The sequence below is a fragment of the Molothrus ater genome, chromosome Z, assembly GCF_012460135.2.
Source record: "Molothrus ater isolate BHLD 08-10-18 breed brown headed cowbird chromosome Z, BPBGC_Mater_1.1, whole genome shotgun sequence".
Taxonomy (NCBI): domain Eukaryota; kingdom Metazoa; phylum Chordata; class Aves; order Passeriformes; family Icteridae; genus Molothrus; species Molothrus ater.
Genome location: NC_050511.2, coordinates 34,149,055 through 34,283,275, shown reverse-complemented (window position 1 = coordinate 34,283,275; position 134,221 = coordinate 34,149,055). Strand labels below are relative to the sequence as shown.

Genomic DNA, 134,221 nt, shown 5'->3' with positions numbered 1-134,221 from the left:
CAGAGAGTGGGCGCTGGGACCAGGTGGGCTGAAAGCACAGCATGTGGGAGAAAGAGGAGCATGTGGAGATGGAAGAAGTACAGGAGGAGCAAAGGGGACCTTAGGGTGATTTGCTCCAAGTTGAAAGGGTCTGAACCGGCCTTTGCTCCTTTGTTGAGTCCACCATAATTTTTCTCCTGAGTGTAAAATAAAGTAGTAGCTGATCTTTTCAGTCAAACTAGGTCCTGTGCATCTGCAGGCCTCATGCACAAAGTACAGTATGCTGTAGGGGCCCCAAATGAAACAAGCCAACTTTTCAACTGAATGGTATAGATAGACACTGTGCTAGACTATCATTAGGAATATGTTACTTTGAAACACAGTCACCTGAAATGTTAGAATTAATTATGAGTACTTAGTTACTGGAAGCTTCATTTCTGTTTTCTTCCATTTTCCCAATTATATTTCAGAAAACTATAGGGGCTTGAAGGGTTTTTAAATTAATCCATATTTTAAAAATGTGGAATGCCATTAGTTTGTTTTGGTGCTGTAAAAAACACCTACATTATAGCATGGACAAAAACTCATACAGAGTAATTGATATATTGCATAACAGCTTCTCCTATAGAAAAGCCTCCATGTAGTGCCTAACCTCGGGCACTTGGGGGTGTCTTCTGACAAAATATGCCTTTGACTTTCTGCAGCACAATTAAAATGCGCCAGCAGTAGCTCTCTACAGTAAGGATCATTGATGTCACATGGGAATTTCCTCTGATTCTATCAAGTAAGCAGTCCCTGAATCCAGCTACATCTGGCGTCTTGTTTCCACACTAGATTGCCACTGATGTGCTGAGGATGTATCTGATCAGCAGGGGAGGTCCCAGCATACTTCTCATGGGGCATGGGGTCAGGGGCCTTCTCTGCATGCTGCTTTTTCCTTCAGAAAGACCTGACAGCAGTACTTCTGGCTTTGCATGTGTCCCCTGTAAAAGTGCTTAGCACATACTAGGCCTATTTTTCTTCATGAATCATCCGGCCCTTATGCAGTTTCCCATTTTTGTATCTTCCTTTGTTGTAGGACAGGCCATACACACCCAAGGGTGGTTGGGCACCACAGCAGCTCCCCAGGGAGTTGGTCACAGCCTGTCAGAGTTCAAACGGTGTTTGCACAATGCTCTCAGGCACATGGTGTGACTCATGTGATGTCCTGTGCAGGGCTGAGAGCTGGACTGAATGATCCTTCTGTGTCCTTCCAACTTGGTGTATTCTTTGATTCTGTGATCTGGTAGCCCAGTTGTCTGACAGGTGTATGTTCCTGTGTTCCTGTCCTCAAAAGACTCTGGCTGCATACTTGTGAATTTACTGTCATTAGTTAGCTCTATGACACAAGATACTGCCCCTTCATTTTTTTTAGTGTTTCTTTTAAGACTGATATAATGAGGTACTTGTTCAAGAGCAACACAACCCAAGGAAAAATATAATTAGACCTAAGTGGAATATTCTTCCAGCCACAAACTAACTGAAAACAAATAATCTCAACTCTAACTTCATCTATGCTATTAATTTAAACAACCTAAAAAACCATTTCTTCTGTTTCCCTGAAAAGGTGAATTCCTTTTAATTTCCACATTACTTAAAATTAATGTTCCTTCTATGTCACATGTACCAGGTGCATTTTCTTTAAGAGATTGTTGGTCTGTAGGTACCTGCTGAAATACTGGGTAATTTTCTCAGTTTACATTTTGCTCTGCTTTTTTATGGGATGTTATTGCTGTCCTTTATTTTTGTCTTGGGCCTTAAATGTCATATCCACACCAAAGCTTTCATACTCTTAAAAAATAGACTCATATTTATAATCAAGTAAAGTTTTAATTCCATAATTTCTTCCTTCACAGAAAATTGTTTTGAATCTGTGCTCTTCCCAATGCCTTAAAATACTTGAAAGTCAGAGTAATATCTTGATTTAACTAGCAATCTATTAAAAAAGCCTATGTTTTCAAACTTGCAGAAGATCTAAATTGCCACTGTCAGTAGCAAAAGGTCTTGGGCAGGGGCAGGAGAAAGGGAAAGAAAAAAAAGAAGGAAAAAAAAAGAAAGAAGGGTTTGTCAATACTAGGTTGCAAGATAAAACCATAAATACACAGAAATTCTTTGCTGTTTACACCTCATACCTCCAGGACCTCCCAGCATGGCTCAGCCTGTCTGGTAACAACTCCCACTGCATTTCCAGGGATCTCACTGCTGAGCTCAATGCAACAGTAGTTGGTGAGGGGTTTTGTCATGTATGTCATGAAATAGAGACTTGAAGGATATAAGAAGATAGCTATGTCATATATATATATATATGACATTGACATATATATATGACATATATATATATATGACATTGTCCTTCTTTACATTTCCTTTTTCTTTATATGAGTATATCATAAATTCTCCTGTGGTTAAAAAAGGGTCAAGGACATGATCTGATGGCCAAACCTTTCCATGCAAAGGAGGACCATTTATAATTTAAGGTGTAGGAGAAAATACTGGTACACATATTTAAATCCATCTTCCAAAGTAAGTATGTCCTTTGCATGAGTAGCATAATTCTTCATGACACAAGATTGAGATATAGACTTCCTTGAGCAAATGAACTTGTCTTTGAAAAAAAAAAAAAGAAAAAAAATCTCAGGCTATTTTAGGAGATCAGAAAAATAATGAAAAAACAGCTGTGAAAGGCAGTCCAGGATAGTCACAAGATCTCAAAGTAACTTGTATAAAATCAACCTGAAATTCTGATGCATTCAGCTAATTTGGCTTATATTGCAAAAGCTTTCCTGAGCCTCTCTTGGCTTGGAGGCTGGCCAGGTCACCAAGGCCACCATGTACCCACACTGAGAGGATGTTGTCTGTGCAGACCCAAGGGACAAGGAATACAGCACTATGCTTCTTGTGCTGTGGTTTTCTGAAAGCAAGATTTACCAGATGGGAAACAGGAGGACGTACCAGCTTGCTCATGTGGTAAAAAGCAGACAGTTATAAAATGGGGCAACCTGGTAAAAGCCAAGTCAGACATTAGAAAGCTGTGGAGATGCCAGAGTATCTGTCCTGCACAGAAGTTAAATTATTGCCCAAAATTACTGGAGATGTTTATCTACCACCCTTTAAAAAGACTTAAGATTTTAAAGACAAAATTTTTCATAAAATTTTATAGGGTAATTGATGTATTGCATATATGCAATATTCCTTGCTGAAGCAGGAAGGGGCCTGAGACCTTTCTTTATTAAACCTGTGTAAGAGAGAGGGTGAGTTAATGTGGCACATGCCCAGAGCTGCAGTGAGACAGAATTGCTCCTTCATGGGATGTTTCCTGCAGTGAGGGGCTCTTGTTGTAACCAAGACAAAGCAGATGCAGGATCTAGTCCCATCTGAAAATCCAAGCTCTCAGGAGCCATAAAGAAGAGCTATGCCATAATAAAAAAAAAAGAGAGAACCCCCAGCCATCTGGTAATTTGTATCCTGACTGTATCGTCCCAATAGAAAAGCATCTACAAATTATTTGAGGGGTGGATTACTCACCAGTGGAAAGAAAAGAAGAAAAATCTTGAATTCCAGAGCAGAGGAAGTTCTCAAGAGTACTCAATGAATATTCCTGCCAAGCATTTTCCCCCCAGGCAGACAAATGTGACACACTGAAAAATGTTTATACACTTGCAGCATTCCCCAGTACATCAAATCTCAAATGTTAGGAAAAAAAATCAAGAAAGAAGAGTATCCACATTCAGTTGAATTTGGTATGAACAGATCAACCTTTTCTGCCTTACATGTCTGCCAATACTGAGGTGAGGAAGGGAGGAAGGGAGGAAGGGAGGAAGGGAGGAAGGGAGGAAGGGAGGAAGGGAGGCAGGGAGGGAGGGAGGGAGGGAGGGAGGGAGGGAGGGAGGGAGGGAGGGAGGGAGGGAGGGAGGGAGGGAGGGAGGGAGGGAGGGAGGGAGGGAGGGAGGGAGGGAGGGAGGGAGGGAGGGAGGAAGGAAGGAAGGAAGGAAGGAAGGAAGGAAGGAAGGAAGGAAGGAAGGAAGGAAGGAAGGAAGGAAGGAAGGAAGGAAGGAAGGAAGGAAGGAAGGAAGGAAGGAAGGAAGGAAGGAAGGAAGGAAGGAAGGAAGGAAGGAAGGAAGGAAGGAAGGAAGGAAGGAAGGAAGGAAGGAAGGAAGGAAGGAAGGAAGGAAGGAAGGAAGGAAGGAAGGAAGGAAGGAAGGAAGGAAGGAAGGAAGGAAGGAAGGAAGGAAGGAAGGAAGGAAGGAAGGAAGGAAGGAAGGAAGGAAGGAAGGAAGGAAGGAAGGAAGGAAGGAAGGAAGGAAGGAAGGAAGGAAGGAAGGAAGGAAGGAAGGAAGGAAGGAAGGAAGGAAGGAAGGAAGGAAGGAAGGAAGGAAGGAAGGAAGGAAGGAAGGAAGGAAGGAAGGAAGGAAGGAAGGAAGGAAGGAAGGAAGGAAGGAAGGAAGGAAGGAAACATTGAAAAAAGCTTTAAGTAAGGAAGAATCTTGTATGACAAAACAAATGTGATCATTGTGTTTTGGCGTACCTGAAAAGTACGCAGAAAATCGTAAAAACATTAGTGTTGTTTCTATACTCAGGTAGAATAAAGCTCTCTCCTGATAGAGAATTAAGACATCCTCCAGTTCATGTGGCGCTTAACAACAACTGCCACCAACTCAACTGCAAAGACACTCTGTGCTGGAAAACTGTAACCTGGGGTTTCATTCTGGGCCAGGGAGTTGCTCTTTCTCTAATGTGTGGGCAGGAAGGTGTTTCTAGTGGAAACAGCTACAGCTTTGCTCTGGCATAGAAAAATTGACTATGCTAACAGTAATATGCTCAGACGACAAACAGCTTGTTCTGTTTCTTGTTGTAGGTACTTAGGAGAGAAAGAAAGCATTGTGTACACACAGCACGATCAGTTAGTCTAGAGAAATGCTATTGTTCTCACAAGCCTGAGAGTGCTTAGAGAACTATGTTTGTTTTCTTGCACCCTTTGTACCCACAATATTTCCTGCTTTTGCAATGTAACAGAAGTATGGGGAAGTATTGGGAACCTGACACTTATTACCTCCAAACTCATGAGAATTTCTATGCTAAAAAGGTGAGATGATAAAAAGTGGAAAAACTTGAAAAGTCTGTTCTCTAAAGAAACTTTTTCCCCCCCCAGAAAATGTTACAAATAATTAGGAAATATAATGTATTGAAATGAAAGATAGTTGGCTAACTTGTCCTTCTCAGTTCTCACTCCTTCTCCATCCAGCAAACAGAAGGGCAACTTTCCATGACTCAACCAGGAACAAAAAGAAGGATCATGCACAGCACCACACTGCACAGAAGTATTTCTTTAGTTTCATTTTCTCCAGACTCTTTTATTTCCCTACTTGTCAGCAATGAGGAAAGTGGGAGCAGAGAAGTCAAGTCTTGCAGCAATAAAAGTACATCACACATCAAATAACCACTGATCATGATAAAAAGCAGCTAACAAAAGAGGTACCTATAGAAAAAGATTGGTACTTTACTATACCAGAGACCACGCTAGGTTTCTAAGAAGAAAACTAAAAAGGATGAAGATATGTTTGATGACAAGTGTGGAAGGGAGCCCTTCGCTGTCTCAGCGCGGCAGTGCCTCCCGGAGCGCCGGAGCACGGCAGAACAGCCAGAGCACCACCCGAAGGGCAGCTCCTGCTAGTACAGCACAGCCAGCAAAAATATAAAAACCTTTGTGGTTTTTATTCCCCCTCACACTATTTTCATGTCCAGCCACACAACTCAGTTGAAAACGAAAATAGATGATCTAACTAATGTTAGCTAGGCAAGTTTTAAGAGTGTGAGGTTTTCTTTGTGCTTGCTTGTAAAATTGCAAACTTCACCTTTCTATGGTATGTTCCATCTTCCAGTCTGATGACTTTTCTTCAAGTTAGAGGGATTCACTGGGCCCTTTATAATATTTTTTTTTCCCCTTAGGAGAATTAACACCTTTACCCCTTTTATAGATTTCCAATTCTGAAATCTGTCCTTGTTTTTTCTTTTGCTGCCTCTAGGTATCTTGGCAGACCTTATGTGTTGGAAACAGAGGTGTGTGCTCCAAGAGCATGAAGGGCTTGTCTCTGCCCCAGCTGATCCCTGGGGAGGACAAGGAGCAAAGCCACCTACATACCAGATCAAAACAAAGGAAATAGAAGGAACACAGATTTTCTCTATATGCAATAACTCCTATACTGTTTGAAAGTAATGAGTCAGCTAAGTTACCTGATATTACAATGTTCTCTCTCAAAATGTAGATTTTAATGTCATTGACCTATGGTGTGCTGGACATTACTCAGCTGAATTCAGAACACAGTAGAAACATCACCACAGCTGCGACTTCTAGTTAATATTGGTAATGAGCTCTTACACAAAACTACTGTCACTGTTTTCAGACATCTCTAACAGTATGTAGCAGGAATAGGACACATCCTAAGATGTTTCTTACAAATCATTGTAAGCTTTGGATAGTTCTTAATTTCAGGACAGATAGAAAATGCAAGAGGTATTGAGGTTGAAAGTGGATGATCTTGGACATTCCTCACAACCCAAACCAGTCTATGATCCTATGAAAAGAAAAAAATTGACATGCAAGTGAAAGAAAATAAGTTGTTCAGGTACTTCTGCCAGGTAATGTATTTACTTTGTCTTGTACACTTGATTTGAATGGAGAGACTGTCCAGAAAATGCCATAGATTTGGTGGATTTTATACATTTATATTGATATTGAAATCAGTCAGATAGAAACTTCCTAATGTAGTTTGGAGTATTAGAAATCTTCTTTATTCTTAATCTTCTTTAACTGAGTGCCCTAGCAGTGAGTAAACAAAGTTTTTGTCATATACACTAATTACATATTCATTAAATACCCCTGCTTACTTGATGTATATATATTACTTTACTTTACAGAGTCACGTCCCTTGTTGGAATTCATTATATGGTCCTTTGGGATCTTCTTTAGTGGTCTCCAGCATATAGTGTCCTTTCAGTGTGGCTGTTCCTTGACCCTTGCTTTTGAGTAAGTGCAATATCATTGTTTTGCACAACTTCTACTTTGTCAGCCTTGCAGAGCTGAGCTGGTATCCTTCTCACATTTTGCATGTCTTCTGTTTTGTCTGCTTCTCCAAGGCTACACTGTTCCCTTTATTTGATAAGAGAAAAATGTTGTTTTGTTCTACCACCCGTATCAAGTGAGTAAAATGCTGTTCTGTTCTACTGCCCTTATCAATATGAATAATATGATCATCCACCATTGCAGACTGGTTACTATTAAAAATATAAGAACCTTCATGTTTTGGAGGCATGAGTCAGATTGCTGAATAGTATGATTTACAACAGACTGTTCCAAAGATAACCATGTCAATGTGTCCCTTTGAGGTACTTAAAGCACTTCTTGGTCAGAGCTGAAACACTGATCTGATCCAACACAGTACTTTCTGTGGCCCTGGATTTTTATTTATGCTGTGAAGCAATTGCATTTTTGGTATTTTTAAAAAGAAATCTATCAAAATGTAAGGCTACTCTATAAAATCCCTCCTTTTAGAAGAAAAGGGTCAAAAATGGAAGAATGGTGAGAAGATGGTAGATTAGGTCAAGTGACTTTGCAGCTGGGAATGACAAGGCTTGGAGAAGAATGATGTTGGGAGCCCCATATATTATAACTACTGCTGTTTATCTTCTGTTTGTTTTGAGAAATAGAATTTCTGTGTAGGGATGGCATAGGTGTTTGGAGAGACTTGGAGGCAGTCTCATGGACCTGCTCAAGAATCCTGTTTTGGGGAAAAGAGGATGAAAGTTCAGAGATCACAAAAAACTGTGAGGAAATCACAGCATGGTGGTAAACTACATGTGTGCAGGACCTTGAGAAACTGGTGGAAACAGCAGAGCCACTGCCTGCCACCTGCCAGCTTGAACTGAGCCTGACAGTGCCTGTGCTCCTGCTTGACTGTCTCTGCTCAGGCATTGCCTTGGGATCACCCTGCTTAGCAAAGTAATGAAATAAACTCACTCTTTGCATTTCAGCTATGAGCTTGTGGTTGTTCTGGCTGCCTGCCTGTGTCAACTCATGTACGTCCTTCACTTCACATAGTATTTTGAAAACATATTTCATCTCAGTTAATACAGCATTTGCCAGCTAGAGTAATATTATTGGGGGGAAAAGGTAAAAAATGCAAGATTTGATGAGGAGGATGATAGGTTTGCTCAAAGTGACCTTGTGGCTGAGCAGATTAAGAATATCCATGACAGAAACTTCACATATTTACTGCTGATTATCTTCAGTCTGTTTTGAGAAGCAGAACTTCTGTAGAGATAATATAGAAGCTATCAGAAACTGAAGAGGCACCTCTCACAGACTGTCTTGAGTGTCCTGCTGGGAAAGAGGTCAAAAATGTCGGTGGTCACAGAAGCAGAGCATTGTGATGAGCTGCATGTATGTGAGGCCCGCTGGTATCCCGGGACAGGCAGTGGGTCCCCTGCCCCACTGGGGTTGGACCAAGCCTAACTGTGCCTGCAACCTTTTTTCCTGTGTTTCTACAGCACAGTGCTGTGTAGGGACTCTTCAGTTGGTGACCTAATGAAATAAATCTACTCGTTGCATTTCAGCTGTGGTTTGGTGATCACCTTGGTTACTTGCACGTATCAATTCACATGGAAATACAGGGGGGTTTAGATCTCACATTTATCTAAACAAGAATATGTAAGTTGTCCTTTGGATAACCTGATCTGAAGTTTTCTTGATCCGAGCCATACTTTGAGTTTATAGGGTTTATTCTAATCCAGTTTGATTTACAAACATATTATTATTATTATTTCTCAATTCCTGTATTCACATAATTGTGAGCTGAGTATTTTATTTAGATCAAAAAATGCATAAAATGTTTCTTCTGCAATAGCAAAATACATTTTCCTCCTGAGTCCAAGTAATGCAATCGTTTGGATAGCTTGTAATAAGTCAGTTTTGACAGATGTGAAACTAAGAATCAAAGTAACATTGGAGCCAGGGCAGAAAAGGCATTTTCTAGAAATATCTTCATGTAAATATATTACATGTCTTAACAGGGCATTTATTTTAAAACAAATAACCACTAGAAAAAAAAAAGTAATACAAACTGATGCTGATTACATAAACATCACAATAGACTACTTTAAAAACTTTTTCCCCTGTAAAAAAGCCTCTTGGAGGCCTGATGAGAAAAAGTGTACACTTTTATAGATTGGATCTGCATATCCATTTTGCTTTCAGAGAAGTAAAGAGCTGCTTGTTGTACTTGCTTGGCACCTACACAGTTAGGGTAGTTTATGCCTGGCAAGCTTATCAGTATTGTAAAATACAATTACATTGTCCCAGGTCAACAGTGGTTTATTTAATGAAGGATTGATGGCCACCAGTGAATTCTCTTGAGGAAGCAGACTTACCCACTGAAAAAGGCTCAGACTTACTTAGCTAATCTTTTTGGTATCAAAGTTTAAAAGCACACATTGCTTTGATTCACATATATAGTTCTTTCATTCTGTAGTCATAATGTACTCCTGCGTTAGAGAAATGACACTTTCCCCCTCTTTTTACTAGCTTTATCTGCCATTTTATTTCTATCTTTAGCTGAAGAATCATTTTAAACACAGATTTTTGGAAAGATTCCTGTAAGCCCCGTAAGCCCCATGAAGTAAGGTCCTGCAGATGCAAGATATAGACAATTAGCTGGAGATTGGCTGCCTTTGCCTGCGACAAGGAGGACCACTGGTGAGTTCTCCTGTCAGGAACTGCTTTCCCCAGCACCCCACATTGGCTTGATCTGCCTCAACAATGACAATCATCTACTAAAATGACATCTTGAAATTAAACTTACTCTAGATCATCAATCTTGCAGAATACTCCTGGTGCAGGTAGCCTGGAGTGCAAGCTGCAGGTTGTACCCTGGCTGGTGGGAAACAGCTGCAGCCCCAAACAATGAGCTTTGAAGGCACAATGAGCTTTTAGACCTCCTGCCTAACAAAGGGCACAGTCCTGGAATGCCAGCCATCACCCAAAGCCTCTGCAGGGCCCAGTGAACAGGGAGAGGACCCCAGACTAAATGAAATCATTGGACCAAGAGGCACATGAAAAGAACATGAGGGGTGTGTGAAGAGAATGTGCAATGACTGCAAGGGTCAGGGATTCCTTTATTCAAGGTCCCTCCTGGGGCACCCAGATTGTGCTCTTGTTTTGTTGCTTCTCCACAATTTATTACTTAGAGGAACCAGGCATCTCACTCTGCTATGGGAACCCAGGGTCAAGCCAGGAACAGAAGCTTGTCAGACAGCATGGATGTGAGGTGTGGAGAGAGTCAAACAGGGCACCATCGGTTCACTGGAGCCACTCACTGCAAAGGGGCTTTGGTGCCACCAGCTAAAACCTTGGATGGCATGACTCTGACTCCCAGAGTGACATCTGAATGACCACACAAGAGAATGGCTTTAACAATCAGAATATGTCTGCAATGTCAATATTTGAAAGATTATTTTGAATAAAATTTAACCAAAACCAGCTCAGCTAACAAGGAAAGAAGTTCTGCTGGATTTTATATTCACAAATAACTAGGGACTTTTTGGAAATGTGAATCTGAAAGTGTCCTGAATGAATGTCATAAGATGTCTGTGTGATTGAGTGTTTCAAGAGCAGCCTTGCCTACAGTGACCATGTGGATATGGACTTAGGCTCCTGAGGCCAGTGAGGAGGATAAAAAGGAAGATAATTACTCTAGACTTCAGGAGATCAGATTCTGGCCTCTCCAAAGATCTGCTTTTAAGGGTACTGTGGGATGATCTTCTGAAGGGAAGACAGGCCCGAGATAGCTGGTTAATGTTCAAGGGTTGCATCCTCCAAACTCAAAAGCAGTGCCTCCAGGCAGAAATCCCAGGAGGCCAGCATTGATGACCAAACTCAAACACAAAAAGGAAGCAGTTTGGCCAGTTTGCTTCTGGCCAAACTCAAACACAAAAAGGAAGCATATAGAAGATGGAAGTAAGGACAGATAAACTTGAGGAATACAGAAATACTGTCCAAACATCAAAGGAGGGAATTAGGGCAGCAAAAGCCCAAATAGACTTTAATGCAGCAAGGATGTCAAAGACAATAAGGGTGAGTACATTTAATAAGTACATATAATAAGTATATTTAGTATATGTATGCATATGTATACGTATGCATAGATGATCAAAAGGTAGGGGCCCATTGCAAAAAGGAGCCTGGTTGTGCAGGACATGGAAAAGGCTGAATTGTTGAATGATGCTCAGTCTTTACTAGAGAGGATGGCCTTTGGAGTTCCCAGATTGCAGAGACCATGGCAGAAGTCTGGATCAAGAGAGGTGTACCCTTTTTGGAAGAGAATCATACTAGGGAATACTTAACTAAACTGGACTTACAGAAGTTCCACTTGCTGTGATACCATTGTGAGGCCACTCCCAAAAATCCTTGATTGTGGCAACTAGAAGTGTCTGATGACTGAAAACTGGAAGAGCTGGGACTGTTTGGCTGGACAAAAGAAAGCTGCAGGGGAATCTTATCAATGGATACAAACATCCCAAGGAAAGGTATGAAGAAGATGGACCCAGGCTCAGTGATGCTCAGTGACAGGCAGAAAGACAATGAAAAACTGAAACACTGAAGGGTTCCTCTGAACATCAGGAAACACTTTTATATTGTAAGGTTGATTGAGCACTGGCACAGATTGCTTAGGGAGGTTATGGAGTCTCCATTTTTGGAGATATTCAAAAACCAACTGGACATGATCCAGAGCAACACTCTAGGTGGCCCTGCTCGAGCAGGAGTGCTGGACTAGATGACCTCAAGAGATTTCTTCCAGTGTCAACCAGTCTGTGATTCTCTCATTCTGAGAAATACAATGCAGAGGTTTGATCTCCTCCTGACCTACTTAAGTGATTTTGGATACCAAAATAGGATTCATTGTTCTTGTGAGACTGTGCTTCCCACCCAGCCTGGAAAGGCAGAAACAACTTTTTCCAGGCTCCATTGGTACTTCAGTTTCTCAGCTTAAACAAGAAAGTACAGTAAGTGATGTGACTGATAATAAAAAGTGAAAATTAAAAATAAAGAGAAATATTATGACAAAAATGCAGACCCAAGTAATGCTAGGCTGCAAACTTACATGGGTGTGTCCTATGTAAAGCAGCCCATAATTCCCAGTACAGAATTGCCTGGGTCATGAAGAAGCAGTGCTTCCCTGAGAAAAGTGATGAAGCAGACGGCATCATGTTTAGATTTTTCAAAGTGGTATGAGGACTCCTGCAGTTTGCACTCCACAGTGTAAAATACATTTATATACTACCAGAGGATTTGTGATTGTGAACTTTACACAGGATTAATTCTCAAATAAGAAATACTGTTGAGCTAATGAGGGTTAATGACAGTATGAAATCTCATATTAATTTTATAGCAATTATAACTTTAAGAATGGTTTTAACATTTTAAAGCAGAAAGGCTGGCTACTTTAACACATGATCCTTGTGGGTCCCTTCCAGTTCAGAATATTCTTTACCTCCTCTTTGCTGAGCTATTGTGTTTATACAATATTAGCACTTAACGCTCCTATTACTACAAATGCATTCTTCAGCACAATGCCACATCCAATATGTTAGAAATAGTGCCAAACAAGGGAGAGTTTAATTGAAAAGTAGCAAAACAGGATTACCGCCTCTTCATTTACAGATTTGCTTAGGGAAGGACAACTAATTTTCCTTACTCTTTACATACAGCTTTCATGAAGCAGAATTTATTTGGGACATATTACTGAGCATATTTCCTTATTTTTCTTATTCATTTTAGGTGTATAGAGATAAGAGATCACAGAAATCATTAAGATCAGCAAACTCCTTAGGCATATATTTTCTGGCTACATTAAGATTCTAGAGTGAAATGACGTCAATTAAATTCCATTTTTACTTGGTCTGTGTGATTAGCTGTGAGATAAGGATCCCATAGGAAATGTGGAAAAACTTTACATTCACCTCCGTGTACAAAGGTTACTTTTTGGTTAGCTGGTCAGCACTGGTGGCTGTTTCTGTAAAGCCCAGTAACTGTGTGAATGCTATTAAAACATGTTGTGTTTTGAGCAAATGGTTGAGGTCTCCAGTCCACAGAATTTTGAAATAGTTCACATTTGTGATGAACAACTGGCCTTTAAAAAAAAAAAAAAAAGCAAAATCCTCCACATACTAACCAAAAAAATAGTTCCCTTTCTCCCATATTTTCTCTGTATCCTCCCCTCCCCATATACAAACTACAATTTAAATACAGAAGCAACATCACATTGGGAAGATTTTTTTTCCCCCACGGAGCTCCTTCTTTCCATAGGTAGTAGACATAGCTACAAAAGTAATGTATTAGGAAAATTATGTATTTTAAATTGTAAAGTACAGTGATTATTCTTTGTGACATACTAGTGATATGTTGTACTTGCTTCACACTAGTGACATTTAAAGTGCAACACCTATGAAGAAAGGGTAATAGAAATACTTATCATACTTCCTAAACATGTATCCTGCTCTTCACTCGCAGTTCTCAAGCTGTGATGAAGTAGGAGGGTATGTAGGTAGCAGAGGGATTACTTCCTGAAATTGCCAGGGTGTCCAAAGAAAGAAGGGCATGGGCTGTTCCTCCTAAACTACCCATGCCACACTCCAGCTCCCATTGGGGGTGGCCAGGCAAACTCTCCAGTTTATTTTCCAGGTTCCTTGAATACTTCTGACTATCTAACCCAGCTAAAAAACAGCATTGGCTCTGAACCTCCCACACTTCCTCTTTTCTCTGAAAAATTATTTTCTCATATTGACTGATTGAATGTGTTGTTCTCATGACCCTGCAAAAGATACGCTGTGTGTCTTACTAGGACAATAAAGGTGGGATGTAACAATCTTCTCTTACTCGTGGTTAGAAGCGTCCCTGACACTCAATTAGTGATCATTACCAAAGCAGACCTACAGGAACACCACAGTTTTAGCTCTGTTTGTTCTAAAGTCAGTGAAATAGTTTGGTTTTCTGATTAATTTCAGAACTTGAGCATAATCTAGGAAAATGCTGAATAAACTAGCAAGCATGAGATCCAGAGTTACTGCTGAAGTTTAATTATATTCACATGAAAATTTACTACAAACTGACCACTTACCACCATACAGCTGCATTTTTATTTTATTCACCTTTTTCCATATTCACAGCTCTGTCAGAGATTAATGAGTTGCCCAGTTCCTACTACACCTCTTTTCATAAAAATACTGCATATGCCAATTAATAAGAAACTGAAAAAAACAAAACCAACCAACCAAACAAAAATAAGCTTATTCTCATTTCCTTTTCTTCTTTGAGATGGTCCTGAAAACCCATCTGTTCTGGGAAGTACTCCACCTGTGAGCAGATGCCTTCCTGGCTTGTGCTTTATTTACTTGTCTGCCTTCAATTCAAAGTTCTTTGCCAGCAGGCCTGTGAATCATTTATTATGCTACCTTTATTGGAAATGGCTGTATTTATAGCACTACTAGTTCTATATTGTTCTGTGTCTCAGAGAAGAAAGAAATGTGCTACGAAGCTGGTCAACAGCCCACTACAAATGTGAGTCTTGTAACACAACTTCCCAGCAGTCAAATTGCAGCAATCATGCTCATGTAATGGTGGCTGTGAACAGAAGTCATGACACCAGCAAGGGTAATGACAGTATCTTGAGTTATTTTTTTTCTTTTTCTATAACAGAAGAGTAGAGATTAATGTGGCAGTTTCTTACTGAGCATTTTCTGTTTCAATTATATGTACAGTTTATTTAGGCAGTGTAATGGTGTAACCGCACTGCTTTGCTCAACACGTGAGGTAGCTTAGTGATTAGAAAACAGGGAGAAAAATCACAAGGGACAAAGTCCTGTCATTGCTGGAGTCAAAGAAAAAACCCTATTGGTTTTAATGGGAAACCAGAAAGCCTGTGTAATGTAACCCACAAATCTGAAAGAAATTTATTAACACTAGACATTAGTATTTTGCCTTTTATACTTCAGTATTATTATCAATAATGTGACAGGGCAAAATGTCAAGCTTGTCAAAGCCTTTCAGCTTGATTGTAAAATTGGACTTCTTTTAATATGATTAGGACTTCTTACTATGACCTTTATGATAATCCAGTGGTTTGGTTATAGCTGTGATCATCCATCATCTAATGAATCTTTATACCTTAATGACTATGTTTCCTATGGCACAAAGAAAAGGAACAGCAAAACTGAAATGGCAAGAGAGTCTTAACAGAGATATTATCCAATGCTTAAATAAAACAAATTATGAAATAAAACATTTTAAATAATGAAACTATTCTGTTTCAAAGTGTGAAGCAGATTCCTGTGGGACATACCCAAAGCATATAGTCCATGTGGGTAAAGAACATACCTGTTTACAAAACAGATCAAAATTATTATATCAGTCATCTAATTAGATCTCCCAGTAGATAACAATTTCACTCTGATCACTACATTAAATTCTTAATTAGAGAGTCATGGTAGACAAATTCAATGTAATTGCAAAACACCTTGCAGCAGCAAGACACCTCTCTGGACATCAATCAAGAAACCTATAATAGTCACTTCCTGTTGTAAAAATCTGATAAGAACAGTACATGATGATTCCCAACAAGTTATTTAACCTTTGGATGATGACTGCCTGCCTCAGACAACAGGATGTATCCTTTGCAAGGAAAAATGATAGCTGCGCATCATGTTCTTGGAATGGATTACAAACATAAAGGGTTTAAAATCTTTTACAGATGGGAGATCAACTGGATTATCTCTTCATAAACCTTGACATGTTCCATCTGTTCCCATGATTTCACTCTTGGAGGCTCTTGGAGACTACATAGTTGCTGATAATATAGAAGTGCTACTGGAGAAACACACTTTGCTACAACTGTACACAACCCCTTCTGTTAACCAAGGCTTGTCTGCAGAAGGTACAAGCTTATGTCCCTTGTGCTACTTGTAGACATAAACTCTTTCTGGTTGTCTTTCGAGCCATGAGAGCCTCATGTCTTCAGAAGCAGTAACAGCTTGGACTCAGCAACACACTTCCTCTTTTGAGCTTTTCCTGAATGCTGCCCACTGGAATTGGGGTTTGGGCAATTGAGCAGCCCTTCTTGCAACCTCTAGTCCAGACTACTACCTGTGGTCCCCAGCAGGTAGGTGCTGTTTAAGCAATACTGGGTACATGTAGTCACAGGTTCACATGCTTCCCTGACAGCCTTCCTGATAGCCTTCTTGATCCCAGCAAGAAAAATCCTCTGAGCACACACAAGAGCGGCATCCTAATTTCTTCCTTGCATCATTTCTCCTGCTTTCTTTCCCCTAACTCTTTGCATAGTGCCCCAAAAGACAGAAGTGTTGAGAGGATTTTGCATAGCCTATGCATCCCAGAGGAACATCTGCTGTTTTGCTTGTGGGTCTTCTTTGCACACCTGTGAGCATGCAGAATTCACTGCGCAGCTTATTCCCTACAATTATCTGAATAAATTTCATTCCTAAACACTGAGGAATCCATGGACAAAAAACCTCCAAAGTAGCACAATAAAACCCAAATCTATAAAACAAACCCCCTCCAAAAAAAACCTCCAAACCCCCTATTCATCTCAGTAGTACAAACACTGCAAAATTAAATGTATCACTGCTTTGAAAATTTCTTCCCTTTCCTCTTATAAACATCTGCAACACAAACAGATTAAAAGATTGACACCCAATAACACAAAGCAGTTTCAGTGTGCTGAAGGGAGAGCTGCTCACAAGAGCAGTGCCATGGCAACTGGAAATCTGCCACCTCCTACAAAGCCTGGAGGTGAGACAGGGAGAGTGGAGCCGAGACAGGACTCTGTAGAAGACCAGGAGAAGCAGCAGGACCCGGGAACATCTGTGCAGGGCCATGACACCTGCAGCCACACAATGGTCTCACTGTCCATGGAACTCTGCATTAGAAAAAATTACAGGATCACTGTCTGCATATCCCAGCTGATGGGATTATTATGGGGACCATGGTAAGAGTCCTATTTTTACTTTAAATTGGAATTTAAGGAGCACATTTAAACACTCAGATATTCACACCTTACCACACAGAATTTATCTTGATGGCCTCATAAGAATTCCCTCTGCATTCAGGTAGCCAGACTACATGAGTATTATTTCAGAAATGTTGCCTCCAAACAGATGAATACTTCAAAATTATTCAAAATTATGTCACTCTACCACTCTACCATCACAGCCTTTGCTGATTAGTTGCGCCTGATGACTGGGATAATAATTTATCACTTTTCCAGAAGACACAAGGTTATGCTTACATTGAGAGTAAAAGTGGATTTTTCCTCTGCTTATTTTCCTGATGTGCTTACTTTCTGTGTTAGGAAAATGGTGCTGTCCTCTCTGCCAAAGCTTTGCTCTTCCAGTAAATCTGCTAGCCTCCTTGTGATATTCAGTTCCCTATTTACTAATACTTGAAAATTGTGGGATTAATTGGAAAATGAAAGTTGGCCAGTTCCTACTTTACCAAAACCAAAATGTTTCAGGAACATTATCTATTCTATGCCAGTTGCACCTGCTGAATATTTGGGAAATGTAACACGACACTGGCTACCTTGAGCTGAGAATGGGGAGGAAAAAAATATAAACTTTGAGTACCTCAAGGCTGCCTTTATTTTCATAATTATTTTCTGCTTTCCCAAAGCAGGTAGGTTTATCTAGGTACTCCCATACACCTATACAAAGAAGGGTTTAAAGGCTACCTAAATGAAATCGCAGAATCAACTAGATTGGAAAAGACCTTGGAGATCATCAGGTCCAACCTATGAAATATGTACTCTTTGTAGTTTTCTTACATACAGCTCAATGCCACCACAAGAAGAAATGGAGAAGAAGAAAACCACAAGTTACAGCCCAGATTTATTACTCTGGATACCAAAATATTGTGTTTTATAACATGTATCAATAAAATCATGACAATTTTAGCCTCTTTTCATCCCTTTCACATGCTTCTCTAAATTATGAACCTGAGGTTATATCTTTATCTCAATGCACAGCAGTGAAATTCCATTCCTATTAAAACCCCCTCAGTTTGAGAAGAGTTCATTTAGTCTATACGGGTAAGCAGAAGGAAAAAGAAGTTTTTGATGTTCTGTCCTCTGATGTGAGGTATAACATCCTTTTACTTTACTGGGAGTGCCATGACTTTATCAAATTGTAAAATCTGTCTTTTGCCGTTTTAAAGAACTAGTCTCAAAATCCACTGTTTTGCCTTGTGTACATGTTCTCCCCTGGAGAGTCTGTATGATACTGTAATAGGACATTGTTTTATATATCTGAAAACAGGACTTAGCGTCACACATGCCTGCCACTATGAACACCTGCCACTTAATTGTGAACAAGCCCATTGTTCATTTTGAAAAAAATAAAGACATAAAACTATGGAAAAATATTTCCCACAACCTCCAAACTGTTTAGCAAAGAGATAGGTTTTTAGACTGGACTTGGTCCAGGCTTTAAAGGGAGAGCAGCTCTTTGAGTTGGGGATTCTGGGAGATCTCCCTTGCTGTTAAAATGCAATTGGAATGAAACTCTCCCTGTATGAGGGAGGATGTAACATCAGTATCACTGCAATTCTGGCTAATTATATAATCATACAGTTCTTACATGCAGACAAGTCTTATACTGAATCAAAGTACAAGTTTACATGTACAAGCTGAGAGAGTTCAAGCCTTTAATCAGATTATTGGCAGCAATTATTCAAGCCTTTCTTGTTCCTTTTCAATTTTCTTAATTTATTTGCATCTCTAGCTACTGTGCTTGTCATATGTGAGGTCTAGGCATTCCGAAATAAATGCTTTTTTTCATTTGTCATGTTAATTTGAATTTAATAGTATCTGCAAAGTAGTAGAGATATAAAAAGTGGGCTGAAATACTTCTAGCTTCTCTGCAGATGGGGAGTTATGGGATAGTTAATTACATTATGCTATAAATAGCAACAACAATACACTGCTTCTACATTTTCTTTTTCCCTATCCTATCCTTCTTTCTCTTCCTGTCTCCCAGTCTTTCTTCTATTTCCATTTTCACTTGTCTTACTGCTATGTTTTCTCTTATTTACCTAATCTCCCCTGTTAAATTCCCTTTTAGTTATATAGTTCTATCTAGTATTTATAGCCAGTAGCATAAAACTGGGTTAATTTGGCAACAGGATAAAACTGAAACAAGACAGATGGCTACTTTCACTCTATTTTAAATAACTACTTATGAAAAACTCTTCAACTTTCAAATTCTTTCTATAAGATGAAGAAAAAATAAAAAATTATGTGCATACAGTTTAAACTACGCCTAAAAGGAGTTCCTTGTCAAAGGGTTTGCCATATGTTGGGTACAGTTCAGAGGTGTACAGTTCTGGGGGCCAAATCTCACATATGATTTGCAGATAGGTGATAGGAGCGTATGACAGAGAACTGGGCTTCTTAAGGAATAAATGGGTGGTCTGAGCTCACTTCTTTAGACCATTTAAAGACATGAAAGGCTGTCTAAAAGTTAGACACTTAATGAAGAGAGGATGTAGCCCATCTTTCTTCCCCAAAGATTATTTAGACAATTTGTGCAGATGAGGACTTGGGCAAAAGTAAACTTCTTAGGAAGGAGATTTATGAAGGGATTTGACAAAGAGCCTGTTTTACTGGTTGTGACACTGCATGTGACTTCTCTGCAAAAGTGATTTGTTCATTACCATTTCCTTTAAAAAGGAGCTGGGTATTTAGCTTGAAGAGAAACTGAAGTTCTGACAGAACAGTTGCTGCACCTAGTAAATTCTTAACATGTTTTCTGCTTGCTGTGTGTTCTTTATCACTCCTGTATTGACAGAGCCAATATGGGGATGATGGTGTTTCTAACCTTTCTAACTGTATTTAGATGACATTTCTACACTCTGAGTGCTCCTATAAAGGCTGTTCCCTGAAAGTGACTACTGATGTTGAATTATTTAGAAAGAACAATTGCAAGCATTATTCTGCTCCTTCAGTTGTGTAGCCTAAGCCTTATTAGCAGTTGCAAAATTAAAAATAATTTTGCACAGACTAAAAATTATAGCACTGTTTGCATATATTCTCAGGATTTTCTCAATGTTAAATCCATAGGTGCGAACTGCTTCATGTTTGTGTATATGGTCTTTCCTTTTCCTGATTTTAAAAAAAGTCTCTCCCCAACATACACACATCCCTTTTCATGTGGAATTCTCTTGAACTCTTCCCTCTTAACACCAATGATCAGAAATGTTGGAACGACATCATGGGTTTAGCAATGGGAATTAATTTCTTTCTGTATCAGTAGCTCAAAAGCATCCCTAATAAATAACAGCTTTCGATTACTATGTGAATGAATGCTAGCTGTGCTTATTCTGATTCTTCCTATTATGATGCTGAGCGGCAAACTTCCAATCCTTTCAGTTTAAATGATCAATTCACTACTCAGAAGACTTAAATCCTTCAAGGTGATACCTCTGTGGCAGGTACACAGTACTCTGACTATTTAACATGTTATTTTTACTTGAATAAATAGATAATTCTGCTTCTGGCTGTGTAAAACCAGTTAGTTCTAGACACCAAATAACAACAATTCAGGTTCACCAGTTTTTTTTCTGAAATTGTATCAAATGGGAACTTGCTGAGGGATTAAACAATAATCTTGTAAGTTTAGTTGTCAGTCTTATTTGATGACTAATATCACTCACAGAGGAGAACCGGGATGAAAGAAAATGAATGAATAGATTATAGTAATCAGTGCTCTTATTTCTGCATTCAATACTTTCAGCTGTGACAAACTGTAATAAGGATATATGCTGGATTTTACATTTGAGACTCTGGTTTGCCTCAAAGAGATCAAAAAAGCTCTTGGGAAAGATACTTAGCTACTATTAAAAAACCAGCTAGATCAAGATTATCACTACTTACGTTTGCTGTATTTATATAATGAGTTTGGTATTTTCACAGAAATCTATTTTCTTTTGGGTTTGATCCCACCAAGATAATTGAGGATTTTGCTATCAGTTTTAACAATAGAATGACCAAATCCCCAGTGGCCCAAAAAATCCACAAGGAGAAAAATAAGCTTTTCAATCCCTCTAAATGTTTATTTTTAAAAGTTATTTCTGTCTTGCAGTAAGTGCTGTTGCACAAATGATTTCTCCAGTCATAATCCCTTAGATATTTCCTGAAAGACTTGAAACACACTGATTTTGTTGAGCTTGACTCTCAATGAATTTTACAGTATGCCTAATAGGAACTGTCACCAAACGCATTCTACCTACCAAATTGCTGACTCAAATGTGTCAGATTGCACTATGGGTATGATAAAGGGATATTTTCATTTAACATGGTGATGCAATTCAAACATACTTTGAAGAATGGGGTTTTACAAATTATTATAGCAATTTCACAATCATGGTGGAAGTAAAATCACATAATGGATAAGGTTGGAAGAGACCAAAGGGGGTGTTCATCTGATCTGACCTCCCTGCTCTAGCAGGGTCATCCCAGAGCACATGGCACACGATGGTGTCCAGACTCAATGAATATCCCCAGGGAGGGAGACTCCACAACCCTTCTGTTCAATCAGTGCTTGGTCACTGCACAATAAAGAATCTCTTCCTCATGTTCAGGTGGAGCTTCCTGTGTGTCAGTTTGTGCCCGTTGCTTTTTGTCCTGTCCCTTGGCAGTGCCGAGCAGAGCCTGGATCCATCCACTGACACTCTCCCTTCAGATACTCATAGACACTGATGAGGTCGCCTCTCAGTCATCTCTGCTCAAGGCTGAGCAGGCCCAGCTCCCTCAGCCTTTCCTCCCAGGAGAGATGTTCCTGTCCCCCCATCATCTTTGTCACCTCCTCTGGACCAGCTCCAGCAGCTCTGTGTCTCTCTTGTGCTGAGGAGCCCAGAACTGGACACAGCACTCCAGTTGTGCCTCACCAGGGCTGAGTAGAGGGGCAGGATCACCTCCCCCAGCCTGCTGGCACTGCTCTTCCCAATGCACCCCAGGACACCATTGCCCTTCCTGGCCACCAGGACACACTGCTGCTCATGGACAGCTTGCTGTCCATCAAAAACTAATAACTAATAAAGACGTCAACAAAACAATCTAATCAAGATGTTGTTTACTTCAGCAATTACATTTGATCCTAAACAATCCTAAAGAAAAAGGTTGTGCCAACATTCTTATCCTGTGTGATTTTTTTAACCTTCAGCTGAGTGTTTACAATAAGACTTTATTGACTTCCTATGCTATTGGACTATCGTTTAATTTGCTAACACCAAGAAATGACTAGACTTCATCAAATAAACTTCCTAAACATGTGGGGGGAGGGGTTTGGTGGGGTTTTTTTAGGTTTTTTTTGTTTTGTTTTTTTAGGGGGGGGAATACTAACACATTCAATATTTACTACCTGGGTTCACAGTGGAAAAAAGTTCATTATAACAAATACAGTTTATATGGTTTATTTTTGATCTTTCATTTCATAGGGATAAATATCAGCTCATTGACTGCCAAACATGAAACCATCATAGCAACAAGGGCATTGGTACCTTAAGAAACAGAAATTGAAATGATGATTTGACATAATCTGAAAATATCTCCTGAGAAACTGATGGTCTGAAATACAGTGTAGCAAATTTGTAGATGACAAAAACTAGATTCCTGTTGCCTTTGGCACTACAGAACTGAGAGAAAAATGTGTCATCCATCTCTGAAAAAAACAAACAAACCAGACCTAGTATTTAAACAGTTAGCAATTTAAGAGGAAGCAAATTCGGAATTTCAGTTTATGGAAACACTGGCCTGAAAAAAGTGAACTAAGTTACAACTTCAGAAACTCCCCTTGCCCCCCAACTCCACATTCTGCTTTTCATCACCTGGCAAATATCTTTCATTTTCATATCATTCATAACACACATTTTTCTGTTTGAATGAACACCAAATCACAGGAAAATTATGATCTATAACCCAAACAAACAAACAAACAAACAAACAAACAAACAAACAGTTGGGACATCATTTTACACACACACACACAGACACATACACACATATAAATATATATAATACTACAAATTCAGCAATCCTACGTATGGAAAGCTGTGCAATGTTGAGCTTTAGGTTATGATGTTTCACTGCAGGGTCTCCTTGTGTCTGGGAAAAACATGCATGCTGTATCATTGCTACTTGACTTCACAGCTGTCCAGGCAAGGAAGTTCTTCTTTTGCATGAATTAAGATTTTACACAGTGCCAGGCATTTAGCAGCAGAATTTTTAAGATAAATTTTGTAAATATTTTCTTACATGGAAGCTGAGAAACCCTTTTCAATAGAGAAAGTAAGAAGCATTTCTGCTTCTGGTTATTTTTACCACTTAAAGAGAGAAAGTGAAATACTGACAGGAACTGTTTCCAAGTACAAATTTCAAAGAAGGGAGTCACTGTGAAAAAGTCCTTGGATATTTCCCATTTAGTCATTGTTACTGCTCCACCCACACAACCAACATGGTTTGTGAAACTTAAGTGAAATAAAAAGACTTGCACACTCTTAACCTAACAGAGAATTGAAAATTTCATAGAAGAAAAGTGAAGCAGGTTGACCAGAGAGGTTGTAGAACCTGGAGATATGGACATATTTAAGAACTGTCTGGACACAATCCAATGCCTTGTGCTCTGGGATGCCCCTGCTTGAGCAGGGAGGTCGGACCAGATGTCACCCTGTGGCCTTTACCAATATGACCCATTTGTGACTCTGTGAAAAGGCAAAAGGTACATGAATCCATAAAGCTTATCTTTGAGAGACTACATTTCTACAAGTCCATTTTCTATTTCATAAAAGCAGTGACAGCTTAAGAGAGAAAGTTCAAGAGTCTACAGGCACATATGATGAAAAGTCCAACATTATCTCAGACTCACTAGCCATAGGTAATATATTCAAGATTTTGGTGATTTATCCAAACAAATGATACAACTATAAGATCTGTACTTGCTTATAATCTAGAATTCAGGTGTCCTTGTGCACTATAGGAATCTGACTTCACCCCAATTAAAAGGTACTTTTTTTGTACTAGTCATGTACAAAAGCTCTTTTATGAATTCAGGCTTTAGCAAAGTGGCAGCAGTTCAGGAGCAAAGTTTGGATTGATCTTGGCTATGCAGTATTATTATAGCCAATAATACTGGCTTTTTTATCATAATGACAATCATATTCCTCCTAAATTATCATAAATGTTGTGTGATGTGTTCCTGCAGTCCCATGCCTGGGGTTAGTGCTTATTTCCGTGAGAAGTCCACAGCAAGTTAGTGGGGCTGTGCAATGATCTAGGTACTGAAAGTCATCATATGTTAGTATGAAGAAGAAAATGGCCCTTTCTTTGCTAGCAAACTCAGTGACAGTTAGTCACTTTACTAGAAAAGAGTTTCTGCAGTAAAAAATCTTGCTCTGAGGTATGCATGGATACCTTAATTCTCATTTGGCTGAGACTGTACATGTACTTACAGGATATACTGATTTGAAAGGTGAAAATCAGAGCAAAAAGATTACCTACTACAGTCAAGACAGTAAAAATTGAGAACGCTCTGTTATTTTAGTTCTGTTTAGCTGAAGAAAGTATAATACATTGAACAAACCTATTGGTGAAAGAAACTGGGTTTCTGTTCTTTACAGATTTCTTCAAAATCTTTTTTCTCTTACTGTTTTGGCTGCTCTTTTCTCCCAATGGTATAATTCACACCAAATGAAGACAAGTTTTCTTTTAGTGAATGAAGAACTCAAATTAAGTTTGGAAAGCAAAAGCACTAACAAGAATGTCAGTCTAGCCTGTTTTCTTTTTTTCAATAAATGGAGCAGGTTTTTTCATAGCCAGGTGATTTCAGGTGAAGGACATCTGATTTTTAGACATGCAGACCTATTCGCCATTAATTTTTCCTGGCCACTTTTTCAAATTCATCTTCAATTTTAGGCTACAGAGTGTCATGAGTGTAAATGAAACAAAATTTGAACTTTTCTCTGCATTTCAATGTTTCTTTTCTCTAAAAGTTGTTCATAAATAGCATATGAATACCAATAAAGAGTGATTACATGGAAAAGCTCAGCAGAAATGTTCAGTCTAAAATGATACCATTATCTACAGCAAAAGCAACAGGTTAAAGAGGAAAAAAATTTTCTGACATAACCTAAACATAATCTAACATTCTAACGTAATCCCATTCCAGTGTTTTCAGGAGATATCCCAATCAGAAGTATGGTAAAACCTAGCAATTAGGTCATGTGTGCAACTCAGGAACATATAGTCAAAATTTTATCCATAGTTCTTTGATGACTTTAGCATAGAGACACATTTTCAGCATTTTAGTCCCATTACCTTTGACAGTCTTCTGTTCAAACACCAAGTTCTGAATGCACGGAGATCACCGAATAATAGAACAGTAGCAAGATGTTTTCCAGATACACAGTTTCAATGGATGGAGTAAAAAGAAGATTTAGACACTCTGAAACAAATTTTCCTGAATATGCTCGGTTTTATCCAGAGGCAGAGAAGGAATTCTGAATTCTTACAAACGTATTTCACATCCCTCTGGTTCTCTCTGTTCTGCTATGCTTATTATTTTTTTCTTTCTTTTGTGACTGGAAACAATTACCAACACCTTTTTTTTTAGCATTTTCCACAGATTTAGAAGCAGTAGCTTGCTAACTACAGAACATTTACTTGATTGCTCACAAGGCCTAATACAGCATCTCATGCAGTGTTAGCAAAGTAATTATCACGATTTACAGGTAGTGCTGAGAGACCTCGCATTTGGAGCCCTACCTGTGTAGGATCATCCTTGGCCTGGGCTGATTCAGCTGCCTGTGACTCAGCTGTATCTGGCACCAGAGTTCCCTTCAGTGTATTTGCACAGCACCAACAGTGCTGGCCCACAGAGACAGGAGATAGCCCTAGCACAGGAATACAGTGTACCAACATTTGCTCTCCAATATGATGATGTGATATAGCAATAGAAATACACTGTGACCCTGTTTCTGTGCACCTCTAAAGGAATGTGTCTGGAAGAAAAAATACATGTGGGCTTGGTCTCTACCTCTGTCCAGTGGAGGATATGTCTCATGGTTTAGAACTTCTGTTTAGCTAGGGAATAAAGAAATACTTTCTAGTCCTGGTACTAACTGATAAAGACTCACACTTTGAACATATTTCTGAAATAAGTGCCATAGAACTTGCATGTAATTGCAAAAACATTTTTATGTTTTGAAATAGTAAGAAAATTTACTGGTATCTGAGCAATCCACTTCTGAATACTCTTAGAAACTGAATTTTCTTCCTCTCTGCCATATATGTAAGCACAGCTTTACATACATGTGTACCTCAAGAGCAGGATTTTATCAGTTAAATGGTGCTAACAGCCACTGAAAGTGCACTGCATGTCATGATTAAGCTCTCTGACATAAATCTTGAGTACATATTTCTCTAAAGATTAGATACTCTTTAAATAGAAAAACATAAAACAGCACTGAGAGACTAAAACCAAATGATTCACTATCAGAGGGGGTAGAATCCCAAGCATGGGAGAAAGCATTTCTCTACATGGAAGATCTTGCACTGGCATTTGATTTGCCTTAAAGACAGTCTTGCTCTGCTAGGTAGTAAACTGGGTTTTATATTTCATTTTCAGAGAAACCTGAAGCATGCACTCAGACCACCATACTTCAATTCACTGCCTTTAAGAGAAAACACCACTTTGAGAAGGAGAAAGCCACAAAAAACAGACAAAGTCTCCAGGTTACGTGCTACAGGCCAATACCTGCTTTTCGTTGGTTGGTTGGTTGGTTGGTTTGCATCATAATACATTTAGTAGAATTTAAAGATGCAAACACATATTCTAAATTCCATTTTCCAGATGACTTCAGATATGAAGCAGAATTCTTATACTCCAAATAATGCAAATTTTGTGAATTAATGACTGTATAATTAGTGAACATGTAAAACCTTTATAAATGCAATATCATTTTAAATCTGATTTTTTTTAAAAAGGTGAGTACAAATCATCCTTTCATCTAAAATGATATTTCTATGGTCATTACACTGTTACTTTAAAGAGCATGAAACTAGAAGACTAGTCAATAAAACATTCAGACAACATTTACTCTAACATTTTAGTTATCTCTTCCCTTTCTCTGAACCAGTTTGCATCTATGTACGCTAAGCAATGAAACTAGCAGGAAATGAAGGACTGGTTTAGAATTTATCTGTTACTCTTATTCCACAGGAATTTCTAGTGATTCGATCACTGCGGGTGCATGCCCTGAGTTGGGAAACAGAACCAATGTCATCTAGCTTTTGATAGGAGAGCTCAACACTGTTCAGTTTTCCAGCAAACATGTGACAAAACATAACTAATTAACTGCCAGAACTTTGTATGCTCTCCATTTGGCAGTGCTGGAATTTTAACTTATGCAGATGATTCTCTCTTTTTTACCTTCAGAAAGTTTTTACAACCTCTTTTGTCTTACATACAATTTTCTTCATGAACCTATCTTAGATTATGTGGTATTCTTCAGGAAAACAGGAAATAATGGCAACACTCAGACTAGAAGTCCTGCCTGCAAGTGGTTAGTATGCTCTGGAACCTCACAGTTACAAGAAAAATTGAAAAAATACAGCTTACTCCAGAACTGTTCATAAAGTTCATTAAGCACAAGTGCAGGGATATGCAGGTGGCTAAAATGATGGAGTCATGAGTGAGGAATCCAGAAATACTGAATCTAGTTGTAATGTTAGTCGTACCAAAAGCTGAAGAAAGTGATTCCGGGAGGAAACAGTTTCCCATCTTTCAGAAAAGCACACCTGTTCTGTTTAGAATAATAATGTCAACAGTAAAAAGATGATAGTTTTGCTCAACAGAAGAGATCAGGATGATAGATTTGTCAACTTGTAGACAGAAGTTGTCTAAATGATTGTGGCTCATGTAAGTAGCTATATGAAGAGCTCTCTGATTTCTACAGCAAAACTGAGTGCCTAGTTCTGCTCAGTTATCTACATTTCTTGTGGAGTAAAAAAAAAGCAAATTAAAAAGAAAACTGTGGGAGGGTAGGCTGGCACAAGCAATCAGTTCTTAGCTACCAGAGATTCATTATCACCTGAAAGCAGTCATCAGAAGTCTCAGTAATCCCTATCAAATAAGGTGTGTTCTCTTAAAAGCATTAAGGACCATTTTAAAAGGCTTTGCGTCCTGCTTTGTTTTCAGTAAACAAAAAAATGCAGGCTTAGTGCTGACATTCTGATATGACATATAGTATGTAATAATATAAATCTGTAATTACTAGACGGAAAGGAGAAAATGTCCTTGGATTTTCCTTGTCCTTGGAAATGTCCAGACAAATATAAGAAACTAAGACTTTTAATCCCCTCTAAAATGTATCCTTAATGAGCATGCTCAATATTATTTTAATATATACCCTTTTATTGTATTCATAAGCTGATCAAATCAGCAGAAGTGGAAAACTATGTGGTTTTGGTTTTAAATATATCTTGCTTGTTTGTGGTGAGAGAGAAACATAGTAAAGAAAATTGCTTATTTTAATTAAGAGAAGAAATAGAAGTCTCTGTAGTTCTTTACATATATAGGGAAAAAAAATCTCACCAAATTAACATATCACTGTCTGTCTTGAAACAGCATGCTAAATTTTACCTCCTGCATAAGTCATATTCTGGAGAGAGACTTTTGAAGCAAAAGGTTTCATTACCCACTGCTACTCAGAAGACTCTAAGCAGCAGCTCTTACTGCATTTGCAGATTTCTAGAAATTGTTTCTGAATCTTATTTTTTTTTAAGTCTGAAAAAGTAGATCTTCCTAAGTGTAATTTTATAACTCTCCTTCAAACATTGGTTCATGCTTACCAGATATGTAAAACCAAAGGAAAGTAAAAATGACATTACTAATGTGGGCCTAAAATAATATCTGTGTGTATGCTGGACTCTGTACTCTGAACTTCCACAGTTAGTAGCTCAGATCAGCATGGCAAGGATGGCAAGACAAAAAAATTACTTGGATTATCTGATCTCACTCCTCTGGTGGAGGTAACTAGAACTTTAGTATCCTGCAGTGACTGAGCACTCTGTACTGCCATTCTTATGCAAAAGTTTTGACAAAGTGAAGATGTAAGAAAAATCTTAAATATTCTGCATTGGCAAAATGATCCAGCTGCAACAACTGATGGTTTCATCAAAATTCATCCAGTGGAGCTGTGCACCTCTGGCTCTCCTGGTAGCATAAACTTGTTCTGGCGTAGGCATGACATACAATTAGACTTCTCCCCACACCACCAAGAATGTAAGTTGTAAAGTAAAAAACTCATCAGCATAAAACTAATTCCTATGAATTGTCTGAAAGAGACTCAACCCGAAAAACGTGTTTATACCAGATCATCACTCTGCCACAGCATTTTTGATCTAGAACTATGAGTCTTAAAACTGACTTCAGTATATTGTTAATACATGCCTTCAATCACACATATATAAAAGTAAATAATAGTAGCTTTCCCATCTCAGATATTTTGTGAATAAATACATTGGTATGGAATGTCATAAATGTCCTCTATATAAACATCATCATCAATCCCATTGAACAGTGATTATACAAAAAAGAAAAATGTGTTTGACTACCCCTAAAGCTCCAGATTTTCTGCAGTTACCTCACTAGCTTGTATGCTATAAGCAGCATTACATGGAATTCAGTATGGAATTTTGTCTGGGGAAGGGATAATGTTCTTTACAATAGTTAGATTTGTGCTGGAAACAAGTGTTGATAACTCGGATGTTTTTGTTACCACGGAGCAGCGTTTAGACAGCATCAAGACCTTTATTGCTCCTCAAGGGACCCCACCAACAGGGTGCACAAGAAGCTAGGAGGGTACACAGTTGGGACCACTGACCCAAGGGATTCAATATACCATGGTGTCACGCTTGGCTTATAAAGACGGGGGAAGAAGGGGGAAGGACCTGGGATATTGAGTGTGATGGTGTTTGTCTTCCCAAGTCAGTGTTACACCTGACTAAGCCCTGTTTTTCTGGGATTGTTTAACACTTGTCTGCCTATGGGAAATGAGTGCATTTCTTGTCTTGCTTTGCTTGCATGCATGGCTTTTGCCTTACCTATGAAACTGTCCTTATCTCACCTCAAAGTGTTCTTACTTTTACTTTTCTGGTTCTGTCCCCCCTCCTACCCCAAGGGACAGTGAGTGAGTTGCACTTGGTTACCAGCTGGACATAAACCATGATGAGGGCAATCTACTAAAATGATAATTGTAGAAAATTAGATTGTAACAAGCAATCTAGTACCACAACTAGTGGCAACTCCAGTCCCATCTGTCTCATTTTTGTACACCTGCACATAGCTGGCAGACCCCAGGGCACTATGAGGAGACCCTGGGAGTGTGAGAAGAAAAACATGGTAAATGAGATACATTACTTGTAATTTACTGAGAGTTTACTTACATCATATAGCACCGTTAGAGAGTATATGCAGGAGTGGAAAAAAAATGTTTGGGTACTTGTTTGGTTCAGCACAAAGAAGAAAGACATTTTCTCTTGCTTTAGGATGCTTTTTTGAAAGTAGAGTAGTCAGGGGGTCTGCTCACTCTTGGAACAGGACCTGGGACTGGGACTCAGTGTTCCCCGTTCGTCATATATAACCAGTGTCACCACTATCTGCAGTTCTTAAAACTTCCTCTGCAAGAGTTCTGTAAGACAGTTTAGTCCTGCCCACCGAGGTGAAATATAATATGAAGTGTCTCGGTCCCTCTGCGAGCCTCTCAGAAGCCCTGGGCCAGTCCCGAGTCGGCAGACACCGGGGGGCAGCCCCAACACGGCCGACAGCGGGGAGACACTCTGTGTGTGTGCCCCGAGGGTACTGAGGGCACCTGGGCTGGCAGGGAGACACTGTCTGTGTGTGCCCCGAGGGTGCTGAGGGCACCTGGGCTGACAGCAGGGAGACACTGTCTGTGTGTGCCCCGAGGGTACTGAGGGCACCTGGGCTGGCAGGGAGACACTCTCTGTGTGTGCCCCGAGGGTGCTGAGGGCACCTGGGCTGGCAGGGAGACACTCTCTGTGCCCCGAGGGTGCTGAGGGCACCTGGGCTGGCAGCAGGGAGACACTCTCTGTGCCCCGAGGGTGCTGAGGGCACCTGGGCTGGCAGGGAGACACTCTCTGTGTGTGCCCCGAGGGTACTGAGGGCACCTGGGCTGGGGGCAGACACTCTCTGTGCCCCGAGGGTACTGAGGGCACCTGGGCTGGCAGGGAGACACTCTCTGTGTGTGCCCCGAGGCTACTGAGGGCACCTGGGCTGACAGCAGGGAGACACTCTCTGTGTGTGCCCCGAGGGTGCTGAGGGCACCTGGGCTGACAGCAGGGAGACACTCTCTGTGCCCCAAGGGTGCTGAGGTCACCTGGGCTGGCAGGGAGACACTCTCTGTGCCCCGAGGGTGCTGAAGGCACCTGGGCTGGGCGCCTTTGCTGCAGAAGAGACACCAGAGACATCGGTAGAAGATAAAGGGCCGACTCTTAGCAGGGGTTAATCCAAGGTTTTATTAGGAGTCCCAAAGGAGCTCCTGCACCTGCCGAGAGCCCCAGGAGATGTGCCAAGGTTACATTTAAAGGGAGGTGGAAGCCAAAAGTAGACAACATTTTACCAACCAGTGTGTGACCCTAAAGGATGGGTACTGGGGGATGGACATATAGGACAGCGTATGGGGCAAGGCTTGGGGGGCTGACTCCCAGCCTCTGGCTGATCACTCCACGACTTGGACCGAAACTTCTGGATGGAGGGATGGGATGCTGAGTGATTGACAGAGAGCCAGGGTGGGGGTTTGGGGATGATCTCATCCCGGGAGAGGGATAACACAGGTAAAGGGAGGGGAGTACAGTCTGGGATAAACCATTTGGGAAAAATATGGGAATACAAAACAAAACTACTTCAAAGTATTACAAAGTATAAAAACACACTACAACAATGAAGCAGTTTACTTTAAAAATCTGAAAGGAAATTTTGAGAAGTCTTGATAGTATTAGATTATTCTCATCTTCCATTTTTCTATTTGAAGCTAGTTAAAGCTGCAGATTCTGAATACATTAAACAAAATGCCAACCACTCTAAAGATTCAGAGCTGAGCCAGATGGCACATCTGACTGCAGTGTATATGAGCCACTGTACTCCTACTGCTGTGAAAAGCAGAAACTGAAGCATCAGTGGATGAAGCTAATTTACCAGGAATCTCTCTTGCGGCTCTGACCTAGGGCAGCCACAGGCTCTAAGTGGTGTGACTGTTGCACATAGGTTTGAGTAAACATGTGACAAAGTTGTTTTATAAATATCATGGAAGATAAAAACTGGAGTGAAGTAAGGACCTTAAACAAAATGGAAGAAAAATGGAAGCAGAACATTGAAATGCGGTGTTATTTCTTGTTTTAACACACATGGGCACACAATAGTTCCTTCTGCACTGGAATTCAATGTGCATGAGTCAGCCTGTCCGATATCAGCAATTACAGCTATAAATGCAGAGCTATTATGCACTCATGTTGTGTAGCTTGGGAGTAGTCCATTCTACCAGGAACAAAAAGGTCTTGAGCAGCTTACGGTTCTTAACCATTCTCAAGCAGCAAGCAGGCAGTCAACTGTGCAGCCTTGCTTCACACAGCAGGAATTCAGCTCCAGCACTCTGCTCCCTGAGAAGGGCCCAGGGCCCTGTAGGAGTGACATTTTCTTGCATGCAGCAGTGTTGCAGATGAAGCCCCAGTAACCTCCCATTTTCATCAGCAGGAAATCTTTGCACATTTTTTCTCACAGCTTCCTTTCCACAGTCATTCATTTACACTGATTTATAGCCTTCCTCACTGTCCTCCTCAATTCTTCCCCCCCAATTTTTTCCTGAGGCCTGAAAAACTTAATATGGAAAGTACATGTTGGGGGAATTAACAATCTGGAATTTTTGCATTCTCTGCATGGATAGGAACGACCAGGTGGATGATGCCAGTGGTCCTGATCAGGGCGCATGTCTGCTGGTGACTGGCCCAGAAAGCAGTTTTATATGAGACACAGAATTCGGAGCTCAAATGTGACAAATGAGGAGAAACAAAATGAGAGGCAAGGAAGGTGACCTGCTCCTCTGATCCTGACCTCTGGTCCAGGCTGAAAGGCTCAGCCCTGAACAGGGGTTGAGAACAGGGGCTAAGACATGCTGAGAAAGCTCGAGCTGCTCAGCCTGCAAGAGAGAAGGTTGCATGGAGATTCCATAGCAACCTTCCAGTATCTGAAGGGGGCCTTCAGGGAAGCTAAACTCTTGGTCATGAAGAGAGAGCTAAGACGAAGACTAATGGGTACAAATTGAAAGAGAGGAAATTTAGGGAGAAACTTCTTAGTGTGAGCAGTGGAGCCAGAGCCCCCTGTCACAAAGAGGCCAACAGGGGCCGTCACTCTCGGTGCAGCACCGCAGCCTCGCACGGCCTCAGAGCGGCGCGCAGCCCTCACAGCCCCTTCAAACGCGTCTCCCGCGGACCTGGGACCACAGAGCCCAGCTGCTCACCCGGGCCGTGCCGCAAAGAGCTCCCAGAGCGCCCTCATCCGCAGGGCGAGGGGAAGTGGCCGGGCCCGGGCGGGGAGGCCTGGCCGGACGCCCACCGAGCGGTCCCGCCGCCGGGCCTCGGCACGGGCGGGAGGGAGGAGCTGATGGCGGGAGGAGCCGTGCCGCGGCCCCGCCTCCCGCCGTCTTCTGCGCTGGAGGCGAGCGAGCGCGGCAGTGCCGGCCGGCAGCGCCGGGGGCGGCAGCTCGGTGCCCTCTCCGGCCTCGGGTGCTCGGCGGGGCGCCGGCGGCGAGGGGCCGCCCCGCAGGAGCGGTGCCCGTCCCGGTCTGGCCGCGGGCAGCGCGGAGCTTGCCCTGCCCTGCCCTGCCCTGCCCTGCCCTGCCCCGCCGTGTGTCCCCGGCTGCGGACGGGCGGGCGGGCGCGGCGTGCCCAGGGACTGCGGCGCGGGCTCTCCGGGTTAGTCTGATTATGTTTTTATTGCTGTCCAGTTCGGCTGCAGGGAGAAGGGCTGGGGGGAAGGCGGGCGGCGCAGGGCGGAGACCGGCGGGGCCCCCGAGCCGGGCTGGGGCAAGTGCTGAGCCGCGCCGGGGGCGGCGGGTCCCTGTCCCCGCCGGGAGCCCCGGCGGCACCCGGGCCCTGAGGGACCGGCGGAAAGCGTGTCTCGTTCCTGTGCTGTGTATATATATATGTGCGTGTGTGTGTGTCTGTCGGTCTGTCTGTCTTCGTTTTGGGAGGGGGGAGATTTGTCTGTAAACTTCCACGGACTTTTAAGTCTCTTAATTGTGGGGTTGAAGCACTTTAAGGAAAAAGAGCACCCAGCAGCATGTGGGGGAACGGTGGGAGGTGGGTTCCTGCGTGCCTAAGGCGCTGGCCATTTCGGGATTGGACTCTGCTGCAGCTAAATGGGCTTTTCCAGGTGCACGCAGCGATCCCCGTGGAGGTCCGGCTGGGCGCTGGAGGGAGAGCGGGGCTGGACGGGACTTCTGTGCACAAGAGGCTGGTTTTGCTGAATAGAGCCCGCTGGCAGGAAGGTCCTTAAATAGTAAACTTACGTGTAAGTACCATAAAGTATCTTCTGTAAAATAGCAATCTCTCCAACACCCTGCTTAGGTGATCATAGGTTTTGGGGTTATCCTCTGCTTCCCTCTTTTCTCTTTAATGCTGCCTCTTAAAAGCTAAGCTATGGTACATACTATTACTTTAGGGAAACTTGGTGTTGGTGTTGTTATCTTTCCCTGAGGAAATGTAAATAGACTTGCTTCATATTACTTCTGAAAGGATATTGCTTAAGGTGAAGAAACAGAGAGTTTGTTCCTTTTATTTTGTTAGAGAGTCGTGTATTTGTGTAGATGATTTGACACTAACATTTGGATAATGTAAGGCGAAGAGGGCTTAGGTCAATGTTAAAACCACAGAAATTCTTCTTAAAATGAACCTAAGGAGAATTGACAGTTCTGAAATTTATGAATTTGTATTGTAGCACCCACTGGACTTTTTTATGTTGCAATGTAAATTTATAGGATGTTTATCTCATAGTTTATTACTGTTGAGATGCTTATAATGAAGTTCATTAAATCGTGTCTCAAAATTCTTCCATCTTCAAAGTGGAGAATACATGTTCTGATGAATGCCTAATGTAGTTGTTACTCTGACTCTTCCAAAACCTATAATAATACTTAATTGGTCACCTCTTTCTCCACCCAAATATTTTTTCCTCTCCATAATCTATTGGGTTTTTTGCTTACAGCCATTTCAAAACTGATTCAGAAAAACCAAAATTTAACACAATTATTCAAATCTCTTTTGCTTTTAAAGATCAGTGTCTAATAAATAATTTATTGGGTGAAAATAAAACAGGACTGTAAATATGTTCCTCCTAATTATTTTTATTTTACTGCATTACATTCTTTCCTTGATTCTTCCCTTCCTGCAATTAGATAAAACAAGGAGTTGAAAATAATTCTAAGTCTGGGAATCAATCCTTAAGCCATTACAAGCAGCAGGAGGTTTCTTTCTCTAAATTCATTGGGCGATAGTTAAAGGGTGTCTTTCGTTATATGTTTGGATATTCTTGATATTGGAAGAATTGAAATGTGTGCCTAAGAATAAGCATTTGGTCACATGTTTTACTCTAATAGGGTGTGTTTGTGGAATGGTGTTGATTTCTCTCTTTCTTGTCCAGCCTGTAGGGAGCTAAAAGGTTTTTTTCTTTTACTTTTGACACCAGTAGAATGGGCTAGAAACTATAAAAACTGCTTTCTCTGTGGTCATGTAATGTGCTCCATGTGCTGTTGAAAATGTGCCTACTGATTCTTCCAGTCCTGAACATACTGTACCTAATCAGTGTGTTTATATTCTGTGTAACCAAGGCACGTTAGGTGCGTTAGCATTCTTGGCTACTTTGGAGGAGAAACTGGCAACAACCTTTCCTTGGGCAGCTGGTTACAAGGCACTGCCTCCCCCTTTCCCCCCAGCTCACATTTGGTTTTAAGGGTAGATAAGGGCTGGCACAGCTTCTATGCCCTTTTCAGCACCCTGCACAATACAGTGCTGTGCTAGCAATTGCTGAGAGCCTGCCTAAAGGTTTGTCTTACACAGTGATTGAAGAATGTGTACTTGTTGGTGTTGCAGTGTGATTGCTTTTGTTATGTGACCACCTCCTGTGAGGAGGTAACCTGCTTAGTGGATAAGGGAAAGGCTATGGATGTAGGCTACCTGGACTTTACTGAAGCCTTTGGTACTGTCTCCCACAGCATTCTCCTGGAGAAGCTGGCAACCCATGGCTTTTCCAGCTGCCCTCTCTGCTGGTTAAAACTACTGGCTTGATGTCCAGGCTCAGACAGCGGTGGTAAATGGAATTACATCCAGCTGGTGGCTGGTCACAAGAGATGTTTCCCAGAGCTCAGTCAATTTTTAAGGTTTTTATTGGTGATCTGGATGAGAGGATTGAGTATACCCTCAGTAAGTTTGCAGGCAACACCAAGTGGGGCAGGAGTTTTCATCGGCTTGAAGGTAGGAAGGTTCTGCAGAGGGATCTGGACAGGCTGGATTGGTTGGCAAGGCAGGGGTATGAGGTTCAACGTGCCACACTAGGCCCTGCACTTGGGTCACAACCGCTCCATTGAGTGCTACAGGCTGGTGCAGAGTGGCTGGAAAGGGGCCCAATGGAAAAGGGCCTGGAGATGCTGGTCGACATCAGCTGAACATGAGCCAGTGTGTGTCTGGGAGGCCAAGAAGGCTCCTGGCATCCTGGCTTGTACCAACAATAGTGTGGCCAGCAAGACCAGGGCAGGGATTGTCCTCCTCTACTCAGCAGTGGTGAGGCCACACCTCAAATCCTGTGCTCAGTTCTGGGCCCCTCACTGCAGGACAGATGTTGAGACGCTGGAAGGGCAACGGAGCTGGGGAAAGGTCTGGAGCACAAGCCCTGTGAGAAGTGGTTGAGGGAGGTGGGGTTGTTCAGTCTGGAGAAAAGGAGGATCAGGGGAGGCTGAAAGTAGGATGTAGCTAAGTAGGGGTCATTCTACTCTCCCAGGTAACAATTGGGCAAGAGGAAAAGGCCTTAAGCTGCACTAAGGAAGGTTTAGATAAGGTATTAGGAAAAATTTCTTCATGGGAAGGGTGGTCAGACGTTGGAGAGGAGTGCCCAGGGGAGTAGCTGAATCATCATGCCTGGACACATTCAAAAGATGGGTAGACATGGACCAGTGGTGGACCTGGCACAGTCAGGCTAACAGCTATGACCCTAAGTATCTTTTCCAACCTAAATGATTCTATGATTCTAGTGCTTGTAGTTATGTGATGCCATATTTGAAATTTATATATTGTAGAAGGTAAAAAGCAAACTTCAATGATCAGGCAAAATAAAATGTGCATTTAGGAGTATATTGATGAGCAGTTGGATATGTGTTTTATTGATTAAAACCCCATATTAGATAATAGCAAGCTCTACACAAGTTAACTGCAATGGAATGCTTTTTCAAGTTAAGTCTTCGCTGGCGTAGCAAGTGGGAATTGGGATCATGGTCTTCACATCTTCTTTGCTGGGCATCCTGCCATTCAGTGCTAGATACAGTTTTGACCATTCCTTCTCTATGTGTAATTTGTATTTGAATCAGTTTTGTACTGTCAGTATTTGTAATAGTGTCACCACTGATACTCTGAATTTTATTTTCCTCAAATAGATCAAGTATGTAATTTGTTGCTGCAGGTTCCTGTTGTGGTTATGTGGTCACGTGTGTTGTGTTATTCTTCACATTTTTACAGTTCCAAAAGACCTTTTCTCCTCGCAAGTGAGCAAGAAACTTGAAGTCCTCCTTCAGTGAACTGGAAATTCCATTTTTTTACGTTCCTTCTTCATTCTGCAGTAGTGACTGGAAAACCATATCAACCTGTTGCAAGGTACAATTTACAACTATTTATTCCTGTTTCCTCCTTTCAGTAAAGCTGGTCTGTTTTATTTGTCATCAGTGAAGCAGGAGGAAGTTGCAAGTGTTGCAAGTGCATTGTTTATTTTCACTGCTGTCTAGATGTGCTTGTGTTTTGTATTTTGAAAAATGAAATTTTTAAGTAAGAGTAAGCTCACAATAGTTGCTTCAGAGTGTCACAGCTATGATATGCATCATAATAAAAAAAACTAAGTTACTTGGAAAATTTTTTGTGATTTGTGATTTGTGCTGTGCATTTTCATAGTCATAGGATGCTTCTGTCTAGTAAAGCAGGTGCTGGATGATGGCCATTTTATTAACGGTGCTCATTTTTATTGCTGTTTTAGCTCAAGATTCATGTATTTTGTGATTGTGTGCCACCTGGCCCACCTCCTGCTTGGTACCCTCTGTTTTTTTATGTGATGCTTGTAACTGCAGTATTTTAAATTCTATAGATAGTGATGTACCTTTTAAAATGTCTCTTTAAGATCAGACAACAGACCCTGGAGCTGAGACACAGGAGCTGAAAGATTCATTCAGTGTTGTATAAGAAATGTGTGACTGCAGATCAAGACCCAGTGTTGGTAAGATGATTTTTATTCTCTTCTAAAGGAGACCATTTCACTGTGAATCATGAAACTCATCCTATGAAAAAAACCAAAACTATCAGGCTTCTGGAATCAGGTTCCACTTGGCACCTTTTATCTTTGTGCAAACTTAGAATTTGGCAGTATTTTGGCAAGGGAAAATATAAATTGAAAAGTCTATCTCGATGTCCTTTTGTGGAGCTTTTAGTTTATGACCACAATTATATTATGCATTATGAACACAAATACAAAGATCCTTTGATTGCACAAATACTTAAAATCAATATCCTTCCACAATAGAAATCTTGGTGCAATTTGCATTAGTTGACAGTTATTAAGCCTTGTTAACAGCTTCAGAAACTTAGTTAACTGTGCCACTTGAACTGGAGAAAACTGCTGCCATTTAAGATTACAGCTTGGTGAGCAGTGCAGTTTAATGAGATGTTGCCTTCAGCACCAAAGCTGACTAAAAATGCTACAACTGTTATGGCAGTTTGCCACTTTTTTGGCTGTAGTTGCACAACTGTTGATAAGGCTTTGTGATAATATCGGATCACTGAATGGATCTGAATTAAAAATAGCTTTGCAAGAACAAAAGAAACCACTGTGAAGGGCAGCTGTCTTTCAACTAGCTCTTTAGCTGGGGCAATTTGCAGGTTCTACCTGCATTTGTGGGGCTGTGCGGTGGGGGGTGGGGGAGTGTAAATGGCAGGCAACCGGCCTAAGAGGAGTGGAATTGATAAACTGAGACCTGATAGTTTCTCTTGCTCTTGAGAAGATGATTGAGTGTGTGAAATTGCTGTTGGTGTTCATTTGATCTAGTCAAGAGAGAGGAACTTGTTGCTTGGTTTTAACAGTTTGGTGTTGCCTTGTCCCCAGCCTGAATCTCACTTTCTGTGCCCACTGGCGGTTTTGCCTCTTGTTGCTGCTACTTTGTAGCAAAATTAGCTACTTTTACTACTCTGTAGCAAAGCCCATGGTCAGATTAGTGCATGCCAAGGGAGTCAATGGACTGGATTCTCCTTGCCCTGTGTGCAGAGATTCCCATTCTTTGCTATCTGGGAAAGTAATTTGCTTTCTTTCTCCTGGTGAGTTTGTTTTCACAAGAAGTTCTTGGCCTGAGTACCAGTGTGAATCAGCTAAATGGCAGAGGATACATCCATGCGGCTAGATGATGGCTTAACTACAGGGGAGCTACAGGCCAATCATGTGCCTAGCAAAATTAGGACGTAGATCCTCCTGGAAATGTGCTCTGGTGCATAGAAAATAAAGATATGTTTGGTGCCAGCCAACATGGCTTCTGTAAGGGCAAACTGTGCCTGAAAAATTTGATGGGTTTCTATAACAGGGTTATAGAGTTGGTAGTTAGGAGCAGCTGACACCACCTACCTGGACTTACACAAAACATTGACACTGTTCCTTGTCTCTAAACTGAAGAGACATGGGTTTGGCAGGTGGACAGCTTGTTGGATGAGGAATTGGCTGGATGATCACACTCAAAGAGTTGGGGTCAATAGCTCAATGTCCAAGTGGAGGGCAGTGGTGACTGGTGTCCTCAGGGGCTGGTATTGGGAGCAGAGATATTTAACAGCTTTGTTGGTGACAGGGACCATGGCATGGAGTGCACCCTCAGCAGCTGTGCTGAAAACACCAAACTGTGCGGTGTCAATGTGCTGGAGGGCAGGGATGGCATCCAGTGGGACTGTGACAGGCTTGAGAGTCTTATGTGGATCTCATATAGGTCCTGCATGAAGGTTGTGTCAATTCCAAGCACAGATACAGGTTGGGAGAAGAATGGATAAAGAACAGCCATGTGTAGAAGACTTGGAGTTGCTGGTTGATGAGAGGCTGGACATGGCTGGGCAATGTGCACGTGCAGCCTGGAGACCCAGCCACATCCTGGGCTGCATCCAAAGCAGCGTGGGCAGCAGGGCAGTGGAGGCGGTACTGCCCCTCTGCTCTGCTCTGGTGAGACTCCAGCTGCAGGGCTGCATCCAGCTCTTTGTCCCAGCACAGGAAGGAAATGGACCTGTTGGAGAGAGTCGTGAGGAGGGCCATGAAGATGATGTGGAACAGCTGGAACAACTCTCCTATGAAGACAGGCTGAGCAAGCTGGGGATATTCAGCCTGAAAAAGAGAAGGTTCTAGGGAGACCTTAGACCAGCCTTCCAATACCTAAAGGGGGTAAGAGTGTTGGTGAGGGACTCTTGATGAGGTCATTTAGTGATATGACAATGGGGAATGGCTTTAAACTGAAGAGGATAGGTTTAGATTAGATATTACAAATAAATTCTGTACTTTGAGGGTGATGAGACTTGGGAACAGGTTGTTCAGAGAAATAGTGGAAACTTTTTGTCCCTGGAAGTGTTCAAGGCCAGCTTGGATGGGGCATTGAGCAACCTGGTCTGGTGAAGGTGTACCTGGTCTGCCTGTGGCTAGTGGGGCTATAGCTAGATAATGTTTAAGAATGCTTTCAATCCAAACCATTCTACGATTCTGTGATTAATTGTTGGAGGGGTCTGCCCGTCACCCTCCAGGTCTCAGTGTAGCTATTCCCAACAGCAGCAGCTGGGGGAGCAGGGACATACTAGCAGCAGCAGCCTGATGGTAGTCCCAGGTCTGTACTAAGGCTGGCAGCCTGTGCTGGCCTCTGGTCTGTGTCAGCAGCTCTTGCTGACTGGCATATGTAGAAAAGTTTCCCAGTGCTAGAATGGCATTGCCATTTAGTTATGGAAAATCTTGTGAAGTCTCCTGCCATTAGCCACTGGCCCATGAGAGCCAGTAAATGTTTACTCTTGGATTCATTACAAACTGTTGTTTCTTCCCCAAATCTTTTTTTTTTTTTTCAGTTCATGAAGAGGCATAACTGAATGAGATAGCAGATCTCAAACTGTGGTTTTCTCCTTACTAATGGCAGTAACAGGGCCATGGGCTATATGTCAAATGACCTTTAGTTGGTTTTCTGAAGATTTCTGCTGATCTCTTAGTGATTTGGAGGGAAATTTGTAATCTGCTGGCTTACAAAATTTGGGAAATGTGAGCTTTTTGTTTGTCTTTTTCTTACCCAAGTGAACTCAGTTGCTGGTAAAACATTTTAAACACTTGTGTGCCAGAAAATTTGGAAGAAGCCAGTTTTTTATTTGGGTAGTGTAAAAATCCATACCAGTTCTGTCTATCTCCAATTAGAAGATAATTAAAAATATTTATTTTGGGTCAAAAGAATAGTCTCGATGGCTATGTACCTTCTCTAACCCAATATGTAAAGCTGCATTATTAAAAAGGAGTTGAGAAATTTATGGGGCTCCTATTAGACCTATACTGAAAATCTTCAACGTATGATTGAGCTAAATGGTAAGATTCTGGGATATCCTGGTTACTGCTAAGATAATTTTCTGGTGTCTGCAGATGCTCTCCCTTTTTATACCTAATTTAAGTCTTGGTCTTAATGTGTTGTAAGAGCTTTTTGACAGGAGTAATGCAGTGGCCATCGAGGTCATGGCCATGTTGAGTCTGGCAGGGAGCACTACACAGAATCAAAACTATCTCAGACAAGAACACTGAACTTCATTTTCATTAGTGCTGTCTGAGTTAAGTTTTTTTGAGCACTGTATTACTTAGTTACTTTAGTGTCAAAATTGACATTCAAAGCTCTGTCAAGGGATGAGTCAGCTGTGTTGTAATCCTTTGTCTTTGGTGTCTCTCTTCCTCTAGGGTTTTACAAATTTGAGAAGGCTTGTTACTGATTTGTCTGAACAGACAAATATTTCTGTATGCTTAATTCTGGCAAAACATTGCTAAGAAAATATATAGTCCTATTCAGCCTTTTCTCCCTAGTATGTTGACTGACCATATTGGGAGTGATTTATCTGAGGATGGAGGGGTGAAAATTGCCTTCTAGGCTGTAAGAGAGGTTGCCATGCAGTGTAGTCTTTTGGAGTATGAGTCAAGGTAAAGACAGTACTTTTACTGTCTTCATTGTGCAATGCATTATCAGCAGATCCACACCTGCGGGTGCTGATTGGGATCTCTGTATTTCTTTGTGATATGTTTAATGTGAGATTCTTCACTGAGGAGAGGGGATGGTCTGGTGTGGAGATTGCCTCTTACTCAGCTGACCCAGCTCCTGGTCACCAGGCTGCAGAGAGATTCAGTGGTGTTTCTATGGTTAAACAAGCTGCCTGCAAAGAAGAAGGGTCATGTGTCTTATCTTGCATGAAGGAGTGCACCCTATGACAAAATTGCGTTCACGGCTTCTGCCAAAACTCATGCCTTTGCTTGAGTTTGAGTGATGTGGAAGTCAGTGTGGTAACTGTATAAGGTATGAGACAGTCATACATGTCTGCATGAAGGCTGGCACACAGAGAAGCCTTTGAGGGACTGGTACTTTAGCTCTTTTCATCTCACTCAACTTTGAGGAAAAGAAACTTTCACATTCCAAGTTGTAATGGAAGCTGCTGAGAGGGAAGAGATTTCCACCAAGTTTAGTCACTTTGTTCAACATGAAAACAAAGGAAGTATTGTGAAGAGCTTTCTGGCTAGAAAACAGTAAATCTTCTCATGGGAGTCCACAGTTTCTGGTTTTGTTTTTAGTACAAACATGATGATGTAACAAAGTCATTTTGTTAAATAATGATACTTGTATGTTTAATGTTATCAGTTTTTGTTTACACTACAAACTTTTTTGCCAGCTATTCATAGATTGCTATAGTAGGACTCTTAAATACAGCAATGGAAAGAGCATTATTGTGTATTTCTCAAGGGCAATAGAAATCTGAATTGGAAACTTACTTTGCTTAGAGCCTTTGCTGGTCTTTCCACTAGAAATAGTTTTTTCCACTGGGAATGTGGATGAGAAAGGGTCATAGTCTTTCTGATCACATTTCCTGTGATTGTTAGACTTCTGCTGAAATTTGTGGTGCTGCTAGCATATAAGCAGATGTGGTGCTTCTGAGACTACTTTAATCTTCAGGCCTGTCAGCGTGATGATTCTTAGTGTATGCAGAAGGCAGAGGTGGCATTCTTAAAGATGTGTCTGTTTTCTAGGCAGAAGAACACACAAAAGGTTACTATATGGGGTGCAAATAATGGAATCTAAGATATTAAAATTACCTAAAATTGAAGCACAAATACCTGTATAATTTTAACAGATCTTCTAATATTCTGATATTACTAGACAAAACAATGCAAAATTTTAGCGTTGATAATGAGAAGGAGGAGTTTGAGACCTCTTCAATAAAACAATCCATCCAATCAGAAGATGGTCTTAATTGACCATCTGAATACAAAATTGCTTGAGTAGTTTATAACCATAAATATTTAGGTTAAGATGGCTCACATACTGCTTTTCATTTTAAATATATTTCTTATTCAAAGTCTTATGCTTAAGTTTCTGAAGACAAAAAAAGATTCCAACAGTAGGAGGAGTGACCTACTTGTTAGCCTGCAAAGCTTTTAATTAAGTCTTGGAGTATTGTAAACTGTCATCTCTGTGCAGTCCCAAGCTCTCTGTCGGGAGTTTTGTAGAACACGGGCAACTAATTTTGACCTGTCCATGGAGAAATATTTTAATTGTCTGCATCTGAAAGAGCAGATTCAGTACTGTGGTGTTCTCATGCAAAATAGCCGAGAAACATATGAATGTCTAGCAGAACTAGGTGTTTTGTATGGCTGCCCCAGGCCTATGTTTAGTGTTTGCAAGTTTGCTTCTCTTTCTGTAGGTTTCTATCCTGCCAGAGAACATACTGGGTTTTGTTGTGTGTTGGTGTCTATCTAGGCGAGACTTTTGTTGTGTTTTTCATACACTTATGTTGGAGTCTGAAGTATTACTACTAACAGGCAGACCCCATCTAGGACTGTCTGTGTTATTTGACTGCCTCTCTATAGCAGAGTAGCAAAACTGGAAGCTTTGAGCAGCAGATGAATACTTTGAGTCATCTACAGCACATACAGGCTGCAATGAGGGCAGTGTTTCCTTCATTTTTTCCTTCTTACCTCAACAGACCAGGCTGTTATTATTGTTATAACTATGTGAGCAGAGGCCTTCCTGTTGTGCTGTTATTAACAAAAGTGAACATGCAAAGCTTTGGGATAAAAGAGGAAATGTATTTGAAACTACTCGTCAGAGTTACTGGTTCCCAGCTTGAGATCATTGCATTCTGCTAACAGCTGAACTGATCAATTCACTTCCTCTTTTCAGTTGCAACCCAGTAAGTCACTAAATTATTGCTTTGCTGATTAGTATTCTGACTTTTCTTTACAGGCTTGTTTCTAAAGGGGAATCTGTGACTTGCGCTTGTCTGACTCCTAATTTTAATAGATACTCCGCTTGCTATGGAAGGCTGATAGTATTGTGAGACATATGTACAATGCAACACCAAGAAAGGAGATTGCTATCTCTGTGTTTCAGCAATGTACATTAGCAGTATTTTCCTACTATATAAATAATTAAAGGTGTAGTTTAAAATGGAAAAAAGAGCCATTATATGTTCAATCTCTGGGAGCTCCAGCATCTAGATTTAGCTGTATTTCTTTGGGATCTGAAGTCTGTCATACTGAAGCCCTAACAGAATGTGTGTTGTGTGTTACTGACTTCTGAGTTTGTAAGTATTTTCCTGTTTTTAGTTTGAACCTACCCAGCTTCTTGTTTTTTATGCTTTATGTCACAGAAGTGACAGGAGTTCTACATGATGGAGGATTGACATATCAAACTGATCATCTGAGAACAGTACCCTCTTTACCATAGTTTCTCTAGAGGAAATGTTGTATAAGGATTCTGATAGTAATTGAGTTCTGAGGAACTCTTCTTTGAACTTGCACAAGAAAGATTGCTGTAGTTTAAGTGCACTTGTGATCAAAATGTAACTTTGGTGCAGCCCCAAAGCAGTTGTGCATCATAGGAAAATCCTACCTCATATTTTTTGGTGCTTGAATTTATTTACCTGTGATGTAAAAATGACAATTTTTAAACAGATGTGTGACCATATGTGGAGGTCAATTATTAACTAGTAAGCAGCCATGAACATATGCACAATTACTAAGTGCAGCTACCCTCATCACTCGTCTTGACTCCTTATACTTTGTGCACATACACTGTGCAAACTATCTGTAATTCAAAATTGCCCTTTGCATCTTACCACTGGTGCCAAAAAGATTTTTGCTTTTTATATATTTTCCATATATTCATAGCTCTGTAGAATACTATTACAAAGTTATATAGGTCCTTAACTAACTGTAGTCTAGGTAATACTGTCCTACCCTTTCACTTAGATTTTAGAACAATAAGCTAATTTTCTTGGAGTCTTTAATCTTGCCTCTGTAGTGAACCAAGGAGATTATTATTATTTTCTCCATGTATCATAGACATAATACATGTGTGGTTAGCAGCTGGGGAAGGTGGAGGGGGCTTAAGTAGGGGCAGAAACAAAAATGTGGTTAATTAATTAACTATTCCTCTAATTGGATTATTTCTGTTAAGTATGCTAATTTTTTCAAACTTATGAAATTGTCAGGGTCCTGTATTATGTGTGCATTTCACCATATTTGCTCTATGAATGACCTTCATTTAAGGTAAATGCATTTTATCATCTTAATATTGCTTGGCTTGTAATTTTAGCCATCACCACTTGGATCACTTGGTTCCAATGGTGATATTCCACGGTTCCACTTCACTTGGTATGAAGTGATAATCTGCGTCAACAGAAGTTTGAAACCTGATGAAGACCCTTTTGTGTGATCCTACTGTTGGTGTTCTCTTTGTTAGTTTGCTGTTCAGGCTTATTCTCATCCCCTCTCTGTCCCTCTGAGAAGTGTAGGAGCTGAAGTGGTGCGATCTGAATCTAGGTGTTCCTTGGACAAACAAGGGGAACCCTGCTAGGTGTAGGTGTGTACCCTGATACAAAGGTTGCAATGGATCTTCTAGCTGGTCATGGCTTTTGCATACTTGCTTGCATTTCTGTTACGTGGGCAAGGACCCCCTCTGGCCCTCACTATCATTTACCCGATGGCAGTGTTGCCAGTGCCCTAAATCAGCCTTGTGCACAGTGGTGTGGGCCGGTGTGCCCCAGGCACAGCTGGCAGAAGGCAGGCATCATTGTAGTGTTGATGCAGGTGACTGATGGTGAGGAGCTTGGTGTCTGGAGACATGTAACGTGGTACCATAGAGAACTGATGCACATCCATAGTCTATGCCTGGTTTTGGTCCATCTTAAACTTAAAAAAGAATTGTGAAAGTCACCTATGATTGAAGGACTGTCTGATCTCTTTGCTTGTGATGTGACACTGTAAAAACCAGTGTGGCTTTGTATGTTTCATTCTTCTCACATCAGGTTGTATTTGAGTAATTAGAAGTTCTCTTTGAACAAAAAAATTACTCTGAAACAAATATATTTTTTATTAAATTATGACAGTGTGAATTGTGGGACAACCCCCCCCCCATCTGTACTAATTGGGATTGGTAGCAAATTTGCTTCACTTAATTTTTAAAAATAATAGCATATATTGCCAAATCATAATCCAGTTTAGATTGTACATTTGCCTTTTGAAAGGAAGATGCTCATGTTTGGTTTTGTTAGTTTTTTTCCCCTCACCCTGATAGAGGCTAAAAAATGGAGTAATTTATTTCAGAAATATAAGCCACAGTAATTAGGATAAGACATCTTTTAAACTTTTTCCATGCATGGCATTATTGCAGCTCTTATTGGAGCTGAATTTTACCTGTTTATAACTGCATCCCTATGCCAGGCTGATTCTGTGGTCAGAAGGATCTTGGAAGTCACAGGGATACAGCAGTGTCAAGCTGCTTATATTTTTTTTCCAGAAGTCAGGGAGATTTTCTTGTGGTTGTTTCGGGTTCAAGGAAGAGCTTAAATCTAAAATAATCATATTCACTTAATTTTCTTCTGAAATTATCTGGTCTATTCAAATGTTGTTCACACATGTATTATCAAACTTTGAATTGAATTTATGTAGTTAACAAATACGATCTGAAATTTCCTCAGCCTTGATGTTCAGTATATTTCTGACTTAATGTGGTGTAACAAGATAACAAAATACTATGGCCAGTATGAAAGCACACAGGTACATAGTTTGTTTAGTATGGTTAAACTGGAGGTTAAAATGCAAGTGGCAATTTTAGATGAAGTTAGATGTATAATATCAGACTGTGTTACGAAGTAAATTACAAGTTTTTTTCTTGGCTTTGAATTGTTGGTTTTTTGGGGGGGTTTTGGTTTTTTTTGGCTGTGAGGTTTTTTGTTCTATTTTGTTTAGGGGATTTTTGGTTTTTTATTTGGTTGGTTGGTTTGTTTGTTTGGGGGCTTTTTGGTGGGTTGTTTTTTGGGGTATTTTTTGATTGGTTGGTTTGTTGTTTTTTTTTTTTTTTCTTGTCACAGCATTACATTAATAGAAGAATGTAGTTTACCTGCAAATAAATGGTGGTATGGATGAAAAGTGTGGCTCATAAATGTTGAGTTAAAAAACAAAAGATGCTTTATGATATTTTTGTTGGCTGCTATTGAACAAATCTTTGATTCTTTCATAGATCTTCAAAGCAGAAAGAGTTTATCTTAAAACTTGAGGTGTAATTACAGGGATATACACTTCTTTGAGGGATTTAACTTGTTTGTCAAAAAGTAAACTTTTTCCTCAGTGTTCTCAACACTCTAATATTGTGCTAAAGCATCACAAATGACATGAAATCTGCTAGAAATATGTATTTTTATGAAGTACTTTGACAGAGTAAGCAACTAAGTTTAGTAAAAAATTATGCTTAGTTTTTGTATTTGCAATAATCTCTAGGGATCCTATTGACAAATGTCTGGCTGGGATTTAGTAATTGCTTGGATTTAAACTTTGTTTTAGTAGCAGCCACATTAAATGCTTGGATGTTTGCTTGCAGTGCTCTTAATATTGATTATCCTTTTATGCAGAGTGCATTTGACACAGTGGGGATTATTGCAATTAAAAGCAGCAAAAGTTTGGCTGAAAAGGTTGGAAGCAAAAAGAATTTGACTTAGATGTTTTGGCTAATTAAAATGTACAGCAGATGTGATAAAGGAAGGTGGATGTTCAGAGTCTTTCTGTGGGACCTCAGAAATTGACTCTGTGAATTTGTTACTTTCACCATCAGCTGTAAGTGATATTTAGAATGGGTTTTGCAAACTCTGAGAAATACTGTGCAATATGAATTAACAAAGTGAAAATGATAGCATGTCTTTAATATACTAAAGGCTGGGATTTGCAAGAGCACCCTGAAACTTGGAAGGATGAGGAATAAAATCTTCAGTGGTTTTCTTAAAGCTTTTATGAGGTTTGCTGGACACAGTGTCTTCATCATTAAAATTGAATGTAAATTTTCAAACACAATTTTTACACAGCACAAAATTCATCTTCACATTTTGTTGAAGAATTGAAGCTAGCTGTTACATGGAAATGAGTAGTTCAGCAAGATGCAGCTGGTTCTTGTAGCCTCAGTTCTGGTTGTGTAGATTTGTTGTATAAGGCACTGGAGCTAAAAGCATTTCATGAAGTGCAATACATAAGACCTGGGCTATATAAGTTTTTGCTTTTTATTAAAAGCTTGCACTTAGTTTGTCAGTCCTTTGCAACAACCTGTCCCTTAAAACCTGGGACATGAGGAGAAAATCAGGGCTAACACCATAAGACCCACTGAGCTGCTGCAGCTCCTTCTGGCAGAAGTGAGGATTCCAAAGGTCCAGCCTTTTTTTCTGTGAGAGACTCTGTGAGAGACTCTTAAGGACTCAAATAAGTAAGCTGTAGGAACTGTACCTTTAAGGGCAAACTGAAGAACAGAAACACAATATAGTGGGTACAGGGAAGGGTAAGATCCCATGATTGAGGCCCATTTCCACCTGTGTGTTTCCTGTGGTTTGTCTCTGTCTTGCAGGAGAGCATGTTGCCTGTCCCTGTGCAGGGTAAGCAAATGCAGGCTGTGAACCTGCTTGTGCTCTAAGGTTTCTCAGAGACTCCAGCAGCACACAGAATCAGACTTCACTGTAAAATATCTGTTTTCTACTGGGCCTTGACCATGTATTTCCTGCCATATATTCTATTAGGTAACTTTTTATTTGTACCTATGAAATATTGGAATATATTCTGTTCTGTCACAGACATTCTCTTGACACACAACACTGTGTGCATATAAGTGAGAATCAGACCTGGTATTCAGGGAATAATTGGCAAAGCCAGCAGTGATGTTGGGAAGTTACAAGGTCATTTGTGATATTTCCATCTGTTTATTTACCTTATCTTCAAGAGAATAAGGTATAATGCTCAGACAGTGAATCATCATTCTAGGTGTGTGCAATGGGTATTAAACGTAGAGCAAGAAAAAGAATACCATTTGTTCCAGTTTTAACTTTGTTGCACTGATAGCAGCTAGCAAAGGTGAGTGACAACAGTAGCAAAAGCCAACTTAAAAGAAATGTTACTCTTAGGTATCCTGGGAATTGTATGTATGAAATAATTTCAATTGTGTTGTGTTCTGCTGAATTAACACCAAAAATCCTTGTGATGTCATCTTTAAAAATCAGTCTACAATGGCAAAATGTATCCCTACATATCTGGGTTTCACTGGGAAGAGGAATTCTCATTCTTGCTCAGTCAGAATTGGATTTATTTGGCTGTGGCCCATGAAACATGGTTCTGCAGCTCCTGTACCTCCTATTGACAAGAAATTTTTTCTTTTCATCTAGCAATGCAACTTAAGAATGCCAGTAATTAACAGAAATTTTGGCTAATCAAAGTCTTACAAAAATGCAATGGAAAGTAGTTTGTATGTTTAGTTGATATGATAAAGAGACTTGAAAGTCAGGAGTCAGTCAGATCTAACACTGTTGCAGTGCCACACAATAAAATTCTAATTTATTTGAATACAGTATAAGACAAGTTAAGATAAATTTCTCTTAATGAAAATTCACAAGTTTCCAACATCAACTATGCATTGAAGAGGCTGTTACTCACTGATTCATTATTCATATTATGCCATAATTTAAAAAATACAGTATTAGATTTGCTTTGAAATGTTTAGTATTTCAAATATTGTAAGAACATATATGTAAGAATGTGCTGTTATTATGCGTTACTATTATTATTATTTTATAGTGTCCTATTGCTTTTGATACTATTCTTCAGCAAAAATGTGTCTTTTTTAATTGTAAATTATGTGGGAACAAATTCCTTCCCCATTTCACAGTTTTGATGTCATGTTCAGTTGAGAATATTTTTCATTTTACCACTGCATGTTAGCCACAAATTGTATTTTATAAGCTTTATCTCTGTGCACGTATACACATGTCCAGTATATGTATGTGTGCCATCAGTCTAGTGGAAGGTGTTTCTGACCTTCACAGGGAGTTAGAAATAGCTGAACATAAAGGCCTCTTCCAACCCAAACAATTCCATGATCATAATATAGCTAAATAAGGTGTAGTAGTAATAAAATGTAATGTAGACAAAATACGTAATATACGTGTATACAAATTGTGTCCGCGTGTATAAAAGCATTCTTTAACTTATCTATGAAGGGCTTTTCTGAACTCAAGAAAGATTTCCATTTCATGTATTTCCTTTCATTACAATATGCCTGCCTAATGGCTTAAAAATGTGCTTTTACAGAGATGAAAAGCATATGCTGTTTTCAAACGTCTACTCTGAACAGTGGTATTTTTAAATTCCTGTTTGTTTCTAGTAAAATTGAGGACATTGACCACAAGTTTGTGAGTACTTACAGAATAGCTTTTTCTGTCTTGAATGATATTATGGAGGTGGGGGGAATGGCTGTTAAGCAGGTAATTTCAAACAACAATTCACTGGAAAATGTGTGAATTAGGGTGACTTTCCTCTCACCCCAGTTTTATTTAGATCCTGTAAGAACTCTAACATATCTTGCATGATTCTCTAGTATTAATGTATAAACTTTACAGGTTGTTTGGCCTATAAGTGTCTGTGCTTCAACTACATGAACGATTCTGTCTTTTGCTACTTGTCCCGCTGCTACAAGGAAATCTAGATGTTTTTGGTAAGAAGCATAGTCCTTCCTTGAAGTTGTAACTCAAGAAAGCTTCTTGGAAGCAAGTTAAAATACCTAATGCACTTTTTGTGCAACTCAGATATTGAAATTGGAAAATACTCTTTCAGTTGCACCGTTGAAGCATTAATAGAGCTTTGCTGTGCAGGCATGAAACCAATAAGCACTCCCTTTTCAGATTTCCTTAGTTATCAAGAGAGGTGGGCAAAGCTGTACTCCAGATCTTTGCAAGCACTGACGGTTAAGCCTGACCACCAAAATATAAAAAATACTCTTGACTGTCATGCTGCTTCAAGAAGCATGCTGAGGTCCTAAAGCAATTGTAATAAGTGCAGTTAAAACTTCCCCATTAAGTGCACTTGAAATAACCCATTTTCATATGGGATTGTAAGAAACTGGGCTGCTTTTATGAGTTTTTAAAATATGTCCCCTCAGTGGTTATCGCTGGCCTCTCATAAAATGTTGTCCAGATAGTCCTGTCTGGAGCTACAGCATATTGCAGATACAGCCTCTGGGGCCTTCTCTTTTTTCAAATATATAATTTCTTAAATCCAGGACTCTGTTTTGAGTCTGTGCTAAACACAGCTTTAAAAACTACTATTTCAAGACAAAATAGTTTTTAAAAAGTTTCATGCAAAGTAGCACTAACTTTCTTTTTCAGGGAATTTCCTTAAATACCATTCAGAGACATAGTGCCTGTTGTTGGGTTGTGCACTACTGATAACTCATGCATGTCATTTGACAATAAAAAGTTTTAGCAGTGGAAAATCTTAGAGGGGAGAGAGAATATCAGGCTGAGGATGGTGGGTGAAAAGCCTTTCATTTTCTAGTCTGTTGCAGAACCACACTTTTCTCACCTGGCTTTTCTGCACTGCATAAAGATGCACCACTAACTCACTTGCCGGTACTTTATCTACCAAGGCAATTTTTCTAGAGTGGTCAACTTACCTCTCCTTTTTCTTGTGTTTATCTTTGCTTTTTTCCTTATTCTCCTGAGATTTGGATAATATACTTGTTTGAGGTGACATTTACAGAGATTTATGTAGCCTGGCTCCTGTGTGAGATATGAAATACTTTGGGCTTTCACTATTTATGCTCTAAAATGGGGATAAGAGAGGCATCTTATATTTGAGAATAAATACTGTTTTTATTTAAGTAAATGTAAATATATCATAAAGTATCTTTTACAAATAATAACGAGGGCTGAATTTTTTCATACTAAGAGACACTGGACTTGTACTACTTTATTGTGTTCTTAATAAGTAATGCAGCAAAATTAAGTGTGCATTTTTTTAACAAAGTGGTATGCTATTGTTTCCTTAGGATTAGTTTTGCTATTCCTGTTCTATGAGATTATTTCTGAAGCTACTGCAATAGAGGTGGGGGTTTTGTGACACAAGTACTTTCACTTTTTTTTTAATTAAAACAAAAAAAACCCGAAAAACAGGACCAGATTCTGCCAGCAACCAAGTTTCAAAGCAATTTCACTAAGGCAGTAGTAATGCAGGAAGTAAGGGAAACACATTTCTTCAGAAACAACTTGCTTCTCTTATTTTTGAGCCATTTCTAGTGATACTGAAAGTTGTTCCCACTGGAAATAATGGTGCATGGTGCCAAATGATATCAGGAAGCTATATTGAGAGAAGTTTGCAGTGACAAAGTTACAGTACAAGAAGGTAGTGGTGAAACTTTGTCATGTAGGAGCACACATACTGCAGCATACTGTCAAAATAGCATTGATTTAATGAGCTGCAAAGGCAGCTTTTGGACATGCATCTCAAATTTAGCACTGATAAAATGGTGTGTTCTGCAAAAAGCCTACTTGGAATGTATTTATGGAATGTCTTCATGTTCAAAAATATTAATAAATTTCTTTTGAGACAGGGTGTTGGCGGGGGAGGAAAATCATGCTGGTTTTTTCCCTTATTATTAAATATGTATAATCCTGGTAAGAATTATATAACAAGCTGCAAAAGGGGAAAAACAAATGTGTTTCAAGTTATCCTAAGAGCATTAGTATAGTTAATGGTGAAATGTGGAATCTAGCAGGACTGTAGGGCATTTGAAATCACAAAGATAGTCCAGATGTTAAAAATAATTTTTTTACAAATTACGCTGAGGTCACAAAGGAACAAACCTGATGAAGGACATATTTGTAGCTAGAAATTGTCATCATGTCCAGGATGAAGCAATGTGAGAAAAATTCAGGCCTCTGTATGGTGTCCCCTCTTCTGTGGGATAAGAAAAAAAGGCCTCAGGCTGTGCATGCTGATTGTGGTGCTTCATGTTTATACCTTGCAAAGATGGTGTGAGACTTGAGGTCTGTGTAAAAAACCAATAGGTGGACTCCTTCTCTGCTTCAATAAGGCATACATAGATTAGTTCTGCTAATGTAGGATGAATATAAGAGTGAGAGAGTGCAAAGCTGTTTCAGTCATAGAAATACTTTCATATAAAATATTTTGTTTGTATACAAATAGCAACTTCTGTCAGTGCAGAAGTAGGAGGAAAACAATTTCCCTATCCAGACTGCTATGAATACATCCAGTGCAAGATATGTAGAAAAATGATCAGAGGTCTGACAGGCTGAGAGAGTTGGAATTCTTCAGCCTGGAGAAGAGAAGGCTTCAGGAAGACCTTATTGCATCTTTCAGTACCTAAAAGGGGCCTACAAGAAAGCTGGCAATGGACTTTTGACAAGGCCATGTAGTGACAAGGGCAAGGCTAATGGCTTTAAACTGTGAGAAGATGGATTAGCTATTAGGAAGAAATTCTTTACTATGTGGTGATGGGACACTGGAACTAGTTGCCCACAGAAGGTCAGGTTGGATGGTGCTCTGAGCAACCTGGCCTAGTGAGAGGTGCTATGCCAGTGGAGTTGGAACAACATGATCTTTAAGGCCTCTTCCAGCCCAAGCCATTCTATGATCCTATAAACTGCTATACTAAAATTCACAAATGAATGCTTTTTGCTGGAATTGTGGCCATGAGATGTAAATAGTGATAGCCTGTGTTTATGTCTCAGGGCCTATAGTTAGGCTTCTATGCAACTTGGAAGAAAAACCTTTGCATACAATATTTGCTGTTTTGTTTATTCTGTGATCTCTTTCTCGTGATATAATTGATAGAGGAAAAGAAAGGGTGCATGAACAGTAGGTGCCCATTGTAAAGCCTCTCTGTTATAAAAATAAAAAAATGTATTGTAGAGGTAACTTCACTCACTCAAACCTTTTCTGCTTTATTGTGATTGGGCTTCTCATCTACATGAGGCTAATTTTAGACCCTGGTAACAGAGGTTAGAAAGAAATTGAAACTTATGCCTTTGTCCAATTTGCAAGAACGGTGTAACACAGAACTCTTGCCAAGTGGAGGTTCACATCTTGCTCCTTTGACTGTGTCCCTTAGTTCAGAGGTTCCTTTCATAACCATAAAATTATCCAAACAGAGAATATGCAAATGCAACTTTTTGCTATAGATCAGTGTACACCTAGACTTCCAGATGTGTCTGTTTTGCTTGGAAAAACACCATTTGGAGGATCATCACAAATGTGAACAGTAATTTAATCTTACTTGCCTGACTGGGTTTTAAAATATGCTTTACCTGCATTTCTACTAAAGATCAATGTATTTGAAATAACCATTCAGGAAGATGTTTCCCAATGTTGACAGCATGTATTGCAGTAAAAGCAGTGTTTAATATCTTGCTGAATTTTTCAATATGTGTTGTTGTTTCTGTTTTAGCCAAAGCTATGCATAAATTTAATACCTCAGATTGATCCATCTGAAAATATTGCTGTACTTGATATATTCCTCACAGAGATGCATTAAAATATGCCTGTGGGTTTTTTGCCTTTTATTTTTTTCCTTAATTAAAGAAAGGGAAAAAAAATTGTTTTCTTTGCTCTCTTTCTTACAATCAGCTCTTTATTGACTTTTTAAATGTATTTTTTTCCCTTCCCCTCAGTACCCTTTTGACCATTCAAATTTAATGGCACTGAAGGCCTGTTTTAGCAGACCAAAGCAGAAATCATTTCCTATGCATGTGTTTCTGATTAATGGGTATGTTCCTTCTACTTTGGTTCTCTTGCTCTTCATCCACTACACCTTCCCATTCCTCCTTTCTTCCCAGTTCAGTTGTGCACAGTGTCTTGTTGGGTATCTCCCTTCCTTTTTTGCCTTTTTTGCTCTTTATTTTTACTTTGTTTCCCATCCCAACTTGCTCCCTGTGCTCATTTGCACCCTTCCTGTCTGTTTTATGCACAAAAGTCTTCAAAGTGAAAGAAAGGATGCTTTTTAGCTAGATTTAGTTTTCTTCTTGCTCTGAGGACATAAACAAAGTGCAAAGGAAATGGACAAAGTGAGAGACAGAGAGAGACTTCAGAAGCCTTGGCTGATTTCTGAGCAAAGAAAGGTACACATCCTCACAGAGATGCATGCCATGCAGGTATGAAATGCCCCTAGAGATTCCCCTTCTGTCCCGCCAGCCTCATACGTGTCAGTTCTTGGGAGCTATGTTTGTTATGCAGAGTTCCTGTGGTACCTGTAACTCAATGGTATGGAAGGAGATGCCTCCAAACCCAAGTTTGTGACCTGCTGGGCCCACTGATGCAAGAGGTTTTTCAGAGGCTGGTGTACAAAAACAGGCACCTACTATAAATTTCTACCAACAATTTTTGGTAGAACAAGATATCATGGATTAGTTATAAAATTATTTTTTCTAATTAGTTATGTTAATTAGAAAACCACATCATTGCTATGATTTGGAGAAATTCCTGACAGAAGCATCTACCAAAAAAAATTGCTTGATCACTGCCTTACTGCTATAGGGGAGATGGATTTGCCATCCGCTGCTGTGTTAAGTCTGTATATCTTCTTTCTGTCATAGCCTGACTTCACCATCACCTAGCAACTCCTCCATTCTCTTGAAAAAAACTGCAAGCTCAGACCTGTATCTCCAAACCAGTGCTTTTTACTGAAAACCTTTTGCTTTGAAGGGAGATGTGGATAATGTAGTTTTTTCAGCTTTAATACCAGACCAGTGTTAGTCACTGCATGTTAACAGCAGCTTTTAAAATGTGATTACACCTTCAGACCAGCCTTGTGAGGCATCTTATTGTCTAGCCTTCCTCTCTCACTTTTCCATGTGCACGCACTGACTCGCACGCAGACACACAAGCACACCAGCCACAGCTGGTAAAACTCAGTAAAGGTTTTTAGCTGATCTAAACCTAAAGGTTTTCTTAAGCTAATGGCTGCCTTTTACAAGCATCTGAGTAATGCTGTGCTCTGCAAGAAAATTGTTCATGCCACCATCACCATTTTTGTGACAACCTGCTGCACCTGTTTCTGCAGTGAAGGTGACCATCTGTCTGTCCCCTGGCCATCCTTGCTGCTAAAATGATGATGAAGGATAAGCAGGCAGGCTTGTCTGGCTGGCTCTTGTCTTGCAGTATTCTTGTCCTTTATTTAGCAATCCTTGGTTGCTAATGCTGGGCTACACCTCAGTGCTCTTATAATGCTGCCATATTGCAAGCAAAACTGAAGACCGGTTTATTTCTATAAAGTAAAAGCATAGCCAGCGAGAATGAAATTTTAATGAATATCACTTTTCTCTTACATAGCTAATCATCAGGCTCCCTATTCCCAGGAACAAGACAGAAAACAGAAAGGTTCGGGGGCTACACACTGTTAACAACAACTCGTCAAAGGCAATTTTCTATAAATGCATTTAAAATATGTGCTGTTGAATATACCAATCTTTGTCATCTCAGACTAAAAACCCCCAATCCAGTAGCCAGTAAAATTGTAGGCTGAAAAAGGTATTTGATTTATTTAATCACATGTTCCAGCAGATTAATGCTGGATAAGGAATAATAAAATAGGCTATTGCATTGTACACCTTAAATTGTAAGAACACTCTGCTCCTGGGATAATGTGTGGCTGAATTCTTGGGGTTTTTCCACTTTAGTCTATGGAATCTTTATAATATTCATAGCCATGTTTCATCTTGTCAGAATCTTGTTTTTTTTTCTAGTTAATAATTCATAAAACAGTATACATTGAGCAAAGACTGTGATTAGTTGTGTGGGTTTTTTCTTTCTAAATGCTGAAAGCTGTATTTTTACCTTCTGAAAACTATGGTGTGGGCTGTTAACTGACTTACAGATAATACTGGATGCCTTTTCTAACCTACTTATAATGATGCTTGCAACCCAGTTATAATGATGCAGTGTGCGGTGGAGATATTGTTTCAAAGGGCTTTTGTGTGAAGGAAGGAGATTCTTATTTAAGCCTCTCAAGAATTCAGAGACATTTTAATTTGTGGGAAAACTCACACTCATTTTCTTGGAAGAGTTCACAGGTTCTGGTGTCAGGTTGTGTATGGGTCTTCTACAAAGCTACCACCCACTGCTTACTCTTGTTGCTGGTGGTAAACTGTCTTCTTTTTGTTTTAAGTCCTGCTCACGTGTACATGGACACTTTTAAATTGAAAGGGCAAATTTATGTGCAGATGTGTTCTTTACTTACAGTGGTAGCATAAGATTTTGAATTTTCCTATAATATTTCCAGCTAGGATATTTAAATCCAGCTAGTCCTTTGCAAAGAAGTTCAAGGGGAGGGAGACTGAGATGGTGCTTCTATATTGTTTGTTAACTTGCATTTTTTTAATACAAAAATGTTCAAGGTGATGCAACTATATGTGGAGTATAAACAATTTCAGAAGAATAATAGTGTTTCAGAACTGGCAAAAACATCTAGTAATGACTTCATCTTACTTTCTTGCTGCCAAAACTGTTCAGGGACAGGTTTTTCAATTTGGTTTGGCAAGTGAAAGACTATTGGAGACAATTTGTATGTAATTTGTCTGGAAATAACTACTTTTAAAGGTTTATTTGAAAACATTTTTATTGCCATTTAAAAAATCTGTGACTGTGTCCATGCCTTAAAACAGTTGTATGTGTTTCTTACCACGATATATCTCATGTTACTTGATGTCAGTAGAGTAGATAGTAGTGTGTTGATGTGGTTTGGATTTGTATATTCCAGTGCAGATATGCTCGTAATTCAGCTGAGTGCCAAAGCATACTGTTGGGGAAAAAAAGTAGTCACTTGCGCATTCTGATCTGTTCATTCAAGGCATGGCTTGGAGAACAACGATGCCTTTTACTGGTCTTAAAAATCTGAGAGCCAGACGCAGTTAAGGGATATTGGGTTTTTACCTCGGTATTTTAATAAGGATCCTTATTGGTGCACCACTTCACCAAGGTGGGATGCGCTGCAACGTGCACACACGACAGATCATGTGTACAATTTATAGACTATACAAATCAGCATATCTAACAAGGACAACCCAGTGGGAGGCCTGGATAAATGGCGTGATATTTCCTCATGCATGGAATTTCACCCGGGATGGGCCAAATCTGGTTTACAGGATATGTTCTAGAGAGGACATTGGTTTTCCAAGATAGTGTAGGGTTTTCTGGCCTAAAGGCCTCCTACTGTGAGGCCTTTAGGATGTTTGATCTCCTGGCCTAACAGAGTATAGGACTATGCTAAGTTATCATACTTAAGGAGTTACAAATATGCATGCTAAGAGTACTGAGGATACATGAAATTTATGTGAAAGGTACACAAAAGCAAAGGCAAAAAGATAATCTTGGCATGAACAGAATGTATGGTTCCTTATAAGGGCAGTAGTAACCTTTACATTTAAGCAGCCACATTCCAGTCAGAGAATGGAATAACTTTATGAAAATTGTCACAGTTCTTTTGGTTCCCACATTGCAGTTCCATTCTAGGGCTGCAACATATCTGTCCTGGTCTGATGACAGGAGCTCTGACAAATATCAGTATTTCCTTGCACGCTGAGCAGTTATTTACTGAATTGGTTTCAGAAATTCATGTTATTGTATTAATCATGTTTTTTGAGGGTTTTTTTTTTTGTCATATGTAGCTTCTGAAATGGTTTTTTTCTCCCTTGAAGCTTTCTCTGTGGTTTAAAAAGAAATATGTTAAGAGATCTCCTTTAAACCAAGAAGACTCCAGCTTTTGTACTTTATAGGGCATGTCATAAAATGGGATAATACTTTCCTTTTCTATAGCTTTTTGAGTGATTTGGGAAATGTATCTGAGGAACTTCTCCTCTATAGGAAACTGGGAGCTCTTAATTTAGTCAAAGGCATTCTAGTGAAATAGGATTTGTTCTCTGTCGAGGCTGGTACAAGACAGGTTTTTCAAATCCTTTTCAGGAGTAAAGTAAGCTTTCTTTTAAATGCTAACTAAAATTAAATTGTAGCTGTCCAAGGGAAGCGTCTAGTAATTGCAGTTATAGATTTCCTGAAGAAAAAAAAGTATGTGGGGGGGTTAATTGGTTACAACAGATATTCTTACTCAGTAGGCTAACTTAGGGTATTTTTCATCTTGAATTTATACACAACTTTTGCATTTGGTGCTTACGTCATTCTTCTATACCCATTCTTGAGTGACCTTATTTTTCACACAAGCTAGGCACCTGAAAAACAAGTTGCTGTATGAATATACATTTGGGAGCCTAATCTTACCCATGCATTTCCATTTTCTCTGAAGCTAATGTTGAACTTGGTTTGGGTGCTGTTGCCTGGCCCATCGAGCACTGCTGCTAATGCTTCTTTCCATCTGTCTCTCAGTCTTGTTTCCTGGTATTATCGCTAGTGGACTGGTGACTCTGAGGTTATGCAAAATTATGTGAGTGATTGAAACAGCTGAGGCAATTGGTCTCTCCTCCATCGTGGATCAAGGGTCTAACAGTATTCATCACCTTCCTCATTCCCTCCCAAGTTTCTTTTTGATCTTAGGGGTGACCATAACAAAGCTGTTGTAAGGGGTTCCGTTACGGCTGCTATTCTTTGGTAGGTGACTTTTTTTGTTAGTTCAGTTGTCTAGGTGAGTTGTCCTGGGGCAGGAGTAGCACTGGTGCGTAATAATGATGCTACCCAATGCATGCTTGGAAGGCAGGACTGCAGTAGCATCGGCCTGGACCAGCTGAAATTGTTGCAGATATCCAGTCTGAGTGATACATTGTGATTCGATGGAAACCAGGAAGAGTCATGGCAGTAACCAGATCTTTTCCTTCCTTCAAGACATTATCGACTACTTTTTAAAAAGTAGACTAATCTATCAAAAGAATCTCAGATACTACCTGTCACATCCTCCTGGGTAATCTCTTCCAGTCTTCTTCAACTGTCTGTTTGCAGCTGTATGGAATGGCCCTCAATTGGAGACAAAAAGGGGATTTTTAAAATAATTGAATTTCTATATAATCTTACTGCTGAACAGTTTAACTTAGCTAGCATCCATTAACAGCTATATGTGCAAAAGTTATACTCAGAGGACCTGGGGAAGAAAGCACAGAGAACTTGAAGATCATCATAATCCACTCATGCATTGAGTTCAGTGCTTCCGTGACATATCCTTCTGCAAACTTTGTTGTGAATAATTACATGCTAATATGAAAATAGCCTGAATAATTCCCAGTAGTGTATCATTTATGAGTTACCTGTGTAGAACTGATGCACACATTATGCCATCTGTTTTAGTGCATGCAAATTATTTAACCACAGTTTTTTTGTGTTGTCCACCCAAAACTCTCAATGTTCTTTAAAGCAAAGAATTCTTATTACCATTTCTTATTCTTGCCTCTGTTGTAAAGTTATGTTTGCATAGCAGTTTTGAGTATAGTTGACCTCCTTTTGAGATGGAAGAAAGTGGATGAGTAAAAAGATAAAGGTTTCAAACTAGAGCAATACAGCTATTGTGAAGTTCTTGTTATTACAAATGCATTTCTTATCAAAGTAACTTGTCCTGTGCTTTTGTGCTTTTTATCTTGCATGTTCAATCTATTCTTTTTATACTTAATCTTTTCCAAGTCCATTTGACCTATTTTTCTTTTCTCAAATGACTATTTCTGGAGTTTCACATTACTGAAGCTTCTGGGTTGGCCAAATTACTTTTATATGTATTCCCCGCCCAGCAAGGTGGGATTGTTTGCATCTCTGTTTTGTATCATTCCTTTAGAAATGAGCAATCTCCTTTTTGGCATACATGAGATTTCATTCCCCATGAATCTTTCCTGCTGCTTATTTGAGTGAAGCAGCTTGTCGTGCTTTCCTTTCAAGAAATCATGACCGCAGTGTTGCATGATCCCTGCCACTCTATTTTGCAGGTACCATCAAAGACAAATGTAGAAGAATTTTGCCTCTCCTTGTGCCTTTTTCCTTATCAACCATTTGTCTCAGTGTGCTGCAGTATTTTATTGGACAGGATGCATCATGTGGTGGCTTTATCTCAAAGTGCAGTGTCTGGTATGTGTTAGTAACAGTAGTCCATTGCCATACCAAAGCTGCGTAAAGGAGCAGAACTCTTATTCTGGGCTCTGCCAAGTCTTCTACCTGTGCCCTTCACTGTGATACTACCCTAACTTATATTGCATACTGTTGTATATAGCATGCAGATGTTTCCTTCTTTCAGTTGTTTCAAAGACAACCCTATCTTGACACTTTTATTAATTTGTAATTCTGGATGTCTTTAGAGAAAGCTTGCTAGTCTTCTTCTTCTAGTGCTGTTATTGTGCTGCTATTGTAAAAGTGCACATGAAATCAGAATAGTGAAAACGTAAGTAGCAATTGGGAAGTCTTCTTTGGCTATGTATAAATATGCCTTTCTGCTTTGTATGCTTTCAGACTGTTACTAAATAATGAGAAGTTAATGGGGCCATTTCACTTTGCGAAAGGAGGGCCTGTTAACAGTTTCTGCAAGATACACAATTTGACGTCAGTTATGTCAGATCAAATGTTTGTTCTTTCTGATTGCTGATCTGAGCTCACTGACTTGGAAAAGTCCCATGGTTATTAAGACATCAACACCATCTAGTACACAGTAGAAAGTTTGCTCTGCCTTTACAGATGGTGTTTGGCAAGATGTAAGAGATCCTCAGGTGCTTCTGGGGAAAGCAGAAGACACAGTAGTTGACACTAAATGTTAAGTAGGCTAATAGGGAATAGAGGAGTGAGGTAGATTTAAGGCCCTTGGAATGAAGCCTTGAATTTGGAAATTCATGGAGGAGGAACAAAGTCCAACTCTCCTCTTCTGTGCAGCTTATTTGTCACATGCAGAATTGACAAAATACAGAAGTTAGAAATTAAAATCTATGTGCTTTGTTGAATGAGCACAGTATGCCATGTTTCCAAGGACTTCTACACTTTGATTCCTTCAATGAATTTTCAGTTTTATTTTCATTGTTGTAAAATCATTTCCATCTGAAAGAATGTCAGCAGATTATTTTTGAAACGAAGGATATGATTTGTAGCTATAGTTTGTGAAGCTGCTCTGGTGACCCTGGATATTACAATGGTAGTGTGTTTCACCTTGAAGAACAGGTTAGTGCACAAGGACTACTACTTTAAATGGAAGAGGAAGAGACTCTTGTAGGTTGTCAAATCTTCTGGGTAATCAGATGTATTCTGAGTATTTGTAGACTTTGATGGAAGTGGTACTTTCTGAAGTTCCACATTTTCATTTTTTTTCCCATCTGAAAGCTAGAGGAGGAAGATAGATCATCTGACGTTTCTTGCAGTAAATCAAAACATTACAATATGAACATATGTTTTTTATAGTATGAATAGTATGATAAGTAACTTTTCAAATCCAGCCAACAAACTAAAAAAATCCTACTCCTATTATGACATTTTTAAAAGCCAGCCAAGTACTGTGCTGTATTCGTGAAACTGGGGGGAGGAAGGAGGGGAGGGCAACTGTAGAAATCAAACAGTATCAGAATCTTAGCATTGTGCTCAGATTAGTTGCTGAGAGACTAAAAGATCTGTCAGGGCACTGAAACTAATGTGTGTTATTAAAGCTAGGTAAATAAAGGTGGTGTGAACAGCTGACATGACTTAGAGTAGATGTACAGTCTAAATGGCAGTTTTGTGTTGGTTTTTCCTTGCTGCTTTCACTGTAGCATTTGTGCTGGGCTGATGGTATTACAAAGACCAGGAGAAAGAGGAGATTTTCCCCCCTTTTATTTTATTTGTGAATTTCATCACTTTGTGTATGACTTCTGATTTTAATCTTATTATTTTTGAGGCAAAATAAAAACCAAATCAGAAAGGTAGACTAATCAGGGCTTTTTTTTTTGTTTTGTTTTGGTTTTTTTTGTTTTTTTTGTGTGTGTGGTTTTTTTGGTTTGTTTTTTTTTTTTGGTTGGTTGGGTTTTTTTGTTTGTTTGGGTTTTTTTTGGTTTTTTGTTGTTTGGTTGGCTTTTCATGTTAGGCATCACAGGCTACACAGTTTCTGATCTGCTTTTTTTAGCTGTTCTCTGTACTCTGAAATTGTTCATTCTAGCATTAATTAAACAGCATTTTCCAGTTTTCACAAGTACTGTCACAAATTTTACATGGAAGATTTTACTTTCAGTCACCCTTAAAACCGCTGTAATAAGTTGTAGGCTGGGAGATCTTGACAAGGTTTCAGACCTAATTGTTTGGGGTTTTTCTTTTCTTTTTCCCTCCTTCTTTTTTAAATTCATATGCCACTTTTTTTTTTTCTGCCAGATAGAAAGAAATTTTTTTTTTAATTACTTTTTTAGTGACGTAAATTAATAGTGTTTAAGATGCAGTAAAAAGTTTGCTCTACTTTTGCAGTAATACACATAAGAGATCTCTCAGTACTTCTGTGAAGAGTGGAAGTCAATCACAGCACTTGACAGTAGAGATTTATTAGGCTGACAGGCATTACAGGGATTGAGTGGATTAAATGCTCTCAGATTGAAAATCCAAATTTTTTTAGATTTGAGGCTTTTAATGACTTCTAAATTATTGAGTCCAATGTAGCATGTAAATATTTACTTCATTATCAGGATACAGCTTAAAAATATGTATGTTATCTTTTACTCCTCAGATGTTTCAGATATGGAAGCATATAAGTTTGATCTTAGATGTCTATGTGTCCTTCTGATACAAAGTGAATCTATTCCACAAATAGTGTTTGGGATATTACAAAAAAAAAACCCACATAGAGAGCTGGATTGTGTATATATATATATATATATATATATTTATTTTTTTTCTTGTAACTGAGTGGCTACATACATTACCTCAATTTTTATTTGGAGGCTATGTAACTGCCCGAGCACTCATGTATAAAAAATGTTCTCTGACATTAAAAGACATAAGGCTTTTGGAGAGGGGGTTAACTTGTGATGACTGTTAAGAAAGCTGTCGGATCTTTGATATGTTGTTCCTTTTCCTGCTCTGTGCATTAAATTATGCTTCCTTTCGCTTCTTTATATCTGTGTATTGGCACTCTGCCTAGCATTGCTTGCAGGTTCCTAAATGCCACTCTTCATTGTCTGATAAACTCAGAAGGAAGGCAATTAAACCATGAAAATTATAGTCAGCATTGTTTTAAAGCATGGAGAAAAAATGTAATAAAATGTATTAGAAGCTAAAATGTAATAAAACCAATTGAAGTCCTACTATTCATCTGAAACTAACAAGTCGTTTGCCTCTTGAGCCTTCTGAAAATAGTGCTGATAGTACGCTGATACATTTGGATGGATTTTATACGAAAACATGATGTGTGTAGGCAATTCTTATGTATCTCAGAGGATTTTTTGTGTCCCAAACTCCTTAATTTACAAATAATCTGATAAATAATCCTATTGTTCAAATTCTGATGGAGAGGGTAGGGAAAAAATGATTGAAAGTTTTGTATGACCTAAGTTTGTCAACTAAATTTGACAATGGTCCAGAGTACCAGCAAGTTTCTTGGAATAATAAGCAAGATAAGATGAGATCTAATTTGGAAATCCAGTGCTGTGCATATTGTGCATATTGTATTAGTTGGCAGAGAATCCAGACAGGAGGGAGACTTTATAAATGCATCATCTGTAGGAGAAGTTTGTTCAGTGCCTAAGAAGGTATGAACTCAAATCTCTATCATTTCAAAGAAGGAGGGGAGTTAGCTTTAATAGTGCCTTTTAAACTTGGAGCTGCCTTCAGGTAGCTCCAAGAATACCATGAATGGTTTTTGGGTGCTTGAGCTTGGGGTAGGGGGAACACAAGAGGACAAGTATGAAAGGAGTAGCTTTTCATTAATGAATATGTATTCATGGATTTCTTCCACTATAGAGCATTTTTGGCTTAGAAGACTTGCCTCTTCTGGCAAAATTTTGTGTAACAAAGGTCTCCAGCTTCACATCAGGGCTGAAATCTGGCAGTGTATGACTGTTCCCAATGTGGTTTGGTGGAAGAATGCCGTCTTACAGATCTGCAAGTCCTTTTAGTGAGTTGAAGAACTGACTTTAAATGCTACCTCACAGCTTCCATGAGGAAAATATGTCTGAACAAATCTCACCAGTAACAGTTTTGCACTAATGGAATGACTATGATTTTCATAGTTGTCTTAGAAGCTGCTGCTTCAAAGTAGTAACAAAAGGGAGACAGGACTTACAAAGGAATTTCACCTGATGATTCTTTTTAATGGAATTCATTATAAATGCTGTTTGTAGGACTAGAAATTCTTGTCAGCATCCTTACATGTTGTACTGACAAGCTGCTGTGATCAAGAAAGAATGCAGTCTTGATGTGTAAAGTCCCACTTACTTAGGACAGATACAATTACTATTCTAATAATCTTTTTTTGGCTGGTTCTGAGTTAGTACCATTGGTATGAATTTAATGTAAGAGTCTTTGTGCTTTTCTGAAAAGTCACCTGCCATATTCTGAGGATTTAGTGTCCTCCTGGCAAAAGAGAACTATTCAAGGATTAAGAAACAGTTAAATAAATAGGTAATCTGACATGCACAGAACTATGAGAATGAAGTTTCTGGATTGAGTCCAAAATTGTGTATTCCATCCCAATGCATTCACTTGCCAGAAAAAAACCCAAAACCAATCCAAAGTGTTCCTGAAAATGTGTTTGTGTGTTTCAGACTGAAAAATCTGCACTGTACCATCTATTTTATTTGTATATTAATTTTAAACATACATAATTGTTTCTTGAATTCTTTGATTTCTAGTATTCTCCCTCTGCCCAATGGATAATTTAAGGCTTCATTTAATCTTGTTTTGTCTTGCTTTTTTTTTTCCTCCTCATAATTAAAATTAAAGATTACACCTGTGAGAAGTTATAAATCTGTTTTCTTTTGCGTGAGGTTTCTAACTCAATGCAGAGACCTGACAGCAGTCCATCCAGGGATATGTCTGTATTAAAAGCTATGAAGACTATTTCAATTTTAACTATCAGTCAGAACAAGAACGTGTAATTACAATTGAAAGAACATGTCATGAAAAGTTACATGGCTTTTATTTGGAGTGTGATTCCTCAACAGCATGTTTTATTAATGTTTTTTTAAAATTATTTGTTTAAGAAAATGATCTGACTATACTAAGAAATGCATTTTCCAAAAAAAACCCAAAAAGGTTTTCATGGTAATGGAAGAAAGCAGACCTGATTTTTGGTTGAATGAACTAATACATAGGCCTGTAGGAATCTAGCACTAGCTTTTTTCATGGGTGTTGGCTTTCACTGAAGTTGTTGGAAGTTCTAAAGTTAATTTAAATTTGAGCTGAGGGGCCTTTTGGGTGTAAGGTACAAATAACTGCTCATGTGAGCTGGGCCTCAGCAACTCAGGTTGTGTAAAAACAGCTGGTTATTTACAATCTGGAAAAATGAATACCTTATGCTGTTATTAAAAGGTAAATTTTGACTGTGTAAGGAACATGGAATTAAAAATTCGGGAAAAGAAATCAAAGCTGGGTAGGAAGCTCACGTTTCCTGTCATCTCTGTTCCAAAATGCCAGCTATGTGGTGGGCAGGGTGGTGTTGACACTGTGGGCTTCTGGCTGATCAGAGAAATTAAAAAGTTGTCCCTGTAGCTCTAGAGGAAAATGCACATGGCACTTTTCCCCCAGAGTGATGGAAATTGCAGCTTGTGTTAGTTAAGAAGCATGTGGTTCTATGATTCTAGTGTGAGAAACTAAACTGTGAAACACTATTTTTTTTCCCCTGAAGCATACATTGAATAGATGTGATTTTTTCAAAGTCTGCATTTAGGACTAGGAGGTGTTTGGAGCAGAAGGCTGGGACTGAAGGCTGTAATCTTGTGTTTCAAGAAGACAGTAGTTTTTGTGGCATGTAAGATTTGTGACCAAAATGTTGACTCTTCAAGAGTACTGGGGAAAACAAACCTTTAAATTCCTTCTGTACTTTAATGTTTCTCTTTCTTTGTTATCAGGTAGGACAGCATCTAGGAAGCTAAAGATGGGATCTTTATAGCTGTCTTTCACTCATGGTTTAAGCCCAGCCAGCCACTGAACCACACACACTGGCTCACTCACTACCCCCTGATGGAATCGGGGAGAGAATCAATAGAGTAAAAGTGAGAAAACTCAGGGGCAGAGATAAAGACTGTTTCTCTCTAAATAGGTAAATAGGTAAATCAAAAGCCGTGTGTGCAAGTAAAGCAAAACAAGGAATTCATTCACCATTTCCCATGGGGAGGAAGCTGTTCAGACATTCCCAGGAAAGCAGGGCCCCATAACATGTAACAGTGATTTGGGAAGGAAAACACAGTCACTTTGACCATCCTCCCTTCCTTCTTCCCCCAGCTCCTTCTTCCCCCATCATGCTAAGCATGATGCCATGTTGTCTGGAATATCCCTTTGGTCAGCTGGGTTCATCTGTCCCGGCTGTTTCCTTTCCCAGCTCCTTGTGAATTGCCAGCCCGTGCACTGGAAGGGCACAGCAAGGCCTTGATGCAGCAAGGCTGCAGAAAAGGCCTTGATGCTGTGTAAGCACTATGCAAGAGTAGAAAATATCCCTGAATTACCAACACTGTTTCTAGCACAAATCTAAAACATAACCCCACACTAGCTACTGTGAAGCTAATTAACTTTATTCCAGCCAAAGTCAGCACACTACAGTATTTCTGAAATGAAATGTTTTCTTCCTCTACCCGCCCCTACCCCACGTCTTAGTATATTGTGAGCTTTTCCTTTGTCAGACACATTTAGAGATTCAGTGCTTTAGTTACAGTAGTTTCCTACTATGGTAACAAAAAACTAAATAGTTGTGGCTTAGCCTGAAAGTGAGTCCAAGACTGTAAGTTGTGACCTGTCTTTGAACTGTTAAACCTCATCAGAACTGAGACAGTAGCTGTTGCTCTGCACATTATAAAGCGTGTGAGAAGGCACCATGTACTGCTTCAGTAGCTCTAGGGCAAGAGGAAAATACACAAAGTATTACTTGCTTTGCAAAAAATTGTTAGCATGGAACTAGAGATGGTTGTCAGCACAGATTTTGAAAGTTGTTTAACACAACCACAGTTAAGGTAGACTGGTGTGTTCTGTTTCTCAAAAGATTAGAACAAAAATAGTTCTATTCTAGATGCCTTTAGGAATTGAACTAACACATACAGGAAAAATTTACCTTCTTTATGGTGTATGAGTTTTTATACTTGCTAGTTACTGAACTTGGTCTCTTGTTGTCTGTTTCCTATTGTTGTCAGCTTTGCAGGGGTATATTTTCACGTAAGTGAAGTGTTCTGTCTGTGCTGGGGAAAAAACAGGCTTTTCTCCCACTTACAGTATGAGTGCTTTCTTCAGCTAACTTACTGCATGAAAGCTCCCATGTTGCATTTATGTTTGGCTTTTGCTGAATCTGTGTGCTCATAATTTAGGAAGTTTTGTGTGTAGGGGAACATCATATTGTATCAATAGTCTTGGGAGGTATGTGGAGAACAACAGCTTGGGTGAGGATTGGTGTTTTAAACCAATGATCAGTTATTTAAAAAGTCTTCTACTAGTAATTAAAATGACATTTCTTTTCCTGCAAAAGCTATTTTAGCAAGTTCTTGATGCCTTTGTGTACTGATAGAGTTGTAAGCATGGGTGAATATTAATATTAAATGTGTGAATATAGGTGAGTGAGGTGAACTACATACAATTTAAAAAGCTATAAAAACTAAGTCATTGCCTTTAAATAGGAGTTCAGTGCATAGGAGACTGCTAATGCATATCCAAATGAAGGAATTACTCATTAACACACATTACTTAGATGGAGGCTACAATGAAGAGTACAGTTAGCTGCAGGAGGAAAGTACTGGTATGCAATGTAAGAAGTGTCTTTTTCTAAGGAGGCATTGTTTTCTTCTCAGAAACTCCAAGTTTCTATTTGTTGTGGGACCCACCTTTTTCTTTTTTTTTGGCTTAGATGCTTCTCTGAAGAAAAGGAAAGGAAAATAGTGACTTTGACTCCTTTTATTAAAAGGTTCCTTGGTAGTGCTAAGTATACCCTGTAGATTAGGGGAAAATAAAATCAGTGAATGAGGCCCTAGAATACTTTCTTAAACCAATTTTTTGATATGTACAAGATGCTGTTTGAACTGCTTAAAGACAAAGTGAGATTTTCTTCTCATTTGAGGTATCATTAGGGTTTTTTTTAATTTGTAATCTGTGACTTGTCAATGTGCTGTCTTCCAAACCATCACAGCTATTTCTTATAAGTGGTTGGAGATTACACAGCTATAAGATTAATAACACATGTAACTACACAACACTCCAGAGCATGTATGTGCACTGCTCTACCTAAATGTTTTATTGTAGAGGTGCTTGTGCCACAGGGATGAAATATCTAGGGCAAAAAGGAATTACTCTGCACTGATTCCCTCCTGTGTAATACTGCCACTTTCTAAGTATATTAACCAAGTTAAGTTATAATATGTTTTAAGTATAGCAATTTCTAATTATAGTAACCAAGTTATTTGACATGATTCTTAAAACGCCTCACTTGTAGCTGAATGCTTGCTTGGGCTGAAGAATAGTAATAAAAGGAAATCTACAGCTATTCTGTGAGATGAAAGTTTGTTAAGGCATAATGATGACAGATATTTCTTATAATAGGCTGTGAAAAATATTACCACCACCAATGAATGGCTTGATCTTCACTCTCAGCTCCAGATGACCTGTTCTGTTGTTCATAAGGGTAAGTATAATTCCCTTGTTAAAGTATTGGTAAAATTTAGAATTATTTTAAACCATGTCATTTTGCCTTTTTATTTTGTTTACTTTGGCAAACGCACTCAGAGTGTCTTACCAAGGTGATCTCTATCTTAGTGGTTTATTCTTGGTCTAGAATGGCTTTACAACTGTGATAGGATACAATGTCAAATAGTTAGAGCATGATGTTAATAATGCCAAGGCTGTGGCTTTGATCCCTATATGGGCAATTCACTTAAGGATTGGACTCAGTGAACATTGGACTCAGAATATTCTGCAACTCTGTAGTAGTCTATTATTTCCTTGCTAATTTGAGGAGATACAGTATATTGATGCAGCCAAGGACCTTAGACTACTGAGACATGCCACTGAATATCTGAGTCATGAGCTTCATAGTTTTGCCCTTTCAAGAACATCTCACGCAGTAGGCTGAGGAGCAAGACCGCACTGGACACTGGTGTGGGGAAAAGATGCAGAGTCATGTAGAATCAGTCATATGCTGGACATATTGCTGGGCCAGTGCTGTCATTTTAGTCTGTGTGGAAAATACTTCCTAGGGTACAAGGAATACCCTAGGAATATCTCTGAGAAGTTTGAATTTAGCAAAAATGGATAATAAATTATAGGATTTTTCTGAACAATTACCTTTGTAAAGCAAATACTGTCTTTGTAACTTAAGCTTCTGTTATTAGATGTCGTCTGTTACTGAAAATGGAGACATTACTGCTGGAAAGGCAAATGAAGAGAAAACATATAAAAAGGTAAATAAAAGCTTCAACCTTTTTATTGTATGTTTTTCCCTTCATGTCAGTAATTCAGACCTGCTGTATGTGAATATATTTCAGAACTTATTAAAACCAAGAACAAATAAAACCTGTTCCATGGGGTTTTGAAATTACTTTATCCCTTCTGTGAAATCATAAAATATTTCTATCCACCACAGAACTGACTATTTAAAACTTGTTTAGTCCAGTTTTAAAGTATACCATATTGCTCGATTGATAGAAATTTTTGCTCTTAGCAACACACACATCTCTGGCCTTAAACACTGTTGTAAGAAATTTACAGTTTCCAAATGCTTTGAGTGTTTATGTAATGTGTCTAGACTACAAACCTGAAAAGCAAAGCATCTTTCCAGCACTTTGCCAAGCAGACCACTATTTGTTTGCTAAGTATTTTTTTAAAGAGATGTATAAGAGAGAACATATTTAATGTAGGAGCATGCATCAATAGTCCATTTAGATATTGCTGATAGTGGTATGGGGTTTGTTTTTCTGATACAGATTGTCCGTGACCAGCATTATTTAAGTCCACTAGCAATTTTGATGACTAAGCTGAGCTATAAAAGCAAATTTTTCTTTACATATTTACACAACCAAACTGTTAGCTACTGGATTTTATCATTACTTTGACAGATCATCTCAAAGAAATGGTGATTATGTTTTAAAATGAATTCTGTAATCTAGCCACTGTAATCTAGAAGTCCACATGCTTCTGTAGTACATGCAGTGATTAGGGTTTTTAATTTCTGGGTGTTGCTTACAGCAACCAGCAACTGCTGGTAAAGTCAAGGAGATCGATAAGCTATTTCTTTTACCATCCCTTTTCCTGGCAGTTACATTGCCAGTACCTTGGTGGCCTTAGCATTCCAGATATTTTTCTCAGAAATGAAAGGAAATAATATTTGTTTTTAATACAGGTTAGTTCAAATTTCCCAACTGATGACTTTAAAAGGTAGAAGTCAGAATTTGTCTTGACAATTAGTATGAGAAAGGAAGAAATGTTTGGTGCCTGAACTTCTCCAGGTTTATGTTGCTAGACTAGACTAGTAATAGCCATAGGCAAGCTTCCATTCCCCCTGGTTGTCCCACATACTCTTCTCTGTTCCTCTTCAACTATAAATTCACAGCCTTTCAGAAGAAGCTGTAGAAAGTCTTCTCACTATGGCGCAAATTCTACTGTGTATCTGCTGGAAGTACCTCTGACAAGACCTGTGATTCACAGCTGCATCGCACTCACGTATCACAGTGACTGTCACCTCCAGGTTCTGTCTCTGTACTGCCAGTTGTTGTATCTTATGCCAGTTTATTTCCTTTTCATGTAATTACACCTTCAGTTGTTCTGTGCTCAAGATCCTGTGCTGCATATGCCCCTAATAGTTTAGTATTATTACCTAATAGTATCATCATACTTTGCCTTTTTGTGGTAATTTTAATAAAATATTAATAAATTTTGATCTCAAAATTTATCCGTGCAGAGCTAACTGCTAACATATATTTGCCTGATGCCTCATTTTAACAATGTCTCTTTTTTCTTAAGTCAAATTCCTTAGAAACTCTGCACCTTCTGTTAAATATTGAAGACTCTGCTTTAGCAGGGAGGTTGGAAACAGATGACTCCCCTGGTGATCCCTTCCAACCTAAACCACTCTGTGATTCTGTGATCCTCACCTCCTTCAGATATTCTATATACATTGTTTCTGTTTTTAAATGGACATTCAGAGGTATTAGTAGTGTATGTTGGAAGTATAGCATAAGCCTGGTAGGACTTGTGCTCATCAGAGGCATTTCATATAATTTCTCATTTAACTCCAAGGTTTTAGGTAAGTTACACAGAGAAATCGTACTCTGTAGAAGGCTTGTTTGCAGCCAGAAGCTGCCTGTCTTAAATTGCCCACAGGTTTTCCATTTACAGTTCTCCAGTCATGTATTGTTACTCTTGTTTGATTGAAACATACTTACAGTCCTTCCTGTGACTTCCTGTGCTACTTTCTCCAGAAGTCTGGTCTGGGGAAGAGCTTGTTTCCTCAGCTGGTGCTTTTTCAGCTACTTGGGTTGTTTCAGGTAGTTATAACTGCTATCCATGTATTATAAACTTCTGTAGTAATGACTGTATTTCACTGCTTTAAGTTAACCTGAGTTAGGTGAAAACAAGCTATCTGCAGGAGAGCACCTCTGACTCCTTGATAAAACTTTCCAGAATAAAAAGCAGTCTGTAAGGCTATCAGGTTTTTCTCTGAAATTTTAGATTATTGCAATATTTCCTTTTTTATTTTGTTAATCTCAGCTGAAATAGAGGTAGGTAACAGCTTTATCTGAACTAATATAATAATCTGAATCTCCAGCTCTTCAATTTCCTACAGTAGTCAGCTGACTTGCCATCTACATGAATGTAAACATCTTGAAGTTCCAAGAAATTTCTTAAATTACTATAACCTTGTGAAAGAGCTTGCATGAGCATTGTTACACTATCCTTTTGGACTCTGAAATGCATAACTAGACCAAGACAGAGCATGATTTTTATTATGAATCATGCTCCTTCTTTCCACTGTTTTCTTTTAAGCTTTCAGTTTTTCTGGGGCTGCATTTTGACATAAATGCTCCTCTGGCTTTTAATTGTCTGTTGTTATGTAGTCAAAGTCTTGAGAGAAGAGGGAGCACAACTTTCTTTTTATTTGTTTTGGGGATTTTTAGATTTTTAGGTGTTTCTTTGTTTGTTTGGGGTTTTTTGGTTGCGTTTTTTTTTTCTCCCTTTTGAAAACCAGGGTGTTTTTCTCTCTTTTAAATTGTGATTTTTAAGGTGGGGCTGCTAAGCTGTTCAGCTGCATGCATTTTTTACAAACATCATAATCTGAAACTACTTATGGATTTTCTGTCTATTTGTAAATTTTGAGAAGTTGTTAAGTCTACAGTGTGAATATGAATAATAAAGTGTTTCAGTCACCCAGATCAAAGAACTTAGTTAATGAAAGAGACACTTCACAGATACATGTTCCATGCAGCTTTTAAGGTAGAGAATTAAAATAACTTTGAGATCAAAGAAATTGTAAATTGTGCAGACTGTGGCCAGTTCTTTCAGGGTGGAGGGGTTTTTGTTGGTTAGCTTTGTTTCTTTTGCTTTTGGTTTGGGGTTTTTGTTTGGGTTTTTTGTTTGTTTGGGTTTGTGGCCTTTTTTTGTTGTGAGGATTTTTCTCAGAGAAACAAGGTAAGGGATATAAGAGAGACTGGTTATTTGTTCCATTGCATGCTTGCAAAAATCAGGTCACCAGACTATAGTTTCTCTTGGATATTTGTATTCAGTCACAGACATCTAGAGTATGCAGTTGCCGCTTTTTTCATTTCCTCTCTATTTTGCAGACTTTCTTGTGAGAAGTTGCTGACACACATGCAGTTTCTGCATTGCAATGCCATCAATCACACAAGCCCTGAGTCTGTTGCCTGTCAAATCAGATTTCAGTAGCATCCTGATGCTTAATAATAGGATGGTGGCCAGAATGAGGCTCAGAGAGGTCTGTCAAAGCACATTAGAAGTGTAGAAGAAAATCACAGCAGAAAATAGATGTAAATGTGCACTTGTGAAAATCTGTTACTGGATTGCCACAATCTCTGTTTAGTCTGAAGGCTGCCACACAAGTATATAATTAGAATTTGTTTCTTGCCATTACATATCTTGCAGCTCTTCTGTTTAGTGTATTACAAGCACTTTATGTAACCTGTTCAAAACTGCATGTCGTGAGTCACTTTGCCAGGAGCAAGGGAAATTTGCCTGGATAAAGGAAACCAGCTACCTATTGTCACCAATATCTAGCTGGCTTGCAAACATGTGCAAGCAGCATTTTTTCCATCTCTTTTAGCATTGACTTATGCTCTGCATCTAATGCTTGCAGGTAGAGTACTTTTTCTTGGAGACACTGCAATTTCATCACTGAAAGTTTTGCTGTACTGGGACCTCAGTGGCAGATTTTATGCACCTATAAAGATATCAAAATGACTGCAACTTTGCCTGGAGCTATGGCTACTTCCAAGCTCAGAGGTCTCAAATTCTCTTCCTCAAAATAGAACAACCAGAGTAGTTGGGTTCATGGCTACTACTGAAGCTTAAGCATAAATGTTTTGACATGGAGGAAAAATTAATTGAAAGCCATGGAGTCACCTGAATCCAATTTTAGAAAACAAAGGGAGAGCAGATTCAGCTTGGATAAGGAAATCATTCTGATTGCAGTTGAACTGTAACAATCACACAGACACACACATGATGCGCAGGAGTCCACCTTCATGAAGTGTGACCTGCAGAAGGTGGACAAACAGTTGCTAGAGAGAAGTGTGAACTGAAGAAAGACTGGGGGAGTACTATGGCTGTAGTGACCCATAGTCACAAGTTGTGGAGAAACAGTTAAGATTAGTTATTTTAATGGGATTTTCTGGTAACACTATTTTCATGTGTTATTTGTGATTTATTATGTGTCAGCTGCAGAAAGCATGCTGAGATGGGGTAGCCACCTCCATCCGGAAGTTTCAATGGAAACAGTGTCAAGTGTTGTTTCAATGAGACTGTAAGCACAGCAGGCACTCAAAAAGACAGATCAAGTGCAAGAGCAATGGACTAGGCAATAACCACATGTACATCTTGAATCTAATTGAAATTTCCTAATATTCTAAGAGAGCTATTTTTAAATATTGCTTGAGGAAGATGTATGGTTTTTCAACAGGCATTCTCCTCAAATGGTTTGGCTTAAGAGTTTATACAATTTATGGCAGGTTCTATCTTCTCAGAAGTCTGGAAAAGATAAACTGTGTTTGCAGGGAATTGATAGCATGGGTGGATTCCTAGTACTTATGTTAACTAGTAAAACTGAAGATCAAATGCCTACTTGTAGTAGAAAATTCAGATCTGGCATAAACCATGTAGCTTCAACAATTTTGATCAAGTGAGACCTATGAATATTTTTCTTCCTTTTTTAAAGAATTTATTTATTTCTCTGAGACTTTTGCCTGAAGGCAGGTAGCTGTTTTACCGCAGTCCACTTCATTGTCCAACAGAGGAGAAGGGTGGGATAGTGAGGAAGATGAAAGCAGATTTCTCCACATACAGTAGCAGAGAGAAATGAACCAGTGACAATTACTTTGTGGGATGCGTGGTTGCAAAGCAGTGTTAACCAGTGAAGACTTCTGTTCAGAAGTCAGTTTCTCCCCATCTCTTATGAAGAGCTGTGGTAGCTATGTGTGCCGTTTCATTTGGCAGATTTAAAAACCTGTAAGAATGACAGTAGTAAAGAAGATGAAAGAAAGCAATCATCGTTTTGCCTTTCATGGTGAAAATGAGGAAGAATTTCCAAGGCAGAGTTAATTTCTCTGCATCACTTTATGGCACCTGCAATAAACCAGCTGTCTTCTGGAAAAATCACCATCTTTGCTATAGAAAGTTCATAGGTCAAACTTCAGCTGCAATAAAATGTTATAAAAGGGGAGAACACGAAAAAACAAGGACAAAGTTCACATTCATGATGTCTTAAAGGGTTTCCCTAGGATCTACTTTTGAAGAAGCCCAGAATGTTAGAGCTACATTTCATGAACATGTAGGAAATGCATATAGATTTGGCAAAGAGCAATTGAGACTTGAAAGATGAGTGGAAAAATAACTGAATGACATTAGAGAGGAACTTCTATTAAATTAGATTAAGCCTCCTGCTCAGCTCCAATCTGCTCATGGTTTGTTAAATGATTTATGCCATTAATAGTCCCATACAATTACCTAGAAATTATAAGGACACTTGTTTAAAGGAAAAAAATCCATTTACCATATCTAAAATCTTTATGTATGATGTAGTCTGTACATTTACTGACACATTAGTGTTTTGTCAGGTTTACCAGTAACTTACAACCTTCACACTCTAACAGAAATTATTATTGGCAATTTATAGTATACATTCTGAAATTACAATATCCATATTTTTGCCATCCTTGAATTTTTTTTTCAGTTACTTCAAAGGACAGACTTTTTCAATCCTCTCAGTAGCCTTGTCCCTAACTTGTACAGTTGTTAAATAGTTTCAGTTAGTTGATTTTTTTGTTGTTGTTGTTTTTGGTTGGGGTTTTTCTTTTGGTTTTTTGGCGTTTTTTGTTATCTGGTTATGAACTGCCTTTATATGCATTATGAATGTCTGAGTAACACCTTTATTTTATTTAAATAACAAATTTAGGTTTTAGAAGGCTACCAGAAAGTGATTATTTCTAGGAAAAATAATTCTAAATCCTGCTTAGTTTATTGGTGGGATCATGTGCGAACTTAAGACCTGATTTGAGAGGATTTAATTTCTCACTTATTTTGCTACTCTGAAGAAAGGATTTCAGTTTACAGTAATGTAGAGCAAATGGAAGACTGATCTGCAGAGAAAGTAATTTAAGAGAACAGTGCATTGAGTGCTAGAATATTTATCAGTGATGCAAATATTCCATATACCTGTATTCTATATTATATGCTGCTGTTATACTTTGAGTCTGCATATAATTTTTTGTATCTACAGGCCCCTTTAGCAGGCCTCCATATGACAAATACAGAAAAAGTATATGGTTACTTTTGACAAAAAGAGGCAAAGGTATGTTTCATCATAATGAGATCAGTTTTGGTTTTTTATGCAGGGATAAAAGCATCAAAGCACCTGTGCAGTAGACAGTAATATCCTAAACAGCAGAAGGAGGATAGGAGAAGTTTTACTTTGTGCCCCTTTATGTAACAAAGACAGCTGTCATAGTGTACAGCATTTGCTATAAATTCAATCACTTTCATAACCTAAAATTCATCAACATTTTTTTTCCTGCTGGTTATTGTCATCCCTTAATATTTCTTGATCTTCAGAAGGTTGATAACAGGTTAAATTATCTGGGACTCACTGTACTGTCCCTGTGAACTGTCAGCTTTACAGTTACAGTTAATAAATAATCTCAGGGCCATTTTCTGAACCTCTGCATGAGACTAATAGGAGGAAAAATTTATTTCAGTCTCTAAAAGACTGAAAAAAACCCATGGTGCAGAAGGCTGAATTTTATTGTTTGCTTTGCAGCAGGAGAGTATTCAAGAAAAATTGAAATAAATAAGGGGCTTAGGTTTGAAACTAGATTTTGCTGCCTTTTGCTGCCTTAATGCCTTTTAATGGGCATTAAAAGAGGTGCCCAAGTAAGGAAAAAATCACAAGAGACTTCTGTTTTTCCAGTTGCATTTGCAGTTTCCTATAAATACATTTTTGTAGTAATAAAATGGATGTTTCAAGAACATTTCCTCTAAGGCTTAAGAAGGAACTTCTTTATATTTTCCTTGGATCTAATGATCATAATAATATTATTAATAGTAATATAAAAAATTAAGACAAGTGCTGTTTAAAAGATGAATTCCAAGGCTTGTTCTGTTTTTTATTTTATGGACTGTGAAAACAAATACTTGTCAGTTGCTAAGTGCATACTGAGTTACCAGCCTTTGGTCATAGTGGTGATTGACAAAAAGTGGACTTTGGACCAGCACTTGCCTTCAGCATACTGTAGCAGCTCTCAATTTGTTTCAAAGCTGTTGTTAAAGCATTCTGAATGATTTCATAACATTACTTTTCTGCTAAACCAACTTCTGTGGTTGCTGCAGAAATGATAGTCAGTTACTAATGACATTCTTGAATATGAGTGGAAATTAACAAGGTAACCTGTAGGAAAGGTCCGTGTCATTGTATTAGAAGTCTTACATTCTGCCTGCTGGAGACTACAAGTCTGTGGGTCTTTTAAATTTGAAAAAAAAAATTCTACAAATATTTTTATGAGCTTGAAAGATGATCAGCTGGATGCTGAGAATTTTAAACTTTCTCTGCTTAAAGGCACAGACCCACCAGAAAACATGGCAATTGACCTGAGGCTGTGGAGAAGACTTCAAAAATTGATCGATAGCACTGGGATTATAGGTGTGTCATTGGTTAGAATTGTGTAATATTACAGGGTGGAAAACTTAGAGTTTGGGGTTTTAGAACATAGAAATTAATATGAAGCAAGATGGAGGTTTTAGGGTGGAGGCAGGTTGTTCTTCTTTACCTTCTAATTCCTTTCTTCTTCATGGGTTTGGGTGATGTTTTATAATTGGACAGTAAAGTCCACATTGTGGGCTTTGAGAGATCAATTATTGAGTTAAAAGGGAAAATAATCTAGGTGTCCTCTCTTAATTGGATAGTTTAGTCTTAAAAGACCTTGTAATGAGAGATTGTTAGCCATTTTGTGCCTTGCTAATAAAAGGCTGCCAAACTTGTGGTTGTGAAGCTGTTTCACTGATAAGAAATAATAAACACCTGAGTCCGAACATGAACTACCATCTCAACTGCCTTCAATCCTGACTCAGAGAAACTGATAATGATCCAGAGGTTTCTTTTTGAAGTCACATTGCCAGGTTACTTGTCTTGGGTGTTTTTGAAGTTTGGTGGGTTTTGTCAGGGTTTATTTGGAATGGCATGTCCTCTGTACTGTACTATCTGCTATTCTTTCAAACATAGTTGCTTGCTGTGGCAGTGAACAAGATGGGCATTCAGCAATGAAGCAGAAACTATTTGTACGTGTATTGGTTTGATCAAAGTTACATAATTACAGCTTTTGTTGGGCATTAATCATTCATGAATAGAAGCCTTTCAAGGAAAGAAAAATGTGACTCTTCTTATGACACAAAGCCAAATCTTTTTACTAGTCAAAGTAGCACTTTCAGAATGGACTGTTGTTTGTTCCCACCAAATCTCTGGTTCTAAACTGTTATGCAAGTTCTGCTTGGGGTGCAGTCTTACTTATTTAAGAGCTACACACCTCTGTCTTTTTAAAAAATAAGCAGCCACTCTAGTATATGATGTTCCAAGAACTAGAACAAGATTAGCTTTGTGTACTTCAACCACTTCTTATGTAATTTTCACTCCTGAAATGGTTCCATTCAAGCGCTGAAGTGGTTCTGATCACGAAACTTCTGGTGTTTTCTGCTAGTCTCTTGCTTGTTTAGTAGGTAGGAGATAAAACCTAAAAACAGGGACCAAACATGTTGTCTTCAAACTGGTGATCATGCAAGGGAAGATACTCCCTTCCTCATAGCATTCTTTCACTGCCCAATGGTTTTCTTTATTCACTCCTTCCATGTTTTGTTAAAAATTCATTTCTTGACTAGTTTCTGATTTTGACTCACTTCTGCTTTTTTTCAAATTCATGCAGCATGACTGTCTATTCAGCATGGGAAAGTTTCAGATATGGTCTCAATTTACAAATATATAGTATCACAATTTCATGCTGCTGTTTTGAAGCATTCTCTGTTCTGCAAGCTCAGGCCATTGAATTTAGTCATTGCACTTTATAAGAGTAGATTTTTACAGAGAGATTTTGCTTTCCCCATTTCATTTTTCTCTAGACTCCCCGCAGTCAATGGATCTCTGGCACTGAATTTTAGGCAGAAGGTAATAAATACATTTATTTGCATCTAGAATCAGCATTTAAGCCATAAGCTTGCATTGTGATTCCTCGGCATGCATGTACAATCACCTGGAATTTGTGACTGTTTTTTTCCAGAATATAATGAATGCTTCACAATCCTGAAGCAATTTGAATATCCTGTTAGATTGCAACTATTTTTAGAGGATCCCAAAGGATGGTTATAGGTTTTGTCAAGACAGGCAGGAAAGTAGAGGAGGAGGAGTTGTGCTCTGGGTTAAAAGTGAATCATGAACATATAGAGGTCAACTACAGTGACTGTGGAAGCCCTATCAAATGCCTCTGGATCAAGATCAGAAGGGACATCTCAAAGGGGGATCTTAGATTAGGCATCTTCTACTGACCTCCAAACCAAGATGAAAAGGGCAAAGAAGCACTTAATCAGGGTTGCTTAGCAACTTTTGGATAACAGATCATGGGTCTTTTCGGTGACTTCAACTATCCAGACATTCTTGGTAGAGCAATACAGCAGGTCACAACATCCATCAAGTTCCTGAATGCATACAGGACTGCTTCCTCATACAAGTGTTAGATGTGCTAACCAGGAATGAGGCATGGCTGGACTGGCTGCTCACTAACCAAGGAAACCAGCTTTGCAATATCTCACTTAGTGATGGCTTTGGCTACAGTGATCACAATATTGTGGAGTTTGGGGTCTGGCTGTGCATTCTGAAGGTTAATACTAAGGCAAAGGAAAGTGTTATGGAAAGAATCCTCTTAGGAGCCGTCACAAGTCAGATGAAGCATATGATTGGGAAATGCCAGCATGGGTTCACCAAGGCCAAATTGTGCTTGACAAACCTGATTGCCTTCCAGGGCAAAGTAACCTGCTTGGTTCATGGGGGAAAGCAGTGGACGTTGTCTGCCTGTGTTTCTCCAAGGCTTTCTCCACGGTCTCCCACAGCTTTCTGGTGAAGTTGTGCAACAAGTCTGCTGGATGACTTCCTGTCCAGCTGTTGTGTAACAGTCTGGACAAGCTGCTCATGCAGTGGGTGGGGAACTGACCCTCAGGCAGCCCCCAGGGTGGGGGTAAATGGCTCCTTTTCCAACTGGGAACTGGCACAAGTGGGGTCCCCCAGGGATTGGTGTTGGGCCCAGTGCTGTTTCATGTCTTCATATGTGGTCATCCAGAGCACTTAAAATCACTCAGGGATCAAGTGAACACTTTGAAAAGGAGAGCCATGCTGCAGGAAAACCTGGAAGGTTTAGGCTGGAGAGTGGGCAAAGAAGAACCTTTTGAAGTTTAGCAAGGACAGGTGAAAGGTCTTTCACCTGGGAAAACAAATCCAGTAGGGCAGCACGAGCTGGGAGCACAAGGCTGAGGAGCAATTCTGTGGGAAGGGACCAGGGAGTCCCAGTGAGCAAAAAGCTCAATAAGAGTGAGGAGTTGCTGCTGGAGCAAAGGAGCCCAGTGAGGTCTTGGGCTGCATCAACAGGGGCATCAGCAGCAGAGATTATCCCATTATTGTCAGTGTTTTTCAGGCCACACCTGCGATACTGTTGTCTGATTTGGTTTCTGCTGTACAAAAAAGATATGGACAGGCTGGGGAGGGTGGAGAGGAGGGCCACAGAGATGATCAGAGGGCTGAGAAGCCTGACACATTCGGAGAGGCTGAGAGAGTTGGGTTTGTTCAACCTTGAGAAATGATGGTGAGGGGAAACTTATCACCATGTTACAGTATCTGAAGGGTGGTTACAAAGAAGATAGAGGCCCTGTTTTTACATGGAAAATATGAGGGATAATGGGTGAAGTTACTCCTGGGGATATTCTACTTGAACACAAGTGGAAATATTTCACAGTGATAACAGTGAAATAAACTCCCAGTGGAGTGGAATTGGTGGATCCCATTTTTGAGATCCCAGGATTGGTGGATTCCCATTTTTGAGATTTGGCTTGACTGGGTGCTTGGCTGTCTTGTCTAGATCATGCTTTTGTCAAGAAAGGTTGAACATAATGGGATAATGGTTGAACCTTTTGAGGTCCCTTCCAACCTGCTATTCTGTAATTCCATGCTGCGTTAGAACTCCATGTCTAAATTATTTGGGTAATTTGAAAAGTTTCGCTTTGTATATAGTGATTCTTTAAAATATTTTAATTTAAAATTTAAATAAAAATCACTGAGGTCTAGGATGTGAAGATGACAGGGTGTTGTTATTATGAAAATGATCAAAGTGTTTAGCTATAATATTATCGATAAAGAACAGAAATCTTCTTTTAGCAAACTCATGCTTGAATTCTACTTTTTCCACAGACTGCATCCTCCGCTATTAAAGGTGCGATCCAGTTGGGAATAGGATACACAGTAGGAAATCTTACATCAAAACCAGACAGAGATGTTCTTATGCAAGACTTCTATGTAGTGGAAAGTGTCTTTCTACCAAGGTAAGAACAAGCACACTGGATTTTTCCTCAATAAAATTTCATAATTAAACTCTTAATTGAGTATTTTGAACCAGTTTTGTTTTCCAGTTTTAACAGAATCATGTTAGAGTAAGTATAATGTATGAAACTTGAAAACTTTCTAGTCTTCATGGTGTCATTGGAAAGGAAGGTAGAGAGAGAGTTGGAAAGATCATACTTCATCTGAAGATTTGAGACTTAGCATTTATAGAGAGGGAAAGTAATTTTGACACTTTCAATTAAAGGAGTTGTCAATTTGAAGTGATTTGTGGATCTGACATTCACATTTGATTAGTTGCTTATTAGTTTCTTGATGGTAATACTTGATATTTTGTTGAGGGATTTTTAAAATTTATGAAAATTCAAGTCCTGCCATTTAAAGTATAATATAAAAATTTATACTACAACGTGTCCTTATATTTACACTATAAAATTCTATCCAGGACTCTAGTCTGTGGCAACACTCAGCTCTTACAAGATATGCTGATTACAGGTTGTGCACCTTTACTGCTTTGCCACTTCAGCTTGTATCACTGCCAAGCTGATGGTATAGAAATAGTAACAATACAGTTATGCTGATAGGGAAATCAAGGTCATACTGATTTTTTGGTGTTCAGAAGGTGAAGTACAGTGCCATGTACCCTTTCCAGGTTAGATGTGCTAGCAAGTGAGGAAAAAAGTTTAGGAGAAATGTATTTCAAAACCAGGATGACTTTACTCTGTTGAGTGTTTTCTGGGTTTTCAGAAGTGCTAGATACAGTCATTTAAGTAAGAACATGCTATCTATGTAATCTTTCTTGGATTTGGGATTGATTTCTATCAGTTTTTCAAAGTTTTGTTTATGTGCAGTTTGAATGCTACTTCATAAGATTCATAAATTCCAAATAATTTATAATCCTTAGTATTTACTGGCGTCACTAAACAAAGTTGAATTAACAAGGTACAAAATAATTGCATACACTTTAAATTTTGGTATTTCCTTGTGTAAATTTCCTTGATTTTTGTTGAAGTGAGATATCCTTAAGGAAAAAAAAATGTTATGTAAAATGAAGCTTTTGCATTAGTTCCTAGTAGTTGAGGGTATTCGTATCCTTGTTTCGGTGTTAATGATAGGGTTCATGCACAGGTTAGTAATATTTCTCTTGCAGATTAGGAAGATATAGAGAATTTAACTATATGAATGTGTTTTCATACACTATAATCATAAACAAAATTTTGTTTAAAAAATCCAACTCAAAGGTAAGAAATTTGCTTATCATGTGACAAAGCTTTTATTAGTGAGAAAAATGTCTGCCTATGACAGTGATAGAGGCTTCTGTGGTATGTTTGCTATATAAGATCTGTTCATGAAAACTAAATGCAACCTACATGCTAAAACTGTTTTATTACATAACATGGTTTGAGATAGAAAATTTATTATCTTTCTTTTTAAACATAATTTTAAAGGAACAAGTAAAATAAAATGGTTTGTAGTCCATAGCATTGCATGTGCCTTCTTTCCTGTGAGACTCTCATGCATGTACACACAGAAATGAAATTTACTTGTTTTGTATTGTAATAAGGGAGAGTAGGGAGACATCCCTTCTGGCTTGAAAAAAAACCCAAAAGGCAGAAGGAAGAGACTGATTGCACTAATGTAAAATTGAATAGAAAAGCTTTAGTAGTGCCTTTCTGGACAGTTTCTTATTAAAAAAATATTTTGAGGAAAATTAGACAAATGAAAGTAATGGCCAAAGCAGTGTAGTTTTGGGTTTGGGTTTCCTTGAGTTTTTTTTACATCACTAAGCAGTATGCAGCATAGTGAGCCATCTTAACTGTAACAAAGAACCTCTCCATAAAGAGCACTCGTTGACAGCATTGTCTATGGAATTAAAAGTTGGCTATCTATAGCAATCTCTTCAAATGACTCGATTTCTTATGCTGATGCATAGAAATGTCCAATTTCAAATCCTTGCTATGTCTCAGTGTAACATCCACTTTTATTTGTCTAAATTATATTCCACCAGAAGTGTATTACTGTGCATGAATTATTATATGTTAGGATTGCACAAAATTAATACAGGATTGTTGCTTGCTGGTTCAGAGTATTGGAATGTTGTTTCATGATGGCATTATGTGGATTGGTCCTGAGTCATGTCAATAGGTAACTTCATTACCCATGTTTGAATCAAAAAGCAAAGGCTGTACATTCTTTACAGCTGGAACTGCACTCCCAAGGTGCACCTCAGATGCTCTTTGCTTTTTCCAAGGGGGAGTACCTACTTGTGATGGCAGCATTGTTAAAAGTAATTACTGTAATGACCTTTTTTTTGGTCCCATTTGGATTGGTCTGGATTGAAATCAATTAGTGGAAATTAGTTACACCAGCAGGTGAAATGGGTTGACCTCTACCTGGAAGTAGCCTGGAGCTAGCTGAGATTGAGTAAACTTTTTGCAGAAGTTTGCAGCAGGAGAACCTTACAGTGCAGCAAGAGTGGTGCTGAAACAGGTGCTTACCCAGCAAGGAGCAGTATTTTTCCAGTTGCTTTGGGTACAATTAATTAATCTGCAACTTCAAACAGCTGTCAGCTGAACTTCCCCTTCATTTTGGCAATATCACAGCCACCTGACCCTTTGCATGGTGTCCTACTCCACCTTCATCCCATGTTTTCTCTGCCTTACCTGTGTCTGGCAGTGAGGTGAGAAGGCTTTTTTTCAGTCAAAGGCACACCTGCTTCTTTGACAGCAACAGGGGCACTGTTGAGGTAACAGTGGTAAGATAGACTTAAGCTAGTAGAAATGCAATGCAATGCAGCCTATGCACCAGTGAGCAGAAGAGTTTTATATCTGCCCTTTTATAGTTAGGGGAAAATAGTTAACACTTGTTTATGAATTTTATAGGTTGAAGAGGATAGTTTCTGCACTCCTCTCAAGACCCTGAAATAGCCCTCAACCTGTATCTCTGCTTCAGTAGTCATACTGAAGCATTCAGGATTCATTAAGAAGGGAGAAAAATGTCAGGGAAAAAAGTGGTTAGGTCAGATCTGAACATAACTGCTCTGAATATTTTGGGAGCTACGGATGTAAATCAGAAGTAACTCCCTGGATTACAGGTTATTCCTGGTCCAGAGTTACTCTGTAACTGTGTTAAATTAGTCAGAGTTTAGCCCAGTTAATTTACGTGTTTATTTCTGGAAGTGACTTTGAGTGAAGTACAGGTGTCTGTACTTCTCCTGTGTCTGTTTACTATTGTGGATTTGAATTGCAAAGGTTCTTGCCTTCATTTGCACATCGTAGTGGTGGAGGGCTTTTCATCCCGTTCTCTTCAAGCTCCCCAGGAGTTTGTATAACTTGTTGTTTTTGGAACACAAGGTATTACTGGAAGCTGCTATAATGGGTTCATTGAGAACCACCATCCAGATAGAGTTAAAATAGTACTATGCAAATTCGCTCCTAGGATGGAGAAACAAAATGCACCCTGAATTGACCTACTTGATTCTGAAGAGACAGTGCCTGAAGTCTCCACCCTACCCACTGAACAGAGTGAAACCACAAAGGGAAACCACTCTGAGTAACCTCTGTTCTGGCTTTTCAACTCTGCTTTGTAAATCTAGCAACAGAGGTGCTTACCTGGTGTTGGTAGTGCTGCAACAGTGGCTGGAGGGTTTGGTGGGAAGGTTGTTCATCCTGCATGTGCTCTCTGTGCTCAGTCCTGTGACTAGCTGTGTCGGGCATATTTGTGCCCATCTTCCTCGGCTGGAAGCAGTTCCCGGTAGCACAGTTTGCTTCCAGTTAGTCATTTGTACAATGTGGCTTCAGCAATATTTTGTCAGCCCTTTGCCTTGGCGGTGGTGCTGCCTCCAAGTGAGATGGCCTTGGTTAGAATGGCTCGTTGCTCACCTGTAAGCCTAGCTCTGGTAGGCAGTGGTACCTCAAGCTGGTCACTGGGCCTTGGGGCCGTGGAGCTGCTTTTGAGTTGGCAGTGTAGGCAGCTTATTAAGCTCTTCCAGTAGACGCAGAAGGAGGTGCATTTTCTGTGGTGACTGAGAAGCCAAACAGAAGCTGCTACATTATATCAGCTAATTTTGGCTATGAAGCTTTAGAAATGCAGAATGTTTCAAGCCAGACAGCATGTTTCAGCCTGCATTTTTTGTGTTTTTAGATGCAGGCTGCTTCTAAGCACAGCTGTTGAGTTTGACCTTTTTTGCAGCAAGTGGTTAGTCAATCTTATGCACTTCCCTTGCTAATAAGCTTTTATTGCAGGGTCTAGACCCTGCATGTTGAGAACAGTTGCTATGGTTTCTAATTGAGCTGGGAAGTGTGTTACATGCCCGATGACCTGTATGCACTCTGCAGCTACAGTCTGTGCCCTGAACTGGTTCATTTACAAATTGCTTACTTGTGATGCTAATGAAAGATTATTCATACTTTCAGCTCTTTAATGTCAGAAGCTTACCATTGTATTGTGATAGCATTTGAATAACAGCCCAAATAAATAGTCAAAGTACTAAGAAGGTAAAAACTTTACTTGGCCAGTCTGGGTTCTACCCTACATATACAACTGAAGTGTACTGCTTTCTAGTATGTTTTTGAGGACTGATTGAGAAAACTGATACTTACTTTTGGAAATATCTTTGTATCAACCCTGTATCATAGGTTAGCTGATTAACTAAGTAGTATATTTGTAGTATAGAATGCTCTACAGGTTTAGTGTGACTAGTATTTAAATGTTCAGACTAATGATGAGTTGTTGTGTAACTTACACCATGATACATGTTTCCTGTGGGCAATTTCACAAGAAAGATAAAGTGACCTGAATATTCTGATGAAGTGCTGCTGCTCTTCCTTGGTGATTTGGTTGCAGAGATGCACAGAATTACTCAAGTTCTGACAAGGTTTTTATGGTTTGTGAGTGGAGTGATAGCACAGAGAGGAGGATGCAAAACAAATATTAGAAATGGGGATACTTTGGTGACAAAAGCAGAGTCTGATATGAATTACTGGACTCAGCTACTTCTGTTACCAACAAATGATTGGTAAACCTGATAACCTGGATAGTTGTATAACTATGTAGACTCTTAAACTACTTTTCAAGTACTCTGAGATCCTATATTTTAATAGCATTTCCAGTTGGTTATAAAGTAATAATATCTCCATCATTGTAAGTAAATGCTTCTGTATTCAGCTGTTACATAGATATGATCAACTTGACCTGTTTTTAAGTTACTGACTATTCCTAATTATATTTCAAAGCTGACTTGCAAGGATACACTTAGGACAGCATTTCGTAGCTGGAAGTTTAGGAAAATGGAAGTGAGAAAAGACGATGTTACCGCTGGGCTTTAGCTCACAAGATGAAGAACACCCAGACACACCTATTTGTACAGATAAACATGATATCTACTTCCAGCATGTGGGAAATTGTGCTTTCCTGAAATTACATACAAGATACAAGAAAGGAACATACCAAAGCACCTGCAGCATGTATTTGTTTGATACAGTTTTTAGAGCTGAAACACACAGCGATGAATTTTTTAAAAGCAGCTGTATTCAAGAGCAATGAAACTGAAATTGGATAATACTAGTTTTTAAGGTTGAGAGCATTTAAGTTTAGACATTTTATTTTGATTTTACAATCTAAAGAATAATTGCTTTCACTGCAAGAACTGATGTGTTCCTCCTCTTCAGTTTTTTTAAAATACACACAGGAAAGTTATACACAGGGTCACAACTACAGACTAATTCTTTTGATAACAGCTCCGTCAGAGCCTTTGAACAATCCTCAGTGATGAAGGCTTGTTACCAAGATATGCAGCTGGCTTTCTCTGCCCCCTCAGATAGGTGTGGTATCTCCTGAGTACATCCTACCAGGGTGAGGCCATAGTAAAGAAAAGCTGCCAAGAAATGTATCTGGGTGTCTTGTTTAGCAAATTTTTACAGCCATGGGGTTAGCCATTAAAAATGTAATTCATTTTACTTCACTTTCAGTTTGATATTGCACCACCTAGGCTTTAAATCCACTCTCAGCATTTACAAAGGGGCAGGCTTAGATGCACATACTGTCATTTCTAGGTGTGCTTGATTTTAAAAAAAAGAAAAATTACAATATAAGTATTAAACTAAACTTGCATTTTAAGCTTAGTCTCTCTCCTTTAGTCTGCCTATGAATCTTTTTCTTTTGTGGGGTATAACATCTAAAGTTATTAAAATACTTCATAAATTACAATTGCTGCCTAATCATTCCAAAGCCTGTATTTTGTTGTCATAGCTCATATAGAAAGACTTGAATTGCTCAAGATTGCCAGAATAAGAGCTAATTTTAAAGTCTTTGTTTTTCTGGTAGACCTGTGCTTAAACTAGCTGAGAGGGAAGTTACATGGTTACCCCCTTTCTTATTATGTCCAAAGCACCATTTTACAAATTTAACTTTTTGTCAATGGATCATGGACATTTTTTTGTTAAATTTCAAAGACATAATCGTTCCCTTTCATCCCTTCATTGAAATTCCCTAGACTGATTAAAAATTATTATATGTAGTGCTTTGCACATACACTTTAATCCCATGAGAGTGAAACTGTAAAATGCATCAAGAAAATGTGAAGAGAAACCACAGAATACATTCTTTCAATAGCTAATAGAGTGGAATGTGAATAATTCTAAATAGGGTAGGGATGTACTTAGATCAAGCCTTCTGTACAGTGGAGTTTGTCTTTTTACAGAAAGAGCAAGGCTGTACTCAATTCATACTTGTCATATGAGCTTCAAATTGATAAGAAATTTGAAAGGTTTCCATTACCAGGTAAGAAATTCCTGGAAGTGAGGGTGCTTTTTCTGTTGGAAGTAAAATCAGGAAAACCTTAAAACTATTTTCCAGAGTACTAACAAGAAATCTTAAATTTGTGTCAAGCTTGCTTCATGAATTACAGAAGAGCTTACTGTTGGGATCAGTAAACTATTCTGTTAGGTAGTGAAGCTGAAACTAATTAATATGATTAACAGAAACAGAGTATGGTAAAATACTCTGTAGACTTAAAACAGAAGTGTTTTTAAAGATGATTTTACAATTAATAAGGAAAGCTGTCTGTATAGTGAAATTGACTGTTATATCTGTAATATAGTATCTATTGTCTTCTAAATGCATGTAATTGCCCTCTATGTAGAAGCTGTTCCAAAATAATTGCTCTGTTTAGCAATAAATCTCCACTTGCTATGCGTTACTGTGCCCCTGCGGACCCAGCGTTGGTCATTTTACTCCTTATGCACTTATGAAATGGCTCAGAACTGTCCCATTGCCATAGCAAACCTCCTGCCTTCATCTCACCTTAGTGAAGTGACAAAACATGTTCTGGTATAGTAAGGACATGTAATCTACTTGCTATCATGCTTTCACAGGAGAAGACTTTGAGTTACAGCTGCAGGAAGCAGGTTTAGAAAACTGTTTATTACCGAAATGTAAAACTTAATAAAAAAGTTTAGATGCTTTATATTCCCTGACAATTATGTGATACTTCAGTAGAGAATACTCTGTTCTATTATTTTCTTCATCTTATGACAATTAAATGCATTTACAAGTATGACCCCAGGTTTCCAATGTAACTATATGACCACTGGGGCGTCCTCATATTGTACAAAAATTCAGTGAGTCACAACCAGCTATATAAAACTTAATGTCAGACAAATCTAGCAGTGTTCTGAGCAGTAGAAAGGCCTTATGAAAGAGGCATTAAGATAGCATTAGTCTATCTTAACTGTAAAGAAACACTATCTTTAGCTTGTATCTACTGCTTTCCATTTTTAACTCTATAATGGAACAATAAAGCATACGTGGAGTTGATTTTGATATCTTGGAGTCATACTGCAGTAAACATAGAGTGATCAGAGGAGTTCTTTAGAACTAAGCAACCTTTACTATTACCTGTAGAGTTTAGCACTCCAAGAAGCAGCAGTATATACATTTCTGGAGACTGAGAAAGCTTGTTCACCTGCTGTCACTGAAACAGTTCAGTTGTGTGGGGTTTGGCAGCACAGGGGCAGATGTGTAGGTTGAGTAGGCTTATGTCATTGAACTGTTAATAAAAAGTGGCAAGTTCATATGACAAATATTAATTGTACAGGATGAAGGCTCTTAAATTCTTTCATTATATTTAATTTTTATTCATGATCTTTTTCAGGAATGTTGCTTAACATTTATTGCTTTTCATACCTGTGTGAATTTGTAGCCTTTTTTACTTTTTTGTGTCCTTTGGATATTCTTTTTGCCAAGCATAAAGGTACATTCTGCATTACTGAATAATTTAGTTACAGTAAATGAATAAAGAAGTGCTGGAAAAGCTAATTTCAACAACTGTGTCAAGTCTTGGATTTTGTATTTCTCTATTTATCAAACCATTCAGACACTCACCAAAATGATAAGAACAGTAAAACAGAGCAGTACTTTACTGTTATCAAGGAAAGTGGAACACAACAGCACAGTCTGGGAGAAATAAATAAAGGCAAACAGAAGTCATGCAAAACACAAGCAGGATGCCAGCTCAGCTCTGGCTGGCAAAGTAGAGGTTGTGCAAAACAATGATATTGCACTTACCCAGAAGCAGAGGTCAAGGAACAGCCACATAGAAAGGACACTGGACATTGAATACAGATCCCAAAGAATCAGATGAAGACTCCTGATAAGGGGTGTGATTATGTCAAAAAAAGTCAAGTAAGTGGGGATAGCTAATGAACATATAACCAGTGTGTATCATAAAAACTCTGTTCACATGACTCTCAGGGCCCTTGATTAGAGGAAAGATCCCCAGAGTGACCAGCATGCTGTAATAAAGACCTACTTTCTAATATTCTAATAAAAATGTGTTAGAAATTTTCTATCTGGCTGATTTCAGTACCAAAACTTTGTCTTAAAGGTGTTCTCGTTTGTTTTGAAATCACAGTGTAGAACTTTATTCTTCTGCTTAAAAGGCCTCTCTCATTTTCTATCATAAATGAATCCATGGGCATTGAGTTGTTTTGTTTTGTTTTGTTTTGTTTTTAATCCAGCAGCATTTTGCTGCTGACTTTTATTTTATATCTAGTATTCATCTCAAGAGTTTTGTAACTCAGGCTAAAAATACAGTGAGGTGATGAATATAAAACAAGGAAAAGAGCTAAGGAGTACAGGTAACAAACAAGATGAGCTGGAAGCCATAAAGTAGCAGGAAAGCCATGACATAGTCACTACCAGAGGAGCATGGTGGGATGAGCAGAGTGCTGCACTGGATGGCTACAAGCTCTTCAGAAGGGACAGGAAAGGAAGGAGAGGTGTGGGGAGACTCTGTACAGTAGGAAGTGTTGTGAGTGTACAGAGCTCAAGGCTAGCAATGAGAAAGTTGAGTGCCTATGGGTGACAGTCAGGGGAAGGCTGAAAAGGCAGATATCCTGGTGGGAGTCTGTTATAGACCACCCAACCAGGATGAGGAGGTGGATAAACTATTCTATGATGTGATGCTGATGTTTCATGATTGTCAGCCCTTTTTCTTATGGGTGATTTTAACCTGCCAGATGTCTGCTGGAATTCAACACCAGAGAGCAAGCTGAGAAGTGAGCCTACCAGGGGAGCTACCCTGCTGGATCTGCTGCTTACAAACAGAGAAGGGCTGGTGGGAGATGCTGTGGTTGGAGCCATCTTGAGCACAGAAACCATGACACAACAGTTTTCAGTACTCGGTGGGGTCAGTCTCTACCCTAGACTTCTGAAATGCAGACTTTGTCCGTTCATGTCTAAACATGATCTTTATGCAAATGCATACAGGTAGTGAAAATAGTTATTTCCTTTAAGGTGAGGAAAAGGAATTTTCTGGCAGTGTCTCTCATGGACATTTCTATTAGTGGTTAATGATAATGGAGAGGTTTATCTGCATTTATGCTCTTTTTTCAGCAGGGGAACAGTCAAGTTAGGCAGCTTAGAGGTGAAACTAGCTGCTAATAATTACTCAGTAATTTGGTTTGGTTTGTTTCTGTTTTCAGTGAAGGGAGCAATCTAACCCCTGCTCATCATTACCCTGACTTCAGATTTAAGACATATGCACCTCTTGCCTTCCGCTATTTCAGAGAACTTTTTGGTATCAAGCCTGATGACTATTTGGTAAGAGCCTGCAGTTTTCCTTTGAGTTACAAACTATTATAAAGCACGCTAGTTTTATTGTGGCAGAAAGGGATTCTTAAAGGGTGCCCAAATCAGTAATAAATTTTGTGTGTGGAGGGGTATATAACTAGTGAATATTTTTGGTGGTGACAAAAATTTTAATTCTTTATTTTTGAGATGATTCGTATTAAGAAACCTGCTTTGTTAATTGACTAGAGCAACATCCATGTCATTCAGATAATTTTTCTAGAGAAGTTATGATCAGTAGTTTGTGACTTTTATCAATTCAGTTCTAATTAAGTACTTTTGTGTGATTTGTGTCATGCACATCATTACAAAGTGAAATCTGAAAATGTTCCTGTCTACCTTTGAGGCTCATGGATGACAGACTAAAAATGAAGCATTTTAGAATGCATCCTTTGTTCTCTCTATTTTATAAATTGAAGACTTATTCTTTCATAGTGTTCAGTTTACACTAGAAAAAAAGTTACAAATTTGCTGACATTGTAAAAGCAGGCTTTACTTGGTGGAGCCACTTTATGTACTGCTAGTATATAAAGCCAAGTGTTGGCTATTTTATTTCTCCTGTAGCTCCCCTTTTGGAAGGGTAGGGTGGATTTTCTTCTAGATGTTTGCCCAATGTTTGGTTTGTTTCATGGTGGGTCACCCAAGAAATCAGATAAAAATTAGCAACTTTAAATGTAATTTTTTGAATGAGCTTTAAAATGCTGAATGAGCTTTTGTTCTATTATTGATAATGGCTTCTTTAAGACCAAAAGAATTTTAAAGGGCTTGGGTGAATAAAAAAGAAAAATTGATTAAATGTTTCTGAAATATTAATATACTACTAAATAAATTGTTTCTGTTGTGTTCAAGTGTGCTATAATGGGGCTTTCTTCCTAGATGAACAATAAGCCTGGTTTTGCTTTTATTTAGGTTGAATATGGGTGTCTTTATGTGGGTGTCTTATTTTAATTCTTTAGTGCTATGTATGGGTTTTGTGTTAGTAGTCCTCATTACCATAGTTACATATAAAAAAAGATAATTATTTTGAATTATAAATGGTAGTAGCAAAGAAATAAAGTTGTTTGGGAATTTTGTAAATCATAGAGTCATAGAATGATTTTGATTGGAAGGGGCTCAAACATGATTTATTTCCAACTTCACTGCCATGGGCAGGGACATCTTCCCCTACACTAGGTTGCTCAAATCCAGCCTGGTACTGAACACTTCTGGAGATGGGGCATTCACAACTTCTCTAGACCACACATTCGGCACCTCACCATCCTTAGAGTGAAGAATTTCTTTCTTCCACTGACCACAACTCTTAGAGTATGACCAATTCCTTATCCTCTGAGTTATCCATCTATCAAATCTATGCCTCTCCAGATTAGAGACAAAGACATCATGGGTGACAGTTGTGTCATTATGTAATGTGCTGTTTATCTTATCTCTTTTTATGGTCTTGGTAAAAGCTGAAGTATGTGGGCTGTGTTGCCAGCTGCTAAAAGGACTGTGCTTCCTAGAGCAAAGTTATTATCACCTGCAACTTCTTTTCCATTTAAGGAAGCTTTTGCAGTAGCAGAAATTAAAGTTTATACAAAGACTGCATGCTGTGAATAAGATTTGTGACAGTCATTTTAACTACAAAAAGACTATTCCCTGAGGGAAGTTACTAGTAAAGACAAGTTGTTGCAGATTCTTTTTTCTCTTGGCACAGGAAAACACACAAGTATGTATGTAGTAAATGATTGTCCAGCTGTGGCTGAAGGGCATGTGAAGTAAAATAAGAAGAGTAGAAATTACAGCAAGCATATGTGAGTTTACACTGTTAATTTGAAGTGACAAAGCTCAAGATTTAAAGTTTCACCTTTTCCAAGGAGGATGAGCAGTAACACACTGTAGGAGTCAGACAGGATAACAAGTGTAAATACATTTGAACAGCTGGTAGAATTAAATTGTCACTGTAAATCTCATGGAGTATTGTCATTTTGCAGGGAAACTTCTTGATCATAAATACTCACTTGTCAGGCTCTTGGGGATTTTCTTGCCTTTTGGTTTAGATTTGCCTCTCAGAGGTGTCCAGCTAGCTAAAACTAGCTGGGCCCTTTGTATAGCAGCATTTGGTGGGTGGACTTTTTTACAGAAATGCATACCACTGGAAAATGACCAATGCTGGGTGTTGGACAATGTCTTGTGCTTATGTTATACTGTTCTATTGAGCTTTAATGTTTATCACACAGTGACAGTTACTCATTAAGATTTAAAGATTTTGTCAAGAGAAATGCAATTGCTGCAGTTCAACTGCTGAATTGGTCTAAAGGTTTGTAGTGTTACAGATTGGTATGACCATTCTGTCTGTAGAAAATTGCAACTATAGGATTAACAAGAAAGGTATTTTGTATTAATTGGAGTTGAGTATAAGCAGGGAGAAGAAATATCTATATATCATGCAAAATTCTCTTCAAAATTATAAGCCTTAGCTGGAGCTAGGATAAGAAGATGTATTAAGGCAATGGCATGAGCCCATAGAAAACATGCTTCTTTAGTTCAAGTGCTCACAAAAGAACATATTTATTAGATTTTCTAGTATCACTACTTTCAATTTTAACATAGATAGGTTTTTCTATGGTTTTGAGCTGAATGTCAACTCTCCATATAATTTGAATGAAGTTTGGAATAGTGGACACTTAGTAAACGTACATTAGTCTCTGTATCACAGTATGGTTCTATTAATAAGGCATAGTCTTTGGTGTCTTTTTCCTCCTTAATGCAATTATAATTCTTAATGTGTCCTGTGGAAGAGGAAGCCTGGCTAAATATGCAATATAATGGTCCTTCAAATTCCAGTTTTTCTTGCTTACTGGTTTTGAGTTTTTTTCTGATTCAGGTGGTTTTCAATCATAAAACTAGTAAAAGATTTTAAAAATTAGTAACTATACTAAAATTAGTAGCTATAGCTATACCAATTTTATCAGTCTGATAGTTTCAATCCCAGTTGCACAGAATAGGATTTGCCTATTTGTCTATAATGAGAAACCTCACTCCTAGTCTATTTTTCTACCATCCTGTACCTGTTTCTTTCAAAAAAATGGATGAAAACAAACAGTTCCAGTGAAAATGTCTTCTCAAAGCTTTTGACTCAGAATTTGCTATGCTGACAGCATGGAGATCAACTCCTTCCACATCAACCACTGGCTGTTGGAACCTGTTGCTTTGGAACATGAAGAGGGATATAAGCTCAGCTGCCAGCTCCCTTCTATGGTTGTGCAGCATGGCCCAGGCAGAGTGGCCTGCCAAACCTCAGCCAGCGGCAGTAGTGTTGCTACGTGATTCTCTTGTGACTACTTGAACCTGCAGTTCTTCATATTAAACTTGTGTTTGGGTAATGCACGCATTGGCAGTGAAAAGCAATTTTTGTCTCTTCCAGTACTCAATCTGCAGTGAACCTTTAATTGAATTATCCAACCCAGGTGCCAGTGGGTCTTTATTTTTTGTAACTAGTGGTGACGAATTCATCATCAAAACAGTTCAACACAAAGAGGCTGAGTTTCTTCAGAAGCTCTTGCCAGGTTATTACATGGTAAGTAATTGAAGACTTTATTTTACTTCTATTTCTCCTGCTTCATGTTACTCCTGAAGATTCAGTTTCACTTGGCTTGAAATATTCCACTGGGTTAATCTGTATTTTTTGTAATATTTTTTGCATTTTTACCTGCCTTTCTACTTCATGCCCTACATACCCAACAGAAAGAATAGGTATAAACCTAGAATATATTTAAGATAAGAATTGGTGCTCTTTTAGCATTCAAGATGAAGCTGAATGTCATAATCTAATTTGATACCAATCTTTGCTTTTAATAAGCTAATAACAAAATAAGGTTTCTAAATTTCTAATTCAGTTTTCTTTCTCCATTTTGTGTTTGTCTACCCTCTGCATTTCACTCAGAGTGGACAAAGAAACTAGACCGGTCAGTTTCCCTTTTGTTTCCAACTACTTCTGATTTCCATTTCTCATGTATTAAAGCAATGATGTAAAAGATATTTTTGTCCATGTAATTTGTTCAAAACTTAATTTTTAAATGGAGCTTTTTGAGGGCTAATTCTAAGTCCATTGTACTGGGTTTTGTGTGTCATCTAAAAGGAAAGCCATTGATTAAAAAGTGAGTAGAATTTAATTTTTTTTTTTTTTTTGTAACAAAAGCCACCCATACATATGAACAGACATTCTTCTGGGTGGTATGTATTTGTATTATTAGACCTGTGACTGACTTTCTTTTTTTGCTTTGTTTCCTGACGTAAATACTTGAAAAATTACCCTCTCACTTATACTAAAAATGCGGAATGTTGTCATTATTGCACTAAAGTAACATGGATTCACTATGTGTGTAAGAAAAAAAAGATGTGTACTGACACATCAAAAAGGACAATGGTGGCAGGTTTTGTTGTTCCTAATCATGATAATCCACTCAGCACAAGTCTTGTTATGTACTTGTTATTACAAGTACATATTAGGCCAGTTTGTATTATTTCTGGGAACTTCATTCTCACTGCTGTGCAATTGCTTCCAAAAGATAAAACTTCAATTGCTGTGATTATTTCTGTGACAATACTTTCTTCTGATAGTTGTATATTGTAACTTAGTAATCATCTAAGACCTGAAGTAGTTTTTCCCCTTCTTTCTTTTTCATGCCAAAGACTGAGAACTGTTGTATTCAGAAGAAGGATTTTTCTCTCTCACCTGTGTTATCCTCTCTTACCTAATTTATTTTACCTGTTGTGGAATTTGGATTATTTCACACTTTTCTGTTCTGATGGTCAGTTGTGGTTCTATTATGCCCTCACATGCCTTTGGAAATAATTTAGTCATTTAGCACTAACCCTGACTGTGTTCAAAGCCTTGTGGAGAGAGGGGTTCTGTTTTTCAGAATCCAAGTCAAGATGAGAATTACATTTAACCCAGACTTCTTCCAGCAGGTAAAACACAAAGGTTGTTCAGGTCAGGAAAAAAAATTAAGTCTTTGGGATGCTTTTAGGTTTGACCTAGTCTGCTCTTTTCTGTGAGAAAGAGAAACATGGCATAAATGTAGTTACTGCTCTGCTTTTGCGCTTTGTAAGTCCCTGGCAAAAAGGCAGTGCCTATGCTAGATTGCTGGAATAGAAACCCACAAAGATAATCAACTGGTTGAAGAAACTGTGCTGAATAAGAAAACATTCATAATTTTCTTCATGTTTGTTAATGTATTTTGTGTTAAAGAAAACCCTTTCTTAAGCATGGAAGTTCATTGAAAATAGACATATTTAAAAATATCTCTTTTGTTTTAGAATCTGAACCAGAATCCAAGGACTCTTCTTCCCAAATTCTATGGGCTGTACTGCGTTCAATCAGGAGGCATTAATATTAGAATTGTTGTCATGAACAATGTTTTGCCACGAGCATTGAAAATGCATTTCACATATGACTTGAAAGGCTCCACATACAAACGCAGAGCATCAAGAAAAGAGAGGGAGAAGTCCAACCCTACATTCAAAGACCTGGATTTCCTGCAAGATATGCATGAAGGCTTGTATTTTGACTCTGAAACACACAGTGCACTCATGAAAACACTACAGCGGGATTGTCAAGTGAGTATAAATTTAAACTTCTGAATTCACCTCTGCTCTAAATTTACTCTGTACAGATTACTTAACCTCCATTTGTTTTTTGTGCTGTTTAAGGAGGGATAACTATGGATGTCAGAGCACTGATGAAGCCTGTATTTTAGTTAAGCTGTTGTGATCTGAGATCATAGTCATAGATAGAATGTCATATACTTTTTGAATACCAACAGACTGGGGACCATGAGCACTTCCCTCACTGTGGAACTGGTTCCAATGTTAAACCACCATCTCACTGAAGAACTTTTTCTTCTATCCACTCTGAACTTTCCCAATGCAGCTTGAAGCTGTTCTCTTGCATCCTATCACCAGGCATCAGAGATCAGCATCACCCTTTCTGCCACCCTCAAACTTTATATCCTCCTCTGGTCCCCACAAATCATGCCCTGTAGTCCTTTCACTGTGTATGTTGCCTTTCTTTGGACACATTCTTATATTTAATATCCACCTTACACTGTGGAGCCCAAAACATGCTTGCAGTTCTTGAGGTGAGGCTGCTCCAATCCTGAGTGTAGTGGGACAATCCCCCTTCTCAAACCAGGTGGCTGTACTGTGCTCAGTGTACCCCAGGATACAGGTGGACATTCTAGCCACCAGGGCACATTGCTGACTCATTAAGTTTATAATCTAGCACAACCCTAAGTTCCAGGGCTATCCCTCTATTTCTATGTACATCTATGATTACACTGATCCATCTGTGGCAATACAGGTTAATACAGGAATGAAGTCCAGTAGATTTGATGATGATGATGATTTCCATCAATTTGGAGATTTTAACCAATTTTTTCTTGAGACATAATTAGTCCTGTGGAACTTTATTATGCATGATAAACTGTATGTAGAGTTGCTGTGAATATGTCTCTTGGTTACTTAGGAATGGGAAGGCGGGCCTAGTGGTAGCAGTCTTACTTCTTGAGCAAGGTAATTTCTTCCTCAGCTGAAAAGTCCACATAAAAGCTGTCCACAAAATATTTTCAAGGCAGAAGAGGGATACCTGAGAGAGGTACCTCTCTCTCTGAGAGGACGCTCAGAGGATGCTCTTTGAGAGGAATGAATCCCTGGTGAATGGAATCAGTTCCTATTATGGGCAGAGAGAATTGCTGTAAAATAGTTTTTTTCCCCTGTAGCATGGGTAAGAAAATGTAAAGCAGGAAAAGGGTGACTCCAGATCTCTCAGAACTTCTCAGGATTCCTGGGGTTTTGGAAAGAAAAAAATTGCTTTGTCTGAGGGAAATCATAAGAATTTCATAATAATAAAGCAAAATACATAGTCTGAACTCACCACATAGAAGAGACACCCTCAATATCAGAGTTTGTTGTTCACTGCCACCTGTGGTACAAGATGGAAAGCATTGTTTTTGCACATGAATAGAATTTTTTGTTTATCGCAGAAGTCTGCAATGCCTTGTGATTGGTTTGTAAAGCTGTGTGACCTAATGTTCAGCTGTGTATTCAGCATGAGACATTTATCTAACACGACACATTGTTCTCTCTGTAGCCTCTTGCAGTGAGTATTTCCTGAGCTCCTACCATGTGTGATGACAGAGTAACATCAGTATGTTACATCTGGGGATGTGGATGCATTTCTGTGCACCCCCTACTTGTCCAAGGTTACTTATCCAGTCAGAGCTTGGGGAAATCTATTGTATTGGAAATAATAGAGGGTATCTAAAAGATGGAACTGGACTGAAAAGTAAAAACAAGAATCAATCATTTATTTGTTACATATAAAGGGACTGTTAATGATTCTTTGGAAGTCCGGGAAAATTCCTGCTATGTGTTATTTGAGTGCTAATATAATCCTTTTCAATGTATATCTTAAATTAACAACTCCAAGGTTAGTCTAGAGTTCTTAAAGGCCTGGCTAAATTTTAAAAGTATTAAAAGTAAAGAAGAAAATTATCCTGTAATAATCAGTGTATTTACATAAATACACATATAGACAATAAAGTGTATGTCTGTGTGTAACTGTAGATATATAAACACACTGAAAGTTATATGTATATAAAAAATTAGCTGCCTTTTTTTTCTATTCAAACAAGTCTTACTCTGTTTTGTAAAACAGAGGGAGCAGACACTGTTATCTTTCATATCGCTGAATTGGCTTAGCTAATAAGGTTGGATCTGACTACCTGCCTTTTATTTCTTCCTTTAAAAAGACCAGAAATATTCCATCCATTTTGTGAAAAGGACATCAGTGTTGCCTCTGCTTTTTTCTCCCCATGAGGTATTTGGATGGGTATAGTGATAACTGACCAGCTTTTTAGGACATGAAAACATGTCATCTCTTTTTACTGCTACTTCAAAGTGAAGAAGTTAGTGTAGGCACTTGAAATTAAGAATTCATTTAAGAAAGGAAATTTTTGATCTTTCCAGTACTTCAGGACTAAGAAAATCTCTTCTGTGTTGCTTAAATTTGGATTGTGTTTCCATTGCTCATATTTGCAATCAGAATCAGGAAGTAATGGACTTTTCTCCTAGTTCTTAAATATAAATATCCTTGTCTGCTAGCCCCTCTCCTCCTTAAGATCAATTGCTAAGTTCAGAGGCCTGGCAGAATTTCCTGGTAATGAAAGATAGTGGTGGTGGGGACCTGCTATGGTCTGTGACTGCTGCTACTGAATCTTCTGCCTTATTCACCAATGGACTCATGTTTTCCTTGGTCAGCTTTTCTTTGTGTCTTGATATTCCTTGGAAGTCTCTACTCTATCTGGCCTTTGGCTTCCTTGATCACAGCTGCCATCCCTAGATGCCCAGACAATGTTTCTCTATTCCTCCTTTCTAGCCTGTCTGTCCTTTCCTGTCCTGCATACTGGCTCTTCACATTCAAGCTGTGCTGTGGCTTCCTTGCTTAGCTGAATTTGCCTCCTGATACATCTGCTCAGCCAGCACAGTCGATGTTGACAACTGAAACAGAGCTCCTTCCCCAGGGAATGCAGTGCTGGAATGGTAGACCACTGCTGGAGTAGTTCTGTCCTTTCACACCTCCTGGCAGTGCTGGTGAGGAGATGCATGACCTGCCCAATTAGAGAATGGAGCTGAGTTGTTTGTGGTGATCCCTCATGGGCTGGTGCCTCCAGATTATCCATGCTGGAACAAGTACAGGTTGATAGCATTGTTCAGCTCCTGCATTCCCTGCTTGCTTTGTTCACACTTGAGGTGACAGGGTCTGAAAACTTGTCTCACAGTTAATTTTGCAGCATTTGCACCTTAACTGAACCAAGGAGTGTAATATTACAGTGTTCCTAAATAGGGAATATTAATGAATTTATCATATATACAATGTACACCATTGAAAATCTGAACTAGCTTTCAAATTCCAGACTATTGCTGAGACTTTCTGTAGCTGGCAAGTATCCTTGCCTGTTTGGAGAAGCAGTAACAATTAATCAAATTGTGGTCATGTCATTTTTAAGAGCAAAAAAATAATTTGAAGGTGTTTTTACTATTTAGAAATTAATGGGTTTTGAGAGTCTGCATTTTATCTTTATGGCAAAAACCACTGGACTTTTCTGAGGAAATTACATTTTGAAAGTGACTAACGAGGATAGCTGTAAAGACAAGGAAATTTAAAGAGGATCATATCTCCTAAATTTGAGACTTAGGTGTTATTTTCATCACTGCTGTTTTAGCCCGTTGCTACAAAAGTTTTATGGTGTGATTGCACATCTGTTTTGTGCTCTAGCGAATGTGATGCAGACCTTGTATGACCAAATTTATCCACAGAATTTTTCAAATCCCTTAGTAGCATGTGTGGTGTGTTTTGCAGGTTTTTGTCTTTTTTCTACCTCAAAGGACCTACACAAATCTTCAAGCCAAATAACTTCAGTGACCCATTGTACAGCATATCCTTACAAACAGTAGTGTTGGCATAACTTAATGAAATATTAAACTGCAGTATAGGACAGAAATAAAAGATGGCATGATGCGGCATGGAGATGGAGAACATACTAATCTTAGATGAAGGGCCTCTTTGTCAGAAATGGTAGTTTGAGGGAAACGACTATAGCACAATGCTGTAGATCTCTTTTATCTTTATATATTATCACTCCCGTCATATCAGTTGACATTAGGAATTTCTCATTACTTCCCCTTTTAAAATCAGAATCCAGATTGTTAGTTTTGGAGTGTTAATTAACCATATATTTTGAGAATTCTGTTGAAATGGGAAGTGATTCCACATATGTTTAGATGGGAATGTGATGATTCATTTTCTTAGGATAGATTTTTTCTAAACCAGACCTATATTTTGGCATTGACATTTGTGAACTTGTTCCTAAGACATGGTTATTTTGTGACACAGTCCTTTAATTTGTGTTAGTTTCATATAGCTCATTATGTTGAATAATAATGATTGATATGCTGTAAAATCAGTCTTCTTTCTACTGTGTTAATTCCTATGTCACTTTTCCAGAATGCTTGTAGGAGAGGAAAATTTCCTTGCATGGTTATCCATTTAGTACTTTCATTAAATAAGCTTCTAATTTTTTTCTTTTGAGTTGTATTTTTCTTGACCCTTTTATGAAAATGATCTGATGACTTTTTTGCATGCTGTTTTTGCATGGATAGCAAATGTAAATGCAGATTTCTCTGTCAGATAGTGTGTAGTTTGGGCTGGCTGCATATAAAATAAAAATGACATTTCATGGCAGAAATACTTGTTTTGCTCGGTTAGTCAGTGGCTGAGATAGTGGAGCGTAACCATGTCTAAGATGATTCACAGAATAGTTTAACATCTGATTAAGCTCTGAGAAAAGAAAATCTGATTCAGAGAGTTAATTTTTTATGTTCTGAAGCAACGTATTTTGTGATGCCGTTTTACTGTGGGTTTTTATGTGGTATGAAACAAAATAGTGCTTAAGGCTACAAGGGATGAGTGTCGCCATCTGGAAGGTTTCAGAGCAGCTGAAGTCAGCCTTGACAGCAGTACTTGGTGACCAAGTAACAACACTGTGTTGGCAGATTCTGTGTAGCTAGTGAATTAATATATATAAGTACTACCAAGATGAACAATTTAATGTTAAGTTAATGAACTGAAGGTTTACTTGTTGTTATCAAATCCATCACTTGTTAGTACACAGCATGATTAAGATCATTCTTGCTGAAACCCCACTGTGCCATTTTGCCAGCAAGGAACATGTCAGAATGGTCACATGAGCAAAGACAGGGATCCCTTTACCTATATAAGTAGTGTATTTCTAGGAGTTTATGTCAATTTCTAGTGATCTCACATGGACAGAGCCATGTGTTTTGCAGGGCTTTCTTCTTTTGCTATGAATATAGCCATATAATATTGTAATTTATTTGAGTGGGGTTTTTTCCTTAGATTAGGTTATAGTTTTGGTGCCTCTGTAGCAAAAACTTGCTGCTGCATCTCAAAAGCAGTCCTAAAATCATCAAAAGTATCTGTAAGCAAACCTCAGCACAGGAAAATAAATGTCTTGATGTTCTGCATTTTGTAACTTGTTCCTTGTTGAAATAGATTATTTTGTACAACTGTGTGTGCAAAATGTTACTTACATATTTTAAAATTGTCACAATTTGGTATTTTAAATATTAATAAAAATTCATTTGTGAGAACACCTCAGATGCATTCATCCGTAAATCCAACTGATTTACTGTCTTAGTTCAGTCTGAGGAGTTTGACACAAAGTTTTGTTGAGTGCTGATCTGTGAGATTCTTCCTTGTTATTCTGGTTAGTTATTTCTTACCAGAACTTTCATTAGAAACAAGTGGGGAGTGAAATGTGTTTAGATATGGTCAAAAAGGTTAATTTGCCTAAGGAGTGGTTGGTTTGGTTATCACGTTTCTAAGGGGAAGTAATCAGAACTGTAGGCATCAAAAGCTGTAGGCAGACAGGGCCAGATCATGTCATGATATCCTGAAGACACTTTGTGGACAGTGTAATGCCACCTCTGAGTAGGGCCATGAACAGAGTGTCTGGGGGACAAGGGTTCTTATGCTGTGTGCTGTTTATAAGAATTTGTACTGCACTTAATCCATAGGATGTGAAGGTATTTCAGTCTGTTAATGAACTGTAATAATGAAATTTGGTTTTATGACGTTTTTCGGTAATCCTATGCCAAAATCATAAATTGTCAAGGTATGATCTGTTGTACTGTACAAGTAGTAATGGTTTAAGTGGCAGTGATGAATTGATGGAGTCAGAAGCATTAATTTTATCACATAAGATGTCCCTGTGGAAGAAGGAGTAGCTCATTACAGCATAGCCTCCCATGAGACTACATCCAATCATAGATGTAGGTTATGTAATTAGTGCAGTAAAATCATGTGTCTAACATGACCTAATTCAAAATGCAGTAAAGAATATGCTGAAGGTAGAACTGTCAGCAGTAATTTATAACTGTAAAATAAATGTGGCAATGCTTTTCCCAAGCCTGACTAACTCCTGTTCTGGTTTTGCGTGAACAGTGCTGCTTACTAAGGTGTTATTTTTCAACCTATCCTGAACTTAGTTTTAGCATTTGATGGCAAATATTCATTGATTACATATTTTTTAATGAATACATGATGTTGTAATTTCTTGCTGAGAAAGTTGGAGTAAAGTGTAGCAATAAATAAGCAGTAAATAGAATTTTAGTCGTTTTTGGAACCAAGTGCCTTTGCACCTGTTAGCCATGCTATTTTTGCAATTTATGATTGTAAACCACCAACATGTCCACACAATGCCCAATGAAATTTCAGAATCTTGTGGTTAGAATATGGCCTTTGTTGTATATGAAATCCCTTGTGAGTTCTGTCATTAGAAGATGCTGCGGACTACCAAGGCCATACATTAGCAGCCTTTTTCTTGTTCCATTTGAACTAAGGCATCACTGAGTAGGATCTCTCTGCACAAGAGCAAACCCATGGTGTCTTAAAGTCATTCTTTGAGTCTGAAAATCAGGTCTGATTTTGTGCCTTTCTACATTATGCTTTGTTCCATCACTGCTCTGGTTATCTGAGCAATGAGTATTTTTCCAACAATTAGGTAAATGGCATAAAAACCTTATGATTAGGCCTACAGATCCATACTAAATTACTGATTTACTGCCATATAGTTTTGAAACCTATTGCTCTTTTTTCCCCATTAAGAGAAAGGATGTTTCTGCTTAACCAAAAATACTTATGCTTGGATAATCTTCATCAAAATTATATACCTGGAATCTGCTCTCATCTCTGTAAAATCACTTTTTTTCTTGTTCACATAAAAAGACATCCTATTGCCTCTTGATTCTGTGACAAAAATTACACCATTATCTTCAGGCATTGGGCCAAAACACATCATGAATCACTGCTGAGCTGCATGAAGTAAAGGAGAGGTGAGCACACAGCATATCCCTCCTGGCTGCTACTGGTGTTTCTCCCTCCACTTAGCAGTGTTGTGTAAGGCATTAAACACAGTTGCTGTTCTGACATTAAACTGTTGCTGTGAACAGTTTGGTTATATTACTAGATGTGATTGCAGCTTGCTTTAGTTCATGTTTGGGTATTGACTTGAGCTGTGTTGCTTTTCAATGACAGCATGCCAGACTTCGTAATGCTGTAGCTGACTAAAAACAAATGAAACTATTTGTGCGTGAGAGAAGACATGCTGCCAGAGACAGAAATGGTTGGTAGAGCTAGAAGAAAAGGATGGTTGGTTCAGTCATGCTTCAGAAGTAAAACCTGTCTTTTGAGTTTAGATAGGCTCTATTTAGCCTAGTAGAGAGGTGCATGATTTTTGTACTCCAATCCCATCAGCTGCTAATAAGGGGATGGCAGCAAATACTGTTGTTGACATTTGAAAATTCTCGAAGAGTATTGTCTCTGTTGCAAATAGGAGGTGGAGGGGAGATAAGAGAGTACAGGCAAAAATGCTCAGGGAGGACTGTATGTGGATTGGAGATAATTTTAAAAATGTGTTGTTCATAAGTATATAATGGAACCATTAATAATTTGCTATAATGGAAAAGGTGCTGCCTGGAATTATCTTCCTTGACTACAAAATAACATCAGGTTACATTTCAGCTGTGCATCTTTCTTTCTCACTTGTTACAAGAGCATTCAGCTAATTTGAGCACTAGACTTGTATGAGTAGTGAAAGGTTTTTGTTTAACTGTAATTTCACACACTTCCTGATAAGAGAAGCTTGTGCCTGGAGAGCCTGTTTTCACTCAGGTTTGCAAAATGCTGCTGTGTAATTCTTTTGTGGTTTCAGTATAATCATTCCTTCTTTGGTAGGTTCTAGAAAGTTTTAAGATCATGGATTACAGTCTGCTTCTGGGGATTCACATATTGAACAGTAACACAAAGGAAAGAGAAGGAGAGTGTTCCCAGAGCACCTCAGATGCAAAACGCCATGGAGGGCAGAAAGTTCTCTATTCCACAGCCATGGAATCTATACAGGGTCCCGGGAAGTCTGGAGACTCCTTCACCACAGAGAAAACAAACACGTAAGTGCTGTAACCTGCTCTTAAGATTGCTTTTAAAAGTATTAACAGACAAAACTTTCATGAGTACACTGCATTCCAGGAATTGAAAGATTTAGCCTTCTTTTTTTTTTCCCTTGCATCATTGAGATTTGCCACAGAGCATGAAATTGGAATGTTGGTCAGTAGATTGATAGTCTTTAAATACATGATAGTTCAGAGTGACTTATGTATGCACACATGCATTCTTTTATAAAAGAAATGCTATCAGACAACTATTACAAGAGTCCCAGCTACAATCTAATTTTAACTGAAAGCAGCCTTGTGAGACCAAAGCAAAAACTATAAATTAATATTGAAATGGATATTCCTACGGGGGTTCTTTTCATCTTGAGGTAGTATACTTGATGTACATAGAATGGTATCATCAACCACTAAAGTGCAGTCATATATTCCCTTTTCTGAGATTAAGAACCAATATTTTTCTCCTATTTTTCTGTCTAGCAAAAACTTTAATAGAAATTTGAATATATAAACAATCATTATTCTGTTGTTTCTTTCATAATATATTAAGTGCTATGAGAGTATTATTGCCACCATTCAGCATTGCATATAATCAGTCCTTTATTTAAATTAGAATTTAATCTAAAATTAAGGATTTACTTTTCTTCCTGGTTCTCAAGGGAGCTATGTAGCTAAATACAACTAATATACAGAAATCTGTCCTTAAACCTACAGCAAACAAGTGAGAGAATTATGATATTCAGCATTCACAGAGCGCTTCCAGACACTGAGAACTCTAGACTATAATTAGACAGAGCTTTATTTCATTTGGTTTTTACAACTCATTCACATTCACACAGAAGATGGCCAGTGCTGTTGTATGATGGCAGAGGTGTTGCACTGGCTGGGCTCCCACACCACTTGAGTTAATATAGTCCTACTCAGATCCTGTCAAGTGTAGTCCTTCCCTGGCTCCTTGCACTATCTCTCTTATATTGGCATAATGGCTAGTGGAGCAAAAAACAATGCTGTGGTTCTAAAATGGACCATTTTTCTAGGTGTTGGAGTAGGAAGAGAGGGTTTTAGAATGACTGTTCATGGCTGAGTATGGACCTGGGGCCAACTGGAGGCCTACACAGTCAGAATTCTCAGCTTGATACTTTTGCTTTATCTGTCACTTATCTGTCTGTAAAGAAATTTTGGAAAAGCACAGCAATACATAATTTTTAGTGAAAAATATATGAAACAACCTTTTAGACTTTGATTAAGTTGCAGACTCTTTGTGATTTGTTACCTATGATCAATAAAGTGAGAAAATTCTCCCTTATCTAAAGTTACTTATTTTCCTTAGCAATAAACTGATGGATATTTTCTTCCACTTTTCAGATCATCTGAATATTTCCAATTCTGTCTAAAACATGTCTTGAAGTATTTATTCTTTTAATTATGGATATTTATCACTGAATCCCAGATACATTAAATTGTCTATTCAAAATCCATTGCATACTAGGTGACTCATATTTGACTGACTTTGCACTGTGGCATCTGCCTTGAATATTGTCTACTCCTTTGGGTTTGTACAAGAGGGTACAGTTCAGCTGGTAACTGGTGATCAGAGATGTCTTAAAAAATATTCTATGTTGTTTCTCTTAGAATGGGAGGTATTCCAGCAAAAAGCCATAAAGGTGAAAAGCTGCTTTTATTTATGGGTATTATTGATATTCTCCAGTCTTACAGGTAAGTTGAACTTCATCTTTCAATGAATTTTCACTGAGCAAAATATTCTGAAATTACTTTAAAAGTGGAAGCTTTATAAAGCAGTTCTGATTTAGTTTTTTACATACCTAGGTTAATAAAGAAGCTGGAACATACTTGGAAAGCTCTTGTTTATGATGGGGTATGTAGATTTTACCAATTTTTTAAACTGCTGATATTTTAGCTGGTGAACCTTTGACTCATGTTGACCAGGAAGAAATTTGTTCTGGTACATTTGTAGTCTAACCTCACCACATGGTTTGAGCTGCTGCTGAAATTTTCCCAATACATGCTCTGGTTTTATTTATTGAGCTTTCAAATAACAACTAATAATATTTGTTTGTCCTTATAACTTACACAAGTCTAGCCACCCAGCAGAACATTGATGAATCTATAACTGAAAAATATACATAATTTGAAAAGAAAATTCAAATGCTTGGAAGATTTTGCAGAATATAGTTGTATAATTAATAACTCATAAATGGTAATGATTCACTAATTTTGACCATGCCCAAAATGCATAATATAGTTCACCTGAGGCGTCCAGCTTCTTCTTGACACCTTACTTGTGGAAAATGTGACTGATATATTTTTTAATCTTGTAGGATACTGTTTCAGTTCACAGACCAAGTTTTTATGCAGAAAGATTTTTAAAGTTTATGAATGCAAGAGTTTTCAAAAAAGTTCAAGGTAAGACAGTAGTGACTTATACTTTTTTAGATATTTTTTATAATCATAATCTTATAATGCTCCTGTCTTTGAAATGAAACAAGCCTTTCTTCAACATCATGTAGCACTTTTGTAGCTCCAGTCAAGAAAATAAATTTCTGACAATTGGGATTTTACTCCATTAGTAAAATTACAGAGAATTATGTACTATATATTTTTGTCACATCAGGGCTGTCTAAAATTGGCTTCAGATGACCACCTAGACACTCTATCACTCCCTCTCTTCAACTAGATGAGAGGAAAGGTATAACAAAAGGTGGGTGGGTTCAAATAAGGACAGGGAGAGATCACTCACCAATTACTATCCCCAGCAAAACTAACTCAAAACAGGAAAATTAATTTAGTGTCTTACTAATTAAAAAAAAAAAAAAAACAAAAAAAACAAAAAAAAAAAAACACCAAAAAACACCCCAAAAACCACCAAAAAAACCCCCAACTTTAGAGAAACCTTCATACAGGCTTTTTCCATCAGAAGTTCAGATCAGGTTTTATTTTCACTACTTTTTCTACCACTGGTAGAAAGTCATACTGGCCTTTGTTGCTCTGCATGTTGTCTAAAGATGATACACTTTTCTAAAGATAATTGAGCCTGTGAACTCTGAGCCTGCCCATGAAAACCAGTGTTAAAGGCCTGGCAGATCAGAACAACAAACGTGATTATGTGTAAAGGCATATGAAAAAGAGGGAAAACTGATACTGCAACAAGGAGGTTGAAATGTATATGATAAGTATTTTGTGAAATTCTAAATAAGAAAAAGAATAGGATAGATAGATGAAAGGAATGAAAGGAAAAGGCTAAGACAAACAATACAAAACCAAGATATTTTAAGTAGAATGAAGGAATCTTTAAAAGAAAAAAAGAAAATTTGAATTAACCCCAAGTAGTGATTCCCTGTATGCATGATATATTATGGCAGCTTTTCAGGAAAATAAAACTTTTTGGGAGTCTTACAAATATTAATGCATTGATGGATAATTTCTCTATAAATTGACCCTGCTATTGAAAGGAAATTCAATTGGAAGTGTTGTAAGTGCAGAGAAGGATGGTGAAGGAGGGACAAAAGAGACCTGGAAAAGCTTGAGAAATCGACCCATGGGAACCTGATCAGGTTCAACAAGTCAAGTGCAAAGTGCTACATCTGTGTTGGGGCAGCCCCAGATACTAGCACAGGCTGTGGGATGAACAGATCAGAGCACCCTGCCAAGAAGGACTTGGGGGTGCTGGTGGGTGAGAGGCTGGACATGACCCAGCCATGGGCACTCACAGCCCAGAAAACCAAACATGTCCTGGGTTGCATCCAAAGCAGTGTGGGCAGCAGGGGAGGGAGGGGATTCTGCTCTGAGACCCCACCTGCAGGGCTGCATCCAGCTCTGGGGTCCCAGCACAGGAAGGACACGGACCTGCTGGAGAGAATCCAGGGAGGGTCAACAACATGACTAGAGGGATGGAGCCCCTCTCCTATGAAGTCAAACTAGGCAAGTTGGGGATGTTTAGCCCAAAGAAGAGAAGTCTATGGGGAAATTTTGTAGCAGCCTTCCAATACCTAAAGGAGAATTACAAGAAGGCTGGAGATGGACTTTTTAGAAGGGTATATAATGACAGGACAAGAGGCAATGGCTTTAAGCTGAAGAAGGGTAGATTTAGGTTAGATGTTAGGAAGAAGCTATTTACAAGTGAGGTTGATTAGGCACAGGGAAGTTTGCCCAGAGAAATGGTAGATGCCCCATCCTGTGAGTGTTCAAGGCCAGTTTGGTGGGGATGTGAGCAATCTGCTGCAGTGATAGGTGTCACTGGGCTCAGCAGGGTTTGGAACTAAACGATTTTTTATATTGCTTCCAACACATGCCATTCTGTGTCAACTGCTGAGATGTGTTCAATGTGTGTGCAGTAAGAAGGTTTATTTATAAAGCAGCGTTCTTGACAAATAAGTATTAACTGATGAGCTAGAATTATCTAGTTTGTAGAGGAACTTGTACTTTAAAATGGATCTGATTTAGCAGTTTCATAATCCTGCTCATGGAAGTGTATTTGCTTTGGAGTTTGAGTGTTAAAATGTGGAATGGTCACTCGGCTCAAATACTACAGAAGAAGTATTAAACATATGCATTGTCTTAAACTGATAGAAGGTGTTTTGCAAATACTTTTTGACTGGTGTTATGCTGGTCTCTTAACATTTTCATTAGTTATCTGAAGTGAGAAGCAATTCTGTGTGGACAGAGAGAGAACAAAATATAAACAAACACTAGGACAAAATAAGATTTAAGTAAACCAAAAATTACTACAAATACTAGAATAAACTAACAATTTGAAGTGTTCAAAGTTAAATCCATTTTACAAGATTGATTAATAAGAAAATAGAAGCAATTGATGTAATGTGACAAAATGTGAAGCAAAATTCAGCTTAAAGGAGAAAGCAGCCTCCTGAGACCCAGTTCTCTTTAAATCTTAGAATAATTTTGCCAAAGAACTGGTGGGAGTTCTGCTGTCTGAGACAATACTCAAAGGAACTTCTCTGCATTGATAAAGAATAAAGAGTGTCTGCTCCTTACTACTTGACACTCCCTCCTGCTTGACAAAATAAATATCATATATCTTACATCAACATCTGCGTCTTTTTTCCCCAATTCTTTCTAATTCTGACTGCTCGATTTGTTCCAGGACAAGACACAACCTGTTCGTATTTGAAGCCTACAATGTACAATTAAAGTATATCATGCCTAATTTTCTCTCTGATCTTAATTAATCTGTCTCATTTTCTCAGGCAATTGACCTGTCTAAGTATCCTACTCTTATTGATTTCCTCTGTATACAGGGCTGTTAATGCACTTTTATACAGATTAATGGTTCAAATGCATTATTCTTTCATAAAAAATTAGGAGTCTTCCTGCCTTCAGGAATATTATTTCTAAGCTTTGAGTCAGACATTTCAGTTTCAACACTTTAGCCCTGTTCTGAATCTGGTTTTTTCCCCTAGTGCACAGAACAACCATGCATAATTAACAACAAAAACTTAATAAGTGGCTTAATAATTTAGCCTTGGGCAGAGGCTAGCTCAGCAACTCTCTTCTATGTTCTTTTTTAAAAATACCCTGGAACTATGTATCTAATTGTTTCCTTCAGTGTTCAGCCAAGTGACTTGATGTGTTTAATTTGAACTTTGTAGTAAAGCAATGAAAGAAGTGTTATAGTGCATCTGAAGTAACTTTTCAGCCAATGCATGGAGATCAGCAGCCAGCAGCTGAAAAACACTAAATTAAATAGCTGGCAACCTTTCGGAGAAGAACTACAGATGGGGGTCACAGTTCAGTAGTAGTGCCAATGATCAGTTGTAGAGTTTGATTCAAAATGCTTTTTAAATAGGCAGGGCCTGCTAAGACTTATAAAAGAGGTGCTGATACCTGAGTGTGTAGGCCATCAAGACTTTGGAAGTGTTTATTGTATCCGAAAATAAATGTTTGACAGATGAGTCTGAAGTGGAAATTCTTCAGTAGCATTACATAGAAGTAGTTAACAGCTCAAAAAAGAGATCGTAACCTCTCTGAATACTCCAAACGTCTTTTCCATTTTTGTATTTTCTGGATTTTTTTTCTGTATCGTTCTGTCTCTGATTACATGGGCTGGTACTCCATAGAAGCTTTTTAAATCATCGGTGCCAGTGACTTGCCTTATTGTCCTATAATAAGCAGTAAGAAACTGAGAAAGACAAAAATGCATCTCTTGCAGATGAAATAACAATACCTAGTTTAAATGTAATGTTTGTTAAGTAGGTTTCTGGATATGTTCTTCATCTGTATTCAAAACCTTTATTTTCTATATGGCTTACTTTTTCATTTGCTGTTAAAGATGTGTAGGGAGATAAGATGACATCATTCAACATCTATGTTCATTTGGTAATGCAGCTCTGAAGCCTTCACCTTCAAAGAAACGGTGTAATTCCATCACAGCCCTAAAGGCAGCATCACAAGAAATAGTGTGTGCAGTTAGCCAGGAGTGGAAGGATGAAAAGCATGGCATTCTTGCTGAAGGACCAAGTTATGCCAGCCTTGATGAAGAAGGTACGGACTTTCAAATGAGCAACCTGAATTATGTTATTAAAAATTTTGTATAAGCTCTAGAAGTCCTGTAACTAGAACATTACTAGTATGGCTAAACTCTCAAATAAGAGTCAGGTTATTCTTAGGGAGAGGGTAGTTAGTAATATTTGTCAAGATGGACCTTCAGAAGCAAGACAAAGTCAGAACCAAAGTTCGTAGTATGATGTTAAACTTTCAGATTTCAGGACATCCTGAAAAAAGGTATTCAGGCCAGGTAGAAAATTTTGGCCAGAGACAATGTTATCCTTTTCACTGACCTCTAAAGAAGCATATCACATTAAGTGTTTTGAAGCTCAGTTCATGTTCCCAGATGTTTTTTTAAGAGATACAACTTTGCCCCTTTCAGAACTTGCCTGAAGCCATGATGAAAGCAGAGCCAATTACCTAATCCAGTCTGATAAATGAGCCCTGGGTAGCATGAGAATAGTCCTCAGACTGAGAAGAATTCATAACTCATACCTCTGTTTAATATTTGACTTTGGAGTTACTCTGTATTCTGCTGAATGTACTTGTTAGCAGCTGAAATTCACTCTGTAATATGAAAGAGTGTGAGTTTGGGCATATGAATAATACCATCTCATCAATTCAAACATTAGGAAACTTCAAGAAGCTTATGAGGGCACTATGGGACTTGATATACTTACATGAAGATTCTTGGGCTAAATTTAAAATTAAGTTTGTTAACATTGTTCTTTATTTCTGCATATGCAGCACTAGGTTCACACCACCAGCCGGATCTAGTGCCAAGCACTCCGTCTCTGTTTGAAGCAGCTTCCTTGGCAACCACACTTTCTTCTTCTTCCTTGAATGCAGATGATCACTGTCAACGTGATCAACCTACACTCTATTCTAGCAGGTAAAGGCTAGAATCCTATATGTTAGAGAATTTTCCTCTGTTCTGCTAGAAGTTTAACATTGTGCTCGACAAACGGGGGCTCTGCAAATTAAGAAACAGAAGGGGCAAGTGTCTCTGTAACTCAGTCTTTAACCTTTCCAGTGAAGGAGGGGTGCCAAAAGCTTGTAGGATTTATAATGTATTTGTTTGTAATTATACATATTGTAATTGGGAATCATGAAACAGAAAGCATAAATGTGGTGAAAAATGTTATATGAATTTTTCTTCATGTTCCAAAACTAAATTGAATATCTAAACTTTGCTTGGGCCTTAAACCATACCATAAGGTCAGGGTAGGAAGTAGTCCTTATAACTTGGCTGTAGACAGAAACAGCTGCAGAAAGTGGTGATGTGCTAGGAAAATGAAAAATTGTTCTTTATTCTGAATGTACAGTGAATGTACACTGAATGGTCTGCTTTAAATTCTTCCAATACAACCATTTTCTGAAGTAAATTTCTGTGAAACTTCATCCACGGGTGTGCTTAGAGCCTGTTTGATTTTAATCCGGAAGTATAAAAACAGGAATGTCTTAAGAAAAGTTGTGCAGATGCTATTGAGCCAGGTTAAATGTGATTTGAGTTGTATTTGAATATATTTCAGCTGTGTCAGTTCAGTACCATGCTTAAGCGAGTACATCTTGCTGGGAGATTGTAGATGCCTGTATGCTCCCTTGTGAACCTGAAGTGTGCTGTGTTGGGTCACCTTGCCTGCTTGCAGATCTCTTTACTGTGTATTGAGCCATTTCTTTGCCTGTTTTCATCAAGAAGGGTAGCAATTCAAGCATCTTGAATATTGTTTGGAAAAATTTGGACTGAACTCCTCAATGTATAAATTTGACAAACACACTAATGTGCCAAGATGTAGTTCTTTCCTGTAAACTGCATGTTGCCCAAAAAATCAAGTTATTTTAAAAGCAATCTTGAGACAGTAGGTTTTTACATCCTGTTAAATATTTGACAACTGTATTAACATAAAAAGTAAAATGACTTGCAGCATTACTCGATGATAGTTATATTTACAGCTTCCACTTCCATTACGTTGAAAAAAATTTCACTGATGTGGCATCTTCTATATGCCTGATAATTTGCTATAAAAATTGGAATGAAGCATGTTTTGGGGTGTAATGAAGATGAAGTTTTTATTGCAGAATAAAAATTTTTCTGCACAAGCTTTAGGAAATAAAACTACTGATGAATAAGCATTAGTATAAATAGATCTCATTCACTTCAACTTATGTTACCTATAGGACTTCAATAGTCATGATCTTTCACAAAGTTTTTTCTTTGATAGAAATAAAGTTATAGAGTACTTTAAGCATCAAATAAAATACAGAACTGCTTTGTATCAGCATCAGTCAGGAAAAGCAAATGGTGAAGTTGTCTGAATAAAGAGTTCAGATTTAAGGTGTTTCAAATATTCCTTACTCTCTAAAAAATTAACTGTAAAGAAAACCTATAAGTAATTCTACTATATTGTACTGTAAACATACTCCAAAATAGCAGGTCTACACTATGATTGCACATCTAGACTCATTTACTTCCCAGTAGTGATGCAGTCAATTAAATAACCTCTAATGCAAGACAGCTATGTGATTAGCATGGGTATCTTAAAAAATCAGGTTGTTAGTGTCTGCAGTCCAGGTATGGACTTCATCATCATGAGAGGGCACATTCTCTGACATATTAAACCTGGTACCAGCATTCACAGATGTGTGGTTCTCTCCACATCTTCTGCCAAAACATCTACACTGTAGCCAAGAGATCTGCCATAGGGGCTTACCAACTAACATCTTTGCTGGTCTAGGTATGCCCTCTTCAGCTAGGGCCTGGAGGCAGTTTTTAATTCTCATTATTAGTTGTGTGTGTCACAATTTCAGTATGTACAATTCATGAGGATTAGCTTCCCTGTCATAGCTAGGAGTTAAGAAAGCTGCAAAGCATGCTCAGTAATGAACTAATTTCCTTAAGATTCTGGGCACCTGCTGTTTTGTGCCCACTTCTTTTGGCATCAGTTCAGGGAGGTCATTCCTTCTTCTTGGCACTAAAAAATATATACATCTAAAGTTTTGCTTATGTTTTTATGGTTCACTCAAGGAACTTCAGTCCTCTCATAAAAAAAGCTAGCAGGGAAATAAACCCACAAAAAACCCCCGTGCTACAATGATGCAGTCAATTGTAGATTCAGATCTGAGTTTTTTCTTGCCAGAGTTCTTTTTTTGAATATTAGAAAATTATGTGATGCAGGACTCGTCATTTTACCATTTGTCTCTGATAAAATAGAAAGCTTGGAGCAGTCTTTGAAACAAAGCCTGAATTAAAGATTTGTTTACAAATGTGAGCCTGCCTTCAATCTTTAAATATGTAGTTGACTATGACATTCTGCTTTGTTATTTATTAGAATTACAGTTTGGCATCGTCTTCATCAGGCTTTTTTATTGTTATTCAAAGTAACATAGCACAAAGTAGAGAGTACATTAATTTGCTTGTAACCTGTCAGAAATTTCTGGTTTAAGCTAATAAAGAATGAGAGTCCTGTGTGCTTAGTAATAATGTGATATTTGTACATCTCCTTGACTCCTACTAATGAGCAGTATGTGCCCATACTACTTAGAAAACAGATGGTATTATTTTCCTTATTAAAAAGACAGTAATAATACTTTTCGATACCTTGAAGCACACACCGTATTTCCTATTTGGGTTTTTTCTTCAGAATTGCCCTCTGTTATCCAATGTAATACTTCCCCAAGGAGAGGCAAATGGCTTATAACATAAGAAAGGTGATCAGCACCCTCTCTCCTTGGGAGTGCTCAACATCTGTGGGTGGAAAGGGAGAAACTGCTGCTGCTGAGGTTAAGCAGACGGAGGTGACTTGCTGAGGTGGAGCCAGCTCTTGATGCTGTGTCTTGTGAGGAGGGCTTTTGTAAAGCTGTCTTGGTGCAGGTTAAAACTAGCATAACTAATTGGTATATAGTGCAGAGAAGTGTTTAGGGACTTATGATTAAAGTGAAAAAGAGAGCAGTCATAAACATACAACTTATTAGGAGTGTTTTTTCCAGGCTGCAAGCTGATTATTTTCACCAAGTTATTCTTCAGTTGCTGAAAAAGTAGAGGAAACCCAAGGTGCTATCCAGACAGTGTGAACAGGAATTAGTAAAAATGAAAGATTCATGGAGAGGGGGAAATGGCTGTATTTTTCAGCACAAAAAGGACTGGATCTAAAAACAGAAGGAAAAAGAAAAAAAAAGACAATCATGACATATGCTGTTCAGTAAATGTAGGCCTTCTTGTATGTCAGAAGACAGCTGGTATCTTTTCCATGAAGCGGTTTCTCAGTCAAGTGGTTTTATCCTAAGTAATCTCAAGTATTCCTTTAGTAAAAGAACAGAATTGACAATTTATTGCTCCTATTAAAATTTTCAAATATTTTCTATTCCTCAAGTAGGTTTATATTTGGTGCAGAGATATTTTAGTACCTAAAGGGTCTGTTTTCCACTAGAAAATGTAATTATTAGTCCAAAACTACTTTGAAAGGGTTTATCTGTTTTATCTTAGGAAATGTAATACTTACATATTATATTAGGGGTTATTTTTATAGCAGAAGTGATAACAGATATTTTCCTCTTCCAGGAAAAGTTTTCCTATTTAGTACTGATGAATTAAATTAAAGATGACAAATCTGAATGCCCTAAGCACTGTGACTCTTGTCTCACCTGACATGGCTTTTAGAATTGCAAAGAGCTGAAGAAGGTCAATGGTGCTTCTGGAAATGTTTGAAACTTGCTTTAAAATATTTCAAAATGTTTCAAACTGTAGATGTTTTACAATTCTTGTTTAAATAGCCCAAGAATATAGAAAGTATTCTTTCAATATATTTTTCAGCAGGTCTCATGGGACTCTCCAGTCCCAAACCCAAACAAAATCCCATGATGCTTAAAGGGGTGCTTTACCTCCCTCATAAGAGCAATGCCAAGATGCTGTGATCTATATAAGGAGGACTGCTGAATTCTTCTGATACATCTGAGCCTAAGGGAAAAAATCTACATGAAATCTATTTCTTCTTTCTCTTTATGCATTCTATACCTCATTTCTGGAAGATGTATATGTAGTCTGGACTTCTGCCTTCTCCTTCTTTCTTTCTTATCTATATATTTTTTCAATTTTTTGTCTTACCTTTGTATTGCTGTTTCTTGGTGGAGACCACTTGGAATTTTGGAAGGCTTTGAGGGATTGTGGGTTTGTTCTCTTACATAGTCAAGCTTCCTGAAGCATCCAGACCTTAAAATGCTGTTCTGCTATTTTTTTCCAGTGACAGGGATTATAGTTTTTTTTCTGTTGTAAGGAATATTAAGCACCCCTTTTGCCAGTTGGTGTTCTACATAAACAAACTTTTGTGTGTTAAATTTCAATGTTCTCTCTGTCCACACACTACTGTTAGCTTCTGAAGCTTAGACAACTTTGTTTGAATCTGATTCAAAGTGGACTAAATTCACACATGCTTCATGATTGGGTGGAAGAAAAAGGCTTGAATGCTCAAAGGCTATGAACAGATGCACTGAGTCACTGGGGGTATCCCCATGGGAAAGAAAATTTGACTATGATTGAAACGTGTAATTGTTGCTTAAAGTAAAACAAAGCTTTCCCAGTTCTCTAATGATGGAATTATTTTTGCTTCTTTTTTTCTTTCTTAATTAAGAACCAAGATCAAATAGAATGTTTTAGCCAGAGGAGGGCAACAGCATAGTTGAGCATGCTCCTTATGGCTGGTCATTACTGAATGCAAGAAAATACCTGTAAAAGTGTTTGGGTTCTTTTGGGTTTTTTTGGGGGTTTTTTTGCTTGGTTTTTCTTATTCAACCTAAGAATTAAGGATGAGAACTCAGTGCACGGTAGAAACTGTATTAAAACTCTGTTCCTTTAAACTGCTCTTTCTGAAACACTGTGTGTGAGGGGATTTCACTTCTTTCCTGTGCCACCCCCAATACGGTTTTGCCTTACCATTCTCATTGAAATCAGGCTGCATTAAAACTGGCAATAAATGCAGCTATGATAATGCTATTGAAGAAATTTGAACTTCAGTTACCAACTGCTGACAGCATGTGTATTGCTGTTAAGAGATTATTTACAAGATTTTTGGTTTTACTCTTTTACACTACTCAGTAGAATTCAAGTTACACATATGAGAATAATGCTAAGTCAATGGGACCTAGGTCATCCAAGTACAAGAGAAATAGTCTTGCTTTTGAAAAAATGTCAAGTGCATTACATGATAAAAGGAATGTAATGTGGTGAATGTAAAGACCTGTTCCAGTATGACAGTGATTCATTATTTTGTTGAGCATTTGAATCTCAACTTTACATGCTAGTTTCTGCATGTTGAATTGTGCATGCTAGTTTTGCCCTTTCTGAAGTTCTGTCCTATCTGAAATATACTTAAAATAGTACAAAGAGAGGGGAAAATTAGTCATAGCTGGACTGATGGCTGTAAACATGTCTCCATATCAAGTTATAATTCAGAATTTTTGCTTTTCACCCTGTCTGTAAACAGGTAAGAATTTCTAAAATATGTCCCTGCAGAACTGACAGTTGAGTTTTCAAGGCAGCCTGGAGCCTAATTTCTGGCAGCTAGTAAGATATGCGATAAGGGACATCTGAGTCCATTAAAACACCTTTGAGAGTTTCGGCTTTGTTGACCAAGTGTGTTACAAAATGAGATTTGTGTGGAGATGCATTTGCAGTTTCACATTATTTCTGTAAGGCAGAGAACAAAAAATCAATCAATGAATAAAGTAATAGAATGCACCTGCTCTGTAAACATCACTCCCTTGCATGTGTGTACTAATTACAATATACTCTTGTTCTCCCACTTTTCCTTCTGAACTTATGGCTGCTAGTAAACTGTGTCTGCATGGAAAAATCCAATGTTACTAATGTTACAATATGCCTAATTCCTTACTCTTTTTCCCCCCATTTTGAATTACAAAATGCTGCCAAAATTTACACCATGCATAATGTGGAAATAATGCATTTTGAGATTAATGTAATTATGTGACATTTACTGTGACGTAGTTTAATTCATTAAATAAATATTGAAACTCAGTAATAGCATTACTTTCTGATAAAATTTTAGTAAATGCGAAAATAAATTGTGCAGTTAGTCAAATATGAGCTTCCTGTTATCTAACCATTGCCAACATATTTGTTTATTTGTATTCCTTTTTTCCAAGTATTTTGAAGATTTTCATGTTTAATAGAGAGACTTATTTTAAAATTTTCAGTTATGACTGAGCTTTGTAACTTGGGGTTTTGGTTGACTGGACTCTCCCTTCTCTTTGCAGTAAAGGGTTACCTTCAAGTTCAACATTCACTTTGGGAGACAGTGCCATCTATTTGACTTCAGAACAGAGCACATTGGAAATGGAAAATGATAATGCTTCAGTTTTGGATGTCTACTTAGTAAGTTGTCAAACTGTTTCTAATGGGCTTTTTTTTTTCCCTGTAATTGCTTTGACTCAGGCTCAGTAAATTATTAAAATACCTGCTCAACTTCAATCCAGAGGTTTATTGAGGTTTTTTTTGTATGAAACATGCATAAGTTTGCATAGGTATGATTTGCCAAAGCAAGTCCCTAAAGAATTTATATACATATTAATTATTGCATTAATAATGAAGTATGCCAAAACACCTTTCAGTTTTTCTCTAATGGTAGGAGGTCTTTTCTGTTGTTTCCTATTGGAGAGAACAAAAACAAAACCCAAACCAACAAAAACAACAACAAAGTCTTTCCTCTTCATGTAGAATACTTCACAATATAGAAATAAAAATTTCTCTGGTTGGAAAGTTCTGTGTTTATGCCACTGATTTTGAAGCCAGTAGAGCTCAGGGTGAAATACATTAATGGCCCCCTCTTCTGATTTGAAGGGTTGTCCAATTGTGACAGCTGATTAAAAATGTATCTTTTCTTTACTTTTTCAGTTCCTAGTAAGCAATTTATCTGACTGCTGAAAGATAACGCCAAGTATATATTTTGTTGTCTTCATATCACCTGTGTTTCAGATGTTCTCTAGCTCACATTCCACAGACATAAAGGCAGTAGGCACCCAATTCAAATCCCAACTGAATGAAGTTTTTTGCATCTAATTTTTTTAGGCTATTCTGAAATTGTCAGTATAAATGTAGGGGGCAGGTATGTCAAGCTTGGCCTTTTTTCCCAAAGGCTTATTTTCATAAATCATAAACGATTCTGACATTATTCTAGTAATATTTCCCCTTGACTGTCATGGCAAGAATTGTACCAGAGATGAAGAATCAAAAGAGGAAAATTTGTTAACATTTCTAATAAATGTTTTACAGATACATGGTTGTTTCCTTTCTAGATAAAATTTATTGCATTTTTTATTTTTCTTATCCCTAGAGTTACCTGATCTTTGTCTTAAGAAATCCATACTATCTTAGAATCATAAAACAGCTCAGGTGGATGGAGCTTCAAGAGATCATCCAGTCCAACTTCTTGCAGAAAAGGGAGCCTAGATAAGATTATCTAACACCCTTTTGCACGGCAGCTTAAAAACCTCCAGCAACTGGAACTCTGCCACATCCCTGAAGAAGTTGTTTCATTAATTATTGCCCAGAAAAAAAAAATTTCTTGTGTTCATGTTCACAAACATGTTTGTGTCTGATCTTACATCAAGATGAAATATGTTTGTCACTTTCTCTTTTTCTGTAGGCTGTGCCACGGATGTTTTTTTCTTTCTTCTTTAGTCAGTAATGCTGGAGTTCGTATAGTACTCAGTTAATATCTACTAATTTAATAGCCCAGCACACTTAGGGGAATTGTTGTCTGTCCTGCCTCCACTGACACAAAACAGTATCAAGTACCAGTGGCCCATTAGATGTAGAATGCTTGGTTCCTCCCCCTGGGCAGAGCATCTCACAGTGGGATGATGTAATTTTATCAGTCATGCAGTGAGGCTTGATGGCCCATTAGCAGAAGATATCCACCTCCCCGCCCCCACCCCCTGGCCCCGAGGGAGTTATCAGGGATGAGTCATGGAAGAGATAAAGAACACTGCCCCACCTGGTTTTAACAGATGGTGATAGAATACATACTTTTGTTTACATCTTGCCTTGCAACCTAAGGCAGCAGTTAAGCAGAAGCCCAGGGAAGACAATGGCCCATTATTAGACAAGGCAGGGGAAAAAGTTTAGATAATGCTGGCAAAACAGAGCTTCTCCGTACCTTCTTTCCTCCTTGTTCAGCGGAGTGGCCAGAACCAGACCGTAGCTCCCAGGATCAAGCAGCTACAACTACAGACATATTGACCTATCAGTAGTGGCCTGCAAAGTGCTCAACCCACATAAATGCAAGGCCCAGGAGGGGATATACAGCAGAGTATCAGCAGAAGTGGCTGATAGTGTTGCAGGGCCACTGTCCTATCATTTTTGAAAATTCATAGAGATCAAGGGGCATACCTGATGACTGGAAGAGGGCAGATCTCATACCTGTCTGTAAGAATGGCCCAAAAAAAGACCTAGTATCCTTACTGCAGTCCCTGGGAAACTGGCAGAACAAGCCTCCTAAGAACTATTACCAACTAAATGAAGGAAGTGACTGGGAAAATCCAGCACAGATTTATCAAAACCAAATCATGCCAGGCTAATCTGATCACCTTTCTGACACAAATTATCACATTCAGTCAATAATGAAAAAACAGTGGATGTTGCTTGCCTGCACTTTAGTAAAGCATTTGACATATGTCCCACAGCTAGACAAATGTCAAATATAGATTGGATGGGGGTGATCCATGAGATGAGCAGGAATCATCTCATAGGTGATCAGCTTGTTTTACTGAGGTTGGCAGCCTGTCCCAAGTGGGGCCCCTAAGGATCAGTACCAGGCTCCAAGTTGTAACATCTCCATGAATGATCTGGATGGTGGGAGCAAAAGCACCCTCACCATGTTTGCTGTGTCACTAAACTGGGTGCTGAGGGGGACTCATCAGCAGGGAGAGTCACCTTACAGAGATATGAACAGGCTGGAAGATCGGGCCACAAGAACTGTGTAAAGTTCAACCAAGGAAGTGCAGAGTCCTGCACCTGGGAGCACAAAACCAAAGAGCCTGGCCAGGCCAGGTCCCATGAGCTGTGGGACAGCCTTGCCAAGAGGAGCCCGGGGGTCCCAGCGGACAACACACAGACACCAGGTCAGCAGTGACTGCTGCAGCTACTGAGGCAAAGTGGATCCTGAGATGCATCCACGGGGGCACTGCTAACAGAGAGGGATGTGACCATCCCACTTCACCAGCGCTTGTCAGACTGCACATGGAGTAGTGTGCCCAGTTCTGGCCCCCCCACAGTTCCAAAACAGATGTGGATGGACTGAAGATGAGTCAAAGGAGTGCCATAAAGGTGGTCAAGGATAGGGAGAACTTGACATTTGAAGAAAGAGTGTAAAAGTTAGCTCGTGTCAGTCCACAGAATTTTCAGGAGGGACCTCAACAAAGTTTTCCAAAACTTAAAGGCATGACTGCAGGTAGTATGGAGACCCTCCTTTTCTCTAGAGGCAGTGGATACAAGTTGTAGTGAGGGAGGTCTCCTCTCTATGTAAGAAATAACTGTTTTTACAATGAGAATGATTCAAGGAGAATGATTTACAATGAGCATGATTTTATAATGATGAATGATTCACTGGAACAACTTCCCCAGGATATGTGGTAAAGTCCCCATCACAGGAGGTTTTCAAGATGCAGCAGACAGTGATGCTTGATAATCTCATCCAGGCTGCCTTTCCACAAAAGGTTAGGAGGAATTAGATAGCCTCTTATGGTCCCTTTAGCCTGGGCTGATCTGTGGTTCTTTTGGCCCCCTTTAAGCAGTGAAACAATTTATTCTTGATAGCTTTTGAATTTAGTTTATAAAGCAACAGTCTTCTTTAACAATAATACTGCTTTGCACTGTGAAGTATTTCTTTATAGGTTTGAAGTCTGTAGGGTAGAGGATGGAATGCTCTGAAAATCTAGTGACAGGCACAGGTAACACCTTTTGTAAAGCTGTCTGTATGCGTTTGAGGTGTGAAAATAATCTCTTTAGTTAGTTTTCAGCTTGTAGAACATTCATTACTATTATGTCTTGGAGATTGCAGTAAGTAGATGTGTAATCCACTGGTGAATTTCAACAGAAAAACAATTAAAATGCATACTGGTGCATACTGGAAACAACAATTAGCCTGTGGCTGGGAAAACTTGATAATACTAAAGTATAAGTGCTGATCAGAAGGCAATTTTGCTTCTATAGGAGGATGATTGCATGTTAGAAGGAAAAAATGCATATTTTTGAGAATGGTAGGAACAGGCTAGTAATTTCTAATGTACATCTCAAAAATAAAGCAAATCAATGAAAGGTTACAAGATGTACTTTTAAAAGAGGAAAATGCAAGGAGAAAAACGTAGTTTTAAATGGCATTCTCAGATTTTCCTTTAAGCCTGTGATTAATAATCTTTGTGTTTCTACTACGAGGCAAGCTGCTATAGTCTTACCCACTATATATTTTAATGAAAAATATCTTAACTTGCTTAATTTTGGGCACCATTAATCCTGTGATGTCTTTGCCTCCTGTTTTGAAATGCCAAAATGCTAAATCTTTTGGACAAATTTAGTCCATGAGTAAATTAAGAAGTATGAATTTTTGGTCACATGTATAGAAAAAAAATTTTGTTGTAAAATGACATTGTGTTAATCTACTATAAAGAGTAAATTTAAAATGGCATTGTCTGAGCAGTTTGCATGGAAATTCTGATAGTCAAGAAAGGTGAGGGGGAACAGAAAAAAAAAAGTTGTAAAAAAAAAGAATTCCTCTTACAGGCAATAGTATTGGATTTGAGGTGTTACATTAAGGGAACTCCATGCAAATTCACACTGTGCTGCTGATGTCAAAACTGAGAATGTACCTCGTAACAGCAGGTTACAAGAATTCTTGTTCCAGGACACAAGTGGAGAGACATCTTGGGTTCACAACTGAATGCTGATAAAAGACCAAGTTCAAACTAGCATTTTATTAATCTGCTACTCTAAGAAGCACTGTTACATACATTCTCAAATCAAGTTTACTTTTAAGTTACATTGGTTTATTTTCTCATAAACCTTTTAACCCAGACAATAGCTCAAGAAATCTAGCTTTTATGATTAGAATATGACTAAGCAATGAGCAATAAGTAAAGATGATTTCTAATTCTAAATTATTTCCAATTATTCTAGTAACATAGTTACAATACTGATTAATTAATGCAAGTAATTTTAACTATCAATTAAATAAAAGTAATAAGTAATACAATTAATAATTAGAAATAATAAATAGAAGATAGGTGATGTAGAAAAAACTTCTAAATTTGAAATGTTTCTCTGCCTAACTTCAAACATTAAAGGCTTCTTGCTTTTATGAATATGTAATACAATGATAGTTGGAAACAAATTATTCTGTCTGAGATAAACAGGTTTCTTGTATATAAACCAGAAACAGAGAAGGTAACACACTTCCATTTAGCACTTTGAAATAGAAATCTACAAAACAGGGTTTCCTTCTTACTCCGTAAAAAAAATTTGACCTCTTTTTAAAATTCCCTTGAAGTCCTATATACTGGTTTCAGTTCAGGCATTGCCAGCAAATGCTGTTGTCAGTGTCTCAGTGTCCTATGGAATTTGATTAGTAAAAGGTAGAAGTCCAATCTTGCAAAAGTTCCTTAACAATGTAACCAATCCTGGAGACCTTAGTCCAGCATCGCCATGGAGTGCCTTAAAAGTGATAATTCCACTTAAAAAGTAAGGAATAAAAGTCACCTTACTCCTTCTCTTTTGCAGTGAAGTATCAAATTTTCGATTGAGTTTTCTCTAGCTAAAAAAGCAACACATGCTATTATAAACTATTTTACTGTGTTTTCTTTGCCTTCCCGTGACATTATTTATAAAGATAGCTGATATACTGTACTACAATATCAGTAAAATCAGTAAGTAAGTAGTAAGGCTTAAGTAGTAGTAAGTAAGTAGTAAGGCTTAGGTATTTAATTGATTTACTTCAAGTAGGCTTGATTTCCCTTATACTTCCAACAGAAAAAGGACATGCATGCAAATAGCAGTGAAAAACTTTTAAGTTTCTTCTATAATGATGCTGTATATGTTAAGTCATCTGGTGGAAAATACAGGATTTAAATAAAGAAATATGTGTCCAGTATATAGGATCTTTAATAAATATATGTCCTGCGTATAGGATCTCATTAATGAATTATTTTTTGCTTACAGAATACTTCTGTATATTTAACTACAATGCAAAATTCTTGGGTAGTGCAGATGTTTTCACATGAAAATACAACATTGCCTCCTGCTGTTAAAGGAAATGTTCATAAAATTTATGTTTAAATGTCACTCCTACTGAAGATATGGGTTGGTAAGGGCTTCAGTAAAATAAAATCATGGAATAACTGTAGTGATGAGCAAGCCCAGTATATTTAGAGCCTTGTTAGTGTAGCTATGATTTGTGTCAGAAGAATTGCATAGATTATATTATTACATTTAAAATTACTTATAGTGTGGTTTATTTCCAAATGCCAATTTTATTATAGGTTTTTGAAATCTTAAAATAATATTGAAGATTAATTATGTATTTCAAAGCTGCTGTAGATGCATAGGTAGGCAGATGAACAATTATGCTTCTAAGCAAAATGCTTGTTTAGAAGCTGTCAAAACTTTGACTCTTCAGTATTCCTTTTCTTCTGTACTCTTCCCCATAATTTCAATTAAATTTTAATCATGGGGTACTTATTTTCAGGGTGCTGTTGTGGGATAATTAGAAGTGCGGCTGAAATTAAAGCAATTCCCAGGCAGAATACATGTAAAAACAAGCTAAAAGTTGTGCCGTCACACTGCACAGCATACCTCAAATTTTGATATGTTGCCCTTTTTATACAAACTTCAGTTTCTCTGCTTCACCATTTCCTCTGAAGATACTGGTGGAAAACTCAGTAGACTGAACCTGAATACTGGGAGTATGAGAAAGGAGTTATGACCTCCTCACTTACAGGCATCCTTTCTTTCCCCTGAGAGCATAAGAATCCTTAAAATGTTATGTGTGCATGGTAGAGCCAATCAAGCACTCCCCTCAAAACAGAACTTGTTTGAGGCTGAAAGGGGCAAACCAACTTGTTTTATGCAGCACAGTTAACTGCTCGTTTCTTCTGTTGTGATCTATGTTTTCCCTGTATCCATCCATGCATGATCCCAAAAAAGGAGAGGGAAAAACGAGGCCTATGTGTCCCATGAAACTGAAACCAGGTCAGAGGTGAAAAACAAATGAGCAGTCAAACTTTGTTTGGCAGAGGTGCTCTTGCAGAAGAAACATTATGTAAGAAGGAACATTTTAGTCACCCTTGCATGAAAATCAGACACAGGAATTAGGTGCTTGATTAGATTAAAAAGGTACCAATTCAGATCACAAGCAACATGTTGCCTGAGGAAGCCAAGTGCTAAAAATGGTATTATCACATGTTCTCATGCCTGGGGCTTTTAAAACACCATAAGAGGAAATCAATCAGCTCAAAAACATATCCATGGAAAGAGAACTGAAGCACAAAAATGCTCCAAGACAGCCTCAAGTAGGCACAAACATTGTAAATCCATTATATACACAGTGTGAGACATCTCAGGCAGTGATTATAGGAATGATTCCTATAATGTCATTTGTGCAATATTTATCACTTTGGACCAAATTGCTACAGCCAAACTCAGATTTTATTTTTAAAAAAGAAGTTTCCTTTATCTGTAATCAATGAAATCCAAAAATTGTGTAGTAGATACAGTGTTGCCTAGAGGATCATGTCCTGAGCCTTGAGATAGATGGATTTCTTTCCAGAAAAATACACTACTGGACTGTACCTGCCATAAATATGAACATCTGAAAATCCCATCTTCTTAAAAGAGCATTAGTACCATCAAGAGTATTTCCGTGATTGACTCATACAGTTGCTACAAGTTATTGTCAGGTCTCTTTTCTCCAACTCTGTCATGCAACTTTTATTGAAATTTTTCATTGAAATGCTTTGGAAGGGTCAGAGGAAAGGAAACAAGAACAAGAATAAGCTAGTCATAATTCCATTGCATAATTAGTGGAATACCATAAAACCAGCATCAGCAATACCAATAGCCATCTTAGTGAAAAGCAGTAAAATTAATTAAAAGTCCTTGTTAGCTTTACATCACATTGATTTTAGAATACCCCTTTCTTTAATTTTACTCACTTGTCCAACAATTTCACTTCACATATGAAATTGTTCTGTACTTTCTAAGTACTTTACTGCCTTAGGACATTCAAGTGCTAATATGTCCATCAACTCTACTTGCCAGACCACAGTTCCTGAGAAAGAGAGGGAACAGCACCTGAGAGACTGGTGCTGTGCTCAATAGCATCAGTGATTATGAACACCCTAATACTAGTGCACAATACAGTAGGAAGTTTAAAGTTTTCATAGAACAATATTGAAATATCGTTCCTCAAGGTTCAAGGGTTGTGCTAGAACTCATAATAAAAATATTGATTTAAATCTACTGGTTACATTTCTCTGAGATAAGCTTAAGAAATGCCTTCAGAGATTTTTTGTTAATAATCAAGATTAAACTGTTGTCAAACTATTTAAAGGTTAGTTAAGTGCCTGTATCAAAAAGCATAATGTAAAGGTGACCTTAAAAATCTGTTTAATAAATGAACCTTACATCTTTGTAATGTTTTTTAATGAGGTTTTAGAGTAAGGTTATTACAGATCCCTTTGTTTTGATTTTGTGTCTTGCTGTTGTGGTTTGTGTTTGGTTTGTTCCGTTCTCCCCTCTCCTAGCTTGGCAAGTTGGTCTGGCTCAAACCCCCAGTTATGTCAGTCACGGTTTTCCCCTCCTTATTTTCCCTCATTATCCCTTATTTGTCCTTGTATCCCCTCCCCAGGCCTTCTGCCAGTCACCGGCACCCCACCCCAAGTTCCAGAATCTTCCAGCTAGGGTGTTGAGTGATTGGCTGGTAGGCCTGGGCTCCTCCCCTGACCTATCCCCATTGATCCACACCACCCATCAGTCTTCAATGTATCCAAATTTTCGTTCTATGATTGGTTTCTTGTGTACCCACCCCTTCCCTTTAAAACCCGGTCCCTGGAGGGGCTCGGGGCTCCTCCTCCGCTCGCCACCTTTGGGTGGCCGCCCTGCACTTCCCCTACCCTGGATTAAACCAAGTTAATTCACCCAGCAGAGGAGGGCCGTCTCTTTTCTTCACTCCTGCGGTGTGGTTGCTTTAATATCGGTGACTGTTTCCTCTCGCCCCACCCACGGTCGGCACATGCCACTGGCTTCGTGCCAGGGGAGTGCCGGTGTAACTGAAGGTGGCTGGACTCTAAATCCCTTCAGCCGGGCCCCCCTTAAAAACAGCCACAGCTTCATCTTGCTACAATTTGGGTATATCAGCTGAGATGCATCCAGTTTACTGAAATATATTCTTCATCTGCCACTTTATCCTTAGTTTGAATTGTCATAATAAAATGTTCAGCAAAGAAGAGTTTCTTTTCAGTTCATCTCTAACTCTACAGGGATGCCAAGAAATGACCAACTATTTCTATGGCACGAGGGTAGTTTAGAAAACTGTAATCCATTAAGATTATTAAATATTTTTTAATTTAATTTTTTTGTGAAATCAAATGATTGCCACATTGACTTGAACATTAATTGTGCCTGAAAGTTTTTTGATAGGCATGATTTTTCACCTGGGGAAAGACGCCATGCTTCTGCTGAGAGCACTAATATTCATGACATATGAAGACTGCTACTTTTAAGTAATAAATACCACAGTTCTGCAAGATAAAAATAAGCTGTTGTGAATTGCTGAGTGGTTTCAGATTGTTCTGTCTTCTCTGATATCCAAAGTGTTCCGCATTTTGCAGCAGCAAGTAGTTCTAGTTCACATAATACAAGTGTACTGCAATGCCTGCAAAACCCATAGGGGTTAGCTGTTGTACAAGAGACCCAGTGCTTTTGATCAGGGCCTAAGGTCATAAGAGAATCACTGCCAAATTGTACTGCAGCCTGTTTGGGGGAAGAAAGATGTTACCTATGTATAATTCTGTAAGAAAACAAGTAAACACAACTCTTAACTTGTCATTTCTGTATTTCTAGTAACAAAGAATATATGAAGAGTAAAACTAAGGGAAGTGACCATGGTTAATGAAGAGCACTTTCTGCACTCCTTGTTTAAGAAGAAGGAATTTGCTGAGCCTAATAGACAAAGAGTAATAATCAACAGAACTAATTCTAAGAAGCGCCATAGAAGTGCCATCTTTGAACCATAGAAAGAATTGATGGACTTGACAAAAATTATATGAAACATTCCACACTCTGTGTCATCTGTCCTTGCTTGCTCAACTGTGAAGAACTGTGTATTCAGGCTGCTTTCTACAATATTGCCAATCACCTTCTTTGGACTCTGAAGTGATATTTTCTTATCTCTCTAGCAGTTTCATTTGCATGCATTCTGTAACTATGCACAAGCAAAGTCTATTATCTACTTTACCTATTTAAAAATAAACACAGTGGCGAATAAAATCAATTTCATTTTTCTGACCCACTCCATTCTAATTGCTTAGGTCCACATCAATGGAAACTGGAACTGATGTTGTATGAGGGTTAGGGCAAATATCTGCTCATACCATATGAAAATGAGCTTCTAAAGATACTTTCACTGTTGGTAAAAAGGAGATAAAAATGTTATTTATAAGAAGGCCTTATGTTCTGTACATATATTGTCCTTGAAATATTTTTGATTTTACTTTATTTCTTGTAAAAGAGAAATTCTATAATTTATTTAGAAAATACTACTGTAAACTTTAGTTTTATTGATGAATAAATGATTTTTTTCTGAAGATTATCACTGCTGTCATCCTGCTATTGATCTATACTGGACATAATTGTTCTTGCATTTCTCTACCTTCATGGGACAGTCTTAAGAGGCCTCTTGAGATATGACAAACACGGAATCTGTCTTTACCAGCTCTATAATGATAAGGGGAATCTTGAAATTAGAGCAGGAAAGCCAAAGGAACATACTCAATAGGCACTGCTTTATAAAACCATTTCAGGTTTTTCAGTATGGGAAGTTATTTTAGGGTAACTGCAGAAACTGTTTTAGTTCCCTAATTTCCCAAGTAACAGGGAGATAATCACAAATGCCAATGATCATCAGTCCAAGATTTCATGCTTCAATGCAGGGGTGTATTTAAAACTTTGCACAGATGTCACTTAGAAAGCTACTGAAATTATTGGTAATAACATGTCTTCTAGGAGTAAGCTTAGTAAACTTGCTAATTTGACAAAACCTGAACTTGGCATTTAAAGTCCTAGAATTATTCTTTGTACCTGTATAGAATTTTTTTAAGGATTTGGTGTGGTGGATTTTTTTTGTTTTAGCTTGGTGGGGGATGGTGTTTTGTTTTTTTTAATTTTACTTTGATGCAATCCTGACGAGTAAGAAGAATAATTCCCTTATTATGCACAGTATAGAGAAATTTAAAGGGGTTTGGCTTTTTTACCTTCTAAGTATGCAGTGCCTAAGGCTTCCTTTGCTTGGAGCCTGTATCTCATGATTACCACTTTTACAGGCTTTAAAATTAGACTGCTTAATCTCAGCAAGAAAATTATTCTGCAGCTCTGAGAAAAGTAAAACCAATCTTCATGTCCTATGAGTAAAACATTTTGTACATCTCTGTCAAGTGTCTGTTCCTTTATGCACAGTGTACAGAATATTTAGAATGTGTCTCTGTGCAAGGCAGATACTTGTCAATAGTCTCATTTGGGGAAAAACATTTAAGCACCCAATTAAGCTTCATAAAGAACACACATGACAATTTTCCCCCAATTATCCAGTAACTATAGCATCTGAATCACTTGTTCTTAGGAAGAACCCAAAGGATTCACAACTTAACTGCAACAATTCTGTCCAAAACCAGAATGTCTGTACCAAACTATTCAGAGACTGAGACATGTTTTGTATACAATCTCTTTGTCATGGGCAATTTAATTTCATATAACTCAACAGTATTTTCCCAAACCCTTCCACTAGACAATGATACAAGAGCAATCAGTAGCACACTCCCCCTGTTCTTCATAGAAGCCATTTGATGAAACATTTAATATTTGCTTTAAGTAAAAAAATCTATCAGCTCTTTCCAGACTGAATGTGTGGGGCATGACCCTGCAGGGCTTCTGCATCTGCAACTCCTTCACAAGTATTTATACCAGCATAAAAAGGTACTGATGCCAGTATTGTGATACGAACAACATTAATTGTTGTTCCTGTTGCTCCTAAGGGACAGGAATCAAGATTAAAAACATTTTAAAACTATTGTTAAAATTGCTAATCCCTAATTAGAGCCCTTTAGAAGTTGTGTGACTGATCCTTGCCTGGTAGTAGCATCTTGTAAAATTCACTAACTTGAACTTTACATTTGAATTAACTGTTGTTAAATTTATAAAAGATTTGGTATGTGAAATTGCTCGTACTAGAGAAAATGTTTAATCCACACAAATTCATTGATTTGTCATTAGCCTAGAAACACAAGATGAACATTTCCTGCTGAGAGTTGTGTATGACTTGGATGACTAGAGAAAAATCACTGTGAAACTAGTTGGATAATATAAAAAAAAATACCTGAGGTTATTTTTATAGGAGAGGCAAGCTATATAAATAAACACCATCTTTAAATAGATTAAATACTACATAAAAGAACAGGCATTCTTCCTTTCTTCTAGCTGTTTCCCCCCTCTTTGTTACCAAGGTATGAAAAATCAGTTGTTTGCTTTACCAATGATATCTGTGGTCTGATACAAGTTATTTGTTCCTACAAGCCTTACCTCCGTCTGTAAACTATTATTCCTGCAGAAACATAAGTAGCTTCTCCCAGCAGGGCTAAGAATGGGTTGTTCTTCAAGGAACTAAAGAGTATCTTAAATCTGCTTGGTGTATTAAAACCTCCCCCACAAAATACAACAAAAACACAAACTGAGAAGAACATTGGTAACAAAGAAACACACAGGAGTCTGTTGAAAACAGACAAGAAGCTGGCTGAGTTAGGTAACAGTTTGATACAAAC

General features: G+C 38.4%; 1 protein-coding gene across 3 annotated transcripts; it reads left to right on the top strand.

Moving 5' to 3' along the window:
* The first annotated feature begins 33,878 nt into the window (after nucleotides 1-33,878).
* PIP5K1B (phosphatidylinositol-4-phosphate 5-kinase type 1 beta) lies at nucleotides 33,879-132,000 on the top strand. 3 transcript variants are annotated; one of them, XM_036403510.2, is made up of 18 exons: nucleotides 33,879-34,115; nucleotides 34,576-34,713; nucleotides 37,926-38,060; nucleotides 38,575-38,670; nucleotides 70,657-70,738; nucleotides 71,445-71,513; nucleotides 83,270-83,400; nucleotides 93,400-93,517; nucleotides 96,948-97,100; nucleotides 98,843-99,142; nucleotides 107,400-107,611; nucleotides 109,244-109,327; nucleotides 109,439-109,487; nucleotides 109,951-110,035; nucleotides 113,975-114,130; nucleotides 114,881-115,025; nucleotides 121,400-121,517; nucleotides 131,253-132,000. In XM_036403510.2, exons 6-18 carry the CDS (start codon nucleotides 71,445-71,447, stop codon nucleotides 131,253-131,255), a joined length of 1,623 nt encoding a protein of 540 aa, XP_036259403.1. In that variant the 5' UTR covers nucleotides 33,879-34,115; nucleotides 34,576-34,713; nucleotides 37,926-38,060; nucleotides 38,575-38,670; nucleotides 70,657-70,738; the 3' UTR covers nucleotides 131,256-132,000. The 3 variants fall into 3 exon arrangements, with proteins under 3 accessions (XP_036259403.1, XP_036259404.1, XP_054373912.1); XM_036403511.2 differs by lacking the exons at nucleotides 70,657-70,738; nucleotides 71,445-71,513 and having other exon boundaries at nucleotides 33,880-34,115; XM_054517937.1 differs by lacking the exons at nucleotides 33,879-34,115; nucleotides 34,576-34,713; nucleotides 37,926-38,060; nucleotides 38,575-38,670 and adding an exon at nucleotides 40,770-40,857.
* Nucleotides 132,001-134,221: the final 2,221 nt, after the last annotated feature.

What these genes read in the sequence shown, in the direction of transcription:
- PIP5K1B (XM_036403510.2), top strand. Translation starts at nt 71,445, where the DNA reads ATGTCGTCTGTTACTGAAAATGGAGACATTACTGCTGGAAAGGCAAAT. An exon ending in AAGAGAAAACATATAAAAAG is followed by an intron (nt 71,514 to 83,269) that starts GTAAATAAAAGC and finishes CTTTTTCCACAG; the next exon opens with ACTGCATCCTCCGCTATTAA. An exon ending in GAAAGTGTCTTTCTACCAAG is followed by an intron (nt 83,401 to 93,399) that starts GTAAGAACAAGC and finishes TTCTGTTTTCAG; the next exon opens with TGAAGGGAGCAATCTAACCC.